Genomic DNA, 144,179 nt, shown 5'->3' on the forward strand with positions numbered 1-144,179 from the left:
GCTTAGTCTAGTCACATATAGACAATATATACTTTTAACAGTGTCCGCCCCCCCCCCCCCCCGTCCGGACATTTTAGTCCGCCTCTCCCCCCAAAAATTTCAAGTGCCCCCCCCCCCCTGAGAAATTAGTCTGGAAGAAAACACTACTCCCATCCCCACCCACCCTAGAGCGATGCCTAATAACATGTTTCATGTATGACAGTTTTGACTTTAGAAGACTGTTAGGTTAGGCTACAATTACCCGATGAGCCAGATTAAACTGACTGGAAATAATCCAATCGAAGTCGAATAGAATATTAATGTGCTTAATTGAACCAGCGTTTCTATTTGGTTAACGACGTCTCGTTTGTTTTTTTTTAAACTGCCCGTCATTAGAGTTTTCTTTCAGGAATCATCGCTCTCTCTCCCCCCCCCCCCCCTTCCCCCATGCATGTTTACCTCTCCTTCTTTCCCCACACTAATAATAAAAATTTAAAAAATTGAAGGCCAGTATAAATTATGTACAAAATTTATACTTTAACCACTATCCATCCAGACGGAAATTTAAGTGCACACCCGATGTGTGACTAGGAAGAGAGGGTTGGGGAAGTCGGGGATGGGTGGGGGGGGGGGGGAGGGGGAGAGTTTAAGAGATGGTCTACTATTTTGCATATTTTAAGAAAACATGTTGTGAAACCTGATATTAAACGTCAGAATTATGCTTATATAATGTGGTCATACTTGTGACCTCCTTTTTATGGGAGGAAGCAGGTGGGGGTGATATTTTATATAGGCTATACATATGTTTATGCATAAAACCATAGCACAAACTAATCCTTAACCTATCAGTATAACTTTTTTTTAAATGACTTGGGGAGGGGGGGGGGTAATGTCCTGCAGTAGGCTGTGGGGCAGTGGCGTAGCGAGGTCGGGTGTCACCCGGTGCGGTTAATGGTGTCATCCCCCAGAGGCGTAGTGACCCTTCCTGGGGACAAACTTTCAAATTTTCGATTTGCACCCTCCCCCCCCCCCCCCCAAGTTTTTCTCTATATATTTTGCCATTTTTTGCCTTGGTGTCACCCCCCCCCCCCCCCCTAAATGGTGTCACCCGCTGCGGTCCGCACCCCCCGCCCCCCCTTCCTCGCTACGCCTCTGCTATGGGGTAAATTATTTTGGAGCAATGACAGGAGGGGGTAGGAGATATTCTACTCCATTACAACAAATCTTTTCCCTAATAGCAACAATCAGGGGCGTAGCGAGGGGGGGGGGGCGGGGGGGGGGGCGGGGGGTGCGGAACGCACCGGGTGACACCATTTAGGGGGGTGACACCAAGGCAAAAAATAGCAAAATATATAGAGAAAAACTTGAGGGGGGGTGCAAATCGAAAGTTTGAGGGGGGGGGGGGTCAAATCGAAAGTTTGAGGCGGGGGGGGGGGGGGGGGGGAGGGCAAATCTAAAATTTGAAAGTTTGTCCCCGGGAAGGGTCGCTACGCCTCTTGGGGGGTGACACCATTAAGTGCCGCACTGAGTGACACCCGACCTCGCTACGCCACAGGCAACAATGATGCAAGTGAAACACTATTCCAAATTCTAGCAGGGATGACACCATATCTAATCATTTACTGAATTATTTAAATATGACATTTTAATTTTATCTTTAGAACTCGATAATTTCATGGTTATGTAAGTTAATAATTTAACAACAAATCAACAGGAAATAATTATAATTGCAACATGATCCTATTTAATATATTAAATGCTATTTCTTAGAACAATAATATATTAAGTATATGAATAAGCTTCTAATTAATTATTTATTACAAAACCAATTACACCTGAAGACAAGAGATTGACTGTGCGGTAACATATCAGGTACAACAGCAAGAGCACTTGGAATCAAAATAATGTTTTACAGTAAAAATGTGTTGTATGCAACCTCTATCACGGTAAATTTAAAAAAAAAAAATTGCTTAGAAACATTGGCAACATGTGTTGGTTCTTGCATTGGTTTTTAAAGTGAATAGAAAGTTGTTTATAAGAAAATAAATTTAATTTTTTTTTATTGTAAAACTAACATAATTACGGCAGACTTAGAGCATACATTGTCTGTCATCAACAATGGCTTTTTTGTTTCTTTAACCAAGAGTACTCTCCACAGGCAACCATATCTACAGTGGCCAACGCCCGTGCGTCTTCTACCCCAACCTCTTGCCTACCCCAGCCTCTTGCCTACCTTCACGGAATGCCCTCCCCCACCTCTTGCCTACCTTCATAGCATGCCTACCCCCACCTCTTGCCTACCTTCACGGAATGCCCTCCCCCACCTCTTGCCTACCTTCATAGCATGCCTACCCCCACCTCTTGCCTACCTTCACTGCATGCCCTCCCCCACCTCTTGCCTACCTTCACTGCATGCCCTCCCCCCACCTCTTGCCCTCCCCCACCTCTTGCCTACCTTCACTGCATGCCCTCCCCCACCTCTTGCCTACCTTCACTGCATGCCCTCCCTCACCTATTGCCTACCTTCACTGCATGCCCTCCCTCACCTATTGCCTACCTTCACTGCATTCCCTCCCCCACCACTTGCCTACCTTCACTGCATACCCCTCCCCCACCTGTTGCCTACCCCCCACCTCTTGCCTACCTTCATGGAATGCCCTCCCCCACCTCTTGCCTACCTTCACTGCATGCCCTCCCCCACCTGTTGCCTACCCCCACCTCTTGCCTACCTTCGCGGCCTACCTTCACGGAATGCCCTCCCCCACCTCTTGTCTACCTTCACTGCATGCCTTCCCCCACCTATTGCCTACCTCCCCCACTTGCCTATCTTCACTGAATGCCCACCCCCACCTCTTGCCTACCTTCACTGCATGCCCACCCCCAAATCGCTTGCCTTCAATAACAGCCATGTCTCATTTTGTTTTCAGCATATTACCTTTTATCACAGTATGCTTCGTTGGAATAATCAAAGTAAAATTATATTAAAAATCTTGTTATTGTTAAATAATACGTCAACAATTCGATTAGAAAATAAAAATGGTTTTAAGAAAATGTAATATAAAATATATCCCTGATTATCTATTTAAAGTAATAATTCATGAACATTTTTTTAAAATACAGAATTACATCAATTTATTTTATAATTTGAAAATATATTTTGACAATGACAATTTTTTTAAAATTGGAAGTTTTTCTTTGATTGCAAAGTTAAAGAATTTTGGTTTGGAAATTTATTTTGCTTGTAACATGAAAAAAATGTCTATATATAAAATATGCTACAACATCTACAATAAAGAATTCAACTGACATAAGTAATAAAAATAACTTAAAGCATTTATAAATAAAATCACTAAGCCCAGGGCAATGCCAGTGAAATAAAATAACAATAACATCACATTGCAGATTATGTTTTTAAAAAGGTCAAATTACGAAATTTAAACCTATATATTATAAGAAGTTTGATAAAAAGTTCAGTAAATAAATTACAGCAGGCTTTTTAAATTAGAATTTACTAACACCCCCCCCCCTTCCCGCCATTCCTTTTGATTAATGTCAAAGATTGTTACAAAATTACTGCCACCCCCCCCCTCCCCACACACACAAGTTTCCAATTATTTTTTAAAAATAATTACTATATCTAAATGAATAAATTAATTGAGCCTAACTTATTGATGACATTTTGTTACAATTTATGAAAAAGGGTGTTTAAAAATGAGAAATACTGCTAAAATTCTGTTTCACTTTTTTTAACCCTTTACAGCTTATCTTAAAAAATTGTATTTACCTAAACCACATTTAAGAGCATGCCATCATTTATGGAAAACCCCTAAAAAGTGAAGTGCTTTTAGCTTAGATGTTACATTCTTCTTTCTCCCTACTTTTCAAAATTATTATGACATCTAACATCTTAAACTATTTCTTATTTCATTATATAGGTTATTTTTTAGTCCAGTTTGTTGCCTAATTGTACTATGGATATTTTTAACATCTTATTTTTTACTTGTGCTTAATTTCTGTCAGTTTGTTGTTGAAAATCAAGTAACTAAGACTATAAACACTCAACTTTTAAGACTAGAATACATGATTTTTTAGGCAATTTCCATACTGGCAAAAATTGTTTTTACAAGTATCAACACATAATTGATAGCATTTTTAAGCCTATGCAACAAGATAATGTAAATGTTTTATTTATTTTTAAAATCATAAATCATTTGTCTATAAGATAAAAAAAACAACTAATTAACAGTTTAAAAATCTGCAGACGGAAATTCTTTAAATTTATTTTTACTATATGTAACCTTTTTCTGAATTCATTTACTTCTACAGCATCAAATTACTGTGGTTGCGTAATTTTAAAATTTTTATCTGCTGGAAGCAAAATACAATAAAATTTTAGCTTCTCTGACTTACTGTGTTGGGAGAAAAGGAATACGGAATGGTTTACAATCTCTGAAATAACCCTAACTGTTTTACTTGTGTAGACCTCGCGTGTCTAATGGTTGGAGGGAATATGGAATGGTAACAATCTTCCGAAATAACCCTAACCCTGGCTGTTTTATTTGTGTAGACATCGCGTGTCTAACGGTTGGAGGGAATACAGAATAGTAACAATCTTCCAAAATAACCCTAACCCTGGCTATTTTATTTGTGTCTAATCGTTGGACACTTTAGTTTATGAAGATGAATTTGATATATTTTATTTGGTTCAAAGGGAAGCAACTGTAGAATTATTGAAAGGTTTTATTTCCTCAATATATTAACTAATCAAAAGAAATGCTTTTCTTTTTTTTGCAAAAAAAAGATTTTTCAAAAGAAAAAATTACACTTACAATTTTATCTTAAAATAGTTTTAAATTGCTATAAGGTGCAAACAATAATATTCATGACCAAAAGAGTCATACTTTAATTAAGTATAAACTTTCAAAAAAAAATACCTGTAAATTAGTGTAAATAGTACTTAGAAGTCTAGTTCAAATTATTTCTCATTGTTTACTTAGAGCATTTTGTTTGAAAAATGGAAAGCAATGTTCAGTACAAATTTATGAATTTTAAAAAATTGAAACAGAAAAAATAATTTTTAGTAAGTCTAAAAACATTCTAGGTTGTTTTTTTTCTGAATGAGAACCAACTCAGAAGGGAGATGATAAAACAATTTTTATAAAAGAAAATTATTTGCAAATACCAAGTGATTTCCCTTTAAATGTAAATAACTCTTTGCTTACCTTTTTATGGAATGTTTCACCTTCTCATTGGTATATAACTTGTAAATAAAAGGTATATTACTTATAAATAATAATTATGAACAGTATAAAGCACTTGTAGACAGAAAATATTAATATTATTTTTGGCAATATGATTACCCAGCAAAACAATTAGACTCTATTTAACATTATTTTTAAAATGAAGTTAAAATGTGACTCAAGTACTTTTAGCACTTCAATTTAAGCGCAAAATTTCATTTTCAAAAACAACATTGGAGTCCAAAAACATGAACCTCAATTTAGTGAAAATATTTGATAATCTAACAAAATTATTTAATATTCTTTTTTAGATAGCTTATGTATCATTTATTCTTCAAATAAAGTGTTTCATTCTAATACTTAGTAAATAACATTCCAGAATTGCATGTTATAAATAAGGTGTTACTGACATTTTGTACATGTCATAATTTGCATAATACTTGACCGATGAAGATGACATTTGGTATACAATGTCAAGTCACCTACAACATCAGGACAAAAATCCTGAGGTCATGTCGGAAGGGGTTAAAGTCCACTTTAAGTTTGCTTTCGACACAAAAACAGTAAAAAAAATATTATGTATAAATACTAGGCTGGTAAACCTACATATTTATAGTGGCGGAAAATTAGTTCTCATGTAATAGTTCTTCTTCCAACTGTCGCATTAAATCCAGCTCAGACTCATCATATTTGGGAGGTTGTTTGTACCTAAAGGAAAATAATTTAAAACTAGTTAATTGAAAAAAAAAAACAATAACAATGAACAAGAGTGTTCATTCTAATCTAAAATTGTTGACCTGCAAACAAAGGTGATATTACTAGTATAATTGACAAGGTGGCACCACACACAAAAGAAAAAAGATGATAATAAACAGAAAACAAAGAAGAGAAGAAAAACAAACAAATTTTGCACTGCAAAATTAGTATTAAAGTCTATATAATAATAGTAATAATAAATATAAAATTATATTTAAAAAATTAATATAAAATAATATATATATAATAATAAGAAAACTTATGCTGAGGCAAAGAATTGTGACATGTAGTTAGTTTTTTTTTTCAATTAAAAATCTGAACAAACGAGGGTTAATATTGTACGAATTTAAAATAATTCAATAATAGTATTCATGTAATAGATATAATATCTTAGTAAATCAGCTTATTTAAATATACATCCAATGTAACCTTTTTGACCTGACAGTCCAATGGGTCAATCGTGGACAGTTACCTCATTCTGATAAAGAATTATGTAGTAACACTATGACCAAATGAGTTCTAATCTTTGTTCAAGTCAGTAGAATGTCCCTGAGTCCATCTAACTCTTGTTAGGGAAAGTAAAGGCGGCTGGGCATAGTGCTGACCACACTATCCATTCTTATGCTGAGGTCACAGAAACAGGTGAACTCAACTTTAATTTCCCCATGGACCGTCAGGTTCGAAAAGGGAAATTTACTTGCCCAAATATAAACCAAGTAAGATGCCCATTATATTGGGAGAATTCAGGAATGTCCATGGAACTATAAACATGAATAGGACTTGTTTGTGTGTTGAATGCTTTACCACTCAATATAAATATTTGTATTTTTTAAACAAGATTTTAAAAATAATGTTTATCAAATAACTGGCAGGTATAGATAAGATTGAACACACATACTCTTTTCCTTTACATCAAGTAACCTAAACTTACATTTTTCACAGACAACCATTTAAAAATATTTTGATGCATCTCTTCTAGGCTAAAATTAGCTCACTGAATTTTAAAGATTCAACTTTAAACTTACGAGGGAACACTTTCTGTTTGTGGCAAGTCAACATCATCTAAGGTTTGGCCTGATGACTGTAAATACCTCGGTGTCTTAAAATCTGGAGAAGATAATATGAAATCCATTTCATGGTTGAATAAAGTTCTAATAACCCACTTGTGGGCTAATTAACTACAAAAGTGCATATATTCATTCATTAAACATAAATCCTTGTAGTTATGGTAAAGGGTATTACACAAAAATCTGACTTCAAAAGGAGAAGTGCTAGAGTTTTTTAATGGCCTCAAAGAAGGTTGAGGCTAATACAAGCCTAACCATATTTGATCAAGAGTTTTTTTTATTTTTAGCCAATTTTTTTACCTCTCACCAGATCAATTGTCACAAAAAAAAGGCCAATCACCTTTAAATAACAACACTAAATTCTACCCAAAAAGAACACACATTATAATCAACCTGCTATTCATATTTTTCATCCTTAAGAGCTACAATTTATATGCTACTTCATGTATCTTGATCTTTTATTAGCACAGTGACATAAAATCTAAAACCTAACACACCCCTCCCCCATTTATGTACATCATTTACAAATGTCCCATTATGCTTTTAAAACTGTACGAACTGGTCTAATGGGTGCTCTTTCTATCTAACTAATGAGATAAACCAGTGAAAAAAACTTTTTTTACCATCTTGAACAGCAGCAGGAGCAAAAAACTCCCTTGTCGCATCCTGTTTATGAAATATTAGTACGGTAAATCAATTGTGAACAAATTTAAATGTCTATGTTGTATTTGTGGAATGATAATGCAATGACTATGAGCATGAGCAAAAAATGTATTTTATTGCAGGTGTACTATTTACTTCTAATGAGTCAACCTAATTTGCATACTGTCTCTTTTCCAACAGTAACACCCAATTTTTCTTTTATCATCTTATACTGTAATCTATTTAAATTTAATGCTTTACATTATGAAAATTTTTATTCTTTCTACCAGAAATGCTTAATTTAGAATGGAGTACATAAAATTTAATAAAATAAAAGTTTAGTATTTATTGGAGTTGGTTTATTTGCTGACAAACCTTAACATTTACTGTAATCCTGAACTTAACAGCAATACCAGCAGCAGAAAGTATATTTTTTTATATCAATATTTTAACCAACAATGGTTTATTTATTATGCAATATTCTAACCTTTTTGTTTACAGCTCGAAATTTTGATGCATCAAAACCTCTTGATGGAGATACCTGTAACACATTAAAACAGAACAAAAAAAAATGAAAAAAAACACATCACAAAATTATCATGTTAAAAATGTCTGATTAGCTTGGATGTAGAAAAAAAAAAGGATTTAAGTGTTAGTTATTTTAATCTATTACTGGCCAACGATCAGGTTTAAGTTTAAATCAATAATCTATTATAGGCCAACTATTAGGTTCAAACTTAAATCAATACTCTATTTAGGCCAACCATCAGGTTAAAGCTTAAATCAATAAATTGATGTAAAGTTTATTAACGGTTGTGCAAAATAAGTTTGTAATTAAAACAGATAACAGATTCTACGACAATTAAAAATTTATCGGACAAATAAACACTTGCTTCATAAGTGTGATAAATAAATGGTATCACATTTCTAGAGGGAGAGAGGGTTTAGACTATAGTGGTGATTTGTGACTAGGGAGAAATGTGACATCACACATCTGCATTTATAAAAATTATTTTAAAACTGAAATTGAGCTGTTGTTGTTTTTTAAAGATTATTTTGTAAATTGTATTTTAAAAAATCAATCATCTATGTTTGAATTACCCCTTTAATATTTTGGAAAGAAATTACTTTTTCAAAATCTAAAATTACAATTAGCAGGGATGGTAGGATGAAGTATGATATCATTTATTTTTGGGGAGGATGGTGTTCCTTCTTTTTGTGACAATGTGGAACAGTAGGGAGTTTGGAGACAAAAAGCATGCAAAAAAGTGGACATTTATGGATCAACCCTAATGTTGATAGGCTATGTTTGGTAAAAATTAAACATTAAACATATAGCCTAGATCTAGATATAAATTAAGTCTATGTTCTGTTTCTGACTGAACATGTAAGTACCTAAGATTTAAGTAAAATTATAATTAAATAAAATATTTGTTACGAGCCGACCCGCAGCGTATCATACGCCGCTATTTAGTTGTTTTATATTCTACTTCTCAGTAATTCATAATTTGTGAATTCGACAGTACCAATGCTGCCACTGAAAATATTTGCTTTAAAACACTAACCCCCCCTCCCTTTCCCCTAACCCCGACCCTTCCCCCCCCCCCCCCCCCCCCCCGTGAAAGCAGCCTCCTCTTAGTTATTTCTTAGTTACCTCCTGTAAGTTTAAAATCGAACTAAATTATCTGCCCCTAATAGAAACCCGGCTCTACGATTTGTAAACATTTAGCTTTGCAAACATTTAGCGTGACCACAGCTCACCAGACAATGTGGGGGGTGGGGTGGGGGTGATAGTGATAGAGAGAAAGAGAGGGGACTGCAAGGAGGCGCGTGCAGCTTGTTTTCTAGCGTCTCCCAGAAGAGAATTATATATATAGATTATTTAAGATATAAATTAAAATGTTAGTCTAGAAACGTTAACTATAATCACATTAATCAGCCTAAACAGTAAAATACATATTGATTTATTCTAAATCAAAGTTAATTATTGGAATTACATTTTCATTGTCATGGTAATCGTTGGATTCTTCATTATCACTATCTTCCCAATCTTTTGGATTTCTCACTATCGTTTTTTCCCGAATTAACAAATCTTGTTGCAGCTTATACTGCTTTCGCTGCAATCTTTGGGCATATGTTTCTGGTAGCTCCTGGGGTAAAGTTTGGGCACCATGATCATACTCGTTCTCTTTGTCCATTTGTTTTTTATGTTTTTTGTCTTTTTCTTTTTTCCTGTCCACCCGCAACAGGGATTTTTAAAACTTCATCCAGGTCAATATCTGCATCGGAGTCTTCTTCGAATTGAAGTTCATTTTTGTAATCAATTTTTGAGTCCTTTTCTTTTGTCCGTTTTTTAGTATCAGTTTCTTTAGAATCCTTATTTTTTAAATTATTTTTGGTCAACTTTCGTCGAGTTGGACACAGACAAAACTTTCCCTGATCCATTTTCGCTATCTGTTGCAGTAGATTTTCTGTTTTCACTTCTTTTATTTACATTAGCAACGGCTTGGTTTGATTTGCTAGATCCTGATCCCATCATATATTTAACACATCACAGAAACTTAGACTTCAGATGTCTAGTAATAAATCTATAATTATTAAAACAAAAATATATGTTTTAAAACGAAATATTTAATACAGCAGTGTTACTAGCGACACATTTTAACTAGAACTCTAGATATATTTGCCGAAGGAATGCACGTTTGCTTTTCACACACAGGAATGTTTATGACCTGGCCTGGAACTTAGATAGCTTATCTTAATATTCAAAGAAGGTAAGTTTCTTGTCAACTATTTACATAGAACAGTTTATTTATTTACAATCAGTCAATAAGTATACAAATTACATTAGGGTAATACAATAAAATGCGCTTATCATAAACTATTCAGAATAAACATTTTAAAATCGACCGATAAAGAAACAAGCTACAGCCTGGCACCCCTGCTCTTGCAACATTTAAAACGCAATGAGCCATTCTATGTGGGGGTAATCGAGAGTAATCATTTCCTGTAGGTCATTTGGTTATGGAACTTGTTTTTCTGTTATGTTCAAAACTGTAACTACTGAAGATAAACTTCACTAGAGTGGCCAAGATACTTGGAACGCATCCGTTGCAGTAGCGTCTAAAATTACAAAGGCATAGGCCTTTAAAATATTATTATTGAGATGATACTTTCCGTATTCGTAACTGCAGCAATAATCAAAGTACATTTAACACCTTGCATTTTCAAGCCGACTGTAAATTCAGTAAATAATTGTGTCTTGGAGTTAAAATTTGAACAGATTCACAGTGGCGGGTGAGTTACATTAATTTTTGCATTGAGTCTGAGGAGTGCCATTTAAATTTCTAGATCTCAGATCTAGATCTAGATTTACATTACTTCCCCACTTAATACATAATCTATTACTTATTAACTTACTAGAATCTAGGAATTCTATGTTTACTAGATTCTAATACTAATACTAATACTGTCAAACTAAATCTAGCAATCTAGATTTTTAATAAAAAATATATATTCATTATATTGGGTAGGCCCTATCCTATGAAACTATGAATCTAATCTAGATCATCTAGATCTAGATCTAGATCTAGAATCTAGATCTAGATTTTAAGATAAACAAAAAAAAAAATGATTGATTACCAATACAATAGCCTGTCAATAGCGTACTTATTTTTAATAAATTAATATTTATTATTTAGGCCTACCACTTATAAATGTTTTGTCAATCATATTAAAATATTAATTTTAACATTCAAAAATGAAATATTGATTGAAAAATCAAAAGGCCCCCATAACAATAGGCTTGATCTAGATCTATATCTAAATATTCATTGATATTTAATAGGCCTGTTTACATGTAATTGATAATCATAATATCGAGGCCCTAAACATCTAGGCCTAAAGATCTATCCAATCCAGTGTTTCTTCCAGACTTTTTTCTCCGGGGGGGGCACTTGAAATTGGTGGGGGGTGGTAGACTTTCTTCGGGGGGGGGGGGGGGGGGGCGGACACTGTTAAAAGTATATATTTTTCTATATAAATTTCGTTCGGGGGGGGGGGGGGGGGGTAAAAAAATTTCGGGGGGGGGGGGACGGGGGACGACGACACGGGACTAAGCCCCCCCCCCCCCCCCCCGAAGAGATGCCTGGAAGAAACTCTGGATCTATCACAGACATACATTATTTATATAGGCCTACATGATGAAATTATTTAGGGCCTATATTTCAAATATTTTTTTATCATCTTTTCCAAATCGTGTCCAAGATACATGAGGCAGATGAAGTAGAGTTCACCTGTTTCAATGACCCCCTCAGCATACAGGGGATAGTGTTGTTAGCTCTATGCCCAACTGCCTTAGTTTTTCATTAGTCAGGTAACCACAGAGCTGGATGGACTCTGGAACATCTTAGAGTCCGGGTTTCAACCTCTAAACTTTCAGGCTTGCAGTTGTAAGCTCTACCATCCAACCATGCTGTACCTATAGAGGCCTATGATTACGCCTAAAAAGTTTATAAATTAATAACAGCTTAGTAAAGAAAATAATTATTACAAAACCACAGGACAAATCGTTAAGTTTTTGATCTACTGGTAACACTGTTAGTGTTAAGTTTCAAGTGGCAAAATAGTTCAACACCCTCTCTCTACATTCTTACAGATAAAAAAAAAAACCCACCATAGAGTGATATAAAAAACAAATAAAATAATTAGAATAGCTTTGGAAAAATTCACAGTGTTCAATACTTATACTATACTTATACACATATATAGATGGCATCTTTTATAAGGCATCAATATCTCTGATACTCTATTTGCAATAATTTACATTATAACTTATCGTATTGATAGTTTACTATACTATTAACTATTAATATTAGATCTACTAATTATATTGACCTTTCTTTTTCTATGTTTACAAATAACTTAATTAAACTTTTATGAAGCTAAAATCTTTTAATACTTATCCTTTTAGCATTGTCTTATTTTATGTAAAATTGAAACATTTTCACATGTGTATTTTAAGATAAATAAGTCCTGAACATATTCTTTCTTGCCCCCTTTCCCCCCCCCCCCCCCCCCCCAAAAAAAAAATCATAAAAATAAAATTGATGACATTTGAAAAGAGGGCATAAAGCTTTAAATTAATCTCTCCTTTAATAAGTGCTGAAAGCTGTTCATTTTGGCAACTCTTTTAAGAGCCTAGGAAGTTCAGGGCAAAAAAAAACCTACACATTTTTACACATAATTTTTTTTTTCTCTCTTCATGTGGTTGACAAAACAATGTGTAAATAAATGGGAGGGGCATGGATAATGTCACACATCCAGGGTGTAGAGAATCTGATACATCAGGCACGTTGGGGGATGTCATGAATGAATAAGCAAAACCTGTGAATTTTCATTTGATTTGTATTTCTTAAGAATATCAGTGATGCAAATCGGTAATGGTTGTTTTTAGGAAGGAGGGGGGCTTTTTAAGAAGTTAGGGATGGGTAAAAAATCGTCTTATATAGCATGACGTCAGTTAAGACGTTCCAGGTATTTTTCACTAAAAATCAAGTTTACTGTTATTTAACTACGTTAACTGGCAATTTTAAGACCACTAAATTTAACCCCCCAAAAAAGGTGTAACCTAAATGTGTTCGTTTTTTTTTAAACTGTAAACCAGATGTGGGGAATGTGAGTTTTATATCGCACGTGTAAGGGTCACGGAGAGATATGTGTATTGTGGTGGCGCCGTGCTTATCAGAGCGTGAAGTGTTGTAAGGAATGAACCGAGACTAAGCTCCCTTTCTTTATCCTCTGCCGGTACGCAGGTCATGTACCGTTGAATGGCCGCACTGTACGTACATCTAGGGTTAAATATTTATTCACGCAAGTGATTTCATTGACTTTTTTTTTTAAGTTGGTATCTGTGCTCACCATAAAATATCTGCCGATGTTGTTATTGTTGTTTTTTTTTTCTTTTTACAATATAGCTAAGATTGAGATTAGGGCCAGGATAGATGTCGATCTTGTGTAGGGTTCGTATGTGGAGCCAAGACGCTATTTTGAATTACAGTAGCAATACCAGAATACTAGGGGGGGGGGGAATCGGTCTGTTTTTTTTTTCTTCTTTCCGGCAACGCCCACATGTCTCTACAGCCCCCTCCCCCCCCCCCCCCCCACCCCCGACAAAATAGAAAAAAAAATAATTTGAATATTAACTTTAATATTTGTATATCCCATTTTCAAATGACCCCCCCCCCCCCCCCCCTCACATACACGGAGCAAAATGGTTGAAAAAAAAACCCTGACTTCAATACATTTCTACCAGCGATCACACATCACATACTTTTTTAAACAAAAATAGAAAGTTGGTTGTGGCGCTCTACGGTTATTATTATATGGTGTCGGGGTGGAAGTGAGAAACCGGCGGGGGGGGGGGGGGGCGACGCCTAGCCACTTAGACATGCTGTTTCTTTTAAACGCATTCCACGGCCCCGGTAGTGACGCTCGGGTGAAATAATGTTGGTGGCGGGTCATTAGCGGCCCGCCTTCTGCTGCACGTCTGCTCAGGTGGAGGGTTCTCGGCTCACATGGGAAGATCTCAACGTTGGTTACAGGTCTGGTGCTCACCCGTACATACCACCCCCCCCCCCCGCCCATATACACGCAAGGTGTATTATCTATTAGGATTCTTTATTGTGGTTTTATGTTGGAATACCTGTAGTATCAGATTATGGAGGAAGGGAATAAATAAGACGAGTTAGGTTTATGGTTTATATTAAGGCTACAAAACCGTACCGCACCACATCCCTCCGTATACACATTGTTAACCTGAGTCATACCTCGTAAAAGAAAAAAAATAGATTTAAGGAGTGATATAGGACATATTTTGGGATATTTTTTTTTAAGAAAAAAAAACGACTTGGTATTTTTCTGTTAAGCGCATAAAGAAGCGACTCTGTATGGCGTGTGTATCTTTGCCGGCGATAATGATTTTACACTAAGTCATCGGATTGCGTTAGTCGTCTCTATTTTGGGTTTAACATACTTTAAAAAAAACTATTCACGTTTAACCTTTGTTGCCTTCAAATGCGATAGGGGTGATTAACTTTGGCTGGGCTGATGATGGGAAAAGTGCCGTGTGATTGAAGGCATTTAAAAACAAATCGGGGTTTAATTAGTGGGGGCACGTATAAACGCTGGAACGCAAGGTGAATGGCTTTGGTTCTTATCAGGCAGTGCTACTTATTAAAATTATTGCTGTTAAAATTATATATTCTATGTCTGATTAAGTAAAGACTCCATAGGCAGTGACCCAGAGCCTCATTCTATTTAAAGATCTCAAATTCTAAGCAAAATGAGGTAAAAGTTTGACGTATTTTATGCATTTTTTTTAAAAAACATTTTCTGAATATCAGTTGCTAAGTAACAGAAAACGGAAGAAAAAAAACGTCCCGGCAAACGAAACCCCAAAAAATAAAGGGCTCCCAGCATCCTGGTTTCCGACTATAATTAGCGATGCCTTATGTGGGTATGTCTGTACTATTTCATCACAACCGACCTGTTCGTCTCTTTAGAGGTCCGTTGAGCAATCTGTTTTATAATCTAACATCTCACTCCAGTGGCGTAGCCAGGATCGTCTCAAGGGGGGGGGGTCCAATTTTTACCCGGGGACAAACTTTCGATTTGCACTCCCCCCCCCCCCCCCAAACTTTCGATTTGCCCCCCCCCCTCAAACTTTCGATTTGCACCCCCCCTCATACTTTTTCTATATACCGAGGGGTCTATGGGGGGGTTATGACCCCCCCCTAACCCCCCCCCCCTGCCTACGCCACTGTCTCACTCAATGCACCTTATCCTACATTTTTACAAGATGTCTTAATATGTCATTTAAATAGCACAAACTAACCAATCCTCTGACGACTGTGGTGCAGTAATGAAGAAAGTTCTCTAATTTTAAAAGTACATCTACAAATGTTTATGATATATTTTGTTGACAACCAAGGGAACAGCTTTGAGTAAGACTGATCCTGATTTGTATATACAAGACGGAGACGACACGTTTTACTCGACTCGGCTTTATCGGCTCTCTGACAACTGTCTCTTTCTGGCAGAGTTTCTTTCAAGTCATTTTTCTCCCTTGGGTCGGTCTACCATTCTCCTCCTCACCGACAGGGTTTCTTTCAGACATTTTCCCCAATATCTTCTATATAAATTATATATTTTATCTATTTCTTCCGGTGGGAATAGACGGTGGAAGAAAATACGCAGCCCCCCCCCCCCCCGATAGATGCATGGAATAAATATTGCTCACCGATTTTCTCTTCCTCTTTGTAAGGAAACATCCCCACCCTTTATATACCCCCCGTCCAGATGTACGGTGAATACATTTACACGGCTTTTAACATCTATGTTAACATTTATTTGTGAAACCGCCGAACTCCTCACGGCTTAGATTAGCGTCTGGTAAATAAAAAAAAAGTTTGGAGGCACTTGTACAATCAAATAATGTCTGGTCTGTCTAGACACGGAGACCGGGGGCTCTCTCTCTACCCATGCTTCGTTACACCGCGGATAAGTTTGTACAGAAAACACGAGGTGGGCTTGCACTGATGGGCTGACCGCCTAGAAGTTCTTTCAGGATTCTGTGGGTTTTTTGTTTTTTTTTAAACAACTGGCGGATGGATCTGACTGCTCGAGGGAATTAGCTGAGTCAGCGTCCTCGAGCCAGCCTGATGCGACCGGGTTTTTTTTTTAAAATCTAGAATAGGGTTGCGTAAGTAAGGCGTCTTCTATAATTGACGTAACGATTTTTTTGGGGGACGGTTTTTACCACAGCACTTCCTTATAGTCACATGACACACACACACCAAAAAAAAAACCAGAACCTGTTACCCTATAATAGCATCTCATAGTTTCGATTACCACCCACCTCCCACTCCTACGATGAAAAAAATAAGCATTCTTCTTGCGTAAATTGACGAGGTTTTCCTTCCGCTTTGTTTTTGAATTTCAAGAAATTCTCGTTAAAAAATCCACCAACCTCACCCAATTGTCAGGGGGGGGGGGGGGGGGGGGGGGGTTGAGGTGGGAAGATGGAAGAGTTGACATAATTTATGAACGAAAGGCACCAAAGAAGAAGAGGAACAAAAAAATACGGAAATCATTTTAATTTTTATTTACAATTTTAAGACTGCATGCTGTTTAGACATCTAACTATTCTACACACACAAAAATAAATCGTGTAAATCACATATAACTAATGTTATTGCCATCTAGCCTTCGACAGCAGTTATGAAAAATAATGATTAATTCGTATTATTACGATTAAAGGCGGAAATGTGAATCGCCGCTTGTTTGGTTTATTTCTTGTTTGTTTGTTTTATTCCTTATACGTCTCTGTTTTTGTGGTATGATACGAACATGTATAGTTAAATGGGACAGTTGGGAGTCAGAAAACCGTAATTAGATCAGGACAAGCCCCCCCCCCCCCCCTAACCTCGAGAGTCTTCCTCATTCAAATTACTATAAATGTAAATTGCATTTTACTTTTAAAAATATAATAGGTTGGCGACTTCTGACTAGACGAGTCCACTGTGAATGGAAAGAAAGAAATTGCTGATTTTTTTTTTTTAAATAAAAATTAAGTGCGGTGTCAAATGGGGGAGGGGGTGGGGGTCTGATTCTTATATTGACGAAGTGGGGCTGTGAGTATTATATAGGCAAAAACGTGACGTAATTAATGGTCGACCCCCTAACATGTGCCAGTTCTTGCATCACGTGTGAGTAGTCTACTTGACACGGTAGGTCTATACAACAGGTTTCCGGAAATACTTGTTTTACCACGTGCTCTCTTTAGTAATTAAATGTAGTGATAACAATTAGATTGCCCGAATAACATTCTACTCAATAACCCCCACCTACTTAAAAAACACTTAACCATGTTAATAGAATGTGCATTTAGTTATATTAAAACTAGTTCCGAATATAGCTGTCAAGTAGGTACAAGCACAGCCCCTTCAGACTTGGCTGTCTACGGTCCATTCGAATGTATTATCGAGGGTACAGAGGACAAATGCAGTATGTCCAAAAATATAATCTCGAGAAAAATGAATTTATAAATCTCATTTCAATACTAAATTAGTGCAAAATATTGTTTAAACATTGATAAAATATTTACATTCTACTTTTCTGACATTGCACATGAGTGTTCTTTTAGCTTGTATTATTTACAATGTAAGTATAAACGAACATCGATTTCACACAAAAAGTGGGACATATTCCATTTGTCCACTATACCCTCGCAATGTGGTCAGTTCTATGTCAATGAGTCTTCAGTCAGCTACCTATCATAGCTTGGTGGATTAAAGGGGACCCTAGGGACTCGAACACCGTTAATACAGACACTTCCTGTTTAGCTCAACCCCTCTACCACGCCGTCCCATCCCCCCCAAAAAAAACTGCGCCAAATAAAATAATGGCGGAGATGCCAGAAAGGGAGCCTGTTAAGAAAGTAATTAATTTTCTAAGCACTAGCCACGTCCCGTAAACAATCTACCAGTTCTAACGTGTTTAAGCCACATGTACATTGTACAGATGGACTTTACAAAGTCTAATGCTGATTTCCTTATGAATCTAGAATAATGATGACAAAATTTTTAATGTATAAAAAGCTTTAAATAATAGACCTTATATAAACGCCGATAGATAGGCCTTGCCTTGAATATAAAACATAACGATACCTTTACCTGTACCCTACCTCAACTCTAATCCAAACTCTCTATAAACTCTCTTTACGTCTTAAAGATAGTGCTAATCAGTGGCGTTACTGGGGTGGGTGTCAGCCCGTGCGGTAACTAAGGGTATTATATCCCCCCCCCCCCCCACACACACACTCTTACAATAATTTAATATTTTCCTTTTAGCGTCAACCCCTCTCTACTTACTATTCTATTATTTTTTTTATTGGATTAAATATTGCTTTTAAAATAGGGATCTGATTTTTGTGAAGATGGGGGGGGGGGGGGGGGGGGGGGGGGGGGGGGGTGTTAGATTTAAAAAATCGTCAAACAAGCTTGACGTCATTTATGAATGACCCCTCCTAAACCCATAGTTATCCAAAGGATAATGGATGGTCTAGTATAAAGTTAAAATTTAATTTTTAACTGGATAAAATATTGTTTCGGCAGCAAATTTTACGTGGTTGTTTTTTTTTTCGAAATATGTGTCACCCCCTAAATAGTGCCACCCGATGCGGAACACCCCCCCCCCCCCCCCCCACACACACACCGACCCACAAACCTCGGCCGTGTGACGCTATTAATACTAGATCTAGTAATACTAATGGGGACGTGTGCGAAACTCTGCATCGTGTATACTGTAAAATAAAATAAAATAAAAAAGCTTTCTATACATGAAAAAATACGCCTGGGTGCATTCAACGACGTTAGTTATTGCCGACTAATCAGACGCTATGTATAGGGACAGCATGATAGAACGGAGCCTAACGAGCGTCTAGCCGTGCATTGGTTACTCCTAACATCAATTACAATAAAAGCATATAAGAGTAACTTCCCTTTACCTTGCAGCAGAGTATTGATTCCTATGTCGTTAATCTTGCCGTTTGTTTCCTCCCCTGGTGATTGGTTTAACCATCGCCTAAATAGAAAGAAAGAAGAAAGAATGACTGGTCTTTTTTTAAACTTAGTCTTGTTGTGATTTAGCCAGTGGCGTCACTAGGTGGGGTGACGACTTTGTGCCAGAGTTTCTTTCAGGCATCTATTCGGGGGAGGAGGGAGCAACGCTCCCCGAAGCACGTCTACCCCCCCCCCCCCCCCCAACAAAAAAAATTATATAGAAAATATATACTTTTACCAGTTTCCGCTCCTCCCCCAACCCCGAAAAAGTCTGAAAGAAACACTGCCTAGTGCTATGACCCAATGTGATACCCGCCCTGTTAACGATGTACCAAAACTTTAAACAGGTTAGTGTCGGTTCGTGCTTAATGATGGATATATCTTGTACAAGATATAAAAATAACAGGAAAAGGCAGGCTTTCTCATAAAATTTTTCGTTTTGGCGTTACCCCCCTTGAATGGTGTCCCTCGGAACGGCCCGACCCCCCCCCCCCCCACCTCGCCTTGTGGCCGCCCCTATGATTAGCTATTAAACCTCCACTCGTACATTTCACATTTTTTTTTGTTGGTAATTTCACGTGTGAAGTTTATTGCTTTTTCAAAGCTAATGAGATGGTGTAAATAAATGCTTTGAAGTTTGACCACAAGTTAAAAGAAAAAAAAAATTATCAGTTTAGAAATAAATTAAAAAATAACAGCTTCTCAAACTGGAAGTTGATATTTTTGTGTGTGTACACTGTTTACGGTTTACACGATGTGGAGTAGCCTAAGTGAAATTTATCGTGACGACCAGGATCTAAATAGCGGTGAGCACAATTATATTTTTTATGAATTACAACCTCACTTTTTTTTTAGATATTTTGTTTTGAAAATGGAAATCTTTTACCGCTGCTCTACAGGGGGTTGAGAGCGGCGTGGTTAACCGGTAGAGCGCATGATCATTAATCCGAAGGTCTTGAGTTTGGTTCACGGTCCCATTCTGTCTAGCCCGGACTGGTGGTGTCTGAATCTAGTCGGAGAAAGTAGAGGCGGCTGGGCATGGTGTCGACTATATATCCCTTCATTGGCTAAGGTCTTAGAGACAGTTCAACTTCACATCTTCCCCAAGGACCTTCTGATATGTACTTGTTCGGGATTTCCTCCAACACAATTCAGTGTATACTTATGCGATATATAGCCCGTTGGCGGTCCATGTTGCAAGTGAAGTAGAGTTCCCCTGTTTCTGTGACCTTGGCATACGCAGGTAAAGCGTAGTCGGCACTATATTCCCAGCCGCGTTTACTCTCCCTAACTTTAGTTAGGTAACCATGATAGATGGGTGGACTTAGGAACGCTCTATTGACTTGAACCCGGATTCGAACTCGAGACTTTCAGGTTAACATTCTAGCGCTTCTACATTTAGGGCACGCGAGTGGGAGAGAAAAGACGAAAAAACTTAAATGAACTTAGGGGTAACAAACCTACAAATGTCCTATTCTATCTTTAAAACTACAACACTGTAGTTTGATAACCTAAACATCAACATAAAATCTATTCTTTAAAATAAAACTTGGCTACACTGCACGATGTAATTAAAGAGTGTAATAGAGCGGATACAAGGCTTTTAGTGTTGATAAAAGTAAAGTTCCCTTTCAAACCTGACGGTCTATGGGGCAAGTGAAGTAGAGTTCACTTGTTTCTGTGACCTCGGCATATGAAGAGATAGTGTGGTCAGCACTATGCCCAGCCGCCTTTACTTTCCTTAACGTGAGGTAGGTACCCATCAGAGTTGGGTGGACTCAGGGACGGTCTACTGACTTGAACCCGGATTCGAACTCGAGACTTTCGGGTTAGCAATCCAGCTCTCTACCGCTAGACAACTCCGTCCCTTTTAGTCTTGATATCTAAATTAAATCCCCCCCCCCCCCCCACACACACACACTAAAGCACCACTCCAGGCCATATATTTTTCCTCAATACATTTTTAAAAGCAGGCGGAGTTTTTACCTCCAGTATTTCCTTGTAGATTTCCTCTCCATACCATATTTTTCTAAATACATTTTTAAATGCAGGCGGAGTTTTTAGCTCCAGTATTTCCTTGTAGATTTCCTTTCCAGACCATATTTTTCCCATTATCGAAGAGCTTTCCCTTGAACCCCTGGCATCTAATCTTGCGTCATGCGGCGACTCTAATACCTTTCCATTTCCTTTTTATGAATTCAATTAAAAGGAGAAGGGAAAAAAAGATAACCGTATATTTCTTGGTGAATTGTAATGGGAAATAAAATAGGTAGCAGTGATGTAGTTTTTTTTTCTCTTATTTAAAAAAAAAAGTGTTCATTTTTTTAACAGCTGGATCAATAGCGATTTTTTCGTTTAACATAACGGTGCTTTGTTGTAAGTTTTTGGACTGATTGTCGTTTGGTGATTTAGTTAACTGTTTCTAATCTAATACAAACTTATACTTGCATTAAAATGCGCTGGTGTATTATTTAACTGTTTCTAATCTAATACAAACTTATACTAGCGTATACAGACTCAAATATATATAATGTGACAAATGTGTTATGATCGGCATATTTAGCGTATTAATTACTGTTATAATAAACAGTCACCCCCATTGCGATGGTGGAAATAATTAAGAAGAGAAAGACAAACTTTGACCTCCAGTTAGCTCATTGATTATCAAATACAAGTTACGATACATGCAAATAAAGTTAAAAAAATCAATTGTAAGTACTTGTAACTTTAGTTTCGCTATGCCTAAGAATGTCTACACGACCGACGCGCTGAACTATTACTGAACTTAAACTTGCCCAGATGAAACACAAGAAATTATTGGCGCGTTCGCAAAGTTACCTGATGCCTTGCACTGTTGCAAGCAGGGGGGGGGGGGGGGGGGCTGCATTTAAGCACGCGACAACACAAAAAACACAATTCCCCCCCCCCCCCCTTTTTAGATGTGTTGATAACCTTTCATGTCACTTTGACATTCACGCTCGTGTCGAGGTTCAACCACCAATTTCCTGCGTCTAATACTCCACACAGTCCGCTGGGTCCGCGCTGTATTGTGTTCAAGTTCACTGTGTTAAATACTTTTGTGAGCCTAATTCCCTAAATACTTTTGTTAGCCCAATTCCCTAAATTCTTTTGTTAGCCTAATTCCCTAAATACTTTTGTTAGCCTAATTCCCTAAATACTTTTGTGAGCCTAATTCCCTAAACCCTTTTGTGAGCCTAATTCCCTAAATACTTTTGTGAGCCTAATTCCCTAAACACTTTTGTGAGCCTAATTCCCTAAATACTTTTGTTAGCCTAATTCCCTAAATACTTTTGTGAGCCTAATTCCCTAAACACTTTTGTTAGCCCAATTCCCTAAATACTTTTGTTAGCCTAATTCCCTAAATACTTTTGTTAGCCTAATTCCCTAAATACTTTTGTTAGCCTAATTCCCTAAATACTTTTGTGAGCCTAATTCCCTAAACACTTTTGTTAGCCCAATTCCCTAAATACTTTTGTTAGCCTAATTCCCTAAATACTTTTGTGAGCCTAATTCCCTAAATACTTTTGTTAGCCTAATTCCCTAAATACTTTTGTTAGCCTAATTCCCTAAATACTTTTGTGAGCCTAATTCCCTAAATACTTTTGTCAGCCTAATTCCCTAAATACTTTTGTCAGCCTAATTCCCTAAATACTTTTGTCAGCCTAATTCCCTAAACACTTTTGGTAGCCTAATTCCCCAGGCTCGCCATGGTGAAGTGCACGTGCATGTATTGTTTATTTAGCACAAAAAATAAGATGTTTATAGCACTTTTACGCGATACGTTACATAGCAATTTTTTTATTATCGCCTGCCCGCCCGTGTAATGTAACATTTCAACCCCTCCCCCCCTCTCTCTCTTTCTCTCTCTCTCGCTCTCTCTCTCTCTCTCTATCTCTCTCTCTCTCTCTCTCTCTTTCCCCCACCCCCATTGATAATTGATTGTCAGCATTTTATTGGAAACATGGTAATTCCATATTGTAAGCCAGTGGTTCTTAACCTTCTTGGAGTAAACGAACCCCACCAATGTCAAATGCGCGTTCACCGAACCCTTCTTAAATAGTTCTATAGTACGGACCGACAAAATCCGACCGTGAATCATATGAGTCGGGTCTGTGTCTTGACCTCCGCCGAACCCCTGAGATTGATTCACCGAACCACTGGGGTTCGATCGAACCCAGGTTAAGAATTACTGGTGTAGTCCTACTATGAAAAATGTTACGCCATATCTCGTCCTTAAAACATTAGAAAAAGCGTAATGTCCTATATTGTTTTAAATTTTGAAAACAAATACTAATGTCATATTATTGTGCTTAAGATTAGAAAATATGCAATGTCCTATTTTGTACTGAAAAAAATTAGTGCCCTATGCCTATGTTGTGTTTAAAATAAAAGATATAAGCTCTTTCTCTATCTGCGTATTGATCGAGCTTATAGAAGCAGTAACAGTCTAGCTAAAATAAGAATAAAGAAAATCAAGATATTGCTCTTTACTACCCCCTTTCCCAATGAAACAATCTAATGAAAAGATAAATCACTCCGCGCGATGTATAATTTTATAAGCACGGTCCGTATCGGTAGATAATATCGTAACAGTAGTACCGTAATGCCACTGTGCTAACAAGGTAATCCGATAAACCGGTGATTGCAACCCTTTGACATTACAACCTTCAACCTCCCTTCTGTTATAACCCCCCCCCCCCTCCATTCCCGCTCCTATTTCCTTTGGTCAGTCCACGATTCTTGTGTTAGACTGTGACCATCACTTATTCTCTATCCCACCTTTACCCCGGAGAACCTGATTACAATAGCAAAATGTTCACATCTCAGTATCTACTCATCTCAAGTGTTTGTTGTTGTTTGTTTTTTTTAAATAATTATCCTGCCCTGCATTTCCAATATATTAAAACAATTCCAATTATAGCTCAACTGTGGAGGTGGGGGGGGGGGGCGTGATCGTCCTAATTTCGTTTATTGCTGTGTTAATAAAATTCTTATTTAAAAAGCCTTATCTAGATGTAGCGTGCAATATTAAGATAATTTAACCCAAATGTCCGCAACACATTAATTAAAGGAAACTAATACAACCAAACCCATCTTTACAAACACCTATACACAAATACATACACACACATATACGTGCACCACCTGTCGCGGGCGGCTTATAGCGTGCTTTAACCTCATAATTCAAAATGGTAATTGTTTAGTCTATTACAGTGACATCCTGTTTAGATGATTGGTCTATCATTACAGTGACGTAATGCAAATTGTTTAGTCTGTGATTATGGTGACGTAATGCAAATTGTTTAGTCTGTGATTATGGTGACGTGATGTAAATTTGGTTTTTCTTTACAATGATGTAAAGCTTTATTGTTTAGTCTGTATATAATTACAATGACGTCAAGTGTATTGTTTAGTTTATCTTTGCAATGACGTCAGTGTATTGTTTATCATTACACTGATTCAGATGTAGTGTTTATCATTACAATTACGTCATATGTATTAAGTTTATCATTACAATGACGCCTATGTAATGTTTAGTTTAGCATTACAGTGACGTCGGTGTATTGTTTATTATTACACTGACGTCACATGTAATGTTTAGTTTATCATTACAATGACGTCAGCGTATTGTTTATAATTACACTGACGTCAGATGTAATCTTTAGTTTATCATCACAATAACGTCATATGAAATGTTTAGTTTATCATTACACTGACGTCAGTGTATTGTTTATCATTGCTTTTACGTCAGATTAATGTTTAGTTTATCGTTACAATGACGTCAGTGTAATGTTTATCATTACAGTGTCGTCAGATTAATGTTTAGTTTATCATTTCAATGACGTCATGTATTGTTTATCATTACACTGACGTCAGATGAAATGTCTAGTTTATCATTACGGTACGCGTCGCTCTCTGTCGGGGTAACCCGCCTCTGACAGGTAACACACACTGGTATTCGCCAGAGATCCCAGCGCTCCAGAGAATGCCCTGTTTCAGTTTAGTGTCACGTGATAACCTCTCCGGCCCGTGAGTTCAGGTGTACTCACTGCAGTCGCCCAGCTGGGAAGGGGGTGGGGTGGGAACGTGATAGGCGGAATACCAGCACCAACAAACCAACAACAAATAAAGTACCGTGTCGTCAGGTTTCTGGGTAACGGAGATTAAGCAGATCGGGTTAACAATTGGGGGGGGGGAGAGGAGGAGGGGGTAGGAACGTGATAGGTGAAGCACCAGCACCAACAACAAATAAAGTACCGTGTCGTCAGGTTTCTGGGTAACGGAGATTAAGCAGATCGGGTTAAAAATGGGGGGGGGGGGGAAGAGTAAAAGGGTGGGGGTGGGAATGTGATAGGTGAAATACCAGCACCAACAAACCAACAACAAATAAAGTACAGTGTCGTGAGGTATCTGGGTAACTTGAAGATCGGGTTACCATTTGGTGGAAGGGGATGGTAAGGCGTTAAAATTCCAGCTCTGGAACTTTTTTTTGCGGGTTCTGTTTTTACAGTAACAGATGCACTCAACTTGATCTGCTGGTTATAATGTTCGAGCTGCTTATGTTTACTGTAGAAGTATGGTCGGGTTTGGGGTTGATGTTTTATTTATAAGGCGCTGTCAATGTCTTGCTTCACCTTCCACATGACGTGAAAAGCGCATCTACAACAGTGGTTTTGAACTGAATGAAATCAAAACTTTTTTCCAGATTAGTATTTGAATACTAAGATGCAGAGAATGGGGGCAAAATATGCTTGCAGGTTGTTTTTTTTTTTTACATTACCGAGTCAAAGTTACCATATCGAATCGTCTAGTCTTCCCTACGTTATGTATCACGATTTGCGTTGTTCGTTTTGATGAATACCGCAGACATTTGTTATGGTTATTCACGATTTCTCTATACTGCTGGTTTAATAATAATTCTTTAAGTTTCAGATAATTAAAAACAACATAAAAAACATTTCTTAAAGTATGCACCAACCTGCATTTGAAACAATGTGTCGTCTTTTTATGTTCACTTGGAATTAAATTTGTCTGTAAAACAAATCTCCTTTACCGACGAACAAAACACTACGCTACATCTGTTTTGCTTGTTGATATTTTAGACTCTTAGCTTATCTTTGGATAGATCTTACTTTTTTATTGCGAAGATAAATCAATGTATTGACAGATTTTCGTAAAATAAAGATGGGCCATCGATTTTTTTAGCCACGAAGTGAACTCACAGCCCCCGGATAGGACTGTCAAGATACAAGTGTGATGTGCCCCCCCCCCTTTCCTTCACCCCCACCCCTCCTGCTCACAAAAACCTATTTTATTTACCCACATAACTACCACGTCGGGGTATTGGCAGGTGTGTTGCGCGTATGTGTATGTGTGCAGTGAATGGGGAGTGTTGACGAAATAATTTAGACCATCTTTTACGTTAATGTTGAGCATCGTGTCTTTGTGGCCGGGCGTCATTGAAAGCTCTGTTGTATGACAGCACAGTCCTGTTGAAGATAGCACAGTTTTGTTGAAGACAGTATAGCCTTGAAGACAGCACTGTCCTATTGAACAGTCCAATGAAAGACAGAACAGTCCTGTTGAAGACAGAACAGTCCAATGAAAGACAGAACAGTCCCGTTGAAGACAGAACAGTTCTGTTGAAGACAGAACAGTCCTGTTGAAGACAGAACAGTCCTGTTGAAGACAGAATAGTCCTGTTGAAGACAGAATAGTCCTGTTGAAGACAGAACACCTCTGTCGAAGACAGAACAGTCCAATGAAAGACAGAACAGTCCCGTTGAAGACAGAACAGTTCTGTTGAAGACAGAACAGTCCTGTTGAAGACAGAACAGTCCTGTTGAAGACAGAATAGTCCTGTTGAAGACAGAACAGTCCAATGAAAGACAGAACAGTCCTGTTGAAGACAGAACAGTCCAATGAAAGACAGAACAGTCCTGTTGAAGACAGAATAGTCCTGTTGAAGACAGAACAGTCCAATGAAAGACAGAATAGTCCAATGAAAGACAGAACAGTCCAATGAAAGACAGAACAGTCCTGTTGAAGACAGAATAGTCCTGTTGAAGACAGAATAGTCCTTTTGAAGACAGAACAGTCCACTGAAAGACAGAACAGTCCTAAGAAAGACAGTACAGTCCTAAGAAAGACAGTACAGTCCTAAGAAAGACAGAACAGTCATAAGAAAGACAGTACAGCCGTGTTAAAAAACAACGTCGCCTGTTGTTCTTACACTGAAGTGGGCATGACGCCCATTAGATGTCCGTTGATTATATCAGTAGTTTATCATTAGCTGTGTACGGCTGGTGAAAGGGGAAGGGGTAGAGATCGGCTTGGTCTAGTGGAGATGATAAACTAAAGCTTGGTCCACTCTTGGCGCACATGAGCCTACACAGCTCTAATGCGTACCTGAATCTCATTGGGGAAGTATAGTCGGCCTGGTATGGTGCCAGCCATGCTATACGTAGGTTCCAGAAACAGATTCTACAGACGGGACGTCTGGTTTGAAGTTGTACCTGAGTTATATAACCTGATCGGCAATAGAACAGATTGTAAAGGGGGGATTGTAGACACATTCCACCTGCGCCTTTGATAAATAAATACCTTTTAAAAAAAAAAACCGCCAGGGTAATTATCTTAGTTTAGCATCTCGGTGTCGCTGTTAGGTATATGGTTTTGTTTTGGGATAGTGTTTCTGTTAAAGCTATGGCTATGTGTGTGCTAGTAAAGAAATAAACTCGAATACATGATATCCCGATACTTTTTATTAACACCTCAATAAGAGTATTCAGCGTATTGTTATTGTTTTGTATCAGTTTCAATCAACGGCAACGCACTTGTACGTGAGTTAATAACATAGTGACACTATCCAAACTGTGCAGACTACATTATTGTGTTAGATACTGGAGCTAGGCGTACTCGTCTTGCCGGGGTTTTGGTGGAAGTTTAGATTTTTACCTGCGGGCTAAAGGTGTTTCGTCTCCCCGCTCACCTTTCATAACGTGTGCGTATCAGGCCGGCGCCAAAGTCAACTTCATGCTTTGTTTGCTTTAAGTAGAGCAGGTTAGAGGGCTGCGTTTCCGTTATAGGGTACCAGGCACACAGTGCTGGAATTCTGGCTGATCGGCGTGGTTGGGTCGGTATAGCTCATGGTTGCTGAACCGAAAAGTCCCGAGTTCGAATACCTTAGTATCCTACCTTAGAGAAGAAAAAATATCCGAAACTAAACAACTACTTCTTATAGTTAGTATACCCCCTCCCCCCGTGAAAGCAGCCTCCTCTTAGTTACCTCCTCTAAGTTTAAAATCGTTTCAAACTAAATTATCTGCCCCTAATAGCCGTCACTAAACCCGGCTCTATGATTGTAAATATTTAGCGTGAACCACGGCTCACCTGACCATGTGGGGGTGGGGGTGGTAGTGATAGAGAGGAAGAGAGGGGACTGCAAGGCGCGCTTGCAGCTTGTTTTCTAACAGAAGAGAATTATATATATATATAGATTGAGAACGAAGAAAAAGACAGTCTATTTAGTTTGAGTGAGAATCACCCAGATAGTGTTCTCCTTAACGGAAAGGTTGTAGAAACTACAATGGAAGATTTTTTAATTTTCTGCATGTTACTGAAATTTATTTTGTTTGACAATAGTCAACTATTTTTACCCAATGGTGATCAACTTTGGAGTCCACGATTGTCTGAGTCTGTGTCAATAAAGCAGAACTTGCTCAAACAGGCAAACTACAGCAACGTATGCTGGTATTTTAATATATCGATCTCACGTCAACGTCTTTCATACGGGCGTTGAGCGTTTAACTGGTTGAGTTTTGATGAAGTGACGCATTGGTTTTTTTTATACAGATGTTTGAGTTAACATCGTAGTTGACGACAGGATTTTGTTTTTAACGTTGCAGCTAAACTGCGACTTATTTTGATCTAACTACAATAAAGACTTTACTCAAATAAGCCGCTATATATGTTCAGTCCGTCATATTAGTAGTATATTAGGTCCCTTTTGGAGCGAAGGCGCAGGCGCTGGGTGAGCAGGAGCAGGAGGTGGAGCAGGAGCAGGAGCAAAGGATATATAGTAAAATACTCCCCCAGCCTGGGACAATGACATATAGTAAAATACTCCCACCACCAGGCGCAGCCTGCCGCAGCCTGGGACAATGAGATATAGTAAAATACTCCCTGGGGGAGGTGGAGGTACACCGACATATAGCAAAATACTCACCCATCTGGGTGAGGGTGGGTGAGCAGGTGGCGCAGCCTGGGACAACGAGATATAGGAAAATACTCACCCACCTGGGTGAAGGTGGGTGAGGGTGGGTGAGCAGCCTGGGACAATGAGATATAGTAAAATACTCACCCACCCTAGGGTGGGTGAGCAGGAGGGGGAGTAGGTCAGTAGGTCACCACCGGTGACCTTGTGACGTAATTAGTAACATTATGACGTAATCATTGACCTAGTTACGTAAATTTAATGCGTTTTTTAATTAGTTTTAATGAGTTTTTTAAATTTTAATTAATTTTTGACCTAGTTACGTAATTTTATTGTTTTAATTTGATTTTAATTACTTTGTTTGTGTTTTGTTTGTTTATTTTTAATAAGTTTAATTAATTCGATTTTTTATTTATTTTGTATTTGTTTGATTTTAACTTTTTAATTATTTTTATTTTGTATCTAGTTACGTAATTTTATTTTTAATAAGTTTAATTAATTTGATTTTTATTTATTTTGTATCTAGTTACGTAATTTTAATTTTATTTTATAATTAGTTTGAATTTTTATTGACTAGTTATGTAATTTAATTACTTTGATTGTTTAATTAGTTTGTTTACTTGTTGTTTAATTTAATTACTTTGTTTATAGTGTGTAATTTTTATTAACGAGTTACGTAATTTGCTTATTTGTTTGAAATTCATTTTAATTAATTTGATTTTAATTACTTTGTTTAATTTATTTATTTGATATATTTCTTTTCTTTGTTGTTTAATTTGTTGGTTTGTTTATTTGGTTGTATGTATGTTTTAAATTCTCCCCTACAACGACCGTGTACAAAAAACAGGTAAATTCTCCACCACAACGACCGTTACAAAAATAGAACATTCATTTAATCACATCTGTTACGTATCGATCTACTAGTGAGGTTTTCTCACCGCTGCCCGTTTTAATGGGAATGTATTGATCGCACCCACGGGACCATCGGGACAACGGGCGCGTTAATATTGATTCCACACACGGCCATCAAATGATGGTCCGCCTAATTAATTTGGTCATGCATCGTGGGTTTATGTCGACTACAAACATCCATTAGAGACACCTGTTACTCGCTAATGGTACCCGACACGTATCGATCCACATGCGATCCTTTGTTCTTGTCAACCACCGTACAAGGGCCAAGTTAATATTGATCGAACCCACTGACCATCAGTATGATGGTCCACCTATGTGTAATTTTTATTAACGAGTTACGTAATTTTAACGAATTTTTTAAAATTAGTTTTAATGAGTTTTTAAAATTATAATTAATTAATATTACGTAATTCGATTTTAATTTTTTAAATTTTTAAATTTTTTAAATTATTATTTTTAAATTTTATTTTTAATTGTTGTTTACTTGTTGTTTAATTTAATTACTTTGTATAATTTATTTGTTTGAAATCCATTTTAATTAGTTTGCTTTTAATTTCTTTGTTGTACGCCGTTTAAAATAAAAGACTAACACTAGCGTGTACTAGAAAGTGTCATTGTGTATAACATCCATTTAACCACAGCTGTTACTTATTAGTGACAGCTTGTACTTATCGATCCGCCCGTGATCCTCCCAGGCGCTCCCCGTGGTTGCTTAATAGCGGGCTCACTGAAGCGATCACAACAGGTAATTAATCGAAGACATTAAGTCCCTCTCCGCGTTAAGTGTGGCGACAGCTGGTGCTGTAATTAGTCACGGCTCTCGGCTTTTTTCATTAGACTACAGCTGTACATGAACTATGTTCACATATCGTACGCCCGGTCATTCTTTGATCAAATTAAAAAAAATTTGTTTCCACATGTCCTGCGAACCGTCCCTTGCTATGTATGAAAGATTAATGGCTGTAACTATTCGCTTATAGCGAGGGTCAGCGAAAACAAAAATATATTTAAGGGTCGGAATTTTCTTTCAACCACCGTTAAGTCAGGTTTTGAGACGAAACGAAGTCTCGGTAGGTTCGTGTTTTTTAATGGGCGACAGGGCGACTTGGTGCGTTGGTACGTAGGTATGCGTGGGTAGACATGTTTTTTACAAGTCTGGAAAAGTAATTAAGTTTTTTTATGACCGTTCCGATTTTCTTTTGATCTGACCACCATTTGACCACACTGAGCCAGATAAATTTAACAATTGTCGCAGCGGGGTTTAATTTAAGTGCACCCCGTGCACGCTTGTTTACATTTTAAAAGACGTGTCGCGTGTCTTCCCCTTACGACTTCCCTAATAGAGAAACGAGAGGAAAGACAACTGTTCTAAAATTAGAACAGCCTTGTCTACAGACACGAGTATCGTCCCTTGTGAAAAAATTCGCGTCAGAATCCTTAACTAAACAGTCAATTTCTTTAAAAAGTTAAAAAATAATTTAGGAAGACAAGGGTTAACAAAATATATATCTTAGTCTTGCAGCAGCTTACCTTCCCATGTTCACTTTAGTATTACAGTTTTCATCAAACTTCTTTTTGACTTGAACTTCGTTAATTTTTAAGAAAGTTTACTTATACATAATACATTACGTCTAAGGACAATTTTTTATTTTTACCACTCAATGTATTTTCTTTTTCTATATCTTACATTGTCATCTTAATTTTTTGATCACCTTAGGTGGTGGTAAGGTGGTAAGGTGGTGGTAAGGTGGTGGTAAGGTGGTGGTAAATTTGCTTAAGATTATAAACTTCAAGTTTTAAAAATCAACAACGTTATAGTACGTCGTCAAAAAAGACAATGAACCTAGAAGGAAGACGAATATATATCTTAGTCTTGCAGCAGCTTACCTTCCCATGTTCACTTTAGTATTACAGTTTTCATCAAACTTCTTTTTGACTTGAACTTCGTTAATTTTTAAGAAAGTTTACTTATACATAATACATTACGTCTAAGGACAATTTTTTATTTTTACCACTCAATGTATTTTCTTTTTCTATATCTTACATTGTCATCTTAATTTTTGATCACCTTAGTAAAAATTTGCTTAAGATTATAAACTTCAAGTTTTAAAAAACAACAACGTTATAGTACGTCGTGTCAAATGACACACCGTTTAAAATGTCTACATTTAAAGTTCACCAAAATAATGACGTAAAAACTAAATATGATATGACGTTAGCATACATATCATTCAATCTAATCACTCTAAAGTACAAATCAATAATTTTTATTGATTAAGGGGCTGGGTGAGTTATTTTTATTCGGTGCCCAGGGAAGGTTTGGAGTTGGTTGGGACAGATTTTATAGACGAGTCGGTGACGTTTTCACCGAGGCAGGGTTCGAATCTAGACCATGCATGTTTTGGAATTGTTAGGGAGAGTTAAACTAAGGTCGGTGAAGTTTTCACCGAGGTTGGTTTTGAACTCGGAACATGCATGTTTTGGAATCGGTAGGTGTAGAGTCCATACTAGGGTCGGGGAGTTTTGCTAACACTGAGCCAGGTTGCAAAGTTGGCACATGTATGTTTAGGAATTGATGGTAGCCGAGTTCATACTAGTGTCGGTGAAGGTTGGTTTTGATCTCGGAACATGTATGTTTTGAAATTGTTGGTAACCGAGTTCATACTAGGGTCAGGGGAGTTTTTGTTAACACCGAGGCAGGTTGCAAAGTTGGTACATGCATGTTTAGGAATTGTTGGTAGCCGAGTTCATACTAGTGTCGGTGAAGGTTGGTTTTGAACTCGGAGCATGCATGTTTTGAAATTGTTGGTAACCGAGTTCAGACTAGGGACGGGGGTGTTTTCACCGAGGCAGGTTACAAAGTTCGTATATGCATCATTGGAATTGTTAGGTAGAGTTAAACTAAGGTCGGTGAAGTTTTCACCGAGGTAGGTTACAAAGTTGGTACATGGATGTTTAGGAATTGAGGGCAGTCGAGTTCATACTAGGGTCGGGGAATTTTGTTAGCACTGAGGCAGGTTGGAAAGTTGTTACATGCATGTTTGGGAATTGTTGGTAGCCGAGTTCATACTAGTGTCGGTGAAGGTTGGTTTTGAACTCGGAACATGCGTGTTTTGGAATCGGTAGGTGTAGAGTCCATACTAAGGTCGGTGAAGTTTTCACCGATGGTGGTTTCAAAGTTAGTACAGGCATGTTTTGGAAGTGTTAGGGGCCGAGTTCATAGTAGTGTCGGTGAAGGTTGGTTTTGAACTCGGAACATGCATGTTTTGAAATTGTTGGTAACCGAGTTCATACTAGGGACGGGGGCGAGGGCGGCGGACAAAATTGTCGATGTAGGTAGGGTGCAAGAGATATTCAACGAGGAGTGGTGTCTACAAGTTATGTATCCCAGTCTGTTGGAGTGGTTTCTAGGGGGTTGTGATATTAGTTGAATAAATATTTGTCTGTAGGATTGTCATACAGCCTTTGTCTCTTAAATGGAATAGGTATAGTGCGGGTAGTAGTAGTAGTACGGTCTGTTTATCTAACGGTTGGTATTGAGGTTAGTGTGATGACGCAAGGTTGGATGGGAGAAGGGGAACGGGGTTGCGGACAAAGGGAAGGGGAAGGGCGAATAGTGATAAAAATAACTCACCCAGCCCCTTAATCAATAAAAATTATTGATTTGTACTTTAGAGTGATTAGATTGAATGATATGTATGCTAACGTCATATCATATTTAGTTTTTACGTCATTATTTTGGTGAACTTTAAATGTAGACATTTTAAACGGTGTGTCATTTGACACGACGTACTATAACGTTGTTGTTTTTTAAAACTTGAAGTTTATAATCTTAAGCAAATTTTTACTAAGGTGATCAAAAATTAAGATGACAATGTAAGATATAGAAAAAGAAAATACATTGAGTGGTAAAAATAAAAAATTGTCCTTAGACGTAATGTATTATGTATAAGTAAACTTTCTTAAAAATTAACGAAGTTCAAGTCAAAAAGAAGTTTGATGAAAACTGTAATACTAAAGTGAACATGGGAAGGTAAGCTGCTGCAAGACTAAGATATATATTCGTCTTCCTTCTAGGTTCATTGTCTTTTTTGACGACGTACTATAACGTTGTTGATTTTTAAAACTTGAAGTTTATAATCTTAAGCAAATTTACCACCACCTTACCACCACCTTACCACCACCTTACCACCTTACCACCACCTAAGGTGATCAAAAAATTAAGATGACAATGTAAGATATAGAAAAAGAAAATACATTGAGTGGTAAAAATAAAAAATTGTCCTTAGACGTAATGTATTATGTATAAGTAAACTTTCTTAAAAATTAACGAAGTTCAAGTCAAAAAGAAGTTTGATGAAAACTGTAATACTAAAGTGAACATGGGAAGGTAAGCTGCTGCAAGACTAAGATATATATTTTGTTAACCCTTGTCTTCCTAAATTATTTTTTAACTTTTTAAAGAAATTGACTGTTTAGTTAAGGATTCTGACGCGAATTTTTTCACAAGGGACGATACTCGTGTCTGTAGACAAGGCTGTTCTAATTTTAGAACAGTTGTCTTTCCTCTCGTTTCTCTATTAGGGAAGTCGTAAGGGGAAGACACGCGACACGTCTTTTAAAATGTAAACAAGCGTGCACGGGGTGCACTTAAATTAAACCCCGCTGCGACAATTGTTAAATTTATCTGGCTCAGTGTGGTCAAATGGTGGTCAGATCAAAAGAAAATCGGAACGGTCATAAAAAAACTTAATTACTTTTCCAGACTTGTAAAAAACATGTCTACCCACGCATACCTACGTACCAACGCACCAAGTCGCCCTGTCGCCCATTAAAAAACACGAACCTACCGAGACTTCGTTTCGTCTCAAAACCTGACTTAACGGTGGTTGAAAGAAAATTCCGACCCTTAAATATATTTTTGTTTTCGCTGACCCTCGCTATAAGCGAATAGTTACAGCCATTAATCTTTCATACATAGCAAGGGACGGTTCGCAGGACATGTGGAAACAAAATTTTTTAATTTGATCAAAGAATGACCGGGCGTACGATATGTGAACATAGTTCATGTACAGCTGTAGTCTAATGAAAAAAGCCGAGAGCCGTGACTAATTACAGCACCAGCTGTCGCCACACTTAACGCGGAGAGGGACTTAATGTCTTCGATTAATTACCTGTTGTGATCGCTTCAGTGAGCCCGCTATTAAGCAACCACGGGGAGCGCCTGGGAGGATCACGGGCGGATCGATAAGTACAAGCTGTCACTAATAAGTAACAGCTGTGGTTAAATGGATGTTATACACAATGACACTTTCTAGTACACGCTAGTGTTAGTCTTTTATTTTAAACGGCGTACAACAAAGAAATTAAAAGCAAACTAATTAAAATGGATTTCAAACAAATAAATTATACAAAGTAATTAAATTAAACAACAAGTAAACAACAATTAAAAATAAAATTTAAAAATAATAATTTAAAAAATTTAAAAATTTAAAAAATTAAAATCGAATTACGTAATATTAATTAATTATAATTTTAAAAACTCATTAAAACTAATTTTAAAAAATTCGTTAAAATTACGTAACTCGTTAATAAAAATTACACATAGGTGGACCATCATACTGATGGTCAGTGGGTTCGATCAATATTAACTTGGCCCTTGTACGGTGGTTGACAAGAACAAAGGATCGCATGTGGATCGATACGTGTCGGGTACCATTAGCGAGTAACAGGTGTCTCTAATGGATGTTTGTAGTCGACATAAACCCACGATGCATGACCAAATTAATTAGGCGGACCATCATTTGATGGCCGTGTGTGGAATCAATATTAACGCGCCCGTTGTCCCGATGGTCCCGTGGGTGCGATCAATACATTCCCATTAAAACGGGCAGCGGTGAGAAAACCTCACTAGTAGATCGATACGTAACAGATGTGATTAAATGAATGTTCTATTTTTGTAACGGTCGTTGTGGTGGAGAATTTACCTGTTTTTTGTACACGGTCGTTGTAGGGGAGAATTTAAAACATACATACAACCAAATAAACAAACCAACAAATTAAACAACAAAGAAAAGAAATATATCAAATAAATAAATTAAACAAAGTAATTAAAATCAAATTAATTAAAATGAATTTCAAACAAATAAGCAAATTACGTAACTCGTTAATAAAAATTACACACTATAAACAAAGTAATTAAATTAAACAACAAGTAAACAAACTAATTAAACAATCAAAGTAATTAAATTACATAACTAGTCAATAAAAATTCAAACTAATTATAAAATAAAATTAAAATTACGTAACTAGATACAAAATAAATAAAAATCAAATTAATTAAACTTATTAAAAATAAAATTACGTAACTAGATACAAAATAAAAATAATTAAAAAGTTAAAATCAAACAAATACAAAATAAATAAAAAATCGAATTAATTAAACTTATTAAAAATAAACAAACAAAACACAAACAAAGTAATTAAAATCAAATTAAAACAATAAAATTACGTAACTAGGTCAAAAATTAATTAAAATTTAAAAAACTCATTAAAACTAATTAAAAAACGCATTAAATTTACGTAACTAGGTCAATGATTACGTCATAATGTTACTAATTACGTCACAAGGTCACCGGTGGTGACCTACTGACCTACTCCCCCTCCTGCTCACCCACCCTAGGGTGGGTGAGTATTTTACTATATCTCATTGTCCCAGGCTGCTCACCCACCCTCACCCACCTTCACCCAGGTGGGTGAGTATTTTCCTATATCTCGTTGTCCCAGGCTGCGCCACCTGCTCACCCACCCTCACCCAGATGGGTGAGTATTTTGCTATATGTCGGTGTACCTCCACCTCCCCCAGGGAGTATTTTACTATATCTCATTGTCCCAGGCTGCGGCAGGCTGCGCCTGGTGGTGGGAGTATTTTACTATATGTCATTGTCCCAGGCTGGGGGAGTATTTTACTATATATCCTTTGCTCCTGCTCCTGCTCCACCTCCTGCTCCTGCTCACCCAGCGCCTGCGCCTTCGCTCCAAAAGGGACCTAATATACTACTCATATTACAACAAATCGCTTGGTCAACAACACATTATCGAAACAGCTAATTGAATTCAATATGACAACTTATTGAATTAGGCCCACCCAATCTTGTCAGAAACAACGCAATTACAATATTCATGTGAAGGCTGTTTTCACATCTTTTTTATGTTAATTCAATATTTCTTAATTAAGTAATTTGATTCTAGTAACTTCACTGTGCGATTTTCCATTTATGTGATGACGATGATACGAAATAACTATAGTTTATTATAAAGCCTTCAACTACACCATATCAGACTTGTTCAGCCAATATAACTACAGCCATAACGTCTGCAGCCAAAGTATCGTAAGCTTCAGCAGCCACAATATCGTAAGCTTCAACAGCCAAAATGCCTACAGCCAAAACATCGTAGCCTTCTAGAGACAAAATGCCTGCAGCCAAAATATCGTAGGCGTCAACAGCCAAAATGCATGTAGCCAATATACCGTAAACTTCCAACAGCCAAAAATGCCTACAGCCACAATATCGTACGCTTCAGCAGCCAAAATGCATGCAGCCAATATACCGTAAACTTCAACAGCCAAAAATGTCTACAGCCAAAATATCGTACGCTTCAGCAGCCACAATATCGTACGCTTCAGCAGCCACAATATCGTACGCTTCAGCAGCCAAAATGCATGCAGCCAATATACCGTAAGCTTCAACAACCAAAATGTCGTAAGCTTATATCGTAAGCTTCAACAGCCGAAATGTCTACATCCAAAACATCGTAACCTTCTAGAAACAAAATGCCTGCAGTCAAAATATCGTAGGCGTCGACAACCAACATGCATGCAGCCAATATATCATAGCCTTGAGCAGCCAATTTAAAGTTTGTTTGGTTGACTCAATCCGCAAGTCATTAGACAGCTGTTGTGTGTGTTGAAAGATGCTCATTAAAATTCGATCTGCGGTCACGACATTTAAAAACCCAAACCTCCCACCCCTCCGCGCATTAATTGATCTATGTGTGATCTGTGTTTTCCCCCATCTCCCTCACGCGGCATCCCATGATCCTCTGTAGTTACCCCCCCCCCCCCTGTCTGACGTGGTGGTTCGCTTGTTAACCCTTGGTTTGCCTGGACGTGGTGTATGCTTCATTACTTTGTTGTGTTTGTTCTTCCCCTTGTTGTTCCAAGTGATATTAACCCCCCAGTGGCTGGTGCCCCCCCCCCCCCCCCCAGCCGGTCCATCGCTGTACAACATCCCCAGGCGCGCTGTGTACGAGATGCGGACAATGGCTAGAGGTTGTGGCGATATGATTGTATGTATTGGATGGAGAGGGGGGAGGGGATAAACGCTATCAAATATTCACTATTAGTAATGGGTGCTGGGTTTGTCTTTGTTGACGGCGGAATCTAGTCGCGCTTGTTTGGCTGCACATTTGTGCCGATGATGTTACATTGGGCTTCACATTTGTGCCGATGATATTGAATGGGGCCGCACCTATGTATCGATGATGTTGAATGATGCTGCACATATGTACCGATGTTATATTGGGCTGCACATTTGTGCCGATGGTGTTATATTGAGCAGCACATATGTGCCGATGATAAGATAGTGGGCTGCACATTTGTGCCGACAATGTTGTATTGCTGTCCATTGTGTTCGAGGTCGTTTCACCATTTCTTTTTAATAATTACTTTTCCGTTACTGATTTTGTAATTACATCTACACGTGTCGAGCTCTATGGGAAATATTTCACATGAATATGTTTTATATTTGTTTGTACAGCATATTTCAAGTTGAAGATTTTGTTGCTGTTTTTTTTAAATAAGAAAATGACATACGTAACGATGCGGTACGCTAACTTAACAGTGCATATTAATGTCTGATTACCTGTTCATGTTATATTCTATTTCTTCTGGTACCCTGCTGACTGCAGCTTAGAAGATAGGGAAGGGATATAACTTTTGACGCTTTTAAAGTTTGGATCAGTTTTTATAAGGAAAGGCAATGCGTAATGATGTGGTACGGCTAACCCAACAGTGCATATTAATGTCTGAATACCTGTTCATGTTATATTCTATTTCTTCTGGTACCCTGCTGACTGCAGCTTAGAAGATAGGGAAGGGATATAACTTTTGACGCTTTTAAAGTTTGGATCAGTTTTTATAAGGAAAGGCAATGTGTAATGATGTGGTACGGCTAACCCAACAGTGCATATTAATGTCTGAATACCTGTTCATGTTATATTCTATTTCTTCTGGTACCCTGCTGACTGCAGCTTAGAAGATAGGGAAGGGATATAACTTTTGACGCTTTTAAAGTTTGGATCAGTTTTTATAAGGAAAGGCAATGTGTAATGATGTGGTACGTCTAACCCAAAAGTGCATGTTAATTTCTGATTACCTGTTCATGTTATATTCTATTTCTTATGGTACCCTGCTGCTTGCTGATAAGAAGGTAGGGAAGGGATATAACTTTTGACGCTTTTAAAGTTTGGATCAATTTTTATAAGGAAAGGCAATGTGTGATGATGTGGTACGGCTAACCCAACAGTGCATATTAATGTTTGATTACCTGTTCATGTTATATTCTATTTCTTCTGGTACCCTGCTGACTGCAGCTTAGAAGAAAGATAGAGACAGAGAGCGAGAGAGAGAGAGAGAGAATAACCTCCGAACCTGTCTGAGGCAATGTGATCATTATAGCCGCCCTTCAAAGATCCCGTAACCTTTAGTTTCCATTTGCACCTGACCCAACGATGAAGACAACGATCCCCGTGGGGTAATTACCACATCACCTGCTGTGATAAACGTCTGTATTAAAGCCCCTGAGACGTCGCTTATTGCTGTCTATGATTTGCCTATACGCTACCTTATTCACTTAATGATCAAACAAACAACTTCATCGTTTAGAGGTATCACAGCGCTAAAGATTTCTATCTATATCTTCTTATTCTTCTTCGTTCTTAATTTTTAGTGTTGGATGGGATCGAACTGTATCTGCCAGAGGGTTTGAACTCGAGACTTTTTCGAATTTAACAACCAAGAGCTTTTACCAACTCGACCACGCCTCCAACACAATTAAGTGTACGTGTCAACTGGTTATGCGCCATTGTGGCCATTGACTCCGATTTCAGCCTGCTTTTCTTTTTGGATTTGCTTCCATAGCCTTTGTCCAACCAAGAACAAACTACAAGGCAGCAGTTGTTTGATTTTGGAGTTGTCTCTCTTAAAGAGTGGCTGTCCCCAGCTAACGAGCCTCATCTGCCCGAGTTATTTATCAATATAGTTGAAAGCCTCCCTTCTTTATGTTTGTTGGTGGTGGTGCTTCTGTGGCCACGGAATATGAAGGGATAGTGTGGGCAGCACTATACACACCCGCCTTTACTTTAACTACCCGTGAGTCGGGTACCCACCACAGCTGGGTGGACACAGAGTTGTCCTAGGGACTAGGGCCCGGGATCTGAACTCGAGACTTAGCGCTGTACCATCCGCGCTGTACCATCCGACCACGTCATACCCGGTATGCACTTGCCCTTTTGAAAATTCCCTTAAACGTATGAACTCACAATTAAAATACTAGAACCGTCGATGCATTTAGAACTAGACCATAGCATTTACTGAAAATAGGCGATGAGCCTGTAGACACGTTAAGAAGTTGAAAAGCAGCAGTTTTGATCTTTAAGGTTAAACATTTATAGCTACGATTTACGCAGAATGAAAAAGCTGTTGGGGAAATTGCTTGAAAATTGGGTTTTTTTTAAAAGTTGTTCGCTCCTATTTTCTAACCAAGATTTCTCTCCCCTATTCTTCCCAAGATTTCTCTCCCCTATTCTTCCCAAGATTTCTCTCCCCTATTCTCTCCAAGATTTCTCTCCAATATTCTTAGTTCAGGCGAGGTTTAAATTTGAAGTCCTGTTAAATCTCACGTTTAAATCCAGAGACTTTGCTTCTTCAATGGTGGAAGTCAAAAAAATGTGTCACGGATCGAATTGGACCCGGCATTTTTTTTTAAATAATGTGAGGTAGTTAGATTTAATTTATTCTCAGCCGTGTGGGTATGAAATACACGGAAGTAGTCAGTGGCGTCGCTAGGTCGAGTGTCACCCGGTGCGGCACCTCATGGTGTCACATTATAGTTCCAGCTTTTTGTGTTGGCCCTGTTTAGCTTCCTTCATTGCATTGGCTTCCCCTAGTTTAGTTTCTCGGGCTCGGCTTAGCTTTATCGTCTATTTATTGTTTTTATTTATGCGTTTATTTATTTCCGTATTGATATATCTCTACGCCCTGGTGCAGAGGCGTAGCGAGGGGGGGGGGGGGGCCGGGGGGGACATGTGTCCTCGGGCGCCGACCTTAGGGAGGCGCCAAATTGAAAGTTCGAGGGGGGGGGGAGGTGCAAATGAAAAGTTCGAGGGGGGAGGTGCAAATGAAAAGTTCGATGGGGGGGGGTGTGCAAAGTTTGTCCCCGGGCGCCGGGAAGGGTCGCTACGCCTCTGCCCTGGTGTGGGTTTAAAGTTGAGAGTTCAATGTGCTACTCCGTCACAAATATACAGCAATACACAAACAGCACGTCGTCATGCTTTCATTGATTTACATCCAACCTCTACAGTTAAAAACATTTAACTTTTTAAACGACTGCTATTTATAAACACAGTTCACTCCGATATTTGTTTTTTAAATAACTTGACATTAATGTCTAAGGGGCAATTTTTTTCTCCTCAAAAAATCGAATCAATTGTTGCCTGTGTATCGACTCATGTACCGTAGTATAGTTAATCATATGATGTTCATATTGGTGTATATCGTTCTCTTTGTATACAATTGGAAGTTTGTTGTTTCGTGAAGTGGTGTAGAGTTATATATTTGTTTTCTTAGTCGAATTCAAGTTGAGGGAATCGACTTGTGTTTGAATTCGATGATGAATTAGTTTGTTTTTTCTTTCAATAAGATAGTGAAATAGGCTCCCCTCATCCAAGTATGGTATGATTAGTGCACCTAGCCGTAGGTTTATGGTTAGAGACTTTTTGTCGATTAGGTACCAAAACGCTTATGTTACTCTAGGGTTAGGATTAGTTAACTTAAACCGGTTCCATTTCAAGTGTATGGATGACAGAACACTTAAATTGCGTGTGGTAGGTAACCTTAAAATAAGCCGAGGGTTAGGTTAGGTTAACTTGAATAGCCTAATGATTCTCATTACTGATGTGTACCTTAACAGAGCCATTAATATCGTGGGTTACATCTTGTTGTCGAGTAACTTAAAGACGTGTCCCTTGTAAGGGTTACAGTTAGGGCTAGTAACTTAACAACCGTCCTTACTTGTGGCGATGTGTATGCTAACAGAACCGTTGATATTGAATACCGTGGTGTAGCGTAAAGATAATTACCTTCCGTTCCATCCACCCGGTGGCCCCTGTCTAGATAAGACTGCAGGGAGGGGGAGGTGTGAGGGAGATAATCGCCTCTAGGCTAATCCTATCTAATCTTTACGGCAACATTGTGATAACCTTTAGGATACTGAGCTCAACGCGGCTGCACACGGCCTTATCTGGTTGATGTAAACCAGCGGTCGGGTCTAAAGTTGTTGCGAGTTTTAAAAAAATTAGATTAGCAGCCTGCTCGCACAAGTTATCTAAATATAAAAATATTTGATGTCCCCCCATATAACACCTAGAATAAGGGTCGCGCCACCAGCACCTTGAATATGGATCGCACCCCCTACATCTAGAAAATGGGCAGCACCCCCCCCCCCCCCTTATAATACGGATAGCTACCCCAGCATATTGAATATGGGTCGCAAACCCAATACCTAGAATATGAGCCTCACACCTACACCAAGAATATGGGCCGCACTCCTAGTACCTAGAATTTGGGCCGCACACCCAACACATAGAATATCGGCCGAACACCCACACCCAGAATATGGGCCGCACACCCACACCCAGAATATGGGCCGCACTCCTAGTACCTAGAATTTGGGCCGCACACCCAACACATAGAATATCGGCCGCACACCCACACCCAGAATATGGGCCGCACACCCACACCCAGAATATGGGCCGCACACCCACACCCAGAATATGAGCCGCACCCCCCCCCCCCCCCTAACACTTAGAATGTGGACCTCCCTCTGTGAACACAAAGAATATGGACCCCCTCCCTTTCCAACATAAAGTATTTGCCCGCCCCTTCCCCCCCCCCCCCCATCACCAAGAGTATGGACCCCCCCCCCCCCCCCAATCCAAGAATATGGATTCCCCCTCCCTCTCCCAAATACGTTAATCATACAATGTTTGTTACGTTTGTTTCTTAACTTGATCAGCAAAATGTAATTAGCGTCATGCACCATTGTTTGTGTGATCTCATCTTGTTTTGTCTGCGAGGCCTAATTAACTAATTGGGATGCAAATAGATTTTAAAGCATGGAAAAAAAATTGGAACTTAAAATCAATACTCTTTGTTTTGTATGCATTGCATTTATCTCGCATAGATGGCCTGCAGGTTCTTTCACTTTTTACGGCGCGATCGAATTTCGTATTGGCTAACTATCCATAGATTTGACTTACTTGACTTAATCATTTTCACTCTTTGTTGAGCATAGGGCCTCACCTATAATCTTCCATTTTTTTCCCGGTCTCCGGTTTTTGATTTTGCAACCTCCTAAGTAAGACATCCCTACTGTCTTCAGTTCTTCAAGAAGACTAATAATGCCATTCTTTCTTCTTCTTCTTCTGTTTGATTGTAATGTTCGACAGGATTTTACTTCAACAGGTGTCAAATTGTTTAGCACCATAACGGTAGTTGACTCGATTTCAGCTTGTTTTTCTTTCTGGATTTGCTTCCATAGCCTTTGTTATTTAAAAACCCACTACAAAGCAACAGTTGTTTCATTTTGAAGTTTTGTTTCCCCAATTATCGAGCCTCGTCTGCCCGGGGGCTCGAACTCGGGACTTTTCGGTTTAGCAATTAAGAGCTTGACTCCAATGTCAGCTGTATAAGTTGACTCGTCACCTCAGTTTGATTTAATTTTTATTTTTTACTTTTGTTTACCTATTTAAACCTCACATAATTTAACTACTTTCACAGCTAAACATAATTTTAATATCTAAACTTTTTGAGCGAAATATTAATCCTATCAGGTTTGAGAGAAAATGTACCGCTAATCAAAAATTTAGGAATGACCATTTCTATGTGACTGCTCATTTTTCGGATGTTTACATTTGGATCAAAGTAAATTTAAAAAAAAATAAAACGTGGAAAATTATTATAGATTTTTTTCCGACATAATCTTTTTTTTTTCTTCATAAAAAACGGTTGTTTTCAAACCATAGCCAAACCTTAAATCTACTTATTTTATCAGAGAGAGATGGAACCACTGGTTGATTGTTAAAACAGTTTCCTATTCATCCAATTATGTCACTCGTTCGAGTTTTAAGCTGCACTGTTTGTCCACACGCCTAATTAAATTTTAAATTGGTTCTAAAACGTATCGTATGTGAAGAAAACTCCTATTGAATCTTACCGCTTTTAGTGGGCAATTAAATATTTGAACCGGAGGCTCACCTCAAATATGCTGACGTGGATGGCTCTTTTCATTAATTAAAAAAAATAACGTAGCATGTGATAAACATGTAACTGTAATTAGTTTTGTTAGATCTTTTGCCAGTTTTATTTTTGTTGTTGGAAATCCGCTTGTTGACGTCTTAGTCACGTGTTATGTAGTTTTTTCATTTTTCAAACAAACTAGACATGCCTGCTTGTTTTTTTTTATTTCTCGCATATCATACGCCGCTATTTAGTTGTTTTATTTTCTACTTTTCAGTAATTCGACAGTACCAATGCTGCCACTGAAAATATTTGCTTTAAAACACTATCAGTAGGTCGTTAAGGACGATACTACTCCCACCCTCCTTTCCCCCAACCCCTACCCTACACCCCCCCCCCCCCCCCGTGAAAGCAGTCTCCTTTTAGTTACCTCCACTAAGTTTAAAATCGATTCAAACTAAATTATCTGCCCCTAATAGCCGTCACTAAACCCGGCTCTACGATTGTAAACATTTAGCGTTAACCACAGCTCACCAGACCATGTAGGGGTGGGGTGGTAGGGAGCGCGCTTACAGTTTGTTTTCTAGCGTCTCCAAGAAGAGAATTATATATATATAGATAGATGTGCTGACTTTCTTCTGCCCCGGGCAGCATCCACTATCTGCCCTGGCATTCATTCTCTCTCTCTCTCTCTCTCTCTCTCTGCCATTAGTATTACCAATTTTCTCTGCCACAGGTACCAGTCAATTTCGTAGACTTGGATTTCATTCCATTTGCTACCTTTTGGGTAATTCCCATTGTCTGCTCTTTGTGTTATTCTCGTTTCATGCCATCCCCCTTATTTGTGGATGTTTTACTGTGTTTTTGGCCATTGTTCTATGTAAAGGATTTTCAAGTTTCTTTCGGGCTAGTCTAGAGTTTATCAAGGGGGGGGGGGGGGGGCGCATTGTCTGCTCTTCGTGTTATTCTCGTTTCATGCCATCCCCCTTATTTGTGGATGTTTTACTGTGTTTTTGGCCATTGTTCTATGTAAAGGATTTTCAAGTTTCTTTCGGGCTAGTTTAGAGTTTATCAAAGGGGGGGGGTGTCCTTCCTTTCAACATTACACCAGCCCCGCTGATACCAGCAACACGAAACACACATCGCTGCTACCCTCGGTGTAGTGGTTGACTAGGATAATTCAAAGCAGTGGTTCTGTGAATGTGGTGTAGTTGTTAGCTAGGATAATTCAAAGCAGCGGTTCTGTGAATGTGTAATAGGGCTTGTAAGTCTACGGTCTCGAAATCTACTAGCTGCATAGTACGAGAACGAGAAGTTGTTACCTACTTACAAGCCCTATTCAAAGCAGCGGTTCTGTGAATGTGGGTTACAACCCTCATGAAGGGTAGCTAATGCTTAAAATGGAGGGCGGGGGTTAGTTTGGGTCGCGGTCCATTTGGGTGTCAGCTAATGTTGAAATTAAGGGGATGAGGGGGTGCGAAAACATTTGGTTATGTTGCATAGTGTGTTGAGTCTGGGATAAACTAGGTACATGTAGACAGGAATTTTTGGGCGATAAAGAGATCTTCATTGTGCTATGAAGTGTTGTTGGCATCAAAGGATGTTAGTGGTACTAATGGATCTTGGCTATACTTTGTATATTAGTTGTACTAATGGATATTAGTGATATTAATGAATCTTGGTAGTCCCAACGGATCTTGGTGATACTATGGGGTCTTAGTGGTACTAAGGGTTCTTAATGGAACTAATTGATATACGTGGTATTAAGGGATTTTTGTGGTACTAATGTTTCACTAGAGGATTTAAGTGGCATTAAGGGATCCTAGTGCTGCCTAGCCACACATAACTAACCATGTGGTGTGCTAGGGCACATAGTACACGATACTAGAACAAATATACGGTACTCAGACACATGATGCTGTACTAAAGCACCACTATACGATACCAAGGCACACGATACAGTATCACTACGCTAGAACACATGCGGTACTAAAGAACATAAACGATACTTTGGGTCGTATATATGGTACGCAGGGCATTGTCTTAAGACAAATATAGTTCCATGTGTCCTGGACCGATACTGACCAACAGTACCAAGACAAATATAGGACCCTATGTCCTTGACCAATACTGACCAACATTACCAAGACACATATAGGACCCTATGTCCTTGACCAATACTGACCAACATTACCAAGACACATATAGGACCCTATGTCCTTGACCAATACTGACCAACATTACCAAGACAAATAGGGCCTATGGGACGGAAGTATAAAGACAAATTAAAGCACAAATTGACTTGAACAAGTGTCACAAAATTGTCGCGTGCCATTCCCACCAATAAAATTGATGACCCCAAACACCGATCGTTACAATTTTAACTTTACGTGAATATCAAATGGCGAGTTTTTCGATATTTTGGGGTGACTGTTTTAAAAGTTAAGCTGTTTTAGGTGTTAGCTGTAAAGTAGTTTGAAGGTAGGGATGGGATGCGAATGGTTGTAGTTCTGCTGTTATCTGTCAAAACATTAGCGATCCCGAACATATTTATATACATGATGTTCTGTTGCAAGCTGGTTTTATATATATATATATATATATATATATATATATATATATATATATATATATATATATATATATATATATATATATATATATATATATATATATATATATATATATATATATATATTAACAATCATTACAAAACCAGAAAACAAAAGATATTTTTTAGTTAGTGTGATCGATCAGATGTTGCTAAATTCACACGAAATCAGTCCAAGTCGATTTTACTACGCGATAATCAGTTTACCCACGGCTAGTGCTGGGAGCTTGAACTGAGTTGGCTAACACTGGGATTTTGAACAATAAGTTAAAAGATAGGTGAATCAGGTGGAAAGTTAGAACAAAGGTAATTTACGATGGATACTTATCCGGACATCACGGCACTGGATACAAATCCAGATAGCTCGGAACTGGATACAAATCCCGATAATACAACGCTGGAAACAACTTCGGACATAATGGCACTGGATACAAATACAAATCCGGACATAACGGCACTGGATACAAATCCGGAAAACTCGTCAGTTTATTTTGATATCCATCCTAACCACGACACGACCAAGTCGGGGAAAACTGACCTCGAATTGTGTGACGTCATCACGGCACTTGGGCAGCAGCTATTGTTTCACGTCTTGATTACAGCAACAGTCGCCGGCCTGCTGGCGTCTTGGCTGTACGAGAACACGGTCCAGCACGGCGCCTTGGTGCTCAGAAGTGCCATCATTAGCGCCGGGAACGTCGCTCGACTTTTGGGGCGGGGCGCGTACTCAAGGGCCTGTGGTGGGGATGTCTGTTTAAGAACGGTTCGGGCGGGGCAGCGTGTTGGCCGTGCGCTGGTCGTGTTGTGCGTGTGTGTTCTTTTTCCTAAGATTGTTGCGGTGGTGAGGAGGATTAACCAGGGATTTAGTGCCTGTGTTGTTTATTCGGCGAAGGCGGGGAAAATTTGGTATCAGAGATGTGTTCACGGATTACGGTGGATAAAAGCCCGTGCCGTTTTTTACGGGCCCAGGCTGCTAGTATTTAGCCCGCGACGCTGTGTGAGTTGTTTTGATTTGCAGGCGATACCTTTTCTGTCTGATATCTACTACCATATGTCACGTACGGCGAGGTGTATCTTGTACCCCGTAACCAAAGTGTACGTTGTCGTTCACCGGTTGTACAACTACGCTGTCGGGATTCTCCGATCCAGGTGTCCGGGCGGTTTTGTCGCCGCGGTCCGCGGGTCGCAGGCGGTCCAGTCCTGTCCTGGTCAGCTGCTGGCCGCGGTCGTCAACTGCCTCCGCCAGCGGGCCACGGTATGCAGACACATGCAGGCGATAACTTGGAAGGCTGTACCATTCTTCAGGGCGGTGGTGGACAAAAGCGGTCTCAGTGTTGTGTGTAGTTATTGTACGAACAGTTGGACAGCCATATTGGCGAACTCTGGTATGTATATCAGCTCTCTTCCAGGCCTTTTCAATAAAATTAAGATTTTTCTTCAATTATTTTTATTTATTACAACTTTGTAGTAATATATATATATATATATATATATATATATATATATATATATATATATATATATATATATATAATATGCGCCACTCTTCTTGTCAAACTCAATTGAATTGCTGATAAAGTATTTCTCGTGTCCATCACTGCGCATGGGCTGAAGTGTATTTTAAACCAGTCTAAGATAGGCGTTGATTGACTCGCTCACCGTTTGACTTGCATAGAACTTTCATCATTAGCCTCATTAATGACGCCGACGCTATCTCAATCATCAGACTCGTAATGACGCTTATCTCAAGCTCTAGACTCCCAATGACGCTTATCTCAATCACCCTACTCCTAATGACGCCGACGCTATCTCAATCACTAGACTCCTAATGACGCCGACCCAGTCACCAACGTATGGAAACCTTCCTGTAGTGCGTGTCAGCTTGACCTGGCTGTGTTTAGATCTCCTTGATTTTTTTTTTATGTTTACCTTTTGAAGCTTTTTCTTTAACCCCCCCCCCCCCCCCCCCCTTTCTCTCTCCACCACTAAATCAGACCGAAGCTTTGTAAATAATAGAACGGGGGTGTTTAGACTGTACAACATCATGTAGGTAGTTTTTATGTCGGTGGGGTTTTTTTTTTAATTAGACGACATAGAGATTGTGTTCCAAAGAAGTGTGTTGCCTTAGCGTGGTGCCACATTGTTTAGCACTGGTTGTGTGTACGGTGCGCACTGTCGGGTGAGATGTACTTTCTATAATTGAATTGTTCACAGCGCCGATAACATTACGATTAGTGTCAGTCGTGGTGTGATCCGACATTTGTTGTAGGATTGTACAAGGAAGCATAATAAATAAAAAGTAAAGTTCCCTTTTCAAACCTGACGGTCTATAGGGCAAGTGAAGTAGAGTTCACTTGTTTCTGTGACCTCGGCATATGAAGAGATAGTGTGGTGGACTCAGGGACGGTCTACTGACTTGAACTCGAGACTTACGGGTTAGCAGTCCAGCTCTCTTCCGCTAGACCACTCCGTCCCACAAAAGTAAACATCGCACCATGCAGTGCTTTTCAGTGCATCGCAGTGTCTTATTAAAATAAATAAATCACAGGCAAATTTGTGTCAAAAACTGGCTTGACGTTTTAAATTCTAGTATTGCTAGTAGCATGACACAAATACTGAACCTAACACAGCCTTATTGAAATAAATCAATTATACGATAATGTTAAGTTCCGCTTGAATTTCCTGAATAACCTTATTTTCGTTTATTAGATGATGTTATAATAATAATAATCTTAAACCACTTAACCCATATCCTAACATAACGACTGACCTTTAAATGCATAGACCACTTTTGTTGTTGTATATTCGCGTGAGTCATTCATACCCCTAATCTTGGGTGGGCATTTTGTGCAGGTCCATTAACGTGTCTGTTTCAATGTTTTCATGCTGGGTCTAATAAACAAACGCGCTGTGTTGGGGGTCCGCTTTCATCTTCAGTCCAAACAAGTTAGATAATCGGGCACGATAGAAATTGTCCTTGCGACGTGCATAGAGTAATTTAGGATCGGCGTTTGGGAAGACAATTTTACATTTCGATAATGGTTTTAGTTTTAAATCGAGGTTGGGGAGAGATGGATCGTTACCCCCCCCCCCCCTTAGATCATAAATGTATTGGGGAGGGGGGGGGGGTAAGCGCGTATATTTCCAGTGTTGGGTTGGGATGTTGACGGGGGGGGGGGCGTTGAGTGGATGAGCCTGTTGGTTGAAAGTGTGACGTCACACCTTTGCTTTATGTTTTTAAAGTTCATGTTAAGCTAAATTTTTAAAAAAATTAACGTATTTTGCTTTTTTAAGACTCTTGAAAGTTGTAATGAAATTTAAATTCGGGTGTGTGTGAACAAGATCACTATATTAAGATTACAAGACTCACTTGGTACAAGTTAATGCCCTTCGTCTTTGTATTTATCCCAGGTCCTGATTATTCTAATCAGCTTCTTGTACTTTTCTTGTGATAGAAATTTAGGTTTATATAACATTTTTTTTTTTCTTTTTTTTTTTCCTTTTTTTTATATATAACATTTCCCTCTAGTTTAAGGATAGGCACCACGGATAAAAAAATTTTTTTTATTTAACACATTTCTGGTTGTTTAATAAGTTTATATAATTATAGTTGTTAAACTATAGACAAAAATAATATATAGCCGTCAATAGCAGTACTGGTTGCCATGGAAACCGCGAAAAGGTGTGAAAACTAACACCTTTTCAAATCGCTAAGGCTTTGTTCCCATAAGAGATTTTAAAAAGCGGATGAAAGATTTAGATTTCTCAAACCAAACTATACATTTCTACGTTTACTCATTGCGATAGCTTGTACTCAATTTTTAATACAAATTTTTACGTAAATTTATGTACAAAAATTAGGGGGTGGTGTTACATAAATATCAATATTTCCTAAAGCATTGTAGTAAACTTAATGTACAAACGTAGTTTTGTAGATGGTATCATGCTGAATGCACGTGGAATGTTTTATTCTCGTATGACAAAGGGTTCCAAAGCCTTAGCGACTTGAATGTTGAATTTTGAGTAAAAATGCAAAGTTGAGAAAGCGGGAAAAGGCACGGTGCGTTTTCTCTTATAGAAAACAGAAAAAAACGTCTTGTTATATGTGGAAGAACCATTTGTCTAATAACATACGCTTTGATTTATGTTGTAAGTTTTAGACAGATTTTTTCTATGTAAGCAGAAAATATGTATACAACAGGTAATGAATGTATGACTATTAAGTATTACACATCCTATCAATCGAGCGGTATTCTCAGAACAGCTATCTTCAAACCAGATCAAGTTTTGTTTGTTAGCCGGTCTTCTCACTTCAAAATAATGTCTTTCTCTACTCAAATTGTAGCTTACACAAGTTTATTGCCTTATGAAAATAGCCTACAACACAACACTGGGTACAACGCTTGAGGCTCGACACGCCCCCTCCACCCCACCCCACCGCTGGATAGTGCGTGAAGAACCGATGAGCCATAGATTACCAATGTTCATTCAACCGTGAATAACACATCTGTGTAGATAGGGTCAAGTACAGGGCCTAAGTGAATGCTTCTCAGCTATCCTATCTAGTATTTACATTCGTTGCTACCACACCCTATACGGAGAGATGGGCATACACATTAACACATGTGTCGTATACAGTCCGGTGTAAAGCCTGATGAACGCGTTCAAGCCTATCACAGCATGCCGTAACTAGATTATAAACCGGCCGTTGGTTGAATGGCGAGAAGGGAATGAAGGGGGTAAAGGGGATGGACAGTACATTCTTCAAACTGATAGTCATGTCCATGACGCATTGTTTCAGCTTAGTATAAAGCGTACGAAACAGTGTTTAATATTGTTCCAGTGATAATCAACAGTGCATTTCTAGGCCACGTTTCAATTACTAAACTTAATGTTGTACTATAACTTTAAAACAACAAATAGAAGAGTATACGCAAATGAGGTAAACAAACGAGACAGGCGATTGTTTTGTTTATCTAGAAACAAGATGGCTGCCTAGCACGTGTGGTTAGTTGCAGCCTATCGTGAATTATTTTGATTTACCGTACTATAATATGATTGGTCAAGCGTATCAATGAATCTCTTCCCATTCATAATTTTTACGCGCATGCCCTTATATGGAGTTTGATATAAAATTTTACTTTGTAGAAAACAACTTCTATCTCACTTATTTTTAGAACAAAAGAAAAGGTCACTACACCAGCGGGTACACGAGTGCTTGGCCCTTAGATTGCTGTAAAGTTTATGGTGCCTCGCGGGCCTTAAATACATGTAATACCCGTTCGAAGATAGCCGCTGTCCGCGTAGTAGTGTGAAAACTTGCCGGGGGGGGGGGGGGGGGTATCTTGTTCCCTTAAGGGATCCAAACATTGGCAAAAAAACGTATGTTTCAATGTATTATAATATAAAATACTTAAAAAAAACTTTTTAAAAAACCACGTTTTTCTTGTGGACTAAAAAGTAGAAAATAACTATTTACATACATTTGATGACAAAAAACGTGGGTACGTTCACCATCACATTTCCCGACCCATCTGCCCGACCCACGTTTTTTGTCATCAAATGTATGTAAATAGTTATTTTCTACTTTTTAGTCCACAAGAAAAACGTGGTTTTTTAAAAAGTTTTTTTTAAGTATTTTATTTTCTCCTTTTTAGTCCGTTGCTACACATGAAACACGTGGTTTTTAAAAAAGTGTTTATAAATACACGGACTAAAAAAAAAACTTGAGCGACCAGGATTCGAACCTGGGTTGTCGCGGCCACAACGCGAAGTACTAACCACTATACGATCACGGCCAGCGCGCTCACATCGATTGGGGCCGAAGTAACTGTGTCAACAAGCCTCCAGTCTTGTCGGTATCTTTAGAAATCATGTCCTCAATTTTATGGTCCTTTGGGCGTAATTAAATTAAGCTAATTACGGTCTCTAATTGCTAGTTTTTATGATTGCATCTGAAATTGTTAGGCGAAAGTAACCTGCATGCCAAATTTCAGATCTATAGAGCAATCAGAAGTGGGCTAATTTTCGATGTCAATTTTAACAACAAACACATCCACGCGAAGCTGAGTTAATAAAAACGTGTTAAAAAGGAGATTATTGATGATTTTTATTGATGTATACTGTCTTGAAATAAAGCTAAGGTGTTAACTTTTTACAGTTGGGTTTGAAGCTCTGGTGCACTAAAACTACATATATTTGGGCACATGCCATATCAACTTCAATTTGTTTATCTATACTTAGAGCAATAAGAAATTCAATATTCTATTTGGCTTTTGCATTACTTGATTAGTTTTATTCACTTAAACAATAGTATATAAGTTGCCTCCCTTAGTTCAATAGTTCAATACTAAAGGGAAGTAATAAAACAATATGCTATGTCCTTGCTGCCATTAATCTCAGTGCATTCTATGGTTTGTGTTGAGTTTTGATATAGAGGTTTTCCATATGTTTCACACTACTGTAAGTTGTAATGCTACAAATAATATAGTTCTAATTTGACTGGAAATAGTACATAAACGCATGGGCAATATTTTGAGAGTGATTGTGAACTTTTCCTACCAAAACAAATTTACAAGAATAATATAATCAGTCATTAAATATTGTGCATGTCTGGGCTCATTTTTTTAATTAATTAGTTTAATTAGACTTATTTAAAAGTGCCATTGAACTTGTGTGGCTAGAGTATAAAATCAACAAGGATCTGAGCTATGAAAAGTGCTGAAAAGTGGAAAATTATTAAAATAAACTTTTCTAAATGTCACAATGAATACTTTACTAAAATAAACTTTTCTGTTTGTCACAATGAATACTTTCTAAAATAAACTTTTGTTTGTCACAATGAATACATTACTAAAATAAACTTCCCTGAATGTCACAATGAATATTTTACTAAAATAATCTTTTCTGTTTGCCACAATGAATACTTTACTAAAATAAACTTTTCTGAATGTCGCAATAAATACTTTACTAAAATAAACTTTCCTTAATGTCACCATAAATCCTTTACTTAAACCCTAAACACAACCCATTGTTCTCCCAGGCATTCGTGATCTCAAGGGTAAGTCTCGATGCCTGCTGGCAGTGCTGTGTTGTCGGATGATCCACCCCCGGTGCCACCTGAGAAACTGTCTGATCGTCATCCTCCTGTTTGTGTCCTTGACCCTTGTGTACTTCTCCTTCCATGGCCACCAGCTGAGCAAGGTGGACAGGGCCCCACCTGAAGCAGAGAGCCATCCCCTGGTCACTCCGCTTTTTGGAAATATTGAAAAGTAAGAATGTGTTTTTTTTTTGGCTGAGCTATTTCTCTGACTGTACTATGATAGGTATTTTGAAACAGTGTGACAGTATAACTTACATCTTCGTTGGAGATTTGCAAGCTGGTATAAAAAGTAAAGTTCCATTTTCAAACCTGATGCTCCATAGGCAAATGAAGTAGAGTTCACCAGTTTCTGAGACCTCGGCATATGAATACTTTACATATGAAGGGATTATATCATCAGCTCTAAGACCAGCGGCTTTTACTTTCCCTAATGTGAGTTAGGTACCCATCAGGGCTGGGTGAACTCAGGGACGTTCTACTGACTTGAACCCAGATTCGACCTCGAGACTCTCGGTTTAGCAGTCTAGCTCTATACCACTAGGTCATGCAATATCTTAATAATCATATATGCCTTTAGTATATCTGTTAATCTCTAAGCAGAATTATAATAAAAAAAAATTCTATAAAAAGGTGTAAATATTGTTATATTATTTAATCGTTTTTTTTTTTAAATGCTGTACATTACTCTGATAATAAATATAAAATTAAAAATTATAACCTTGCTGTGTTAAAAAATAATTGTTAATTTAGTCATGAAAATATGGCATGGTTGGATAATAGAGCATTCAACTGCTAACCAGAGGGTCTCAATTGCCTGAGTCCACCCATCCTTGATGGGTAACTGACTCACTTAGGGATAGTATAGGTGGTATAGTAATGACCACTATCCTTTCATGTATCAAGTTCACTGAGACAGGTGAACTCTGCTTCATCTTCCCTACGGACCACAAGGTTCAAAAGGGAAATTTTTTCTTTTACCCTATCAATTATCCTATCAAGGACCACTCATATCTCAAAACTTGACCGTAGCCTATATCTAAACATTTTTACTAACAGAAATAAAAAAAAATACTTGATGTTATATTAACTCCTGCCGATGTTCAAAGACGGTTTGATATTTTTTTTCCCTTTAGCCTAACATTTTTACCAACAGAAAACAAAAAAAAAACTTGATATACTATTAACTCCTGCCGATGTTCAAAGACGGTGTGATGTTTTTTTTCCCTTCAGTCTAACATTTTTACAAGCAGAAAACAAAAAAAACTTGATATACTATTTACTCCTGCCGATGTTCAAAGACATTGTGATTTTTTACCCTTCATTTTTACCTCAGCAGCTCGAAGCCGAAACAAGACACAAAAAGAAGAAATGTCTCAGAAACCCAAGGCAAGCACCCCAAGAAGTCTGGGTCACATAAGAAAGGCAAGCACGGGCTGGAGGCTGAGCTGGAGGGGGATAGCTGGGGGCAGGTCTCTGATGTCATCAGCCTCATGGCCAGGTTCAACAGTCAGAACCAAACTGTTGCGGCCTTTGTCAACAAAGATGTAAGTTTGGTTTTGTCCTTTAAAAATATTTTAATTGTTCCACCATCATAACGCATGTGGTCAGACATTTGTCAACAAAGATGTAAATTTGTTTTTATCAGTTAAAACTATTTAATTGTTTCACCATCATAACCCATGTGTTGCGGCCTTTGTCAACAAAGATGTGAGTTTGTTTTTATCAGTTAAAACTATTTAATTGTTTCACCATCATAACCCATGTGTTGAGACATTTGTCAACAAAGATGTAAGTTTGGTTTTATCAGTTAAAACTATTTAATTGTTTCACCATCATAACCCATGTGTTGAGACATTTGTCAACAAAGATGTAAGTTTGTTTTTATAATTTAAAAATTAGTCTAATTGTTCCATCATCACAAACTAAGTGTTGAGGAGTTCGTCAACACGGAAGTAAGATTCCTGTATCATTTTAAAAGTTTTTTAATTGTGCCACCATCAAAACCCAAGTGTTCCAGCATTTATCAAAATGGAGTTAGAAAAATTTTGCTCCGTCCTGTTAAAATAGATCTGATTGTTATGTACAATGAACTTCATCAAGTGAAAGTTTACACACTAGAATCATGTTATGTCAGTTATTTGCAGTCTGGTTTAATTATAATATATTTAATTATATGATTAAAAGCATAGATTTGTTTAAAATACAAAAGCAGGTGTCAGAGAGTGGGTAAGGGGGGGGGGGGGGGGGGTCATTTCATCATTTACTGTTAGCACACAAGGTTGTTAACTAAAGTTGTGTAATTAAAAAAAAACAACTAGATAAATTTGATAATCTAATTGCCTTTTTGTTTTTCAAGTAGTTATGATACAAAGTTCACTTATTTTTGTTTTGAAATTTGTTTTATATGCAAGTCAGCATTTTACTGAGTGGGTGAATGCACACATCAATCTACATAATACATGTACACATAGATCTAAGTAACTGTTCTCATAACTTCACCCACTTTAAGAGTTTTTATAATACTTTTGGTAGAACTAAAAGTAAATAACAAATTATACAAATAAACTTCTTATAAACTATTTTAGCACCCAAAAGTTGAACTATAACAAAAACAACAAAAGTTGTAACCATGTAACAATAGCTCCTATAGCTGACCTCACATAATCCTGCACTGGAATGTGACATGTGATATACCGTATGTTTTTGATCTGACATCTAATGCACTGTATTTTTTTTATCTGACATGTGATATACTGTAGACTATGTTTTTTATCTGACATCTGATACACTGTATGTTTTTTATCTGACATGTGATACACTGTTTTTTTATCCGAGATGTGATACACTGTATGTTTTTTATCTGACATGTGATAAACTATGCTTTATCTGACGTGTGATACACTGTTTTTTATCTGATATCTGATACACTGTATGTTTTTTTTTTAATCTGACATCTATTACATAGTATGTTTTTTTAATCTGACATGTGATACACTGTTTTTTTTTTTAATCTGACATCTGATACACTGTATGCTTGTATCCCCTGATGTGTCCATAAAATAATGTTTTTTTAAAATTCTGCTAAGGGAGTTAACGAAGGTAGTTAACTCCCTTAGTTAACTAAGCTCTGAAATACAAGCTTTTAATATCTCTTCCAACATGGGCATCTTTTATTTTGTGTGTAAATGGGGTAAGGGGTAATATTAAAAAATATATTTATATGATGTTGGTGTTAATGAGAGAGGTTGTGTTGGGTGGAGAAATTACAGGTGTGATACATGTGTGAAGGTTTGATCCAAATTGTGAGTGTTAATGTGTGAGTGAGATTAGCATAAAAACTATTTCTTTGATGTAGACCTATGTGTTGATGGAACAGATTCAAGTGTTGAGCATAAAATTATCTGTTTGATGTGTGGGGAAAAAAGTGTGGATTTGTAAAAATACTTGAGGCTATGCAAAGTGAAAAAATGTATATTGAAAATAAAGGGAAGCTAAGCTGACTAAAAAAGAGGATGGTTAATTAATTTAATAAAAGGAAGGTATGCTGAGTTTAAAAAAGTGGATGTTAAATTAATTTTATAAAGGGCAGCTATGCAGAGTGAAAAGAAACTCAAGCACTTTAAATATGACTGTATTTAAAATGTGATTGGTAGAAAAAGTGATTGGTAAATTAATTTTATACTGCAAAGCTATGCTGAGTGAAAAAAAGAGTTGGTAAATTAATTTTATACAGGAAAGCTATGCAGAGTGTAAAAAGTGGTTAGTAAATTAATTTTATTAAGGGAAGCAACACTGAGTGAAAAGAAACTCAAGCTCTTTAAATATGACTGTATTGAAAATGTGATGTGTGAAAAAAGTGTGGATTTGTAAAAAAAATTTGTGACTAGGCCTAATGAAAAAATGTATGTAACTGAAGCTCTGATTGCCATTGAAATTTTGTTTAATGTAGGTGTTGATGAAACAGATAGAAGTACTGCGTGAGGCTAGGTTGAATGAAAAAATGTATGTAACTGAAGCTCTGATTGCCATTGAAATTTTGTTTAATGTAGGTGTTGATGAAACAGATAGAAGTACTACATGAGGCTATGTTGAATGAAAAAATGTATGTAACTGAAGCTCCGATTGCCATTGAAATTTTGTTTAATGTAGGTGTTGATGAAACAGATAGAAGTACTACGTGAGGCTATGTTGAATGAAAAAATGTATGTAACTGAAGCTCTGATTGCCATTGAAATTTTGTTTAATGTAGGTGTTGATGAAACAGATAGAAGTACTGCGTGAGGCTATGTTGAGTGAAAAAAGTGTTCTTCCTACATTAGGAGGGCCCCCTGCTTGTATGAATGGCCTAAAGACTGGAGAAGTGGAAGATTTGCTCTGTATAGTAAGTAATGTTGTATTATTTCTCTTAGCTTATTTCATCTTTTTTTGCATGGTATTTGTTTAAAGTAGAATGTACAAGAAACATTTTTGCTAATATAAATAAAGTTGAACTAGATATTTGAGCAACATATAAGTTGCATCAATTCTCCAGCAAATGTCTAAAAATTTGACCCAAATACAAACTATTCTCTACCCAAACCACACAAAAACTGTATTCCTCAGCAAAAGCCCAAATGACTCCCAAAGCCCAAATACTTGACTCCCAAACTTTATTCCTCAAGCCAAAGCCCAAATACATGAGTCCCAAATTCTATTCCCCAGCCAAAGCCCAAATACTTGACTCCCAAACCTATTCCCCAGCAAAAGCCCAAATACTTGACTCCCAAACTCTATTCCCCAGCCAAAGCCCAAATACTTTACCCCAAAACTCTATTCCCCAGCCAAAGCCCAAATACTTGACTCCCAAACTCTATTCCCCAGCCAAAGCCCAAATACTTGACTCACAAACTCTATTCCCCAGCTAAAACCCAAATACTTGACTCACAAACCCTATTCCCCAGCAAAAGCCCAAATACTTGACTCCCAAACTCTATTCCCCAGCCAAAGCCCAAATACTTTACCCCAAAACTCTATTCCCCAGCCAAAGCCCAAATACTTGACTCCCAAACTCTATTCCCCAGCCAAAGCCCAAATACTTGACTCACAAACTCTATTCCCCAGCTAAAACCCAAATACTTGACTCACAAACTCTATTCCCCAGCCAAAGCCCAAATACTTGACTCCCAAACTCTATTCCCCAGCCAAAGCCCAAATACTTGATTCCCAAACTCTATTCCCCAGCCAAAGCCCAAATACTTGACTCACAAACTCTATTCCCCAGCCAAAGCCCAAATACTTGACTCCCAAACCCTATTCCCCAGCTAAAGCCCAAATACTTGACTCCCAAACTCTATTCCCCAGCCAAAGCCCAAATACTTGACTCCCAAACTCTATTCCCAAGCCCAAATACATGACTCCCAAATTCTATTCCCCACCCAAAGCCCAAATGACTCCCAAACTCTATTCCCCAGCCAAAGCCCAAATACATGACTCCCAAACCCTATTCCCAAGCCCAAATACATGACTCCCAAACTCTATTCCCAAGCCCAAATACATGACTCCCAAACTCTATTCCCAAGCCCAAATACATGACTCCCAAACTCTATTCCCAAGCCCAAATACTAGACTCCCAAACTCTATTCCCAAGCCCAAATACTTGACTCCCAAACTCTATTCCCAAGCCCAAATACATGACTCCCAAACTCTATTCCCCAGCCAAAGCCCAAGTATTTGACCCACATAAAGAACCCATGCTGGTATGAAGACGAGACAGTGGATGGTGTCGGGATCCCCAAACTCAGGTGTCTGCCTTACTTCCACATTCTTGGTTGTGCCAAATCTGGGACCACAGATCTCTGGGACCGGCTCATGTCACACCCCCACATCATTTCAAATGATGGCGTCTTGCAGAAGGAAGCTTTGTGGTGGTCTTGGCGAAGATATGGTTTGTTGTGTTTACACTTTAGTCAATATTTTTTGTATTTTACCAAAATAAATATTGCAATAGTTTTCTTCTTCATTCTAAATTGTAATGTTGGAAGGGATTTCCATCAAGACAGATACTACATGTCAACTTATTAACTTCAAGACAGCAGTTGTTTGATTTTGGAGTTTCCTCTCCTAGATTGGTTGCTGTCCCCAGGTATCGAGCCTTATGTGATTGGGGGGTCAGAACTTGAAACGTTTTGGTTGATCAACTATAACTTTTACCAACCCGACCATGCAGCCCCTAATTAAACTTTGAAATTTTTGCCTTTTATTTATAAACTTTTTTTAGAATATTTTTTTTTTTAAATTTGATGTAGCATTCTGTTTCTTGAATATTTCTAAAAAAATATATTCTCTTTTAATATATTCTCTTTATTTATAGTGACCTTTATTTTTCTGTTGACATTGGAGTGATGTCCCCTGTTTTGTCCTTGACAGGTTTTTCAGGCTACAAAAGAGTGCAACCCTCAAACTTCAGCCAGTACGTCAACCTGTTTGAGGACACCGCCAGACAGGTGCAGGCGTCCATAGACAAAGGCACCCTCTACCACCAGATCCTCATCACAGGTTAGTGGCTCTAGAATAGTCCTGTGTGGTCAGAAACCTGCGACTTTACAACCAGCAATAGCAATATAAACAGAAAGTGATATTTCAACGCCAAGGGTAAACAAAGGTACAAAAGTCCAAGTAAAAACAGAGCAGTCAGAAACCAACAGGATCTAAAACCTACCATTCCACGCTGCACCAAATCGCCTCGCCTTCCATGCATCAAGTCAGACATGTAACCACTTCTGCCAATCAGCCCTACAAAAATAGAGCTTTCATGACAGACCACTATCACAGCTTGTGCACGGAAGACGCAGGGTGGCTTGACCCTTGACCCCGAAGAGTCTAACCTGCTAGCCTCAAAGTTTCTGTACCTTTGTTTACCCTTGGCGTTAAAATATCACTTTCTGTTTATATTGCTATTACAACGCCTGCTTCCACCTCCTCTACACAACTTTACAACCACAGTTCAGTCTCTGATGTCTTTATTTTTTCATTAGGTTTCAACCCATACCACCCTGACACTTTTTATTTTTAGAATTTTCTTTCAACTGTGGATTTCATTTTTTTTTAATCAGTTACCTCAGTCCCAAAGATTATTTTGCCTTGTAGCTAATGCAATATGATTCCCAAAAATAATGTGTAAAATTTTTATTTGGAACAGTTGACAATAACATGTAGAGAAGCTTTTGAGCTGGAAAGACTAAAGATTGTGGTTAACATTAGTAAGATTTCAGTCTGACATAATACAACACTAGTTGTTTAACCTGTCTATCCAGTTCAGGTTTCATCTAGATTTAAAAGAGACCTGTTCAGTTTATGAATATCTAATTATCAGACTCATCTTACACTAATAAAACTTAGTATTTGTTAAAACTCCTGCTATTCATTTAACTGACTGCTAATAATGGGACTAGTCAGAGTCATGTTATCAACAAATTTTGGTTGCCAGGAAAAAAATCTCAGTTGTGATGATTTAAAAATTAAAACAAAGTTCAACTAGTAGGCTTACTTGATGAAAAGGCAAATGCTTTTTTATTTTTAAAATTAAGTACCCTTGTTCGATGAAGATTTATGCAACTGGGAGTGAAGAACAAATGGAAAAAGTTACTGGTGATTAAAGAGTTAAAACTCATTTAGAAAATGCCTGAAAATATTTGGTTTAATGAAGTTTCTACAGTTGAAAATATCTGATGTAAAAACAATATTCAAGTCCATCCCAAATAAGTTTTAAATTAAACTTCAAATAAGTTCAAATGTCTTTTTACTCAAAATAAATTGTTGACACCCACTTTAATTGCTCTTGCAAGTCTATTTACCTGTTCTGATTCTGTTCATATGAAATATTTTTGTAATATTGCACAGGTTTTCTAGATTTTAATATATAGAAACTGTAGTAGTCTATCAAAGGATTTTAAAAATCTTGTTCTACCATACCAGGAGATGCATCACCTTAAGGGATTTTAAAAATCTTGTTCTACCATACATTTTTAAAAAATCTTGTTCTACCATACATTTTTAAAAAATCTTGTTCTACCATACCAGGAGATGCATCACCTCCTGACTTCTGGGACTTTAGAGGGTGGACCAACATCAGCCAGAACCGTAACTACAATGTACCGCGTGTCGTCACACCTCACCTGATGAAACATTTTTATGAGAACCCAAAGTTCATTCTCATGTTCAGGGATCCTATAGAAAGGTTGGTGCCGTTGTCTATAATATTCTTTTGTTTGGCTGTCAAAAGCCTATGTTAACCTTTTACAGTCCTATTGTCCATGGTTACACTCTAATACAGTCCAATGTGCCTTCCATTGCCCAAACCATGTATAGGACGTTTATTTATGTGTAGTAACGGAAGTCTGATAGGTAATCATGAGTACTGAGATTGTGTAAATACCAGCGGAAGTGGGAAATAATAAAGTTAAATTTATTTTTTCCTAAATTACGGGATATATAGTTAGTGAAATTAAATCTAATTAAAATGCCTCTCCAATAAGTCAGGTTTTTTTTATAATTTAACTAATTCAGTGATATTGAACAAGAAAGTATCTCCAGTGACTAAGTTGAATTTTTTTTTAGCATTTAAAATAATTGTTTTATATAAATAATATTTGAAGTAGCATTTTGTTCACATTTTCTGGGATCAAGGTAACTTTTGTTTATCTTTAGCACAATATTATGCTACTTTACCTCATACATCTCAGATTTGTGTATAATGCTTTTTGTTTATAACATTTATATTTTTTAAAGTAGTGAGCTAAAAAAAATTGTCGTCTTTTCACCTGGCCATAGGGAAGTAAAATAGTTTTGATGTCCTGGATGGTAAAGGGTTAAATGACGATAAATAAAAGGATGTGAAAACAGGCCTTGTGGTAGAAAAGCATCATTGGCAATGGAACAAACTAAAAATAACTATCCAGACAGAACAACGTACCTAGACATAACCAGGGCCACACTTCAAGCAGGAGGTGTTTAGAAATCCCATGAATATGTCGGTGAAATAAGCAAAAGTTTATCCCACTGAAATGTTTTTTTTTCTTTTCTTACATCCATGCACAGATTGTATTCTGATTACTTTTTTGTGGGCGGCGGTCTGACTTCCTTAGATTTCCATAACGATGTGCTGGCCGCCATAGACATGGTCTACAACTGTGTCAAAAGGAATGGGATGGAGAGATGCTTTTATGATAGGGAGCTCTACAGTAATCTCCCTGTAAGTATCTGCTAGGCTTACTGGTATGGAAAACTTTCTTATCCAATGAGAGGTTTAAATTTTTTTTTTTCAAATTTTAAAAATATTTTAAAGCTTAAAAGAAGACATGAATAAAAGGCAAAAAAGAGTAGATTCATCTATTGTAGTATTAGTATTATGTTTCAATTTATGTGTATATGCATTAATATCACAGTTAATAGTGCTACAAGGTTGTTTTATAAAATTTTATATTATAAAAACTTGGAACCAAAGATTCGTAATCAAGAAATTTTTGTTCGAGTAAATTGTTTCTTTGTTTTTTGGATGGAGTGGTTGGGTGGTATAGTTTATGACAGCTACACCGAAAGCCTCGAGTTCGGATTCCAGGCTTTAATCTGTAGGATGCCCCTGAGCCTTACCATGCTTTGATGAGTGCCTGACTCACGTTAGGGAAACTAAGACGGATGGACATAGTACTGACCATATCATGGCTGAAACAGATGAACTCTACTTCATCTGGCCAATTTGTCTTGGGCACTAACTGGAAAATATAACAATGATGAAATTTCGTTTTTAATGCTCTACATAAAGGTCTATTCAATTATTTTTCCCTAATTGAATGTTAAATCTCAATGTTTCTCTAGGTGCGCCTTCCGTTTGCCTGTTACTCTGTGTTCATGAGAGAGTGGCTGAGGGTGTTTCCTTTGAAGAATTTTCTGCTTATCAAAACTGAAGAGTACCGTGATGATCCTGAGGAGACACTGAAGAGGGTCATGGAGTTTTTAGGTTTAGGTAATCAGCTGTTTTACATAGCCGCTGTTGTTATTTATAAATAAATCCTTGTGTGATTAGTATGTTTGACTCATACATTTAGCATATAAATTTTCTTTACATCAGTGTAGGGCTATAATAGAAATGTTTGTTTTAAACTAATTCTGATATATTTGGAAGTTTTTTGTACTATAGTAGTTGTGAAGTTAATTTATTTTGAAAGAAATAAACACCCCCCCCCCCCTCCCTTCACTTGTCAGCCTGTTAAGTGGTTATTGATTGGATAAAAATAGAATCATCTTATCTAAGCTAGATCTAGATTCTCTGCTCTTCCCACTTGAGACCTGACTTCCTGTTTAAAGATTTAAAAAAAGGGGAAGAAAAAAAAATCAGATCAAAAGGGAAGCAACTTTGATCTACATAGCACATAATTTTTTAAAACTATTTTTAATATCTGAATATTTATTAAACATATATTTTTAAATACCGCACTGGTCTCAGAAGTGGATTAGCCAACAGAAATAAAAAAAAAACATTACTGGCATAAGAAGAAGTAATCAGCATTAATATAAGACCTCCCTTCATCCGGTTTGTTTATTATAAATTGATAAATTACCTCAGACATGTCACAAATTTAACCCAAAAAAAAAATTTGTATTGCAACTGGGTAGGATATAATTATTAACATTAATAACACAAAAATTTGCATTTTTTTTGTGTGTTGAAATCTTTTAGATTCTTCAGCATGGTTATTGTTATAACTGTTGTCTACAATGGTCTCTACAATACCTTCACATGCCGAAACAAGCATACATGCACTACTTATCTGCAGTAAATGGGATGACTTGGTCGAATGGTAGAGTGTTTGCCTGTTGACCCAAAAGTCTTGAGTTCGGGTCCCTGTCTAGATTTGTAAATTGTCCCTGAATGCACCCAACTCTGATAAGTACCTGTCTTACATTAGGGACATATGGTGCTGGGCTTAGTGCTGACCACACTATCCCCCTGTATGTTGAGGTCACAGAAACAGGCAAACTCTACTTCACCTGCCCATGTGCCACCAGGTTCGAAAGGGAACTTTACTATGTACAGTATGAACTATCAGGTCTGAAAGGTTACTTTATTAACCCAAAGATGTAATGATACTTTACTAGCTCAAGATGAAGTTCATTTATTTGAATTTTTTTTTTTTAATCTTTCCATCAGGTCCACTGAAAGATGCAGTGCTGCAAGAGATAGCGGAGGAAGAGAGGTCTAGGGTGACACTGCAGAGAAAAATAGCAGGGGACATGAAGAACACTACCAGGGAAATCTTGCATCTCCTACTGGACCCCTGCAGCAAAGAACTCGCTCGGCTTGTACAGGACGATAAATTTAACTGGGTTTCTTGACAGGTGGTGTTGTTAACCACTGACATTCATCTCATCATCATTTGCCAACTTTAACAGTAGAAGAATCTATTGTTTCATCATTACTATGCTCATCGTTAAGCAACTTAATCAACAGAAAAACAACCTGTTTTTCCATCATTAGTGTTCATCGTTAGACAACTTATTCAGCAGAAATACCTGTTGATGATCATTATTCTGCTCATTGCTCATATGTAGCCATCTTAATCGATCAGGAAACAAAACAAGTTGTTTCAAAACAAGCATTTAATTTTTATGTTGGTTTTATTTTCCTGCTCTTTCAAAACTTTATTTTTGTTTTGCTCACACATGTGATCTCTAGTTTGTGCCAGATAAAAATTTCATATTCCATGTTTTACTTACTTCTAAATTATGTTTTACCACTTCTAAATGATATAACATGACTTTTTATATTATACACATTATTTGCGTAGAGTGAATGAGTTGTATTATTTATACACTTGATGTAGCCAAGGCACATTTTAATTTTGCACATGTGAAGAAAAGACATGCATTGTTACAGTCGCCAGAAAAATATATTTAACTAGTGGCCAGAAAAGCAAATTGTGGGTTGAATACTAGAAAACTGAATGATTGAATTAATACCATTTTTTATCACATTCCACATTGTGAATCAGCAACAACATAAAGTAAAGATTATATGATTAAATTAAAGGCTAAAAAGATAAGCAACAGGTTAATTTATTGTCACTAAAAAATTTTGTATTAAAATAATCCCTTACTATGTAAAAAGTTGTATTAGATGATTATTTAAAAAATAATCTTGTTTACATTTATCTGGGTATAATGACCTATGGTATTCTAATGACTTATGATATTTTATCAATTTGTGCAACTTTTCATTGCTAAAGTTTTTTCTATAAATACATTGGAGAGCTTGTTTTCTATCAGGTAAAAGTGGGCCTACAGTTTTTACATTATGATTACTTTTTTTTAATACTGTATAAATAACCCATTTACAAACACCAAATGATCAAATTGTGCAGACAAAAATTTGAAATATTTGAATTTTTGTAAAAGTTTTTTTTTCCTTTTGCTTAAAATTATAAGACTTTGACCCCTTTTTAAAAAAATTTGGTTCATTAAAATAAAAAAAATAAGACAATCTGGGGTGGAGATTCAGCAGCAATTGTTTAAATTAGATATCTTAAATTGGAAAATACTCAAAAGTACTCAAATACTCATCTGCTTTCAATGTAGTAGTTCTGGGTAACTGAAGTTGGTATTTCTGGAGTAGTTAATACCCTTCCATGTGAAGATACAGCCTGAACAGCTTTGTATGTATCTCACATTTAATACTTATTTATATTGTCTTGTGACCAATGAATTTGTTACTAAATAACAAGTAATGCTGATGCTTACAGAAGTATAAATGGCTAAAAATCAAAACTTTTTTCTGTCACAAGTGAATGAAACAAACATCTAGTCACCTGACTAAAAAGGTAGGCTTATATACTTAGTTGCATTTATAATATCCTTAATTTGGACTGGGTTTTTTTTAAATAATTATGTTTTTTTTTATTTATAAGGTAGGCAGAGTGGTATGACATTTTAAAAAACCACATTTCAGTAATTCTTTAAACTTTCTTTTTTTTTTTTTTGTAAAGCACAGAAACTGTAGGTTGTGAACTTAATTAACTATGTTGTTAAAAAGTACAAACTTTGTGACAAACAGCTTTTGATATATTGCTGAAGCAAATAGTTTTAAAAGATTAGCTTTGTATATCATTGTACATTGACATGTCACTGAATAGATATCACTCATATTGTACTTGACATGGTCCATATTTATTATATATTTTGTAGAAATATTTTTTTTTAAATTGCCAATATTATAAACCAATATTGTTTTGTGTGCTTGCCATATTTTTTTATTTTGCTAATGTGATAATCATTAGTTATAATATAACAATTGAGGATAGATATTAAACTATGGAAGGCTCATAACTCTGCAGACATTTGTATAAATATGGTAATTGAGTGGACTAGTTTTTAAAAATATATTTGTTGATATTACAGTCTACTTAAAAATTCCACTTATGATAGTGGTGATTAAGTGTATGTATATATCATAACTTTTATTTTACACAATATCATAATTGTAATTTTTATATGTGGGAGGTGAAGATTGTGTGTAATATTAAGGGTAATTAAATTACACAGTTGTACATGATTTAAAACAGGTTATCTTTTTGTTTACAATTTGAGGACATTCAAACTTAGTTTTTAATGCTTACATATCTTGGTAATGGGCTTAACTATTTAACTATTTAGTTTAACTATTTACAATTGTTTTGTGATTAAGTGGGTTTTATTTTTGTATGTTACAGCTGATACATTTTTAAGACAGCTATTGCCATGAACGTGCTTTTGAATATTTAATCAATGGAGCATACATTGATTGAGGCTGTAATGGGTGTATGAACCCTGCAGCTGATTTTGTAAATGTTTCATTTGGTTTTTAAGTTACTAGTTTTATACTTATGTATTGTTTTGAATGGTCAGATATCAATTTAAATGTAAGAAATGTTTCATTTAGTTTTTAAGTTTGTAGTTTTATACTTATGTATTGTTCTGAATGGTCAGATATCAATTTAAATGTAAGAAATGTTTCATTTAGTTTTTAAGTTTGTAGTTTTATACTTATGTATTGTTCTGAATGGTCAGATATCAACTTAAATGTAAGAAATGCATAATTAATTGGTAAATGAATTGTAATTGTACACTAAAAATAATATATATTATATTATTAGGCAAAGTAAAGGTACATCTTTGATAAACAGTATCCCTGCTTTTGTTATTTTTATGTTATAAGAATTGTTAAGACGTACTTTTTAAAAAAACTAAAAGATTGCAAATAATTTAATAACAAACAAGTGAGATTTATGAAATTGTTAATGTAACAATGTCATAACAATTTTAACCAACTTAGGGAATCTTTAACAATACAAAAGCATCAAATAATGCAGATTTTAAACCAAGGTATATAGTGATTGAAGGTACAACACTACATAGCTATTCACTTAAGTGTTCATTAAATTCTGTTCAAGATTTAGGCGGCTTTTCACTTCAGTCATCATCTTCCTGCTGTTTCATTAATTTTATATACTCTTTTGCTTTAATTTTTCTTGGAACAATATCTGAGGAACACAGACATAAGTTTAAGTTAAAATGGGGATTTAAGAATGTTCTAGATGCAATAAAAATAAATAATATATAAGGTACAGTAATTCTAAATTTGCTGAAGGCTGTTCAATTCTTTACATGAATAAATGGAAACGTATTGACAAGAAAGGCATGTTTTGTGCTATTTCCTTTTTTTTAAATTCAATTTAACACATACAATTTAAAACTAATAAACAGAACACAACTGCTGGTTCAGGTTTTAAAAAATCAATTTAAGACAAATTATTGTCTGCATCTCAAAACAGTAATTGCGGCCTAAAATCTTTTATCTATTAAAACAAATTATCACATGAAAACAATTTAGATTAGCCACCTTGACTTCACAGAAATAGGACTGGCTATAAACTTAAGAGGTCATATAAATGTAATGAAGTGGAAATGAAATAACACGTTACCATGTAAAAATTGTAATGTGTCCTCTGAATTGACAATTTCAGCCAAATCCTTGTACTGGAGAGATGTTTTGTTGCTGCTTTGTTGGTAAGAAAACTTGGCCAGGGCTTGAATAAACAGTTCCTGGATAACAGTAAATATTGGATCAGTGGACAACAATGAGAATAGTCTTGAATGATTCATTAAATAAGTTTAAAATTGTGTGCTGTTATTAAAATAAATGTGGTGATAAAAACTTAGTTGTGAGGTTTTTGTCTGACTTTACTAAAGATTAGATGTATCTGAAGTTTTTAAGTATTTTTGCTAAATTTTTAAAAAGCCAAAAATAATTAGATGTTTCTTTTTATATTTTAAAACTGAAAATGACAATACACATGACATAACTAAGTCAATTGGTTTTAATGTTTTTATTAGCAAATTTTTTAGTACAAAGTGGGGTTTAAAGAATATCAATGACAGTTTCTGTACAGCCAATCAATGCTTGTCTTTCGAAAGTGAAACTTCAGGTTGTAATTGAAACTTTATATAAATAAATAGAAATATAACCTTAAACACACAAATTTTTCAAGATCTCTGCATTTACACCTTTCACTTACACACAAAATGATAGGCCTAAATTAATTTTCAAACAATGAAATGAATAAAAGATGATAAAAAACCAAGTCAATAGTTGTCAGATTTTACTTCCCTTTGCTCTTTAACTTTAAGTCTAAAAAGCTATTTTAAAAAAAATTAATTCGACAACCGAATTTAAAATAATTAGTTCCACTGGGAATGGGACAGATATTTTAGTATATTTTAGTATTGCTCGCTAACCTAGAGGCATAGCTGGTTGCTAACAACAATATGGCGTCCACACCGGATGCATGACTTACGACGATTTTTTGTCTTAGTTCCAGTGACCTTCTTAGAATTATTGTTTAATATGTTTACCATGAGCAAAATGGTGGGATTTTCACATTATAAAAACAACCTATAAGTGGCAGGGCTAAATATGGAGGAAAAGCATTTTAAAATTTGGTTTGGAGAAATGAGGCTAAATTCAAAAGTTGGTTTCATTAAAATTAATAAAACTTATATAAAAATATCAACAATGTGGGTACAAAAGTGAGAGAGTAAGTAAAGCATTATTAGTTTTATCAGTTTATAAGATTGGTTCTCATAACACAACCAATTTATTTTTATTTTATTTTTAAAAACGTGACCCCTTTTTGGTTGATCACTAGTGAGAAACTCTGGTGCATAGCCGATTAAAAAATAGAACTGATTCATGGTCTGTCGTGGCCTCAAACGTAAGAGTGATATAACATGGATTGTAATGGAAAGGTGTGTCGTGCCATGGCAGTGAGTGACAATAAATTTATAATCAAGTAATTTAGTCTAAAAAAAAGGGCTAAAACCATCAAAATTAGTGCCTAATCGATTAAATATGAGGGGTCTGTGTGGTCATGTCAGTAAAGCTCATGGTTGCTAAACCAAAAAGTCTCAAGTTCGAACCCTTTGGTTGATGAGGCTCGTTAGTTGGGGACAGCCACTCTTCTTGGAGAGACAACTCCAAAATCAGACAATGACTTCATTGTAGTTTGATCTTGGTTGGACAAAGGCTATGGAACCAAATCCAAAAAGAAAAGCAGGCTGAAATCGGAGTCCATGGCCACAATGGCACATAACCAGTTGACATGTATACTTAACTGCGTTGGAGGGGATCCCTTCCAACACTAAAATTAAGAACAAAGAAGAAGAATATTAAATATGGATGTCTATTAATAGATCTAGGCCTATACATTATTCAGTAATATTCAGTGATCATGTTTAACTTGAAAATTGAGTAAATTTTAGGCAGCATTTGCACTGTTCGCTCCACGTTGCGCTAAAGGCCAACTTTGCGTGATTCGCTCCACATTACACTAAATCTTTAACCTAGGTGGAAAGCGATCTAAAAAAAAATAGATATCACGAATGCCCGATTTTTTTTCGTGTTAGCAATTTAGTGTTGATATAGATCTAGATCTAGTTTAAGTGTATTATTTCAACACCTAAGAATCTAGATGTAGTCTAGTACTTGTAAAAAAAAAACAGTAATTTGTCAGTAGTGGGTCATTTGATAGTCCTAGATTTAGCAGCAATCTTGCTAAATCAAACTGCCCTCAAGTAAATTGGTTTAACAGCTATCTAGCATGCGTGAAAGTAGATCTAGATCTAAGTCTATATTATTAATCCTATGTGAATTTTCAATTTGCTTGAGGGGGGGGAGGAAGAGAGAAGTCAAGACACAGACGATCTCGTGAACCAGAACTTGTGTTCATTTTATAACGTATGCTTAAGCCTGCTGAACTCACAGTGACCCCCGCCGATCATGGGCCGTGGTGGGATCTTTCACTCACGGGATAGATAAAAACAAATGGTAGCTGCGGTGAGGTTAATGCAATTAGTAATAAAACAGATAGTATTAGTTACCTCACAAGTTAAAGACAGTTACAAGTACTATGGACGTTTCGACCCAAGGTCTTCGTCAGCACACAACAGTGTGATTACAGATTAGACAAATAAAGACAAACAGTAACACATTTTTTGACTTAGCTCGACAGTGAAAACACGTCTTGTCTGCTAGCCACAATATCCAAAAGAAAAGACGCGTGAGAAGGACGCTTGGACACCGTATAGGGGTGGGGTTGGGGGCGTGGTGTATGCGGGAGGGGGGGGGGGGGTTGGTTAGGTGAAAGATATCTGTTCATTCAAGCCATCGGGTGCCCGTGTACCAAATTTAAGTATTAGTCGCGTTTCAGTGCTAAGGCGATTTTTGAAATTGTGGCAAAACCGAACGGCGGTTACACAAAAGTCCTTTTTTAAGTCATGCCCACTCTTGTTAAAGTGTTTGGCCACAGGAAGACCGTCTTCATTGTTGATTGATCGCAGGTGTTGGCTAACCCTGTCAGACAATCGTTTCCCCGTTTGTCCAATATAAAATATGTTGCATCGCCTGCACTGGATGACGTAAACTACGTTGCGGGACTCACAGTTGAAGTGATTTTTAATTTTGAGGGTTCCCTTCGGCAGCTGGAGTGATTCAACCTGAAGGGTGAAATGACAGGTATTGCATTTACGGGGACAAGGAGTGGTGCCAAATCTGGTGTTGGTAGTGGGTGGCAGGCGGCTGCGAACTAAAAGATCTCTAAGGTTGCGTTCCCTTCTATACACAACCAAAGGATTCTGTTGAAATAAATGGCCTAAATGGGGGTCTGACTTGAGGATAGAATAATTTTTTATAATATTTTTAGCCAAAACTGAATGAGGATGGTAGGGTAAGATGAGTTTAGTTCTATCTGACTTTTGTTTTGGAAATTGTTGAAGGGAGGCTTGGTGGTCAACAGTTGTTATGCGGTGTAGTGCTGACTGGAGTATATGCTCCGGGTATGACCGGAGTCGGAAGAACTGTAGTAGCTCATGGGCCTTGATCCAAAAGTCGTCATCATCTTGACAAATACGTCGCAGTCTTAATAATTGTGAGAATGGTATAGAATTTCTGCAGGCCGGGGGGTGTGACGAAGAGTAAAGTAGATATGAATGTGAGTCGGTTGGTTTGTAGAATACAGTCGTCCCAACGTTGGTTGTATTAAGCGATATTGTCATATCCAGGAAGTTAACAGAACTCTCTGAAATTTCAGAGGTAAATTTAATGTTTGGGTGGTAGTTGTTGCAGAATGATATGAAATCTTGCAGTTCTTCTTCTGCCATCTCTGTGATACCTAACCCATCATCAATGTACCGCCGATAAAAACATGGAATTCTGCCAGTGTATTTTTCCTGGATTTGACCCTCCAGGTAACCCATGAAGAGACACGCATAACTAGGACCCATTTTAGTTCCCATAGCTACCCCACTTATTTGGTCAAAGAACTGACCATCGAACTTGAACGAGTTGAGGTTGAGAACTAACTCGGTTAATCTAAGTATGGTATTACTGTCAATAGAGGGATGGGGGTTCACATTAAAGAAGTGTTTAATAGCTAGTAGACCGTCTTTGTGGGGTATCGAGGTGTATAACGACACCACGTCTAATAAGAAAATAAATCTCGGTTTTTTGCTAGTGAATTTTAAAGATTCTAAAGTTAAAATAGCATGGTTGGTATCTTTGAGGTACGATGGTAGTGCCTCAACTCTGGGTTTAAACACACTGTCCAGAAAGGATGATATAGTTTCAGTAGGACAGGCGCATGCTGATATAATGGGTCTACCTGGGCAACCAGATTTATGAATTTTGGGTAGTAAATAGAATGAAGGTCTTCCCAATCTACTGTCGAAAATACGTAGGCTAGATGCAATGCATATGAACGTAGGCTTTTTAACCAGTTAAATTCTAAATACTCGTTTCAACAAATGCGCTTAACCATCCAGCATTACAAACGTCTTAACTCAACATTAGATAGGAGGATAGCATCTTTGGAGCAACGTCTATACTCACACACAGCATGTAACCTACAACTCTACAACCTTATACGCTGCATTATTCACCAACTCAATCGAGATTTTTATTCCTACCTGGTGAAACATAAAAATAAGAAACTCAAAAACCTCTGCCCTACCCCTAAACCGACGGCGAACAGCCACGCCCCTTCCGATACAAAAGTGGTCTGCATACCTGACACCATCCCCCTCTCGAGTGATGAACGATCTGTCCTAAATAAAGGCTTGAAATTTATACCCCTGAGACCAACCACTGATAAATTTACTCTGCTTAGCAGCGCCCACGAGCTCTTCCGCAAACTTAAAATTAAAGCTTATTTCGACAACAATCCCTCAGGTTTTAACCAAGACAACATTGAAGATGACTTATTCTATAAACTCGCAAAAAGACAGTCGCACTGGACCCCAAATTTTTATTCCTCAAAAAACCTCAATCTGTTTATCCACCATACCGAGTACGAACTAAATAACTTCAAACCGGCCCCATTAAAACACTCCAACCTCACAGCCGGTGAATCGCGTGCGCTCGCATGTTTGAGGACCCGCACGGACATTGTAATTAAACCGGCTGACAAAGGCGGGGCTATCGTTGTATGGGATAAAGAACTGTACACAAAAGAGGCATATAAACAACTCTCTGACAGTACATTCTACTCACCGCGTCTTAAGGATGGGATCTTAACTAATAACACAGTTGTTACCAAAACTGTAAACACATTAATAGCATCTAAGAAACTCCCTAAAACAGCATCTAGCCTACGTATTTTCGACAGTAGATTGGGAAGACCTTCATTCTATTTACTACCCAAAATTCATAAATCTGGTTGCCCAGGTAGACCCATTATATCAGCATGCGCCTGTCCTACTGAAACTATATCATCCTTTCTGGACAGTGTGTTTAAACCCAGAGTTGAGGCACTACCATCGTACCTCAAAGATACCAACCATGCTATTTTAACTTTAGAATCTTTAAAATTCACTAGCAAAAAACCGAGATTTATTTTCTTATTAGACGTGGTGTCGTTATACACCTCGATACCCCACAAAGACGGTCTACTAGCTATTAAACACTTCTTTAATGTGAACCCCCATCCCTCTATTGACAGTAATACCATACTTAGATTAACCGAGTTAGTTCTCAACCTCAACTCGTTCAAGTTCGATGGTCAGTTCTTTGACCAAATAAGTGGGGTAGCTATGGGAACTAAAATGGGTCCTAGTTATGCGTGTCTCTTCATGGGTTACCTGGAGGGTCAAATCCAGGAAAAATACACTGGCAGAATTCCATGTTTTTATCGGCGGTACATTGATGATGGGTTAGGTATCACAGAGATGGCAGAAGAAGAACTGCAAGATTTCATATCATTCTGCAACAACTACCACCCAAACATTAAATTTACCTCTGAAATTTCAGAGAGTTCTGTAAACTTCCTGGATATGACAATATCGCTTAATACAACCAACGTTGGGACGACTGTATTCTACAAACCAACCGACTCACATTCATATCTACTTTACTCTTCGTCACACCCCCCGGCCTGCAAAAATTCTATACCATTCTCACAATTATTAAGACTGCGACGTATTTGTCAAGATGATGACGACTTTTGGATCAAGGCCCATGAGCTACTACAGTTCTTCCGACTCCGGTCATACCCGGAGCATATACTCCAGTCAGCACTACACCGCATAACAACTGTTGACCACCAAGCCTCCCTTCAACAATTTCCAAAACAAAAGTCAGATAGAACTAAACTCATCTTACCCTACCATCCTCATTCAGTTTTGGCTAAAAATATCATTATAAAAAATTATTCTATCCTCAAGTCAGACCGCCATTTAGGCCATTTATTTCAACAGAATCCTTTGGTTGTGTATAGAAGGGAACGCAACCTTAGAGATCTTTTAGTTCGCAGCCGCCTGCCACCCACTACCAACACCAGATTTGGCACCACTCCTTGTCCCCGTAAATGCAATACCTGTCATTTCACCCTTCAGGTTGAATCACTCCAGCTGCCGAAGGGAACCCTCAAAATTAAAAATCACTTCAACTGTGAGTCCCGCAACGTAGTTTACGTCATCCAGTGCAGGCGATGCAACATATTTTATATTGGACAAACGGGGAAACGATTGTCTGACAGGATTAGCCAACACCTGCGATCAATCAACAATGAAGACGGTCTTCCTGTGGCCAAACACTTTAACAAGAGTGGGCATGACTTAAAAAAGGACTTTTGTGTAACCGCCGTTCGGTTTTGCCACAATTTCAAAAATCGCCTTAGCACTGAAACGCGACTAATACTTAAATTTGGTACACGGGCACCCGATGGCTTGAATGAACAGATATCTTTCACCTAACCAACCCCCCCCCCTCCCGCATACACCACGCCCCCAACCCCACCCCTATACGGTGTCCAAGCATCCTTCTCACGCGTCTTTTCTTTTGGATATCGTGGCTAGCAGACAAGACGTGTTTTCACTGTCGAGCTAAGTCAAAAAATGTGTTACTGTTTGTCTTTATTTGTCTAATCTGTAATCACACTGTTGTGTGCTGACGAAGACCTTGGGTCGAAACGTCCATAGTACTTGTAACTGTCTTTAACTTGTGAGGTAACTAATACTATCTGTTTTATTACTAACTACTCACGGGATAGTAAACGTAAGCAAGCACATCATGTTTTCAATGTGAAAAAAATAAAAAAATTTAAAAGTCACTGGTACTTGTCATTCTAACCCTGGGTTCGAACTCAGAGCTCCGGGTCTATGAACTACAGTCTACAGCTGGCACACTGTTGACTCTACCACACCGGATATGTTGGAAAAGGAAAAACTAAGCATTTTCAATTACAAGTAACAAGATGGCAAATCCAACCTGCGATACGCATAGTCACTTCATTACGTAGCTAGTCTCATAACGCGAGTTGAATTACCTCCCCTGACCCGCTTTTTTATGGCCACTTTCTAGTTCGTTTTTTTCGATCACGTCTCGGCACTGTTGCTAAAAATAGCATTCGCGCAATACCATACGGGTAAATCTGTTTGGCGTCTGCTACACGTGATAGATCGTTGAATGGCCGACAAGCTGATATAAAAATTATTGCGACCGGATGCGATTTTCGTGGAAATTGAGCTAGATTTAGCAAAAGACAGCTATATTTGTGTAAAATATTATTATTTATACTTCTACTTACACAGATATTTTGATAACTGCAGTTCAGCCGTCCATTTTTCTTTTAAAATGTATCTTTAGAATTTCTGTACCTTTTGGCAATCGGTCAGGAGCATTTGCGCACTAAACCCACCCCCCTACGGCAGTTCCGATTTTTTTCCCAGTGAACTCGTACTGACCTCCCACATAGCTAAGATAGTACATTGATACTGATGGGAAAGCCTCTAAATCTGTATTCCTACTAGATCTAGATCTAGAGATCTAGAAATAAATCTAGATCGTGGAGTTTTTATAATGACTTTTAAATTGAATGTCTCCAGTTTAAGATATTTTTGTTTCAAAACATAGCTACTTTTAGTACTATATTTAAGTATTTCAAACCCTTTTGGTAGTTTTTTCTTAAACTTAGACCTAGATCTAGTGATTAGATATCTATATTTTGTACTTATAACTTGCATGCCTATTAAAATAATAATAAAACAGTTTGCTTGATAACTTCATTAGGTCATTTCATAAACACAAATGTTATAAACATATAAAAAATCACAAAACCATAGGTAATATCTGAATTCTGTAGCCTACCTTACATAGGCTAATACTGAATTAAAAAGAAATTACATTAAGGTTTGAAATTAATACAACTTGTAATTAAGAAAGAAAGCTTCAATTCCAAATACTACAAGATATAATAACAAACAATGAAACAAATTCAAAGCTTTTTTCAACCCATTTAGTCGAAAAGATTTTTATTTTTTCCCGATATTGACCAAAATAAGTTTTTAAAGCTTAGGCCTAATGTTTTTACAAACATAACTAAATTTTATTAGGCCCCTGTAAACATTAATTAAGATTCCTCTGTAGACAAAGCAATCTATTTGGCAGATGAAGTAGAGTTCATGTTTCTTGACCTCGGCATATGAAGTGATTGTCCGTGTGGTCAGCGATATTCACAGCCGCCTTTACTTTTTACCTTTAATTTCCCCAATGTATATCAGGTACCCATCAGAAATGGGTGGACTCTAATTGAATTTTATTAAACAAACATTTTGATATAGGCCTAGATCTATAATCTATAACATTCCAAACATCTGTTCTGTAGAATTTACCTTTCTGCTTCCAAATGCGGTATTTTCCAATTGAAAATTCATCACAAAACATACAATAAATTATATAAATGGCATTTTATAAATTTATATAAACTATTTACTTTCACCTTGGTGTAAAAAAATGTAGGTATAAGCAAACTGATTTCAATAGTAAGTAAGAATCATGTCTTTTCTTGCTTACTAGCTTTAAAACAAGTGAATTTGACTTTTTACCTGCGTTTTTGGTCGCGTTTCTATATATTTTATTTGCGACACTAAAAAAATTATATTTAATCAACCGATTAGGGCCTATGGGCCTATGCTAAATTAATAAAATTGGTACTGTTGGATTGCATTTTTAAAGCTCTACATTTATATGCTATTCTTTTTATAATTTGAAGAAAATTGAATTTTTATGAGACTAACTACATTACGGGTTACGGGCCACGCTCTGCGATACAAGTAGCCACTTCGTAAATTTTAATAATAGATTTTGTAGCGAGAAAATCTAAGATATTTGCCTGGATCGTTTTAGGACCAGATATAAATCTAATGCCGGCAATAATTAATTTTCCTACCGTTGCTCTTCCAGTTAAGTGTAATGCTTCCTGACTGATGCTCGAAACTTCTGGAGAACTTTTCATAATTGTTTTAACTCTTGAAAGCGGTAAAGTGTTTGGAGCTCTGTCCGCCATGTTGTTTCCTGTATAAACAACCGGTCCCACTAAATACTGGAAATATCAATTATCATATATTTTTAAAATATGGATCATGCACTAAATATAGTGATCTACATCATATAGTTAACCCACCACCCTACCCTTTATATTCTTAATTATACGTTATATAATTTAAGATGTCATATATTAAATAGGCCTACTATATGTAAAAATATTAAGTGCCTATAATAAATCTAGAAAGCACCAGCTCCACATCTCCTTCCTACAGAACATACAGCTACATTTTGTTTGGAACACCGAGCACGTAAAATGATTACTAATAGTAAAATAGTAGTCGACAGCTGATAGGAGTGGGGCGGGAGCAGTGTTTCTTCCAGACTTTTTTCTCCCGGGGGGGGGGGGGCACTTCAAATTTTCGAGGGGGCGGACTAAAATTTCCGGGAGGGGGGAGGTGGACACTGTCAAAAGTATATATTTTCTATATAAATTCTCTGGGCGGGAGTTGGGTGCATGTTTAACGGCTAGTTTTTATTAAAAATACTTTATATTACCAAAAACAAACTACCCGAAGACAATATATATTTAATTTGTAATGCTCCTGTTTTGTTATTTGCTCTTTTAAATTTAGATTGCCATAAAATTTATGGCACATAAAGATGATCTTTTATAATACTGCGTATTACTATTAGCCCACAATTGGAAAAAAATATCTTTAAAACTTTTCTTTCAGTACAATAGAAATGTTTAATACGCTAGTGGATGAGAAAGAAAATTTTAAAATAAATTAAGTGGGTGTTCGTCCAAAGCGGACACGTTTGAATATAAGGTAAAGTAGTCATCTAAATCAGAGTTTCTTCCTGGCATCCATTCGAACGAAATGAAATGTATATAATTTATATAGAAAATATATACTTTTAACAGTGTCCGCCCCCGCCCCCCGAAGAAAGTTTGGAAGAAACACTAATCTAAGTTTGTGGGTATGTCATAACTGGGGCGGGACTATTCAACTACTTACACGTTTTTAAAATAAGTATAGGCCAATTAGAGCCGTTGAAATTAGGCCTATTCGGTAAATAAAGTATTTTAACTTGCCGACAGATTTATAGATGTAGTATGTGGTCTCCTTTTCTGTGTAGGGCCTACATGACGTTAACCTCTTTGTCTATCAAATTTCTTACATTTTCGTATTTGTGTAGATATATTTTTCTAGAAATATTTTATTTGCTACGCAACAGCAGGGGTACATATGTCCCCGGGCGCCGACATTAGGGGGTGCCAAAATGGGTTGGAAAAACAAATTAAAATCTCATTTTAGGTGCAGCTTTGCATTATAAATATAAAAAATATATGGGGGGTGCAAATGGAAAGTTTGAGGGGGGGGGGGGGGTGCAGATTGAAAATTGAAGGTTTGTCTCCGAGGGGGCGCCAAATTAAAAGTTTGTCCCCGGGCGCCGGGAAGGGTCGCTACGCCACTGTATCTTATAATTAGTATCTTTAATTTTCTTTCAGTGACCTTGAAACACTTAGGACAAAATAGTTTACAATCTTTTGGAAAAAAATTTTTTTAGATTTAGCTTGACCGCAAAAATTATTTTTGTATTTTCCGATCACAGAAGATCTGAAAATAAACTTACTTTGTGTAGGTATTGAATAGTATTGACTATTGACTTTTTAAATTCAGTTCAGCCGAATCTTTATTACTTTATAATTTATAATTTTACCACTCTGTTTCCCAAACGCAAAAGTTTAATAATCAGTCTTCACTATTATATCTACTTTAGACTTTAACAAATAAATTTTATTGGATTGGTGTTGTAACTGTTACTGTTGTTTGTTGAGTGAGGACCGAGGAGTGTCTCACTGCCAAACATTTCTGAGTACTCAAACACTGCAAACAGTTACACACTACACATATCAGGACTGCCCGATTTTGTTTCATCTTAACAATTCAACGTTTACATAGTTTTAAATTAAGTGTTTTAGTTCAAATATGAGGGGTCGAGTCGGTAAAGCTCAAGGTTGCTAAACCTGCGAAAAGTCTCGAGTTCGAACCCTCGGGCAGATGAGGCTCGTTAGCTGGGGACAGCCACTCTTCTAGGAGAGACAACTCCAAAATCAAACAACTGCTGCCTTGTAGTTTGTTCTTGGTTGGACAAAGGCTATGGAAACAAATCCAAAAAGAAAAGCAGGCTGAAATCGGAGTCAATGACGCATAACCAGTTGACACGTAGCCTAATTGTGCTGGAAGGGGGATCCCTTCCAACACTAAAATTAAGAGCGAAGAAGAAGAAGAAGTTCAACACTAGGCTTAGGTAGGTAAGGCACAGGTTAAAAAAAAAGAATAGAATAGAATCTAGGGTAATCTATCGTTTTAGGTACGTAAAATCGCCCGCGACTAGTAATGTGAAAAACAGGTGACTTCTTACATTTTAATAATTATTTCACATTTTGAGGAGGATTTATGTTTTGAAAAATACAAAAATGGTTCCTTGTTTCATTTATGTACCTGTATTTAAACAATTGAATTACAACTTTTGAATAATAAATAAATGAAGACTAGCGATGTTTCCAACAGATGCAACCATGCTCATTTACTATAGCAGCCATCTTGTTTAAGTTTGTTTTTATGTAAACTTATAGCGCAAGATTCAGGGGAAGCCACTCTGTTACAAATGGCTGTTGTTTATATAGCAAATCTTGCTCGCAAACACTGCTGTTAATTTCTTGCCTATATTGATATATTTAGCTATTGATTTAGGTTTATTATTCATTTATCTATAGTATTTGACACAAGTATATCACAATATACTTCTATTAAAGCCTTAACAATGAGGTAACTTTTTCGTACATTACTAGCCGCTGGCGATTTTACGTACCTAAAGCGATAGATTACCAAATATAGGTATACTAGGTCAGACAATAGTCCTAGATCTAGCTAGATCAAACTGTTCTTAAGTAAATGATTTTAACAGATGTCGAGTAAGCATTTTCAATCAGAAGATGGCATATTTCAAAGGAAATAAATTTCTGTTTCGTTTTGTTACAGCAGGTCAAATATATTGTAATTTCAAACATAATATAGCATATTAACTTATAAGAAGTAGATTATCTATTACTCATACTGGACCTGAATTTGTATATTAGAGTTTATTAATCATATTTGTATAGGGTATTGAAAATTTTTCCTTATTTTTTAGAATGCGTCCTACAGAATTAAAAAAATATTCGTTACCCTCGGTGATCCGCATAGTCACTTTGAAATATAGGCCTAGTGTATTGAGTATTCTGTATGTTTTAGATAGAATATCGACCCAAGTTTATTTTAAAATTTAATTAATCTATTCTTTTTTAATTCATTAATTTTTATAGAATTTATTCAATTGTTTTTTTGTATAGGCCTATTCTCCACAACACTTATGGGACAGCATGCCAGAAAGATAGAGCATTCGGTCGCTAGCCAGATGGCTCAAGTTTGGATCTCAGTTCGGCTTTGTGACCATAGGACATCTCTGAGTCCACCCAGCTCTGATGGGTATCTGACTTACATTGGGGAAGGAAAGGAGGCTGGGCATAGTGCTGACCACACCATCCCTACTCATACTAAGGTCAAGAAACATGTGAACTCTACTTCATCTGCCCAATGGATCGCTAGGTCTAAAGAGGAACTTTACTTACTTTACTTAAAACTAACCTTATATTTTTTTTTACTAGCAGGTGCTACTTTTTTCTTTTCAAGGAGGCGATATTGGATAAAGTTGATAGATAGTAACAATAGCAGCGGGATGTTATTCATTTAAATGGAAAATATGTTATTTAGCCGAACTACATTTTTAGAAATATTGAAGACTAGCACTACTAAAATAAGACAAGAGCATTAAATGTTTAATTGAATTGAGAAACCACAGCCATGCAAAGTTCTCAACTAGTGATTGACAATAACAAAGAGTTCTATAAATCAAAAGACATGTCCAAAAAGTGTGAAATCTGCAACAAGGTGTTTGCACGTACTGCCAATGTTGCACTACACATGAGGCTTCATAGAGGAGAAAAACCATTCAGCTGTTCAGTATGTACAAAGACCTTCAGGCGTTCTGATCATTTAAAGAACCATGAACTAATACACACTAAGTTGAAATCTCACAAGTGTGATCAGTGTAGTGAAACATTCAAGCGTAAGGATCATTTAAAATATCACCAAATTAACTTTCATGGAGCAAAGATATATTTACATGAACTTCGAAGTTATGCAAGGGGTAAAGGTAACGATGCGGAGAAAAAACAGATATTGTGCGATGTATGTGGTGTTTCGTTTGGGAATGAGAGGAACTTGAAAAATCATCTGAGAATTCACGCAAACCAAGGGAAGTACTCTTGTCAGTTTTGTGCCAGGTCTTTTAACCAAAGCTCAAATTTAAACATACACCTGAGGAAACATACAGGGGAGACACCGTACAAATGTGGTACATGTGATGAGTCCTTCACTACCTCAGCAAAGTTGAAAACTCATGTCAGAAAGCACACTGGGGACCTGCCCTTCTCGTGTGATGTTTGTGGCCGGCTATTCGGTGAAGGACACCTGCTTAAAATGCATATGATGATTCACAGCTCTGACAAGACATACAAATGCAACCACTGCGATAAAACATTCACGCATAGTAGTACGTTACGTGCACACATACGAACACACACTGGAGTGAAGCCATACAAATGTGACATCTGCGACGACTCTTTCGCTCAACTTTCAAGTCTCACCTACCATAAAAGAACACATAGCGGTGAGAAGCCGTATTCTTGTCACGTATGTGGAAATACATACACTAGAATGGCTACCTTAACGATCCATCTCACAAGACACAGTGGTCAGAAGCGAATATCTTGTCCACAGTGTGAATTCAAATGCGACACCTCCAAAAGTCTTAAGAAGCATGTTGTCAAATGTCACAAAGAGTTGAAAGATGTTGACTTGCTTACACAACACTCCCCAGTTCGAGCATCTGGTGCTTTGTACTCACATTCCATAGTCACTGATGTAACCCAGCGTCTTCAAAAAGTTAATGAGCCGCTTCGGAAAATTGAATCATTTTTGAGCCCACCTGATCAGCCACAACCTTGTAATCCACAAGGAAATGTAACTCAAAATGATGACCTTTTCGTTGTAGAGAAACCACAATGTGGTTTTGAAGTACTTTCTGACAGTGTGTTACATTCTGGTACAGTTTCGAATGACACAAACGTCACAGAAACAAGTTCAGAAACTGTGGTGGCACAGATGTGTAGTTTGGAGTGTTTGACAACAACTTGTGATCAAGTTCATTCCAGTCCAGTGCTAGTCCAAGAATTTAATGGCAATACTTATGTTCAAAAGTCTAACCTAGAGCTGCATAATTTTAAATCAAATAGTTTAACTCAGACTGAATTAAGTCAAACTGAATTACCTGTAACTTGCATAACGCCTTCTTCTTTCACTCAGACTTCACCCTATGTTATGATGAGCCACACCCCACACATTATTTTACCAGCACAGACTCAAAATATTTCAGGGCAGTGTAGTGAGATCACGCACAACACAGAAATGACAGAATCTAGCTGCCTTCTTTCATACAGGGCCCAAACTTCACCTATAACTCAATCTGGATATAATCAAAATACACTCATCACTCATTCTGAATTTGACCAGAATACGTTCATCACTCAGTCTGGATATAACCAAAATACACCCATCAATCAATCTGAATTTGACCAGAATTCACCAATCACTCAGTCTGGATATAACCAAAGTAAACCCATCAATCAATCTGAATCTGACCAGATTCCACTCATCCCTCAGACCCACACTATGAGCACTGCATCCTCTGAAGACAACCTAATTATCTGCCCTGAATCTACTTATCAGCACTCCCCAAATGTTGAGAGTAGCTTCCTTGATCCCCCATCAACACAAGTCTCAGTTGAAATTCAGGCGACACAAAAACTAACCCACAAAGCTCAGCAGCACAAAAAGCGTCATAACAAAGTCGAGAAAAATTTTGATGTGAATGTGAAGAAAGAAAATAAAAAATCTATTGGTAAATCAGACGCTTTAAGAAAAAGAAAGAAACAACAATGTTTAGGAAAAACTTCAAGAAATCTTCAGACTAAAACTGGGAATTCCAAAAATTCAAAAAATCAGAAAAGAAAAGTTTTAAGTGGTACAAAGAAATCTAAACGTCAGAATAAAGAGAAATTGGATCCTGCCTTTTCTCAGTTAAATCATTGTGAAAATAGTCGCAACAAGCCAGTTGAATGCAAAGTCTGTGGACAGAAGTTCTCACGGAGAGGTAACCTCACCACCCACATGAGGCTGCACAGTGGGGAACGCCCGTACTCTTGCAAGTTTTGTGAGAAAAGGTTCTCGCGGTCCGACCATCTTAAAAGTCATATGCTGCTTCATGGGGGAGATAACTCCTTCTTGTGTAATCACTGTGGTGAAAACTTATCCACCCTTGGCGAGCTATCTAGTCATATACAGGACAAACACGGGGGAAGAAACCCATTTGCTTGTGGTATGTGTTCGTTTTCTTGTCTACACATCGGGGAGATAAAAGATCATATAAAAAACCACCTCGGGAAAGAAACTTTCACTTGCAGTATTTGTAAAATGGATTTTTTTAAAGCTAAAGATATGAAAAAACATATGCTTTCTCATGAAGGACAGAGTCCGTTTACGTGTTACGTGTGTCAGAAAACATTCCGGGAAAGCTCTTGCCTGAAGCTGCATATCAGGACCAAGCATACGGGGGAGAAATATTTTAAATGTGGCGTGTGCGAGAAGACGCTGGTGACTGCTGCTAAGCTGCAGAGGCATATACGCAACCACAGCGGTGTACGTCCATACACGTGCGAGTTCTGTGGTAAAATGTTTATAGATATCTGCTTGTTGAAGATGCACGTGAGAATACACACCAATGAGAAACCTTTCCAGTGTAAGCACTGTGACAAAAGTTTCACCCATCGCAGCACCCTGCGCGCTCATATCCGCACTCACACGGGCAACAAGCCGTACACGTGTGAGATTTGTGGAGCCTCGTTTTCTCAGGTGTCAAGTCTGAGTTATCACAAGCGAAGGCATGACGGTCTTAAGCCTTACTCCTGTAAGATTTGTGGAAACTCGTACACACGTTCAACGACGTTAAGCATACACCTGACCCACCACACTGGAATAAAACGGGTGTCATGCCCAGAGTGTAATTTTAAGTGCGACACACCCAAACACCTAAGAAAACATCTAGCCGAGGTACACATTGAAACAGATGTACCAGTTCCTGAACATGCATTCGTCCAACCCCAGTTTGAAGAAAACATGCAGTCTATAACCATTGATCAAAACTGTCTTGATCACACTTTTCAAGATCTGCAGCAGCAACAAATTGTATTCCTGCCTCAGTTAAATCAAGTCGGTCAAACATTTACTCTGAACGACCCAAATTTCCCAGAACCTTCCGCATATGAACAATACCAACACTTTGAGCATAGAAATTTTGTACTGCAGGACTACCAACAGCCACACTTGTATGAAATGTCGTCAGTTCCCAACAGGTTTTTTACCCCCAGAGAACAAACGAACTAAAACAAGGTCAGCTTAACTTTACACATTTTTTTACAAGCTTTAAACTCAATCTTGCACTATACAAGTAAATTGTGATTCATTTCTGTTAAATGACTGTATTTACAAATATATTTTTTAAATGTGACGTTGGTATATCAAGAAATGCTACATTTAATCATGCTTTAAATATTGTGTTAAAACTATATGGTTTTTTTTTATTTACATTTTTAAGATTCATTCCAGCACTTATTTGTATCAGTTTTTTATTTGATATTATTTGAGAAGATTAATTGTATTAATAGAAGACATATTTATATACAAAAATTTTATGTGAATGTGATATCTATTTGATTTAAAAAATATTAAGTAATTACACGTAATTTTTAAGGGATGTGTGGTGCTCAACACTTTTTCAAACGTATTTTAATTATTAAAGAGATGCTAAGTCATACAAGGAGTTTTTTGTTCAACTCACTATCAAATAAAATTATTTTTAACCTTGTTATATATAAGTTTTTAATTGGGCTTGACGTGATAAAGATATTTTAGTTTGCCTACAATTTTATAGGCTAAAATGTGCCATATAATTACTACAATGTTTATTTTTTACTTTTTTGTTGTTTGCAACCTTTAAATGTTAATTTTATTTAGATGTAAAATACAGTTTTCATGTTTATAATTGGTTGTTGTTTTTTGGTTGTGAATAAAATAATTTATGTCAATATTTTTATAAAGCCGGGCAGGATCACCACTTTTGTGGAAGGGGGTCACACTATTAATCTACTTACATGTGTACCAGTAGTGGTTGGTTAAACCATTGACAACAAATATGTTCATCAAGCTTTAATCTATCTTCTCTTATATTTTCTTTTATTACATTTAAACAGTTATAGTCAAAAATTGCTATGTGAATTGATTGAAGTTGATATCGGAACAATGTCATTAGCTAAATCAATACAAAAAAGTAAATGTATTTATTTAAATTTATTATTATTGCTGTAATCAATAATAAGCACAATAAATATTATTTGTATTTGCTACATATTTTGCTAACTATCATTTATGATTATTTTTTCTATTATGTTGTTTGTATACCTACATTCGGAGAACAAAATCTCTTGTATCAAAACAGATATACTGTTCGTTTTGTTGTTTCCTCACTGCCCGCTTTTGACCTAAGAAATCGTGTTTGTAACCATTCCATTTGCAATACTTCGTTTTGTCCACTTCCTGTTTTTTTCAATACTTTATTATTAATCATAATTGTTATAATGTCAAGCACTACAATAAATATTTGTATACAAAAATTCAAAATTTTCTTTTTTTAACTGGTTGGGGAATTCTATGTAGACATTTTCTTTTAATTTACTTCCATTATGTTTATTGTGGTTTATTAAAGTGATGTTGTTTAATGTTTTAATGAAACAATGCTTAAATAATATGATTTTAAGTTATATTAAAAGCCATATTGGGTATCCTAAGTAAATTACTTTAAAGTTGTAATTTACAAATACTATAAAGAAATTTAAATTACATCTTAATAACAAATGCTGTGTTGAAAAAGTTTTATTTTCAAACAGTTATGATCCTGTGTTAGTACAATATATAGTTTTATAAAACTTCCAAGTTAACAAAACAAACATGTAAATTAAAAAAAAATGTTTAATCAAACCAGCCCTATGTAAACATTCAGCTAAATTTATTCCAAAAAATAAACCTTTGTAATTTCTTATATTATTGTCAACAATGCAAGTGAGACAAGGACATTATTTTTACAACAGTAATATAATGTCAAATATTGCTCAGATTTTCAGTATTAATATAAAAAAAAAATTACTAGTTAAAAACGTCATGACATGAAATATACAAAAATGGTATTTCTCAGTTGTACAACAAATACAACATTAAATTTGTAATTTTGTGACATGTAATATAAAAACAGAAGTATAGTATTAAAAAAAAAACTCCAGAAATTAATAAACCTTATAATCGATGTTAATCACCGGTCTATAGTGCATAGCTGGTTACTGGATTTGTAAAACAAACTGGCCGTAAATGTTTTTACTGACTGATCAACAGCTTGGGATAAGCAATGCAGTGCTTCATCACCTTTATTGCCACTCTTTCTAAAGTTGTAAAAATTGATTGAGTGTGTGTATGATTCATATGACAGGGCACATACAGTTTACCTGTGTCTATACCCACAGTATTTTTAAGAGATTGTGATAGATACCACAGTACACTACAAATCTTGACTTCCCCAAAAGAGAGTGTCGTATGTCTGACATGGATTGACTGTCATTGCTAGACTGCATGACATGTCTGACATGTACCTGGTCAATATTTCACTAACATTTATCATTTGCATGGAAAAAGAAAAAAGTCACATTACTAGAAGAAACAGGTAGTATGTATTGAGCATTCTTATCATCAAAACAAATCATGCACATCTACAAGAAAACAACAGTGAGGAGATCAAGTTCTTAGGGGGAAAAAATATAAATTTTTAAAATGAATTATTGTTTTTAAGTCATGGGATACAAAATACTTTGTTTTAATAAATGTTTTCCCTTGTGGAAACCAAATAGTGGTTATGCCAATAGATGTCTTAAAAACATGTATATCAACATTGTAGGAATATAAAACTTGAAATACAATTTGCTTTGCAAGAATAAATTTAAGTGGAATTTTGTATTTTTTAAATAAAATGAATTGTGAAAAGTTCTTTCTTAGTAATACATGCTGAAAGTAATAGGTAAAATTATTAGCCTCAAAATTTTTATGAAAAATACTTTTCTTTAAAATAAATTAGTGATAGCTAAAATTATTTTACTCTCTAATAAAAAAAAAAATTAAACAATAAATATTTGTTAAAATATTTTAAACTAATGTAATAAAAGATTAAGCAGTACATAACCATTTAAAAAATTTAAAACAATTTTATTTGAGTTTTGTTTTTGTTTATCTTTTTTATTCCCCCATAATAAAAAAGTGAAGAAATCTGTTTAGCAAAATCGCCAGCATCTCTACCGATACAAATCATTCCGTTATTCACAGAATGGGGAATCGCCGCTTATAAACCTCCTATAACTAAAACTAACAATGTAGGTCAATAACATTGCATTATAAAAAAAATTCCATCCCCAAAGGTTTGTTTTTCACTGGAGGTACTTTGTCAGTAAAAAAAAAACTAGTAATCTCCATCGTGAAAAAAAACATTTTAAAAATATAAGAATTTATGTCTACATCACCTGGTATGGTAATATGGAATGAACAGGTATAAGTATAAACAACATATTTAATTGTCTAAAACTCACTTATAATATACAGGAGACAAACCAAAACTTAATTACACATAAAGTGAAAGTAAAATAAGTGTTAAAGTATTAATAAAAAATACTGGCTAGTTATAGTATATTTGTAATTTTAAAAAGATACTGTCTCAAAATGAAAAATTTTTAAAAGTGACTTCTTAAAATAAATAATTGAATGCGTAAGAAATTGTTTGAAGGTAAACTTGCACATAGCATAAGTTACAAAATTCTTACACCAAGGATTTAGGCCAAAGAAATTTTTTTTTTAATTTAACTCATTCCAAGAATAATAAACAAGATTTAAAATTCTAAGGAAAAACATTTTAAATTTATATGAAACCTCAGTAAACTACATTCTAAAATAGAAAGCGGTGCATTTTTTTACAACAATTACCTCACCCAAGCAGCTTAAAGAATAAAATGTAGAGTACAACCAGAAAGATAGTAATCAAAATATCAGACACTACATAGTAAAAACCCCAATTCATTAAAAATGATCTTAACTATAATTACCTTAATTATAGATTATAGCCACCATCACAAAATATAAATAAGGATACAAAAACACATCAATCATTTTCTTCACAAAAACTGATACATTTTAAAAGCTGCATATAAAATAACAACACTCAATTATATGTGGGTGTCAATATGACACTACATCATGTGAATATTTACATTATTAGGCCCATAGCATACAGTGCTAAAAGTTAATGGTTTATTTTCACACTGTTGATGAAAGACAATAATTGCAATCTAATTATTAAAATAATTTCTTTAAAAAAAAATTAAAGTTTCATTTTTACACTCAAATAACTATGCAAAATATATTTCGCAGATATAAGTCATTCACCTGCACAAAAATTAACATAACAAAGGTTAATCTATGCAGATTGTTTGACAACAATCATGTTTCCATTTGAGAGAGTTCCACCAAGGGAAAGAAGTATTAAGTGGTGAGCTAGTTGATATTCAGGATTAAGTAGTTTATTTATTTTATCATAACAGGAAACATACAATGTACTAGAAACATTATTCATGCTATTGTAATACAGAATATGAAGACAAGAATTTTCAACTGGTCACATTATGTTTTTAAAAATACATAGGGCTAACATAACAGGTTTTAAAGGGTAATTAATGGGGTCACCATAACCTTTACAGGCAAAACTTGTTACAAGGGGGAAATTAGCTTCTTTTCCATTTTAAAAAGTAATTTCTTAAGCAGAATTTTACATTATTTTGAATTTTTTTAAAGACTTTTTTGTAAATTGTAGCAAAATGAAATTTGCCTAGTGTAGACCAACCTTGAATACTTTACAAAAATTTCCTGTTTCAGAAAATAAAATGTGGCTTTTTTCAGGAGGAGGGGACAGCAGAGGCGTAGCAATGGGGGAGTAGGGGGGGACATATGTCCCCGGGCGCCAACCTTAGGGGGCGCCAAAATGGGTTGTAAAAACAAATTAAAATTTCATTTTAGTTTAGTGTATTTTTGCAGTTTGGGGGGGGGGGGGGTGCAAATTGAACATTTGCTCCCGAGGGGGGCGCCAAATTGACAGTTTCTCCCCGGGCGCCGGGATGGGTCGCTACGCCTCTGGGGGACAGCAACATTGGGGGTGGGGGGGGAGGAGGTTCAAATGGTTTTAAATTTTAAAAGTTTAACGTCAGTTAAGGCGACCCCAAAAAAAAACCTAATACATTTGGTCCACAGTACAAATTGAATGTAAGAATCAACACAATGATTGCTCAACACTGGGCTGTGCTTATCACATATAAATTCAACTATAAATTTACATAATCACAATTAATGGGCTATGAAAACCTATTTTACTATGCAAATAGATGAGATTAATGTAGAGTTTAGCTGCTATAATTAAATACAACTTTAAAAAATTCATTAATGCAGCATTAATGTTTATAAAAAAAAAACTTTTTTTTAATCTAAACAAAATGAATAAATATAATTTTTCCAAACATGACCAAAATAATTTATTGCATATTGTCTAGATAAAATATAGAGATTTCAACCAACAAAAATGAAGTGTTACTGTTAATTAAGTTGGTTTATAGGTGAAACAGGAATGCGTGGCGCAAATGTAGGCGCTGTGTAGATCTTAGACTGGAAAACTTGAGTTCTGATTGGACGAGAGGGCAGACTGGGTCGCAAAAACCTGAGGGGGGTGTGGATTGGTGGTGGGGGGTGAGAAAAATCTGGAAGGACAGGTGGGTACTGGCCTTGAAAGCGCGGGGTGTATGGTGCCCGTGGCTGGTTTACAGGCTGCTGTGGATATCTAGGGTTGAATGGTCCGCTCATTCGTGGGTTTGTTAGGGGAATGTGGGGGTTAAATTGGTTTCTTAAGTGGTTTGAAGGAAATTCACTCCCTTGAAATTGATTTCTAGGATGGTTTGAAGGAAATTCATTCCCTTGAAAGGGATTTCTAGGATGGTTTGAAGGAAATTCATTCCCTTGAAATTGATTTTTAGGTTGGTTTGAAAGAAATTCACTCCGTTGAAACTGATTTTTAGTGTGGTTCAGATTAGCTTGATTTCTGGAGTTAATGATTTCAAAAAACGTGAGATAAACATATTTTAAAATATTCTACTGAAGTTTTAAAAGCTTTAATATTGCTTTATAGATGGTTAATTCTATATACAAACTCCTACAAAATTAAGCTCTATTTATAAGATAGAGAGAGAAGTTTATATAAAAAGTTTGCAATGGAATGGGATAGTATAATATCAGCAGATAAATAAACAATGACTTACTGTGTTTGTTTTTCCTGGGGTATTATGGGTTTATAAGCATTCTCTTTTAAATTATCTTTCTGAAGTTTAATCAAATCTGTTAAATATTTAAAAAAAAGAAACAAATTTAGTTTTTTTATAACAACAGGTGAAAGTTTTATAAGCTCTAAACTAAACAAAAAAGCAAGGGGCAGGGTGGCCTAGCAGTAGAGAACTTGACTGCAAACACAAAAGTCTCAAGTACGAATCCTGGTTCAAATCAGTAGAATGTCACTGAGTCCACCTGATGGGTACTTAACTCACGTTAGGGAAACAAAGGCTGCTGGGCATAGTGCTGACCACATAATCCCATTGTATGCCGAGGTCATTTAAACAGATGAACTCTACTTCATCTGCCTGAAGTGTCTTGGGCACAAACGGGATAAAGATGATGGAAAAAAAACATGTGACAGTTCTGAAAAATTTACATAAAACATCTTCTATCACATGCATGTAGCGCACTAGCTTTAACATAGTTTCAAGACAAATTTTTAAGGACAGGAAATGTATTCTTACTGTATCAGACATGATTAGAATTTTATTTGTTAGATAGTCAAAGAGACATTTTGTAAACGAGATTAACAGCTGAGCATTTATCCCTCTAATATTCTATGTGTATAGAGGATGGTATCAAACATAGACTAAATTTTATGTAGTATTAAACTATAATGTTAGCACCTGAAGTGTGATTACTTATGTCATACAGTGTTAGTATATATCAAGGCATTAATTTTTTCATACAGTTACGGCAAACTTACTCTATGCAATTGTGTACCGTTTTCAACAAACCAATGTAATTAATTAAGATTTTACTTTGAAATATCTTAAGTATCCTAATTCTAATTAATTAGAAACTCGGAGCAAGTTTACAAATATAAATCATAAAAACTATAAAAAGAATAAATTGTTTTTTTTAACATCAAGAACTAGTTTGATTACCTTCAGCTTTTATTCCATTGATTTCATTCAATTTTTCAACTGGCTTTTCTTTATTTGCCTTCAATGCAAAAAAATAAGAAAAAACCTCTTAAATATATTTGAGCATAATTATTCTGTTCTACTGTAAGAATTTGGAAACTATTTTATTAAATATATGATGATGTTTTAAATTTCAATAAATATATTTTTAAACAAAGTTATTTTCCCTACTTTTGAATTGTGTTCTTTTGGCTTTATTTAGATATTTTTAACACTGCAGTTTTTAACATCTAATTTTGTAGGGTGATTTGATTTTCTGATGACAAATTGCTTTAAAAAGTGTAGCATTAAATACTTTTGCACATTCAGTAAGCGCTGTATCTTAGATCCACATTCCTAAAGTTAGATCCATATGACTTACATCTCCGAGTGGATTTTTATCCTTCCTCTTAATGATGTTGGTCAGATCAGGGTCAGTGTACTTGAAGTCACCAGATTCATCAAGAAAAGTATTTTTGTCAAACTCCGCCATTAAGGCTTTCATTCTTTCTTCCTCCTTTCTTTTTCTTGCTGCTTCCTCTTGTTGAAGTCTCCGGCGCTTTTCCTCAATTTCACGCAGTTTCCTAAGATTTTTTTAAAACAAGAAAACAAAACCATTATATAATAAAAAAGCATTATTTTTTTTAAAACTAAAGAAATTAAATAATTTATTGAGCTTGGGTTATCATCAGAAAAATAAGACGTAATTTGCTCTGAAGAAACTGCAATTTGTTGATTAAGAGAAAATCTACAACTAAGAAAATTAGCAGAATCATTAATAAATAACAAATAATTAACTAAAAATAGTGCAAGCAATTACTTAGCAAAATGCCAGTTTATTAAAGCTGTTCTTATTTGCTAGTATAGCTACCCCTATCTAAGTCCCTTAATCAAATCCTAACCCTAAACCTACAAGTAAAAACAAAAGTAGAAAAAAGTGTATTCGGACTGCCTTTTCATAGAAACGGTAATTTAAATGACTGACTTAGTATATTAAATTTTAGCAATACGATACTTTAGAAAAATATAATTTACAATATTGCATTGTTTGTGCTATTAGTTTGAGTAGTTTTAGAATAAGGTAAGTTCAATGTTCACTAGGATAATTAAAAGTAAAATATTCAAAATTAAAATGAGTTTAGTTAGCATTGAACCCAGACATCTTATTCACTTAAAATTAATATCTCAACTTTAATAACAAATTAGAAAGTTGAATGAAATAAAACACTAAGACTTGCCTTTTTTCTGCTTCTTTCTTCTCTTCAATCTCTTGTCTTTTTCTCTCTTCCTCTTCTCTTGCCTCTCTCTCTTTTCTCTCCTTCTCTTCCTGCGCAGCTCTCTTTTTTTCCATCTTTTCTTTCCTTACCCTCTCTTGTTCTTCTAACAACTCACGGATTTCGTTCAGTTCCTAATAAAATATTTGAATTTTTGCGTTGGTTGATTGAAAAAAGAGAATAATTTACTTCCAAATTATTTCACATAAAAGATTAACAATGAAAGAATCAAAGAGTTTAAAGTGAAAATAAAATCTAACCAGGATTTTTGTTCCTATCTTATGTTTTACATATCTAGATTCTATATTTAAATCTATGTATTCATTTGGTTCCTAATAAGGTATTTGAAATTTTTTTTTCCGTTGGTTGATTGAAAAAGACAATTAATTTATTTCAAAATTATTTAATATAAATTGTTAAAACAATGAAGGATTCAAAGTGTGGAAAGTGAAAATAAAATATAGCCAGGATTTTTGTTCTTCTCTTATGTTTTACATATCTAGATTCTATATTCAAATCTATGTATTCACATTTAGTTCCAAATAAAATATTTCGTTGGGTTGTTTGATAAAGAAAGTAAATTATTTAATGTATAAAAAGTTCAATCAATGAAGGATTCAAATTATAGCCAGGATTTGTATTCCTATCCATGTTTTTTATATCTATATATTAAATCTTAATCCATCCAAAAACATACTTTTTCTCTTTGCTTCTGCTCCAATTGTATTTGTTTCTTAGATTTTTTTGGTGTTTGTTCTTCAACTTTAATGTTCTGAAAACAAAATATTGTTTTATATAAGAATATTCAAGAAAACAAAATATTAAAAATTGTAGTTTTTGGTGTTTGTTCTTTAACTTTAATGTTCTGAAAACAATATATTATTTTATATAAGAATATTCGAGAAAAAAAAATATTAAAAATTGTATATTACAAATTAAATTTGCTACGTACTGGTTTGTAAATGAGAAAATGACAACTAAAAGTATAACTTACATTGCTACTTTCACTTTCTTTTGTTTGAGCTGGAGATTGGTTGTTTGCTGACTCTGGTCTGAAAATGGTTTAAAATAAAAAGATACAGACCAGTAAATTGTTAAATCTTCATTTAGAACCTGACACCATACAAGATAATTCAAACAGAGGGTTATTTGGAAATTAGGCTAAAAATAGAGATAAGAAAGCTCCTCATCTGGAGTAAGAATTAGGTTTGGAGTTAGGTTTAGTGAAAGGTTAACAGATAGGTTAACCTTTATATGAGCAATCAAGATTTAAGTATACAATTGCGTTAAAAAGCTGTTCTGTTCATGGATTGGCTGGAAGAGTACCAATCTAAAATCTCATATCAACAGTTTTAAATTATGGCAATATTTTCCAAATAAACATTTTCATTTTTAAAATTTATTTTATTATTAAAACAATGAATGGTAAGTACTGACGTTGTAGGCTTGGCTGCTGGTGTTTTATCAGCTTGTTTAAAATCATTGGTAAACTTTTCTTCTGAATTTCTTGATTTCGGTCTCTCTAGGAAGAACCAGGAAAAATTCAATCATAACAAGGAAAACATAGTTTCAGATAAAAATATATACAGGACGATATTCATTCTTAAACTTATTTGTCATAATCCAAACCTTGCAGCAGTTACAGGATTCACAAAACATGAAAAAATGTAAAAAGTATAAACCAATGATAAGATATAGCTTCAGCTCATTCTGAATTTGTAAAAATTCAGCTAAAAAAAATGGCTAATCTCTATGATTTTATATCACAACCCTGAAATTTTTAGGAAAAAGTACAAGTTCTTGCAGTCATACTATGAACATTGACACTAAACCTGTATAGGGATGTGACTGTCTCTACACCGTTCACTATTTCATGATTTGGAAATAATGCAGTATTAGCAATTTAACCATCATTTTCAATGATGAATGATTACAAAAAATTATTGAAATTTGCCTTCAAAATTCAACTACCATACTTTTACACAAGAATAATTTTTTAAAGTAAATTTGTTTAGCACATATAATCATATTAGTACGAGCTGACCCACAGCGTAGCATACGCCGCTATCTAGTTGTTTTATTTTCTACTTATCAACAATTCATAATTTGTGGATTGGACACTACCCCACCCCCTGCCTCCCCACCCCCCCACCCCGTGTTTACAGACGACAATGAAAATTTCAAGCAGAACTTTATTCAGGGTGAACCACAGCTCACCTGACAGGTGGGGATGAGGGTGGTGGCTAAGCTGCGTGGGCTCTTCTATGGTCCCCATGAAGAGAATTATATATATAGATACATTGTCCCGTTTTGCTCAGTTTCTTAAGTTTTATACCTGAATCTCTAGCAATCTTTTCAGCTCGCTTTGCTCCCCTATTTTGCTTCTTGGCTGACTTCTTGTTGCCCCTGAAATACTCTCCATGCTCTTGGTTGGCCGTGGTAAAATTTGCATGTTGTCGATAGTGTTGGCTCACACCAGACTCATTTCTTGGTGGATAAAACTGCTGGCTCCAGGCCGACTCATTTTTCGGTTGGGGGTTCTTTGAAGTAAATACTTTCTCCTCATAGTATTCTTCTTCTGAACTCTCATCGTAATCAAAATAAGTTTGCTGACGGAAATCTTTTAAAAAGCAAAAAAGAAAAAAAAGATATTTATCTACGACATTTGTTAATTGAAAATTATAAATCTTTAAAAAATTATTACAAACAATACTTATTTAGAATATCTGTTGATTTAAAAATGCAAGTGCGTCCTTAAAAAAAAAATTGTGGCTACAGTGAGGCCAAAATTAAAATTAAAAAGAAAAAATGTAATGACAATTACAAGAACAAGTAAATTTAAGAGCCAACATCTTCTACAGCACACTATGCCTTTATAAATTAAATACAAGTATTTTTTATTTATCGGCCTCTAGAGATGAAATCTAATGTAAGTAGACAATTGTTAACCATTGCTACTCAAGGTCATAACATTGCAACTCAGAATGGTAAGGGTGAAAGTATGGTCAAAAATAAAAATTGTTAATTTTCTTGATGTGAAAAGTTAATTTTTTTTTATAAAATAAAGGATTAAAAATACTTTTGAGGTTTTAAGTTATGTATATTAATTAATGCATAAAATTAAAGACGAAAGTAAATTCAAACAAAATGTAATCCAGAAATAACTGTAGACGAATAAAACTTAACTTACTGGGATAATAATGCTGCGTGGGCGTGGGTGTAAAAAGCCAGGGAAACATGTACCTAAATGCCCAAAACTAGAAGATATAAAAATATATGTAAGTACGTAAAACAAACACTCAGTGAATGAAATAATATTCAACGGTATAACTGTGATTTACATCCATCTATGTACAAAGATTTACATAAGTACCAAATAAATATTAATGACTAGACACAGTAGCATTGGGTGGAATTTAAAAAAGGAACATATATAAATAATTAACTAATTAATATATGTGTATGTATATATATATATATATATATATATATATATATATATATATATATATATATATATATATATATATATATATATATATATATATATATATATATATATAAGTATTTATTTACATTGAAACCAGAATGATTATAAGAGTGTAATGTAAGATTGTTTCATGACAATCAAAATTTTGAAATTGTCAACATGAAGTGTCAATAGCTGTAACTTAATTTGAGAGATAACTTGCCCTTCCCCCCTCCCCCCACAAACCCTCCTCAACTGCCCTGCTTGTGCCACTGGCTGGACCTGCTTTACACTTACTAGATCATCCTCATCTGTCTGCATATGGTCATCCATCATATGATGTACAAACTGATCACCTAAGATATCAATGGGGAAAAGTTACACTCTTCATAATCTAAAATATCTACTGCTAACCTGGGGTAACTCATATCTGAAATATATGAATTAGTTATGTAGAATTTGTTTTAAAAACTTTCAATTTAAAAAAATCAATTTGTGAATAGACAATATTTTCAGTTAGCTAACTTTGGCTATATTCAGAGTTTGAAAATTTCACTATTCTATAATAACTTTTATAACAGGTAGACCTTGAGATGTGATCTGAAATAAGACATTAAGAAGATTGGATACACCTGGGGACAGTTAGAGAGACTAGCCCAGGATCCAAGTTGCCTGGAAAGCAGCATATGCCACAGGAGAGCGAAAGGCTAACCTAAACCCTTTTAGAACTCAGTTTGTCAGACCTTAGCTTATGAAGAAATTGTGAGGACAGTACCATGCCCAATCACTATTTCTTTCCCCAACTACCCGTCAGAGCTGAGCCATATGGTCTTCAGCATGAGAGTTGAGCTTAAAATGTCTGGGTTAGAAATTACGTGCTCAACCGTTAAAAATTAAAAAGTTGCTATAGTAATGTAATTATTATTACCATTCACATAAAATAGATTTTTTTTTACCTTCTGATACAATTAATATTATACACGAACAAACTAAATAAAAATTATCACTCTCTAAAATCAGTAAATTAATTAAATTTATCCGTTTGAACCTAGTCATTATAGGGTGATGAAATGTTGCGAGATACAGTAATCTAGCAGCAAGTCGGTAAACCAGGTTAATAAATGGGTTGGGGCCTAATTTATAACAGATGCATGGACTAATAATATTGACTTGTATTTACAAGGTGGACGTGAAATAAAAACGTGTGAAGAAATAAACCCATAAGAGCTGAAATCTCAATCCTTTTTTTTGTGTTAACAAATTGACAATTTTGAGTATTTTTTGTTGAATTTGGAAAAAAATAAGCACGTCTTTCAACACTGGATTTTTACTAATAAAACAATTCAAAAGCTTTACCACATTCGCATGAAAAACAATCCTAATAAAAGTTTAGAAATACACACCTTCTGTTAAAAAGCGATATGCTGCATTTATTTTTTGGAATCTGTCAGTAGCATCAGAGTCTTGATTCTGTTTTCAATAATTATTTTATTTACAACAAGTAATTTTAAAAACACAACAATCATAAGCAGTAAAACTTACAAATTTTACTGCTTCTATACCTTTATCATTTATAAAATATTCTAAAAAAAAAAAACAACAATAAAAACAAAAATAAATAAACAGCTTAAAACAACTTAAATAAGTTGAGTATTAACTATCAAAATTAGTATGTGTACCTTGTCTGGATGATACTTGCGAGCCTCTTGTAGGTATGCTTTACGTATATCATCTGGAAAAATTACAAGAAAAATATTTACCTGATTCTATCATCAATATAATTGTTAAGCTCTGTGAGAGGTTTCAGCTGTCAGATTCAATACCATATTCAAATTCCACTACCATATGAAGAGATTGTAACCAAGGTCAAGCATTATATAATTATCCATCCAGACAACACAGGTTTCCTCTTCTTATATTTATTCTGGTACTGGACTCATGTGTACCCTTTCATCAAGACTAAGAAAATCAGACTAACTCACACACAATACCCAGCAACCAGTCTCTACACCAAAATGTCACTGTCACACTGTCATTCCACATACCTTTCACACCAACACTCACTCGCGACAATCTATACTTGAAACGTGCATCATAACAATAATGTTGCGAAACTAAGTTCCCACGCCAATCTATACTTGGAACATGCATCATAACAATAATGTTGCGAAACTAATTCCCTCACACCAATCTATACTTGAAACGTGCATCATAACAATAATGTTGTGAAACTAAGTTCCCTCGCGCCAATCTATACTTGAAACGTGCATCATAACAATAATGTTGTGAAACTAAGTTCCCTCGCGCCAATCTATACTTGGAACATGCATCATAACAATAATGTTGCGAAACTAATTTAGCTCTGCTACCAAAGGGTAAAATGCTTTATATGGAATCAATTAAAGCTATTTGCCTTTTATGAATTAAGAAAAACCTTTTGAAATCTTTTGATTAGTGGAAACTCTCTACAGTCAATGTACTGTTTAAATTATTTGAACTACATTGACCACTTCCCCAAAAGTATTTTAAAAAAAGACATTTGAAACAAAAAACATTTTACAGGCTTCAATACACACAACCGAAAAATACATTTTGGAAAAAATCTTAGAGAATAAACATTGAGATACACAACAGTAGCTTATTTTTTATGTTGAGGTATTAAAATCTGTTCCACTGTTAGAGCTACTTAATATATTTTTGGGCTTCACAAAAAAAATCAATTTGTCATTCTCAAGTCCTGCACTAATAATAAACAATATTTTCAGCTTGCTAACTATGGCTCTATGCAGAGTTTGAATATTTCACTATTGTCTAATAACAATTTAAAATATATGTATAAATATGTAAGTCCAATAGCTATAATACTATAATGATTTGAAGTTACATTTTTTTAGTCCTGTAAGTTTCGACAACTTATTTTATAAGAAAAATGAAATGTACAACAAGAGCAAGATCATTGATGAACAACTCAAAAATATCCATCTACATGGCATTTCCATTTTTAAAACAACCAAGTTTATTTTATGTATTGTTATTAGAAACATACCATCAGATGCATGTGGTGGAAGATTTAACTCAACCAAACAGCGCTGCCTTTCTCTTGAGTAATTCATTGTCAGTCCGACTTATGGTTAAACAATCCTAAACATGCAAAATAAAAAACTATCATTAGTCTTAAAACAATGTTTTGTGGAAGGTTAAATAACAGGAAATTTTATTTATGTTAGACAATAAACATGTTAGTGTATCTTTAAGGTTTAAAATATTTCAAAAATTATGGTCAGTTGTGGATGTAAAAGATTAGTTAGCCAATGTTAGTGTGAGTTTAAAGGCAGAAAGGAGAACAAGAAAAAAAAACCACAGGGTGTTGCATAAGGAATAGTCTTGATGTGAGAATAAAGTTTTGGGGGAAAAAGATCAAGAGTTATATGAATGTTTTATTTTATATTTTATAATAAAAATTACCAATGGATGTAGGCCTATGATGTAAGCCTTTTAAAGTTGACCAGAAGTGAGGTCTAAAAAAAGATATAATCAAGTGATTAGAAAAGATTATAATGATAGACCCTATCAACTATTAACATTTGTCATAAATAAATGAATTCTTCTTCTGCTTTCTTAATTTTAGAGTTGGATGAGATTCCCTCCAAACACAATTAAGTATATGTGTCAACTTGCTATGCGCCATTGAGGCCATAGACTCAGGTTTCAGTCTGCTTTTCTTTTTGGATTTGCTTCCATAGCCTTTGTCCAACCAAGAACAAACTACAAGGCAGCAGTTGTTTCTTCTTCTTCGTTCTTAATTTTTAGTGTTGGAAGGGATCGAGCCTTATCTGCCAGAGAGTTTGAATTCGAGACTTTTTCGTATTTAACAACCATGAGCTTTTACCAACTCGACCACGCCTCCAACACAATTAAGTGTACGTGTCAACTGGTTATGCGCCATTGTGGTCATTGACTCCAATTTCAGCCTGCTTTTGTCCAACCAAGAACAAACTACAAGGCAGCAGTTGTTTGATTTTGGAGTTGTTTTTCCTAGAAGAATTGCTGTCCCCAGTTGTCGAGCCTCACCTGCCCGAGGATTCGAACTCAAGACTTTTTGGTTAAACAACCATAAGCTTTACCGACCAGGCCGACACTGAATTATTCAAAATCTAAGATTAAAAATACAGATTAGGCCTAGATCTAGATCTAGTTCTAGTAAGGCAGTAGGCATTTGATTGCTAGATCTAGGACTATAACTAGTATCGATCTAGATGATATTATTTATTATTTCGCCTGATATGGCTGGTAATCAATGATTAGGTTAGGTTAGGTTTGCCTATCGTCCCTACTGGGACATAGGCAGCTGACAAGAGCTTTCCAGGCGCCTCTGTCCTGGGCTAGTCTCTCCAACTGTCCCCAGGTGTATCCAATCTGCTTGGTGTCTTCTTTCAGGTCACGTCTCCAGGTCTTTCTTGGTCTGCCTCTCCTCCTCCTGCCTTGTGGATTCCAGGTGAGCACTTGTCTTGTTATGCTGGATACAGGCTTCCTGAGTGTGTGGCCAATCCATTTCCATTTTCTCTGGAGGATCTCTACTTCAGCTGGCAGTTGATTTGTCAGTTGCCATAGAACATCATTTCTGATGGTTTTAGGCCAGCAAATTCGCAGGATGTTTCTGAGGCATGCGTTTATAAATGATTGTATTTTCTTCTTATTTATAGCAGTTATTCTCCATGTCTCAGCTCCATAGAGTAAAACAGATTTAACTAATGTGTTGAAGATCCGGATTTTTATTGCAAGGGTTAATTCTCCAGAATCCCAAACATTTTTTAGTTGCATGAAGACTGCTCTTGCCTACCCTGTCCTTATTTTTATGTCTGCTTCTGTCCCACCCTGCGTATCAACAATACTTCCAAGGTAGGTGAATCTATCCACTTCTTCTAGGGCTTCTTCTCCAATGTTATAGGGGTACTGTTTGATGCATTGACTTTGAGAACTTTAATTTTCCCTCTGTGGACATTCAGGCCCAGGCATGTAGAAAAATTAGCAACACTGTTGGTTTTAACTTGCATTTGCTGTTGTGTGTGAGAAAGAAGGGCCAGGTCGTCAGCAAAGTCCAGGTCATCCAGCTGGCTCCACAGTGTCCACTGTATACCGTTTTGCATTTTCTCTGTTGACATCTTCATAACCCAGTCTATGGCCAGCAGGAAAAGGAATGGTGAAAGTAGGCAACCCTGCCTTACTCCGGTCCGTACTGGAAAGGCCTCTGTAGTGTGTTGGCCATGCACTACTCTACATTTGAGACCTTCATAAGAAGACAAAATAATGTTGACTATTTTCTGTGGCACCTCGTAGTGTCTCAACAATTTTCACATTGACTGTCTATCCAGGATATCAAAAGCCTTCTCGTAATCTATTAAATTAATATAGAGAGATGAGTTCCACTCTTGGGTCTGTTCAATGATGATGCGCACGGGTAGCAATTTGGTCTACGCATGACCTTTCCTTCCTAAAGCCTGCCTGTTGATCTCGAAGCTGGGGTCTATCGCTTCCTTCATTCTGTTTAAAAATATTCTGTTGAAGACTTTGCCTGGGATGGACAAAAGTGTTATCCCTCTATAGTTAGAGCATGAACTAAGATCCCTTTTTTTTGGAAGTTTTATGAGTAGTCCCTCCTTCCACTCCTCTGGTATTTCCCAGATTTTCTTGAAGAGTGTGTGTAGTAGTGTGGTGCTAGTTTCTATATCTGCTGTCAGTGCTCCTGCCGGTATACCATCTATTCCTGGAGCCTTCCAATTTTCAGCTGCTTTAAACTTTTGAGCTTTATGATGTATCTCTTCTTTTGAAGGTGGGTTACAGTCTGTATAGGGAGATCACTTTCAGCTGATGGGACGGAGTGGTCTAGTGGTAGAGAGCTGGTCTGGTAACCTGTAAGTCTCGAGTTCGAATCCAGGTTTAAGTCAGTAGACCGTCCCTGAGTCCACCCAACCCTTATGGGTACCTAACTCACGTTAGGGAAAGTAAAGGTGGCTGGGCATAGTGCTGACCACACTATCTCTTCATATGCTGAGGTCACAGAAACCAGTGAATTCTACTTCACTTCCGGACTATAGAGCATCAGGTTTGAAAGGGAGCTTTACTTTTTTTTTTTACTTTCAGCTGGTGGTAGACTATATCTTGTGTGCACTCTGATGTTGGTCTTCAGTAGTTAATCAATGATTAAGGGGGCCTAATATTTGGCTAATAAATTACTAATAAAGTATATCTAGGCAGTATCAGTATATAGTATATAGGGTAAAGGAGGGCGTTAAGAGCCACACTTTTTAGCATCTGTACATTTTTTAAGATTTCTATTAATCTAAGAATTTTTTAGTATTGAAAATATAGCAAAATTATTCTAACATATCTTACACAATATAAAAATAAAAACAAAGTGTATTAAATATACTTTAAATGGGTTTAATTGAACATTTATTGTCATACCCCCAAAATCAGCATTTGGGGTGAAAGGAGCCGGGCAATGGGGCAATAAGTATTATCTCCTAGTTTAGACTAACTCCGCATTAAAAATAATTAATTTCTAACCCCAAAATAGTTAATGCTGTGTACACACACTTTAACTGATACTAGCTATCACTAGGCCCCAATGGGCCCAGTCTACAAATGATACAATTGCAGGTGTACATAGAGCCTAAGCCCTAAAGTCTAGTAGTTTACAGTAGGCACATTAGTATGCCTAGTGTGTAGCTAGTATACTAGTGTGTAGCTGTCCAGAGTTAACATTCTTGTATGTAAAAAGGGGTGGTACTAACTATACTAACTAATCTGCCTTAATACTTTCCCCTGATAAGCCATGTGTGCTATACATTACATGACATGGAGGTGAGAAATTGTGAGGGGAGAGCAGTGGTACTGGTTTCCCATTTTTTCTCCTTGCTGGACCCTGAGGGCCATAAATTACATAAGGAGATGCTATCTCTGGTTGGCTGAGATCTAAGAACTTAGTCCATGTTACCTACAAAGAGATTAAGTTTTATGGTGGGTTAGATACAGGTGGGGTCTGGCTATCATGGGGGTGAGAAATTGTGAGGGGAGAGCAGTGGTACCGATTCCTCTTTGGTCTCCACCCTGCTAGACCATGAAGGTCTTATATTACATAACATGCCACCCCAGATTGTTTGAGATCTGTAACTGTAATCCATGTTACCTACAAAGAGATGAAGTTTTATGGTGGGCCAGAAACTGGTGGGGGCTGGGTATCATGTGGGTAAGAAATTGTAAGGGGGGGAGCAGTGGTATTAATGTGTCTGTTTACTTCCTTGCTGGACCATGAGGGTCATAAATTACATAACATACCACCCCAGATTGGCTGAGACCTAAGAGCATTTATTCCTGTTACCTACAAAGAGATTAGAAGTTTTATGGTTGGTTAGTAACAGGTGGGGGCTGAGTCGGCTGTATTGCCCCTTAGGGGTAATAAGTACGTTTACCATTTTAAAAATTACCTTGCTAACATCAGATGGCTGAATTTTTACTTTTTAGCAGGTTAGAATTGTATTTCTATCATTTAGACACAAGTCTGTTTAACAATTAATACATTTTGTGTTAACTATTCCTATACCAGTGTCATATTCAGTGGTCTAATAAATGAGAAACTTGCACTTAGGGTTTCAAGAGCCACATAACAGTATCTGTTTTAACTTTTCTAAACAGGCAAGCTAGTGGACAAAATTAATGCATTCATGTAGATTTAGTTATTATCTAACAAATAAAACCATTATGGCAATGATCAGTCAAGTTTTACTCTGATAATGATAAAAACTTTATAGCATGGTAAAATGGGACTAATGTCGGCCATTTTGTTTCAGCACCAATAATCACTGTGCAAAAAAAATTCACCAAAATAAAACTATTCTAGCCATAGCTATAAAAATAGTGTTAAAATGTACAACAACCAATGCTCTAATACAGGAACAAAGAATGGGCTTGAAAAACTCATTTGGTTTATTACAAAGTGAAGTTTCCCAAGTTATGTCTATTTGGAAAAAAAGTTCACAAAATGGTTTTATGGAGATGAGAAATTTTAGGGAAAGAGCAGTGGGATTAAATCCTGTCTCATCCTCTCCCTATTGGACCAAGTGGGTTATAAATTACATAAAATGAATCCTCTGCTTCTCTGTTATCAAAGAACAGCAGTGGTTGTTACCTCAGAAGTAGATTAACAGTGTTATTGGGGGTTTTGTGGGGGTGGGGTGTTGATTGGGGCTTAATACCACACGGCTCTTAACGCCCTCCTTTACCCTACTATACTTAGTAACTATACTATTTTATACTAGTAGATCTAGTCTACATCTAGATATTTAGAATCTAGTCATAGACTATAGAAAATCTAGACTCTACTCTATGACTATGTATAACTATAATTAAACTATAATTAAATTATAATGATAATCTAGAATCTATATCTAATTCTGATCGTTTTACCTTTATTCCTTTAACTCTTTAAGTAAGTTCTAAGTACTTTTTTTTATCACCTATCTATAAGTCTAGATCTAGAGTCTAGCTATATTCTAGATTGACTAGAGTCTAGAGTCACTAGAACCTAGAAATTCTAGGCTAGAATCTTAATTTTATTAAATTAAGATCAAGAAATAAAAGGTCTAGTGAAGTCTAGTGACTAGTGACTAGTCTGTCTAGTCTACTCTAAAGTCTAGATCTAGATCTAGATTAGATTTCGCTAGACTATCTCAAGAATAAAAAAAAATTGCTGAAATAGTGAAAAAAAAACTGACTAAAAACTAGACTACTCAAAGTCATAGACTCCAAGGCTTGACAAAAGGGGAAATTTCTTAGAAAACAAATCATACAAATCAAATCTAGATCTAACTATTAACTTAATTAACTAAACTTATTCTATCTAACTAAACATAAAGTCAAAAACAACTCAACAATGTATAGAACGAGTAGGGGGGGGGATAGTTCTAGATCTAGATCTAAATTCTACTTACTTTTCAAAACAGTTGTTTGCAACTCAAATCTAGATCTATGTTGTGATTGTTTAATATTTATTTACAATTACACTTTACATTTCACTATAGAGTCTAGATCTATATTTAGTCTAGTGTTCTGAAAGAGGTAAATTAAAAATGCATACTGGAGATTTCTTAGAAAACCAATGACGTTTTTATGTCCTAAAAATAGATATGATTAGACCTAGTTTAGGCCTAGATCTATATCGGATTATCTATAGATCTAATAAGTCTAATAGTCTAACAAATTAGAAATGAATTAGTTTGTATACCAAGAATACGCATTCTATTTTTTACCATAAAATAGTCTGGTGTTTTTAAAAAATAAGGAATATATATATTTTTTTTAATCACACAGTCGCAGTCATATAAAAATCAGCTTATATTTTATAATAATTATTTTAAAATATGCCCCTATGCCCTATAAAGGGTCATCCAAAAATGACGTCACGCTTTTTTGGACGATTTTACCTCCCCCCTCCCCTCCATCACACATCGTCACAAAAAGCCAGACCCCCCCCCCTAAAATGACGTCACACCTCGACAGCCTACAACCCCCCCCCCCTCAAAATTACAGTTGAATATTTTTTTTAAACATCGATATTTTTCCAAAATCTTTTGAACTCTGTATTTCAATTAATTCCTATTACAATTTATTAAAACAGTTTTCTAAAACGCGAAATAACGTCTTAAATTCGTTTTCTAACATTGCTTTTTATAATGCAGAAGTGTGACGTCGCACCATCTGAACCTCCCCCCCCCCCCCTTCCCCTCATCACATACCGTCACAAAATTACCGACCCCCTCCCTCCTACGAGTGTGACGTCATTTATGGACGACCCCTAAGTTAACTAGAATATAAATATATTGCCCTATAATATAGTCTATGTGAATAGCAAGAGTATGTCAATATTCTGAATTAATCTGTAGATAAGCCATAAGCAACACGTTTTTTTTATAGTTTTTTTTTTAAAAGAAAAAAACAGCTTGTGGGAAAATTTATACTTAACATCATTATACTTTAATCCAATCATAAAATATAACGTCTATCAGTCTATCATGATCGCAACGATCCCAAAATAACTACGGTCTCGCCTTAGTGACGTCAACAAAGCTGTGCGTCGCTTTCAGTTTCGAAATTGTGAATGTCAAAATGCAATTTGATTACTTTTTGCCCTAATGCCGTTTGCCGGGAGACTGTTTCCTCGAATGGACATATTTCCGGATTACCCTCTAAAGCAGGGGTCTCCAAACTTTTCAGTCCGAGGGCCGCATTACCCATCAAATTTCAGTTCGGGGGCCAGTTTCTTCCAGGCATGTCTTTGATTTTTCTGGGCAAAGTTCCTCAGCCATCACCAACAGACGATGTTTCCTTGGACAATTGGTCTCCGCGGGCCGGATGGGAGGACTTCGCGGGCCGCATCCGGCCCGCGGGCCGTAGTTTGGAGACCCCTGCTCTAAAGCAGAGGTCTCCAAACTTTTCAGTCCGAGGGCCGCATTAACTATCAAATTTCAGTTCGGGGGCCAGTTTCTTCCAGGCATGTCTTTGATTTTTCTGGGCAAAGTTCCTCAGTCATCACCAACAAACGATTTTTCCTTGGACAAAAAGATCTCAGCGGGCCAGATGAGAGGACTTCGCGGGCCGCATCCGGCCCGCGGGCCGTAGTTTGGAGACCCCTGCTCTAAAGCCACACGCCTGAGTGCCGTTCAGAGGCGTAGCAGCGACCCTTCCCGGCGCCCGGGGACAAACTTTTAATTCGGCATCATACCCCCCCCCTCGATATTTTATATAGTTATAATGCAAAACTGCAGCTAAAATGAGCTTTTAATTTTTTTTCAACCATTTTGGCGCCCATAGGGTCGGCGCCCGGGGACATATGTAACCCCCCCCCCCCTCGTTATGCCTTTGGTGCCTTTTGCTCGAACTGACAATGCTCAAAAATATTTTGAGAATAAAAAAACTTGCGTGCAATTTTTTTTTTTAAATTTTACCTTTTTTTTTTTACACCGCGTAATAAATGTGGCTTAATACCACCCCAACACGTCGTCTAAACAAAATGCCCAAACAATGTATCCATGTTTTTAAATCTAAAATTACAACAATATTTACAGCACTTTGTCAACGATTTTTTTAACGTTAAAAAATTAAATCTTACGAATCTTTATATATTTTAAAATCTCTGTTTTAGAGTATGCGTCGACTTATGGCGTTTTAAAGAAGTGAGACGACGACACGTTTAAATAAATTTATAGGCCTTATTACATATACGGGGTGGGGCGGTGGCATAGCTAGGGGGTAGGGCGGCTGCCCAGGGTGCCGACACTTAGGGGAAGTCAACATTGTTTTAGAATTAAGCTTAAAGCATTTAATATTACATTATTGCTGATTCATATCCGAACGTTTAGGTCGGTTATCGGTACTACTATCAAAATATTATTTGCATGTTTTAGTGCCTCTTCAACCCGAACAATTTGTTCTGCATTTATTGTTGACAATATGCAAGAAGGCAATCCAAGTCTTCATGTTGTTGTGGATTCCACTTCATTTATTTCCTGTAGTTCTTTTTATTGCCTAAAATCTTACGCCAATATGTATCTTAACTGTTTCTCATTAATTGCTGTTGTAAATCACTTGGCTTTTTAAGTTGTGATATAGTTATGGATAAGTGGAATAAATTGATCGGAAACTCTATACTTCATAGTGCTTCCATAGCCATTCTACTGGTCTGTCTACACTATCAATTTTTTTTTTACGAACTTATTCAAAATCTATGAAAATCATTTAGTGTTGCAATATGATATGCGCCGGACAGACAGTACAGTACCCGCATTTCGAACCTGATAATCCATGGCGTAGGTGAAGTAGAGTTCACATTTTTCCTTGACCTGGGCATATGAAGGGATTGTGCGGTCAGCATTATGTCCAGCCTTTACTTTCCATACCGTGAGTGAAACGTGAAACTTCGGAATGGGGAATGGGTTACTAAGCCTCGATGGGGGGGGGGGGGGGGGGGGGTGGGGGGTGGGGTTAGTTGCTGAAAAAATGGCTAAAAGAAAATCTGATTTTTATATATTGTTTTGCATGATGGTTTCGAACTATGCTATAATCCTAAAATATACAATGCTGACCTTAGTTTTCTTCATTCGTCCCCCTTTTTTTTTTTTTCAAAATTTTGACATGTTTGAATGGTTACTTGAATAGGTTGACACTACCAGATAACGCAATTTTAATAAAAAAATATAACTGTAACGCTTTGTGGCTATTTTATATGAAGATTTACCAAGCTTTTATCACACACAAATGGCTTTGCTGGAGGGTAGGATTAGGTTAGGTTAGCCTGTCGCCCCTCCTGGGACATAGGCCGCTAACAAGAGCTTTCTCTGTCCTGGGCAAGTCTCTCCAACTGTCCCCAGGTATATCCAATCTTCTTGGTGTCTTCTTTCAAATCACGTCTCCAGGTCTTTCTTGGTCTGCACCTCCTCCTCTTGCCCTGTGGTTTCCAGGTGAGGGCTTGTCTTGTTATGCTGGATACAGGCTTCCCCGAGTGTGTGGCCAATTCTACTTCAGCTGGCAGTGTAGGATTATAAAGGTGTTATATGGTAGGTCTATGGTTTTATGAGAAGAAAGGGGTTGAAATAAGATCATGTTTTAGGTCAATACCACCATAGACGTTATATCGGATAAAACGCCACATGTTTGTGTTACGTTATATATGCGCATGCAGTAACCTGGAATTTATTGAGGAGGGGAGGGGGGGAGGGTTCAAAAATACAAAGAGGCCTATATAGACAGAAGCTGGTTTGTGTGCTGTTTTATGATAGTTTATTCAAAATTTTGACATTTGTAGCGACACAAGCTATTTTCTTGAGATAACTTTCACTTGGGGGGGGGGGGGGGGGGGGCAGTGCAACCATTCCTTCTGCCTGCCACTATGTGGCATTGTCCCAATAAACTCAATAGTCTAAACTCTAAGTGGCCCACTAGTCTAACAGATTAGCACGCCATTTAAAAAAAATTCGACTTTATCAGAAGGACTGTATAAGCCTAATTACTAATACCGCGTTTACACTTGCGACATGTATACTATAGATTTCTAGGAAAAGAAACTTCGCTATAGGGCCTAAGATAATAGGGGAGCCTACTCACTTATTGCGAATTTTTTTTTCTAGACGTGTATAGTATACATGTCGCAAGTGTAAACGCGGTATTACGTTTGTCTCACACATGAGATACATTACCACATGCCTGCAAGCGACCTAGATATAGATCTAACTTGATTCAAATATTATGCTCGTAAAACATCGTTAAGGTCCCAGTTTATATCAATTATATGGGTATTATGCAGTGTTTCTTCCAGACTTTTTTCTCTGGGGTGGGGGAGGGGGGGACACACTGATAAAAGTATAAGTTTTCTATATAAATTCAATTTCGTTCTAGGGGAGGGGGAATATTAGACTTTCTTCGCCCCCCCCCCCTCCCCCACCGAAGAGATGCCTGGATGAAACTGTGGTATCATGTTCAAAACCCCAGACCATACTCCACCCACCACGAAATAAGATAATTATTTTATTTTTATAAGCTTTTATTTAAATTGCTTTCTATATAGTGCTTAATGCTTAGTCATGGTTAGAAACGGGAGAGCGAAGTTTCGGCTACTGCTAATGGACCATTCTTTTAAACATGTATCAACATGTACGCTTAACAACTCATTTTAAAGAATATTGAAACTTTTCTATTTAAGTACTATTTTCTGTGCTAATGTACGCACATTGTTTGTGTTCATTTCGTGTACGCTTCGTGCATTGTGTATATCTTCTTCTTCTTCGTTCTTTAACGTAATGTTGGACTGTATTTCCCTTAATAAAGAATACTTTTACAAAAATTTAAGAAGCGACCTACTTCTAGATCTGTTTTTAGTGCATGCTTATAAAAAAGATTGTTATTAAAACGTATTTTACTAAATTTTTTTTTAAATCACTGATTATGCCTAGACCTAGGCTAGGGCCTATGGACTAATTTTTAAATAACCACGTGACTTTACTGCGTTTTTCGTTTTAACATCCGCGCAATAATTTATTTGAATTATACAATGCAGTACTTTAAATTACTTTAGGTATTCAGTTAATTAGCAACAATTTTGAAAAGAAATAACTATTTCAAAATTTAAAAAATTACTAAATATTTTCTTTGTATTGAACACCCTGGTTCATTAGATATTAATTTACGAACTATTTCTGGTGGGGAAATATTTTTCAACAGGTGATTATCACGGTTTTTCATACACCAAACGTCACTTCCTTTTCTCGTCCAACTTGGAACGGATTGACAGCAAGGAAGATTTTCCAATCAAGACTTTTACGCTTTAACGTGTTTCTAAGCACACTGCGACATGTTTTGATCCGTCTAAAAACTTTAATTAAACTTAAAAAAATATAAAAAAACCAAAAAAATTAGTAAAATTTTATAAAAAACTAAAAAAGTCAATTGAAACGTGGTCGACATTGAACAAGCTGTTCTGGTAACCGCCATTTTTACAAGCACGAGATCGTCACCTTTCCTGTTAACTTCGCCGTAAACTACAAAAATGAATCCAGCAACTAACTACCCAATGGCATCACTTTACGTCGGTGATCTTCATCCCGATGTCACAGAAGCTATGTTGTTTGAAAAGTTTTCTACATGTGGTCCGGTGCTGTCCATTAGAGTTTGCCGCGACATGATCACCCGCAGGTCTCTTGGCTATGCATATGTGAATTTTCAACAGCCACATGATGGTAAGTATTTTAAATCAGTTTTCCAAGTGTATTGCCTGCCTTAGTAGTAAAACCTTATTCCAAACTAGTGGGCGGGGTCGTTGCTAACAGTGAGTATGGCTAGAAGACCGTGGCATACAATTGGCAATTGCCTCCAACAATAGCGGTTTTAAGCCCATTAGATATTTTATCGGTCTAATTAATTTTATCAGTCTATGAAAAAAAATCAAATATTGTAGTTTTACTCACTAAATCTAAAATTTAGGGTAAAGCAGGACACTCAGAGCGGTGGGGGATCAGTACCGACCCCCACAAAAACCCCAATAAAACTACTAATCTACTTCTGAGGTAGATCTAGATCTAACTACCACTGCTGTTCTTTGATAACCGAGGCAGAGGATTAATTTTAGGACGATGCTAGCTTGAAGAAGATACGCATGCGCAGTGGAGAGAAACTACAACTTGCCTTCACAGCTATGTTTTTGATGGTACTGCGTTCACAACCACAGAACCCTAACCCTAGGCCAACTATTAGGTCACTGCGCATGCGCAGAACACTAAGTGGAGATGGGGGGCGAAAAATCTTTTTCTGGGTAGTCATTCAATTTTATGTAATTTATGACTCACTAGGCCCAGCAGGAAATAGATACAGGATTTAATCCCACTTCTCTTTCCCTAAAATTTCTCATCTCCATATCACCATTGTGTGAACTCTTTTTTCCAAGTAGACAACTTCGGAAACATCACTTTGTGATAAACCAAGATAATTCTTTGTTCCTGTATCAAAGCATTGGCTGCTAAACACCATTTTTATAACTTGGCTAGAATAGTTATATTTTGGTGAATTTTTTCCTCAGTGATTGTTGATGCCAAAACTAAATGTTTGCTATTTTCCGGTTTTACCGTGCTATAGTTTGTCATTATCAGCGCAAAACCTTACAGATCAATATCATGGTTTTATTTGTTAGATAACTAAATCTACATGAGTACATTTTGTCCAATAGCTTGCCCTTGGCACAAGTTTCTCATTTATTAGACTACTGAATATGACATTGGTATAGGAATAGTTAAAACAAAATGTATTGTTTAACAGACTTGTGTTTAACTGATAGAAATAGGGCCTACAATTCTAACCTTCTTAAAAGCAAAAATTCAGAATCTGATGTTAGCCAGGTAATTTTTAACATTGTATACAAATTACCCCTAAAAGGCAATACAACACTCTGCTACCCACCTGTTTCTAGCCCTCCATAAAACTTAATCTCTTTGTAGGTAACATGGATTACAGTTCTTAGATCTCAGCCAACCAGAGATTGCATATCTTATGTAATGTATGGCCCTCAGGGTCCATCAAGAACAAAAGGAAAATCAGTATCGCTGCTCTCCCCTCACTTCTCACCTCCATATTATGTAATGTATAGCACACATGGCTTATCATGGGAAAGCACCAAGGCAGATTAGCTAATACCACCTCTTTTTACACCCAAAAATCTTAACTATAGACAGTCCCACACTAGGTATACTAATGTGCCTAATGCATGTAAACTATTATACTGTATGCCCTATGTAGACCTGCAATAGCATCAATTTTGGGCTGGGTCCAATGGGGCTGCTAGTGATATTGTGGGTACACAGCATTAATGATTTTGGGGTTAGAAATTAATGATTTTTATTGTGATAAAACATGTGTAAAATGTGTTTTGCATTAATTTCAATATTAGAAAATACTTGGATTAGTAACAATCTTAAAAATTGTACAGGTGCTAAAAAGTATGGCTCTTAGTGCCCTTCTTTACCCTACTCAAAATTTTCATTTTAAACATGATCACTGAATAATAGACATCCATATTTAATCAATTTCGGCACTAATTTTTTAGTTTGTTTTAAACTAAATTACTTAATCTATAATACATTTCCTTAACAACACGTTTAATCACTATGAATCGGTTCGACTTTTTAATTGACTTGATGAAAAATACTTAGATTGTATTTGTTGTGGACCTCAGCAGTTGTTAAAGAGCAATAAGTTAGTAAAAACACTCAAGAAACTTGTGCAGGGAGTTGTGGAAATTTTAGTGCTAGTGTGAAGGATTGGGTTAGCATTGACAACCTACAATAGCCCTATAAAGATTCCATTGTTACATTATAAAACTGGGTCTCAAATGTACATCCACACAGTTAGTCCTTACAAATGTATGCATTTTAATTGTGGACAACTTGTATTAAAATTGTTTCAATCCAACCTTGTCTATCATGCATTTTAAATAGCTTATCCTTTTTTTAAAGCTGAAAGAGCGATGGACACTATGAATTTTGACACCATCAAGGGACGTCCCATCAGAATTATGTGGTCTCAGCGTGATCCTTCACTTCGTAAATCAGGAGTTGGCAATGTCTTCATTAAGAACTTGGACAAAAGCATTGACAATAAAGCATTGTATGACACTTTTTCAGCATTTGGAAATATTTTGTCTTGTAAGGTAAGATACTTAACATCTCACTTGACTATAGCTGGAAGGCTATCTAGTTTAAACAAAAGTTCACTTTAAATCATCATACTTCAATTTGACAAAATGTTTGACAATAAACTCCATGACTATATCATTTATATACATTTTTAAAACTGTTTAAATGCCATAGCACATTAGCCAATAAATTACAAAGATTTTTTTAAAGACAATTACTGGATTGTGTTTTTTAAGCTGTCCATTACATTACGTTATACCTATGATTATTTTAACAAATAAGCTCACATGCAGTGGTTTGATCTTCAAAGTTTGTCTTTTTTGTTTAGATTGCATGTGATGAACATGGCTCAAAGGGATATGGCTTTGTCCATTTTGAGACTGAAGAAGCTGCAAGACAGTCCATTGAGAAAGTAAATGGAATGTTGCTGAACGGGAAAAAAGTGTAAGTACTAATGCATCTTACTAACATTGCTATTTCTTGACTTAACAGGCTGTTTTTGAGATTGAATGCGCACATTCCAGCTTTGTCAAAATTCCTTTTTATAACTTAATTTTTCTTTGTTCTTCATTACATCAGGTATGTAGGTAGATTCATTCCCCGCAAGGAGCGTATCATGTTGATGGGAGATAAACACCGTAAATATAACAATGTTTACATTAAAAACTTTGGTGAGGAACTAGATGATGAAAAGCTCAGAGAAATGTTTGAGCTGTATGGAAAAATTATCAGTGCCAAAGTAAGTTATCCTTGCAGCAGTATCAGTTTGTCAATGTAAATTGATATTGGGAACTAAAACTTAATTTAACAATTATTTTATCTAGGTGATGTATGATGGCTCTGGTAAATCTCGTGGTTTTGGATTTGTTAGTTTTGAGGAGCCAGATGCAGCAGAAAAGGTAAACCATAGTTATAATCTCCAATATTGTTATATTGTAACTCGGACACTGTTGGTTGTGCAATATAATGTGAAAATAACTTGTTGCAGGCAGTGACAGCTCTGAATGGAAATGAAATGGGAGGGAAGCCATTATATTGTGGACGTGCTCAGAAAAAGGCTGAACGTCAAGCTGAGTTGAAAGAAAAATTTGAAAAAATTAAGCTTGAGCGTATTAACCGTTACCAGGGTGTTAACTTGTACGTAAAAAATCTTGATGATGGAGTTGATGACGATCGTCTACGCAAAGAGTTCTCTCAGTTTGGAACAATCACTAGCGCAAAGGTATGTTAATAAATTAAATTTTATTTTTGATAGCCTATAACCCTGGAGTGCAAGCATATTGTTGTCACTCTTTCCTTTATTAGGCTAAAGTAACAAGTGCTGCTAATTTAGTTTACAGCCTAGTTAAGTTCATCTAGGTTTGATTAAGTAGCAGTTTTAACATAATTTTATTAATTTTAGTATATAGTAGGTAATTAGGTTTTTTAAGAAGTAAATTGATTCTGATTAATCTTATAGGTGATGGGAGAAGGTGGAAGGTCCAGAGGTTTTGGATTTGTGTGCTTTAGCTCACCAGAAGAAGCTACTAAAGCAGTTACTGAAATGAATGGCCGCATTATTGTAGCCAAGCCTCTGTACGTTGCACTCGCTCAACGCAAGGAGGACCGGCGAGCACATCTGGCAAGCCAGCATATTCAAAGAATTGCATCAATGCGTCAGCAGGTAAAATAAAAAAATTTATAGCTTCGTTTTTCTGTATCTAGGTTAAAATTAATCTGTTTTGATTTCCAGATGTCAACCTTTTCTAAAAATTAATAGTCTTCCATACTTAATCCTGTTGCCCTGCCAGAGCTTTTCATGTTACTGTAATATTAAATGATACTTTGCAGAATGTCCAGTACAATCCAATCTTCAATGCTGGTGGTGCAGGTTACTTTGTCCCCACCATGCCACAAGCACAAAGAGGCTTTTTCACTCCAGCAAATGTCTCCTCCATCAGACCAACACGTGCACCATGGACTTCAGGAGTTAGGCCAAACCAGGCAGCAGGTGCTTAACTCATTTTCTTGATTTCTGTCTTCATCAGTATCACTTGATCTGTGTTGAAATACGAATATGTTCTACTACTTCTTTTTTGGTTAACAGGATTCCAAGCCATGTCTAACCAGATTAGGGCAAGGCCCCCAGCTGCTCAAACACAGATGCGCCCAACAACTGTCAATTCAAGACCTATTACAGGACAGTCAGTTGCAGCAGCTGCACCACGTGGAGTACCTATGGCAGGGTTAACCCGCCCTCAAGGACCTGGTCCTATTCCACAGCAGGGTCGCCCAGCAGCCTATCCTGCTGGAGCCAGACCTCCAATGACAGGACAGCCTGGCCGCCCTATGCCCCAGGTAATTTTTTTGTTGTCGTGGATTTTTACTAAGATTATTTACTTTAACAAATATATTTTTGTATTGAATTTGTATGCCAATTTTTTCTTAGTGCTTATAAGTGCCCAACTCCCCAAATAGGAACTCTTCTTTCAGAGCCAACAATCGGTGGTTATCCCTGGTCAAGACCCATTGACAGCCAGTATGTTAGCAGCAGCCCCACCACAAGAGCAGAAACAGATGTTAGGAGAAAGATTGTTTCCCCTTATCCAGCGCATGTATCCAGAGCTGGCAGGCAAAATCACTGGAATGTTGCTCGAGATAGATAACTCTGAGCTTCTCCACATGTTGGAGTCTCAGGAATCTCTTAAACTGAAGGTATACTAGATGTTTTAACACTAAACCAGTGTAGTTTAGTTTTTGTAACTGTTAAATATCTGATTTGTTTTTACTCATGTATTATTTTCAAGCTTTTTTTTTTTTTTAAAAATCTATTGTACTGATGATTATTAAATTGTTTTAGGTGGAAGAGGCTGTAGCTGTACTTCAAGCTCATCAAGCCAAGGAAAATGCTGCAGCTAAAAAGGACTAAATTGCGGTAGAGGATTCGGTTTGCCTAGAAATATGACGGTTCCTTTCTGGCATCTCTTGATGCTGTGACTTTTTTCCCTCATTTTTGACTGGGTTTTAATTTTACTTTCTTTAACAGTTCTAATTAGATGTTTGAGGTTGTGAGTTTTCTGGTTTGTCAGCATTGTAAAATAAGGTAGGGAATACAAACTGTATTTGTTCAACCTTTTAAAGCATAATCTTGTAGTAGAGTTGCTGGTGTTTTTGCATATTTCTTTTAGTTTACTGTTATTTTCAGTAGCCAGCAAGTTAAAGGTAGTCATGTGATTAGTTTCATTATCATTGTAAAAATGATTTTGCCATCATTTACAGTAGCATTGTATCCAGGCACATTTCTTGTATCTTATGTTATCAGACTAGTGATTTATCTCTTTTTAGTCTAATGAGGGAAATAGATACAATAGCAAAGGTAATTGTAATGTTAAATGGCCCTTCATTGACTATGGAAGTCTCACAAATTTTTTTTTTGTTCATGAGCCACGGTTTCATAACTCATGTTATTATTGTTTGTATGGTTAATTATTTTTCCTCCTGAAAGAATTGCCAAATAGCTTATGTATTGTTTTTGTGCTAATTGCTGCTCAACTTATGGTTTATCAGAATAGTTGGTTCCTACATTACTGGTAATACTTGTCAGAATGGCCATTTGGCTGATACATCAGTTAACATTGAACAGCATATAGTATTATAACAATGTTTTTGGCTGTAAGTCTAGTCGTACTTACAAGAGCTAGACACCAATATTTGAGCAAATATTTCTTCCTTCCGACCGAGTTAGGACAAACATTGCTGTTGCTGTGGTGCGCCCACATATACATACTCTACCTGGAGTATGATTGTTCATACAGCTCTTAGTCCACTGAGACCAAGATAAAACATCAAGCTGTCATTATGACAATACCTGCTTGAAAATTTGTTTTGCTGGACTAAGCAGCGGATTTTGTTATTCACAGGAGAATAACAATGCTCTCTTTGAATAATAAAACAATTGTTTTTGGAGTTGTGCAGTTAAAAAAAATAAAAAAAATATACAATAGATTTGCGCAACTGCATTTTTTATATGTACACTGTATACATTAACTAAAGTATAAAAAATAGTAAAATAATAAAAATGTAACCTAAAAAAATATCATTGGTATGCTCATTGTCTTCTTTCTGGTACGGCTGGTCTTACCATTTTGGTTTATTGGAGTGATTAAAAACTTTATTTAATAAAATTTCAGTTTTCATTGATCTGACTTGTGTTATTTAATATTTGTATCTATTTTATACCAGATCATGTTAGTTCTCATCCTTTTGTTGTCAATGTTAATTTAATTGCCTTCACCTGTGCTGTGCACGGAGAAATTGATTGGAAACTAGTAATTACCTGTGGAAACAAGTTTTCTCATACATTCTAATGTCAAAAAATTGATAAAAATACATGGCAAGTTGTTTCAAATTCTCTAGGCTTCGCTTCAAGATTTAAAATAACAGTACCAAAAATGAAATGCATGCTTATTATATTAAATAAAGGTAGGCCTAGACAAAAATATAACTGTCAATTATAGTGATTTCTAGCATTCAATTGTTTAGTAGATATACGATTGAGTAGTATTTTGAACTGCGAATGTTAAGGCCGAGTGTGGACTAATGGTGTGATTGTTTCGAGGGTCAGGTGTATCAGTTATGCAGGAAAACAAAATGGTATTATTTATAAATAATTGTAGATTATTTATAACATTTATATTTATTTAAACTTAAACAGCCCCTCATAAATGTTTCCTACTTTAAAAATGCTAATGAGGTTAATTCGATTAGTAATAAAACTTACATCACAAGTTAAAGACAGTTACAAATACTATGGACGTTTCGACCCAAGGTCTGTGTCAGCACACAACAGTGTGGTTACAGATTAGACAAATAAAGACAAACAGTAACACTATTTTGGATTTTGCTCGACGTTGAAAACACGTCTTGTCTACATGCCACGATATCCAAAAGAAAAGACGCGTGAAAAGGACACTTGGACACCGTATAGGGATGGAGTTGGGAGCGTGGGGGAGGGGGTTTGTTTGGTCAAAGATGCCTGTTCGTTCAAGCCATCGGGTGCCCGTGTGCCAGGTCGCGTTTCAGTGTTTATGCGGTTTAGTTATGGCAAAACCGGTTACACAAAAGTCACTTTTTATGTCGTGTATAGGCCCTACTCCCGTTAAAGAGCTTGACCACAGGAAGACCCTTCATTGTTTATTAATAAGCGCAAGTGTTGGCCAACCCTGCCAGACAATCGTTTCCCCGTTCATCCAATATAAAAGTAGTTGTATCGCCTACACTGGATGACATAAACTACGTTACGGGACTCAAGTTAAATTGATTTTTTATTCTGAGGGTTCCCCTAGGCAGCTGGAGTGATTCTACCTGAAGGGTGAAATGACAGGTACTGCATGTGCTGACGAAGACCTTGGGTCGAAACGTCCATAGTATTTGTAATAGTCTTTAACTTGTTAGGTACAGGTTAAATCCGATTACCATGAAACACTGAGTTGGAGAGAATGCGTCTGAGCAGAGGCGTAGCGACCCTTCCCGGCGCCCGGGGACATACTTTCAATTTGGCGCCCCCCTCGGGAGCAAATTTTCGATTTGCACCCCCCCTCGAGATTTTGATTTGCACCCCCCCTCAAACTTTCAATTTGCACCCCCCTCAACCTTTCAATCTATTTTTCCAACCCATTTTGGCGCCCCCTCAGCTCGGCGCCCGGGGACATATGTCCCCCCCCCTCGCTACGCTACTGCGTCTGAGCTAGACTCTACGAACAAAAAAATTCGGCTACATAATTTTTTTAAAGGAAAATTAAGCCTAGATCTAGATTATTTTACAAAAAAAAATATTAATTTGGTTGTTTCCCTTTGTTCATATTTTTTTTTGTTTTGTATAACAAAAGCAAAATGTGAAGGGGGGGGGGGGGGGGTGTGTCATCCATAAATGACGTTTCCCTTTTTGGACGCTTTTTTACCCCCCCCCCCCCTTCCCTCCGTCACACATCGTCAGAAAAAGCCAGACCCCCATCCACTAAAATGACGTCACACCTCAGCCTACAACCCTTCTCCAATTAGCAGTTGAATTTTTCTTAAAACATCGATATTTTTCCAAAATCTTGTCTGAACTCTATCAACATAGAGTATTTTAATCAATTCTTATTGCAATTTGTTAAAACCGTTTTCTAAAACTCGAAATAGCTGCTAAAGCAGCTAATATTGCTTTTTTAATAATATAAAAGTTTGAGGTCACACCATCTGAACCCCCCCCCCCCCCATCACACATCGTCACAAAATTACGGACCCCCCTATGAGTGTGACGTCATTTATGGACGACCCCCTAGGCTAGAAAACACGCCTTCACATCCAAAAATGAAGATCAGTGATACATCAAGAAATCCTTTTATTGAGTATCGTTAGAAAAGTAACTCTTCAAAAAATACCGATTGGTAACACGTTACTACACTTAGCACTGCGATCCGTTGATTGGGCGTTCTGCACAGGGGGTCAGGGATACTACCAGTCGCATCCGCCGGCGCCATGGGGGGGGGGGGGGCGGTGACCAGAAGCACCCTGGGTTGCACGTCAGCAATATGGAGCCTACATTAAATTTAAAGAGTGCCATACAAGAGGGACGCGGTGTGCAACATTAATCGTTGACTAAATCGAATCAGAAGCGGCCGAGTGACCCTGGCTCCACCGTGAACACTGTGGCGCCTACGTTCATTTTAAAGAGAGCCCTACAATACGGACACTGTAGCACAGGACATTCAGTGACTAAACACAACCGATGACTAAACTGTAACCATGTGGTTTTGTAACTCGTGGCTTCAAAGAGCGCCTCACGACGCCCCTGACACATAGGCGGTCGCCTAGTTGAGTACTACCTCACTATTAGGGGAGGCGATTAACGCACATTGATGCTTTCATACAGCACGCTCTATGAGGTCAGGGCGGTAATGTGGACAAACCCGCGCCAATAACAAAAATGATCCAGTATATAATACAAGCAAACCACAAAAAACAAACTACATTGGTTATAATTTTATTTGAAGTAGGATATTGACAATGCCGTATAACTGCCCAAAATATAATATCATGCAATATATAACACTGGGTGTACGATGGTTCACATCAGACATCACGTGATATATTAAATACACACTCTACTATAAATAACACGTGTATTATTCTGTTATATCAAATATGCCTGCTTGAGATTCTTAGAATAAAAGCAAAAGGAAAATAAATACCACAAATATAGTCGTTTTAAAATAAAAAAAAAATGGAGTTAACACGAGCAGGCTATAATGTGAAGAAGGATTGTCAAGCTTAACACTTTAAGATCATCCGAATTTTTACAAATTTCAACATCTATCAAGCAATTTAGGCATACTTAAGTTAAAATGCGAATAATAAACTGTACATTGTGTAAAACATAACAAGTCATGAGTATCTAACATAACAGTATTTTTAAAAAGCGTTATTGAAAAATATATTACATTCAGTGTTTTTTCCAGACTCCCCCCCCCCCCCCCCCCCGAAGAGATGCCTGGAAGAAACGCTGATTACATTAACCTGATTAATAATCCTTTTGCTGGTGATCGGATACACATTCTACAATATGATCAACGTAAGTCATATGACTACATCCATTATCAGCAGTTATAAATACGAAATTTTAGTCCAGCCCCCGAAAATTTTAAGTGCCTCCCCATGTAGAAAAAAGTCTGGAAAAAACACTGTTTACAAGCGAGAAGGTAAGACGGTAACACCACGATTGTTCAACGGCTTTCTCCCAAACCCTTTCAGATGAGGTCTCCGCCATCTCGGCCTGGTGATGTGTTTCGTCTGGGCCATGACCGTTTTCGTGATAAACTCAAGTTTCGAGTGCAAGGACGCCATGTTGGCCATAATGACTTCCGGCAACATGGCCGAATCCACCGGATGTTGATTATCGTTCCTGGGCTGGCGCCCGAACCCTTTAGACTGGGATTTTCTACAACGCGGCAGGGTGCTTGAGTTGCTGACGCTGCTGTTGTTGTCAGTGGAGGATGATGTGACCATTCTTCGAGCCATCGCAGAGCGGGACAAGCTATGTACGCGTCTGTTCATCGTCGTGCTGTTAGTGGCGAGACGCTCCGCCCACTCACCTTCGTCAGAAGCGTTGTCGTATTCCTCCCATTTCACAACGGCGCTGTAGAAATCATCAACCCTTGTGTTAGACGAGGCACCATCTTTTCGACTGTAGACCCTTCTAAGTCTCGTATCGGCCAAACACAGCTCTCGCATCGGTTTTTCATACTCATCGCCAGATAATTCCGTCAGGGGGCGCTGGTTGAGTTGGGTTCTTACCCTCGGGGTTGGCATAACTAGGGTTCCTTGCTGTATTGCTATCTTCAGAGCCTCGATTTGATTCTTCAGATCCATGATCGCTATGGAGTTGCAAGAATCTATCGATTCTCCGGAGCTCCCCGAGTTTCCGGAACTCGCCGACGTCCCTGAGCTCGTCGATGTTCCGGAGCTCGCCGATGTTCCGGAACTTGCCGAAGTGGCTGAATTCCCCGAAGCGCCGGAACTTCCGGAACTTGCCGAAGTCAACGAGACATCGGTGTAGATGGAGTCTAAAGCTGACTCGGCTTCCGAAGTTGGCATGTTATGGATCTGGTGAGCAACCGTCACAAACCTTGTTTTTGGATAGTCCTTGACCTTCTTAAAGCGAAAATTAACTTCAGTGGGGCGTCTGTCCAGGCAAAGATAGTCTGAGAGAAATACATATGTTAAAATGTTATTTCGGACAGATTATGGCTTAGGGGGGGGGGGGGGGGGGGGAGGGGGGGTGTTAGGGGGGAGTTACACCCCCCATGGACCCCTCTGTAAAAAAAAAATTACTGTCATAATACCAATAATATCACTGTTACTTATTTAAATCTATTTCGGAATCAGTATAAACGTATAATCATATATGTATGTTTAGAACAGTCATCTAAAAACTGATGCTATTAACTCTGAGTATAATATTCTTTCTAGGGACCATTATGTCAAATTGTTTTTTTACAAGGATTACAAAACAGATTATGTTGCGTTTAATGTTTTTGGTTGTATTGTGTGTATAATTAGGTTGTTGTTTTGTTTAGAGTGATACATTTTTTTTGTTTTGTCAGCCAACATTGTGTTTTTTTCTTATTTCTTCAGTGTACAACTTTCAATTTATTTTACATTATAGCGAAGCAATGACATACAGCTAGTATATATATATATATATATATATATATATATATATATATATATATATATATATATATATATATATATATATATATATATATATATATATATATATATATATATATATATATATATATATATATATATATATATATATATATATATATATATACCAAGACCACACAACTGACTTTCCTGAAAATTATAGTATGAGTTGGATTAGGGATGGGTTTAGCGTTGATAGTAGCAAGTTATGTTAGTATTTACTGTACTACCAGCACCCACCTCTTTTTTGTTTTTAATTAAAGAAGATTCCACTATTGTATCCTTATCGGGCACTAGTACCCAGTAAAATTAGAGACAGAGGATAGCAACCTATTCCAGGCGCCCTCCCTATTATTTAAAGGTTTAAAGGTAGGTGTGTGTGTGTGTATGTATAAGGGGGTGGGGTGTGGTAGCACATTTTTAGCACTCTATGCTATTGTTGTCTTGTTAAGTTATCAAATAATAGAAAATATAATTTGCCTCAGCTGAATCTGGAGCGGAGATTTCCAGACATTTTTGTCTGCTCCTCCCCCCCCCCCTTTAAAAACGCATGATACACAACAAGTCTGATATTGATACTATATTTTCCTACTTATTATAATTAAACTTATCGTTACAAATATTGTTTGTATATAATTGTTGAAACACTACGCGTCCACGGTATTAGCCGCAAATAGATTACACACCAATAACTTAATTTGATTAAGTTGAACCACATTAAAAACACATTGCAGTTTGTAGAAAGTATTTTTGTTTAAAAATTTTATCCGTTCGAATTGTTTGTGATTTATCTGGATTCTGACACTCAGAAATAATATTATAATACACATCAGTAAACTCTAACAAAAATTGAGTACAGTGAATAAAGTAGTTAAAATTTACAAGTAAACAACTCCACACTTACCTGTATCACAGAGCAGCAGCAAAAAAAAAAAAAAATCAACCGACATGAAATTAAAATTTTACACCAAAGTTTAGTAACTCAAAAAAATCTTTTGGACCCACCCAATCAATAGATTTGTCACGTATGCTAACAATGCTAGGTACAGCGCATGCTCACGACGTGTTCACCATTGTTTACCACAGTACAGTGGGGCGGGGCTTAAGTCAAGACAGACAACTCTGATGGAAAGATCACAAAAGGGCGAGAACTGCTAAAATAGATTTCACACCTCAGTAGGGGTTCTTTGAAAAAAGATAATAAAACAATACCACATATTTTCATTGTCAAAACTTAATTTTTGTTGAAAATTTTTTCGTTTCTAAATGACCGGTGTTTTAATTAGTCAGCAGCAAGTTTTTTATTAGCCTCACGCACTGAAATTAAATACGTTTTTCTTATTAAATAACTAAAAGAAGAGAGGAGAGGGGTTAACCAACCAAGAATATTTTGACTGATGAATAGTGAAGACCCTTAACGTTTGCACAATATTTCGTAAATCTTACTAAGTTATTGAATTTATTTCTAGAGCAACTCGCCCGTCTCCGCGCAATTCGTGTTTCTTCCAGACTTTATTCTCCGAGGAGGGGGGGTGGTGGTGGTTACTGGTTAGGTCAGTGTTTTTTCCAGACTTTTTTTTCCGGAGGGCGGGGGGGGGGGGGGGGTGGCGTACACTGTGAAAAAGTATATATTTTCTATATAAATTCCATTTCGATCGGGAGGGGGGGGGGGTAGACTCTTCTGTGGGGAGCCCCCCCCCTTCCCCCCGAAGAGATGGCTGGAAGAAAACACTGGTGGGGGGGGGGGGGGGCACTTGATATTTCCGGGGGTGGAGGGGGGGTGCTGACTAAATTTTCCGAGGGTGGGGTAGACACTTGTAAAAGTAAATATTTTCTGTATGACTTTCTATTTCGTTCGGAGGGGGAAAAATATATTAGGAGGGCTTCATCAATCCTATATTCTTAGACGTGGGACCTTGTTTTCTAAAACGGTGATTTAACCGTAAACAATGCCTGCGCTTGGATCATATTTTCGGGACACGGGTTTACCTACACCCAGTGGCGTAGCGAGGTCGGGTGTCACCCGGTGCGGCACTTAATGGTGTCACCCCCCCCAGAGGCATAGAGAACCTTCCCAAACTTTCAAATTTTCGATTTGCACCCCCCCCCTCAAACTTTCGATTTGCACCCCCCTCCCCTCAAGTTTTCCATTTGCACCCCCTCCCCCCCTCAAACTTTCGATTTGCACCCCCCTCAAGTTTTTCTCTATATATTTTGCTATTTTTTTGCCTTGGTGTCACCCCCCTAAATGGTGTCACCCGGCGCGGTCCGCACCCCCCCGCCCCCCCCCCCACCCCCCCCTCGCTACGCCCCCTGCCTACACCATAAAAAAGCGTCGCGTAATTTAAGGATGACGCTTAAAGCGACATGGACTTTAAAAAGTTAAAGGAAAAGTGAAATAAAACGTATTATTTAATGTAATTCATTTCAATGTTATAAGCTATGTATATCAGCTTATTACTAATTTCATAATTAAGCATCATTTTGAAAAATAACTATCCAAATTTTCGAAAATCGCTCTTATATTGCGTGCTCTAACTTCTACCGTGGTAAAATCGACTCATCGTTTTTATTGCTGGTATCGATACCTTAACCCTAAACCTGGTTGTTTACGAACTTAAACCTAGCTCTACCTCTAACATAACCGAGGTTCTAAAAACACCCCGAGATGATACTTTGTAAACACTGCAGCATAACACTATCATAGAGCTGTATCAAATTTTGGTTTCGTATTTAAGGCTTGACGTTAACTAGTTTCGAATGTTGACTACTCGAGCTGGAAAGCTTGTCACTGATAACAGTGAAGGGTGACGTCTTATATCTGCCTTTGATAAAATCAAGCAGCGATTAAATCTAATTGTGAATTTTTTTTTACACCAATGCCAGATTTAAATTAATCTGCTCTGGCGTCGTGTCAGGATAGTTAACAGTTTGTTTTGGAATTATTTTTACAGGTGTGTAGACAGTTTAGGTTAAATAGAACTTATTCCGTCGATTTTCGAGCAACAATTTGTGGAGAACTATTAATTACCTTTTATTTATTATCATGATTTGTCTACCATTTTACTACAATGAGGTTTAAATACATATTTACTTTGTCGTTAATCGTTTATTACTATCGCTGTGAGATTTTTTAAAAGCTTGAAATTGGGTTAAGATAAGGTTTAATATCAGAAATAGCTCCAGTATTAGAGTTAGGATTAAAGAAGCAGCGTCTTTAAACATTCGGTAGGAATAAATAATGACTATGTTTTGTTTTAAATAAAGTTCCCGATGTTCATTTAGACCACACACGATTTTGGATGATGGGAAAAATATTTCACCTGACTGGATTTAAAACAATCCTGGGTGTCATTGTACTGACACTGACAGTCTTCACGCTGTCCATAGCCAGGTACCCCGGGTAAGTTAAACAGTTTTAATGTTTACCTTCGTCTTTCTCTCTCTCTCTCTACTATATATGGGCGTGGTTGTATGGCCTTGTGCTAATGAGTTCCAGATCTGACGCACTTCAGTAAAATTAGCGGTAGCTGGGCATAGTGTTAAACAAATTACCCCTTTATGTAGAGCGGTCAGATGGAATGCCAAGTTTGAAAGATTTTTTACTTCCTCTCTCAATATATATATGTATATATATATGTATATATATATATATATATATATATATATATATATATAATATACATATATATATATATATATATATATATATATATATATATATAATATACATATATATATATATATATATATATATATATATATATATATAATATACATATATATATATATATATATATATATATATATATATATATATATATATATATATATATATATATATATATATATATATATATATATATATATATATATATATATATATATATATATATATATATATATATATACATGCATACATACATACATACATAAATATACATATATACATATACATATACATATATACATGTACATATATAGGCCCTATATAAAAATATATATCTTATATATATATATATATATATATATATATATATATATATATATATATATATATATATATATATATATATATAGGCTATATATTTACATATATGTATGTATATATTGGCTATATATTTATAGCGTTACTCTATATGTATAGCGGCTATATATATATATATATATATATATATATATATATATATATATATATATATATATGCCTATACATGTAGATGAAATATGTCCACATATATTGAGCTAAAATTAACTTATATAACTGAAATCCTTAGGCTGTATGGTACACTGAGCACTCACTTAAGCACGTTTCTCCAGAACTCGACACCCCCTCAACAGGACGCCAAGCCAGATGCGGACTGGCCGGATTTATCCCAATCCAACTTTGCCCACGGTACCCAAGACATCCACTACTCCCAGGCCACCAGCCCCGACTTCTGGGACCCCCGGCCGTTAACGGTGTACCAGGCATTCGCCCAGCACCACCCCCGGGCTGTGGAGACGTGTAACAACACGTGCGACCAACGTGAGCCGTATTGTAATGTTACGAACTTCTACGTTTGGCAAGAGATAAACAGAAGGGGATACTTGCCGTACAAACCATTCCTCGCCAGGGGACAGTATGTGTTTCAGTGGGAGAAAAACTACTTGAGTTACCCCCCTCTTGTCGATACAAAAACACTACCAGATTTAAATTTATCTACCGTGACGCTTGAAGGATCTCACAATGGGGTAGTGAAGTGTGAAGTTTTTGACGTTTTGAAAGGTCGCGTTGACCTCGTGGATAGAAACGGCAGACGACGAGGGAGAGGGGACGATGAGGTGCGGGTGTGGATCGTGAGCAGAAGTCAACCTTTGTTGTCTGCTGTTGGTGAGGTCAAGGACTTAAAAAATGGCAGCTATACGTTTGAGATACGATGTCTTTGGCCTGGATATATAAGTGTAGGTTGTTTTATATTTCAGTTGTCTATTACTTATTTAGTGCTAAATTTGGGCTTGGTGGGGGTTTATAGAGCGATCAATTGCTATCCTTCTTCTTCTTCGTTCTTAAAGGGCTGGTAAGTAGGTCACCAATCATACAGGTTTTATTGAGCCGTAGAACTGGTTGGTGACCTACTTACCAGCCCTATTATTAGTGTCGGAAAGGATCGAGCCTTATCTGCCAGAGGGTTCGAATTTTAGCAACCATGAGCTTTGCCGACTCGACCACGCCTCTAACACAATTAAGTATACGTATCAATTGGTTATGCGCCATTGAGGCCATTGACTCTGATTTCAGCCTGCTTTTATTTTTGGATTTGCTTCCGTAGCCTTTGTCCAACCAAGAACAGAATTGCTATCCTGACAGTCTTGAGTTCAGTTCCAGCTGTCGAGAATATATTAGCGCATGTTATTGTTTATTTCTATCGGTTCAAGTTAACTTTCTAAAGCTTAGGACAGGTTAAGTCTTGGTTTGGATCTAGAGCAGTCGGTCTTAACCTTTTTGGGATACCGAACCTCATCTACTTCAAATGCGCATTCACCGAACCCTTCTTAATAGCTCTATCGTCCATACTGACAAAATCCAATCACATATCAGATGTCGGGTATGTGTCTTAACCGAAAATCAGCTGAACCCTACTGACTGACTTACCGAGCCCCTGGGGTTGGATCGAACCCATGTTAAGAACGACTAATCTAGAGTGAAGTTGATTCTCAAGAGTTGATATAGTTCGTGTCGTTTAAGTTAATGATTTGTTATTGTAATTGCCCCAATGTACAAAAGTATTGTGCTGTAATATGTACCGCTCCATCGGAGAAACTCTCCTAGCTCCAACCTTAATATCTTATAGGTCTATTTACTTAAGTTCAAATGTAAAAGATAAAGACTTAGCTTTTTTTCAATTCGACAGTTTTTATTTAAAAATAACCCCACATCCTATTACAACAAGATAACAGGATGACACGAACCACAAATAACTTTATATCACACACATCTTGCGTTTGGTTGTGACTTTGTAGGCGCTTATCTTCATTTTGTTCCGCCTTAGGTATGGGTCTACGGTAATGTTTGCAGTGGCGTAGCAAGGTCGGGTGTCACCCGGTGCGGCACTTAATGGTGTTACCCCCTCAGAGGCGTAGCGACTCTTCCCGGGGACAAACTTTCAATTTTCGATTTGCACCCCCCCTCAAACTTTCGATTTGCACCCCCCCCCCCTTCGAACTTCCGATTTGCACCCCCCCCTCAAACTTTTGATTTGCACCCCCCGCTCAAATTATTCTCTATATATTTTACTATTTTTTTGCCTTGGTGTCACCACCCTAAATGGTGTCACCCGGTGCGATCCGCACCCCCCCCCTTCCCTCACTACGCCTCTGAATGTTTGTACAAGCCCCGTGGTTAAATTCCTGACTGGCGTTATTAATATTAGCTGAACCTTCGGTTCAACTTAAGCACATATTTGACTATGACGGGCCGAGGTGATTTCTGTGTTTTTAATCCTGATATAGCAATGGCAAACACGTTTTATAAACGGCCTAGTAGGATAGTTGTAGCACGGACGTGACAGTATAGTGTCTCGGTACAATATCACGTGATCGTCCCTGAAACAACTCCGACTCGCTTGTGAATTCGTTTAAACGTTCTAGATACGTTTGTCTCCGACGACAATGCAAGAATGTCTCATTTAAAATAATTTGATTATAAATTAAATTAGGCATCAAAATTTAACTAAAACATTACTACTCTCATGATAAAAGGGGAGATAACAAGACTATATACTTGAGATTACTGTAACAGCTATCCAAAGACGGTGAAATGTTTTTTTTTTAACACGTTTTTATTAACTCAGCTTCGCGTTTGTGTGTTTGTTGTTAAAATTGACATCGAAAATTAGCCCACTTCTGATTGCTCTATAGATCTGAAATTTGGCATGCAGGTTACTTTCGCCTAACAATTTCAGATGCAATCATAAAAACTAGCAATTAGAGACCGTAATTAGCTTAATTTAATTACGCCCCAAGGACCATAAAATTGAGGACATGATTTCTAAAGATACCGACAAGACTGGAGGCTTATTGACACAGTTACTTCGGCCTCAATCGATGTGAGCGCGCTGGCCATGATCGTATAGTGGTTAGTACTTCGCGTTGTGGCCGCGACAACCCAGGTTCGAATCCTGGTCGCTCAAGATTTTTTTAGTCCGTGTATTTATAAACACTTAGTCAAGTCATACTTAATCAAGTCATTAGATAAAGTAGAAAATAAACTACATAAAAAAACTTTTTTAAAAACCACGTTTTTCATGTGGACTAAAAAGTAGAAAATAACTATTTACATACATTTGATGACAAAAAACGTGGGTACGTTCACCATCAAATTTCCCGACCCATCTGCCCGACCCACGTTTTTTGTCATCAAATGTATGTAAATAGTTATTTTCTACTTTTTAGTCCACAAGAAAAACGTGGTTTTTTAAAAAAAGTTTTTTTTAAGTATTTTATTTTTTTCACGGCTGATTGGTCTTTTGACTGAGCGTCGACAGATACTTGTCTTTTAGAGAGATGGCAAGCTACGGATTGGGCCTTAAATGAAATATTTTTAGTTGTATGTGTTGTTTCATTTGTAATTTATAATAAATTACTAAAAGTGGTAAATAAAACAAGTATTAAAACAAAAGTTTTTAAATGCTTTGAAAATGATTTGCTTTTCTTTAATAAAAGCATGTGCAATTTTTAAAATTTCCTACTAATTTTGGCGACCCATGCTTCTAACAGAAAGAAAATTCGATTTATTTTCTTATTTTCATTGCATTTAAAAGCTTGTTATTATAACGGTTTTTATAAGCTTTTATTTAGTACACACTGTTTGTTGGTTTGATGTTTTGTTTGTTTGTGGGATGTGGTGAAGTTGAAATTTAATTTAGACCCATTTTTTATACCGCGATTTCGTTCAAACTTTCTAGATACATTCATCGCCGATGACAATGCAAGAATATTTAATTATAACTTCAGTTACTCATTGTCAGGTTCTTCAATATCTAAAGGACAATACATTTAATACAAGCCAATACTGATACGTACAACACAATACAACCCCTATCTTTACCTGCTATTCTCCCCTATTGTAAATAAAGAAACAATGATTTCTGTATGGGTGTACCCCACAGCTAAAGGTTGCTGTCGCCTACCCCCGAGAGTTTTTGAGAACCGTCCTGCATCAAAGCCACGTCGGAGTGTCGCGGTACACGGTAATGACGTTCTCAAAAGGGGACATCAAAGAGGTAAATTACTATCGGGGTAAATACAATGTAGTTACTTCCCTTAGTGTTTGCGGATGTGTCTTTGATTGCTGCGCTAAGATAGACTGAATGAATATACTCTTGTTTGAATAAAAGTATACCTTTATTTTTTTAAGCATCCATGATGGCAATGAGGCAAGATATGTGAAAGTATCTATACCCCCCCCCCACATATGCCATTTTATATATACGAGCCGACCCGCTGCGTATCATACGCCGCTATTTAGTTTTTTTTTTTTCGACTTTTCAGTAATTTATAATTTGTGAATTCGACAGTACCAATCAGAGGCGTAGCGAGGGGGGGGGGGGCGGGGACATATGTCCCCCGGGCGCCGACCTTAGGGGGGGCGCCAAATTGAAAGTTTGAGGGGGGGGGTGCAAATGAAAAGTTCGAGGGGGGGGGGGTGCAAATCGAAAGTTTGAGGGGGGGGGGGTGCAAATGAAAAGTTCAAGGGGGGGTGCAAATCGAAAATTTGCTCCCGAGGGGGGCGCCAAATTGAAAGTATGTCCCCGGGCGCCGGGAAGGGTCGCTACGCCTCTGGTACCAATGCTGCCATTGAAAATATTTGCTTAAAAACACTAACCCCGCCCCCCCCCCCCCACGTGAAAGCAGCCTCTTCTTAGTTACCTCCTCTAAGTTTAAAATCGTTTCAAACTAAATTATCTGCCCCTAATAGCCGTCACCAAACCCGTCTCTGTGATTGTAAAATGTAAACAGAGTGAACACCGCTCACCAGATCATGTGGGGGTGGGGTGGGGGTGGTAGTGATAGTGATAGAGAGGAAGAGAGGGGACTGCAAAGGCGCGCTTGCAGCTTGTTTTCTAACTGATCCCAGAAGAGAATTATATATATACGAGCCGACCCGCGGCGTATCATACGCCGCCATTTAGTTGTTTTTTCTACTTTTCAGTAATTCATAATTTGTGAATTCGACAGTACCAAAGCTGCCACTGAAAATATTTGCTTTAAAACACTAAACCCCCATCCCCCCCCCCCCCGTGAAAGCAGCCTCCTCTTAGTTACCTCCTCTAAGTTTAAAATAGTTTCAAACTGAATTATCTGCCCCTAATAGCCGTCACCAAACCCTGCTCTACGATTGTTTTGTAAACATTTAATTTTAGCGTGAACTACAGCTCACCTGACAATGTCACTTTCACTCCCTCCTCCACATTTTTTCTAGTAGATGAAGTAGAAATCATGTGATGAAATCGTTACGTCCGGTGTTAAAAGGGTTAATAAGAAAACTTCCGCGGTGAATTTGCTTTTCTTAAAGTGCCATTACCTGTCTTACCCAGGTGACAGTCTGTTTAGGCACACCCAACATCCCAGGCCGGGCCTGTGTCTGCAATTTTACCTGCAACCACCAGGAAACGTTCTACTGCGGCCGTCCCTTGGATCCAAGGTGAAGGCCATTTTCAATTTCACTTATAGCTTAATCAACATTGTATCTTTATTTTTTTATTTTTTTGTTATTGAGGTCCTGATAATAATTTTTTTTACTCATTAATACACTGACATTGAAAAAAAAGGGGGGGGGGGGGTTCGTTTATGTATGATTTCCACAATTATCTGTGAAAGGGGGTTTTACAGAAGTCAATCTTGTGGTCTCATGTTGATTACCTAATACCTATTAAGAAGGAGCGGAGAGGAAGGAGGTGTTGAAGTGGTGTCGGTTACACGCCAGAGTTTCTTCCAGTCATCTCTTCAAGGGGGGGGGGGGGGGGGCTAAAGAAAGTCTACCGCCCCCCCCCCCGAAGGAAATGGAATTTATATAGAAAGCATATTCTTTTATCAATGTCCGGACCCGCCCCCCCCCCCCCCCGGAAATTGTTGTCTGCCCCCCCCCCCACCCAAAAATATCAAGCCCCCCCCCTCCGGAGAAAAAAAGTCTGGAAGAAACACTGCAAAACGCGGACGTCCACACATACAATTTAACAACAGGTAAAAAAAAATTAGCGTAAGTGTCAAGGTTAGGTTTAGAACTGAAAATACACCCAGTTAAAGTAGTTCCATGTCCAAGCAGTCAGTTTGTAATATAATTTTAACTGGTCGTGCTATTTTTGTGTGTGCCTTCCCTACACCGGGTAGAACTGTATTGTATGGAAGTGCTGATTGTTAAAATTTTGGGATTTAGAGTTTGAATAAAATGCATAAGTGTCAAGGTTTAGGCTAGAGTTGGGTATACATCTATGGATAGGGTTATTGGCAGTGGTTGCTTTCAGATATTCTTCTCGAGGTGGAGAAGGGGGGAGCACTTGAAATTTCCATGGGTGGATACTGGTTAAAGTGTTTATTTTCTATATAAATTATAGTTTCTCTTTTTTGGTGAGGGTGGTAGGGACAAAGAGATTCTTCAAAGAAACTCTGGTTAGTGATATGTGTGTGTGTCTAGATTTAGAGCCTAAGACCTAGGCTGGTGGAGACATTCCAACAAAGGTAACTTTAATGGGCTTTGTTTTCAACTGCTACAGACTGTCCTGCGATGATTGGGTAAAAACGCTGGCCTTGGGTATGGCGCCGCCCCATGACGTCACAGCAGCCGAAGCCATCCTGATCAACGCTAGCACGGGGTATGGTGTGTCGTGTGTGCCGTGTGATGTGTAGGGTTTCTTTCAGGCATTTTCCTCCTGGATAGATGGGGGGAGGGGACACACTTGAAAAAAAATTCCGAAGGGGGAGGAGCATTTGTTAAAGCATACATTTTCGACATAAATTATATATGTGTGTGTTTTCCACGGATGTGAAAGGGGGGGGGGGGGCGGGCGCATTGATGTGCTCCAGGGGAGGGTAACCCCTTTTTTTTCTTGAAGAAATGTCTTGAAGATACTCTTGTAGTGTGGTATGTGTTCAGAGCTTGAGCCTGTGTTAACACACTTAGTATTTGTGATAAGGAGTTGTGGCGGCATCTGAAAATGTTATACATTTCGATAAAGCTAGAATGTGTTTGTGCGTTTGTGAGATTGAAAGAGGTAAACGAATATGCGTAAGAATTTGAAAACTCATCAGAGTGTGTGTATAGAAATATATATATATATATATATATATATATATATATATATATATATATATATATATATATATATATATATATATATATATATGTGTGTGTGTGTGTATGTATATCTGTGTTTGTGTGTATGAATGTGTATGTGGGATTGTACAAGTGTATTACTGTGCGTATGTGAGTATATATCAGTAGCGTACGCAGGGGGGGAGCAGGGGGAGCGGCCGCTCCCCCTCTGGCCATTTTCAGCAAAGTGGCGCCTTTTTGGAAACTTTTTAAACTCTAAGTTTTAAACAATGATATTTTAAAAACAAATATTTTTGGTCGACACATCTATGTAAATCACAAGATTTCTTTTCATGCAGCAATTAAACATTATTGTACTAGTCTAGTAGTGTCTACGTTTACAACACGTATTAACAGCTGTATCAGTTTGCCATTCTAAAAATAACCATTACGATGCATTGCAATGTTTAAAAAACCTGTACGGTAGTACCACTTGGCAAGAGGGGTGTTAAGTTTAAGGCAAACTGTATAATGTATTTGCTTACGAATAATTGAATTAGAAGATGTTATACATAAAACTTCACACATAATTACTTTATATATACAGTTTGAATCGTGTGATTAATTTTTTTTTAATTACAATACAGAAACAAATACAACTGATGTGGCACCTCTATTTAAATTTACTTATGAGCAAACTGCGCAGTGGTGGGGAAATTTTGACAAGTTCAACAACGTCATCACGATGAAGTAGTAGTATTCTTACAGTTTGCACGATAGTGATTACGATTACAAATTATATGAAACAGTTACAATTTCCCCCCCCCCCCCCCCCCCATGGACCCCTCTGTAAAAAATATTGTCATAATACCACTGCAACTTATTTAAATCTATTTCTGTAATATATATTTGTGTAATATATATTTGTGTAATATATATGTATGTTTAGAACAGTCATCTAAAAACTGACGCTATGTTCACTCTGAGTTGGTTATCTCCCCTCCCCCACACACCTCTTCCCCCCCCCCCCCCCCCTCAAACTATTTATAATGCAAAAACGCAGCTAAAATGACATTTTAATTTGTTTTTAAAACCCATTTTGGCGCCCCCTAAGGTCGGCGCCCGGGGACATATGTCCCCCCCCCCCCTCCCCCATCGCTACGCTTCTGATGTACCAAAGTACCATGGCGCCAGAACATTAGCTTGTTAAACGTAAAACTCTGTGAATATTGTTTTTGCAATTACCAGTAAAAAGGTGTGTGTGATCAATACAGTGATCTAACCCACGCCTATCACTATGTTAAAAAATGATCTTTAAAGAACACAAAGAAGCAGTAGTTAATTAAAATATATGATCTGAACTAAAGACCGATGTTTAGTTAATTGTAGGCTGTTATTCCGAATGTTTTTCTATTATTTCGAAAAGCGTGGTTTTATACCAACTCTGATTTTTAAAAACTTTCATTATGCTGTAATACTTTGGCATTTATGATGACGATTTATTAAATTCTGATTATAGACAAAAACATTTTGTAAACACGAATAGTGTTAAACAATTTAATTATATTATTGAGTAATTATTCATTTGTTTTGACATTTATAATTAAATGTGTAGATATATTCATATTTATATTAAGAGAGTGATTATTTCCCTTATTTCACTTGTCTTAAATAATTTTCAAGGAATTATTATTTTTTTTACAAGAATTACAAAACAGATTGTGTTACGTTCATTGTTTTTGGTTGTAGTATATATATATATATATATATATATATATATATATATATATATATATATATATATATATATATATATATATATATATATATATATATATATATATAATACACGTATATAGAACGTGTTAAAAATTCGGCGCCTGTTTTTGCTCTTTTCGCTCCCCCTACAACGAAAACCTAGATACGCCTCTGGTATATATATGTGTTTGTGGGCGCGTGTTGTGTTGTGTGTGTGTGTATGTGTTTGTGTGCAACCTGTAGAGATGTGTGTATGCTGTAAAAAGATGTGTTTGTATAATATGAGTGTTACTGAATGCTGGAATATTACCCGGTTATTGAAAAAGGTATTTCATCGGCCTTTTATACAAAAATCACTGTGTGTTGACAGTAAAGTTATTGTTGTATTTTTGTTATAAACATTTTTTTCCACAACAGCTTCACACCACTAACAACTTTACAATAAACCTCCAACAATACAACATTACAGATACGCCAACGCCACGTTAGTGAAACACCGGATAGAAATACTGGTAGAGAATACAGGTATTCATTATCAATTGTTCTAACTTAATTAATTAAAATATGTCAAGATTAATAACTTAGATAATGATTATTTATTTGCAATAAAAAAAATACAATTTTATTTCGTTAGATGTGTTCACTTCTGGAATGAATTTTAAAAATACTCATTAATGGCTTTGTGAAAATGAAGTGTTATGCTAAAATGCTATAAGAAACGAATCAAACCAGAATATGGTTAAATTTAAACACAACAAAAATTAGACTAGAAAGGGGGGGGGGGCTGCTAGGGTCAAAGAGAGTCTTTCACAAATTAATAAAAAGAAAATACAAAGTAGTGTTAAATAAGTCTATCAACTTCACCTTAGGTTAATTAAGTCAATGATAAATTGGCTTTTGTAGTTGTATCAAGGAACTTAAGGATCTATATTTCAACTTGACAAACTGAATCATGTGGTCACTAATCAGAGGCGTAGCGATGGGGGAGGGGGGGGGCGCAGGAGGGGGACATATGTTCCCGGGCGCCGACCTTAGGGGGCGCCAAAATGGGTTGGAAAAAGTAATCAAAAGTTTGAGTGGGGGGGGGGGGTGCAAATCAAAAGTTTGAGGGGGGTACAATCGAAAGTTTGTCCACGGGCGCAGGGAAAGGTCGATACGCCTCTATCACTAATTAATGATAATTCACATTATAATCAGGTCCCTTTATCTACATCTCTTTCTTAGTATTTATTTTAATAAACAACCACAGTATTTTTATATACTTGCAACTACCCAATTTTCCCCAGGAAAACTACCTGAGCTACAACCATGTTATGAGGTGACTCCCAACGGCACATGGAGACCGGAGCTCCTCAAAGGATACTGGTCCTACGGCTTCGAGTGGATCTCTCTGGTGTGTCGTGTCCCTACCCGAACGACGAAGACGTGGGCCCAGACCTGTCTGAGGAACTCCACCGTCTTCGTTTTCGGGGACTCCAACAGTGATATCATGTACGACGTGTTTTTATCCCTCACAGAATGTACCAACATCATCGGGCGATGGCCACGAAACTCTTCCGTCTGCGTTCGCCCAGAGTTGGGACTCACGCTGAGATTTATCTCCCATGAAAGCCCAAGATTCGTGTCACTCAGCCGAGAAGATTATTCCGGAAGCGTCGCCTGGCAGTTAGATCGTATGCCCAGCACCGGTCGATACATTGTGATTGTGCACTACTACTTACATTACGTCACATCACATCTGAGTGTTTTGTATCTACGTATGAAAACTATCAGAGAAGCAAGTGAGAGATTGGTTAAACGCAACCCTCAAGCTTTGATTGGTATAAGAGGTCCTCATATTGTTACTAAAGACTGGGATATTAACCACTCATATGGGGGAGACTCCTTGGGCCCGAAGTACCTTGGAATTATATTAGAGGCTTTCAAAGGGTTGGAGAACAAGGTTGTGTTCCTTGATGGTTGGGGTATGACCATCCCTATTGAGAACCCTCATCTTCATCCTCCACATTTTGTGAGTCGTGGGATGATCAAACTTTTACTTTCTTTTCAATGTCGAGAGAACGGAACAGTAGTGGTCTAACGCATGATTACAGTACAGAACATTGTGGTAAATATTGAGAGAACAGAATATGGTGGTAAATATTGAGAGAACAGAATATGGTGGTAAATATTGAGAGAACGGAACAGTAGTGGTCTAACGCATGATTATAGTACAGAACATGGTGGTAAATACTAAGATAACAGAAATTGGTGGTAAACATTGGGAGAACATGGTGGTAAATATAGAGAGAACAGAATGGTAAATATGGAGAGAACAGATATTGGTGGTAAATTTGGAGAGTACAGAAATTGGTGGTAAATATGGAGAGTACAGAAATCGGTGGTAAATATGGAGAGTATAGAAATTGGTGGTAAACATTAAGAGTACATACATTTGTGGTAAATATTGAAAAAAAAACCCACATGGTGGTAAATATTGAGAGAGTAGTTCATGTGGTCAATATTTAGAGAACAAAAACATGGTAGTTAATATTGAGAGAATGGAACATATAAAGGGATTGTGTGGTCAGCATTATGCACAGTCGCCTATACGCCTCCAAGTTCCGAACTCTAACTTTCGGGTTAACAGTTAATGACCCTATCACACGGCCATGCTGTCACTTTCTTTTCTTATGTGCTCGTAATTAATAAACTATTTATCTTTTAGATCTAATAAAATGCTATAATTATAGTGAAACGTCTTTCGTTGAGCAGACTTACAACATGAACAAATAATACAAACTTCAACAGAAAAAAACAAGTCAATTGAAAGTCAAATAGTCACATTTTATTAAACAAAATAGAAGAAATCAAAATAAATTTCAGCGCAGTCACTTAGCTACACAAAAGTGGCATGACAAGTATTCACGAACCCCCACCACCCCCCCACCACCTTTGGTGTTCAAAGTAAATCAACAATGGCTTCTCTACCTTCTCCATTATCTAGCTACGATACTGGGTGTGGGGAAGAAATGTTTAAACTAAAGCAATGAGAACATGGAGATTAAGATGAGAAAAAATAATCGTATTTGATGACAGATGGTTAGCAACAACACACATGAATGCTAGTTCTTTGGTATCTCAAATAAACACCACACATACATGCTAATTCATTAATATGCCATATCAACAGCTCACATGTATGCTGGTCCTTAAGCAAATTAAATAAAAAAACACACTTGATATAAAGACAAAGACACTAACAACTTGATCTAAAAGATCGATCACATTTTGTCATTTATAAAAAAAACACATAAACTCTAACACAGAAATAAAAGCAAAAATTTAACACCTCAGCGTAGTGAAATATACGAAAGTCTCTCGTACTTTTCCAATTGAAATCTCGAAGTCTAAAACACGACCGGCTCGACATCTGAATCTTTACTGAAGAACATCCAAGAAATACCACCATCCTATTGCATGATTCTCATAAGTATCGTATGTAATAATACGAGTTCCGGGCTCTACCGAAAAATTCGGGTTGGTCTTCAATATTTCCTTCACGGCGGTTCTCAAAGCTTTTAGCGGGAACAACTGCACAGCGAGGTTGTCGTTGTGATGAGGGTAGTAGTGAATGAGATGTTGCATGTTGTCTGGTGAAGTTAGAATGACCAGGAACCGAGAGACCATCACTCTACTGAGCATGCTTGTACATTTGGCCCTCGATAGAATGAACAAGAACCGAGGTACCATCACACTACTGAACATGCTTGTACATCTGGCCATCGTTAAAAGAACAAGACCCAAGGTACAATCACTCTACTAAGAATGTTTGTACTTTTGGCCTTCGTGGAGTTTCATATTCACATTTCGATGGAATTTAGGCAACCTAAAAGTTTGCCAGAAACATTGGCAAGCCCCTGGTAAGGTACAGAAGACAAGTAGTGTTGACGGTAGAGTCGCCGAATATGCAGAGGGCAGTGTCTCTCCGACAGTTCAAAGTCCAATGTCTAGTAGGCATTGATGACCCGTAGGTCTTTACAGACAAGGGGTGTTTAGACTTTATCCGGGGACCAGAAACTTTCTGGAATTGTTTTTAGTCCATGGGAATATTTGACTGGAGTTTAGTGATGAAGGAAGGTCCGAGATTCACTGTAAAAAGAAACCCCGAAAAGGTCAGGTATATGACTGGATAGGTCATATTTAACACTATATAATAATCATTTCCAGTTCAAGCCCAAGTCACATGGGGCAGATGGAGTAGATTTCATCTGTTTCAGATGACCTCAATATATGAAGGGATAGTGTGGTCAGCACTATACCAAGCCGCCTTTGTTTCCCTTAGGGACGTTCCACGGATTAGAACCCGAATTCAAACTCGAGATTCTCGGGTTAGCAGTCTAGCTCTCTACCGCTAGGCCACGCCGTCCCATAAACACTATATTATTATATTCACTCCTTAAATCGTGTATGAGATTTGGAACAGTTCCAACATATAAAACAATTTGAGTACAAAATATTTTAACACCACATCTCAGCTGGAGTGACGTTAAATGCTAATGACCTCACCACATCAACTCAGCTTCTTTAGTCATCACTAGGCAATCTAATACAATCAATAGCTATATACTAATTTGTATTGAACATTGGTGTCATGCCAGCATATTGAAAGAGTGTATGTGTTTGAGGGGGGGGTGTGTGAGGGCTTAAACTGGCAATAAGTAATCTAGGAAACGGGATTTAAATTGTCTGGTGGTGGTGGAGAAGAGGGGGGGGGGGGGCAAGGGTGTAAATTACAGGTAGTGTTTCTTTCAGACGCGTTTTTTTCATGGAGGTAATACAATTTAAACTATCTGGGGTGGGGGGGGGGGGATGAGGACTTAAATTCCTATGCGTGGAGGGTGGGTGGAGGGTTCATGTATATGAGTTGTTAGATACAGCTAAACCTCCAGGGAACATCGTCTGAGGAACAGCGTCTGGGGAACTGCGTCTGGGGAAAATCATCTGCACATTTTAATTGCAACACAAACAAACTAATATTTAAACAGCACAAGCAATACACTAGTGCTTATTTTCAGCTTTCAAATCACAGACATTCAATTAGTAAATTTGTCTCACTGGGTCTAACTGCGGCTAACAGTAGTAACAGATGGAGTCCTACTGATTGTGTCCTACAGATTGGGTCCTACTAATTGGGTCCAACTAATTGGGTCCTACTGACTGGGTCCAACTGATTGGGTCAAACTGATTGGGTCTAACTGATTGGGTCTAACTGATTGGGTCCAACTGATTGGGTCCAACTGATTGGGATGTGGCGGCCATTCTATCAGAACTGTGGAAGACGATAATTAGCAAAAAACAGAACAGTGAAAGTCAAAACGTACCCGGCACCATTTCCACAGAAGACCGCACCAAATCGGAACAAGTCCTCTAAACATGACGCCATTTCCGAGTGCTGTAACGTCATATTCCCAATAACGTGTATATTCCTCTTCATGCCACATGGTTTTCCACACTTCCACAACATTGATCAGTTAGTAATTAATTAGAGCCTGCGGTAATTAGGATTTGAGCTCCTTAGAATAACTCCAGTAGCACAATCCAGATTGGTGTTGAGACTTACTTGCGGGTGCATAATTTAGGTTTTGTTTCGGATTTAGATCAATAAAAGAGACAGGGACATGGTCATGATTAAGGTGAGGATCAGGGCAAGGGTCAGTGATAGGGATAGGGTTAGGGCTAGGGTAGCAATGGTAGAGAAAACAGCACCGATACGACCAGCCGGCATGTTTGCGTCTTCAAATTTTGGATGATCGAGATGTTAGCAGGAATGTCTAAGAAACTTATAAGTTTTTTTTGTTCAAATTGCCACGAGTGATTGTAATGACTATTGACCAAAAATATGCAGGGGATTAACAAAAACACTGTTTTAATGACAAACTGTCATTCCTTTTTAGAAACTAACAACTTCAAGAATCCAAACACGTCAACAAAAGGCAGCATATAGACCTAGAGCTAGATCTTTCTATAGAATCTATCTAGATTATTCTAGATTCTATATCTAGAGAATAAGAGATCTAAACCAAAATAGTGGATATAAAATCTTCAAGCGAAACTACACCTTATAAAATGTTCTAAATAAACGTTAATAGTTAATACATTATAAC

The 144,179-nt window shown here is 36.8% G+C and overlaps 5 protein-coding genes and 1 pseudogene across 9 annotated transcripts; 3 read left to right on the forward strand and 3 right to left on the reverse strand.

Annotated features, from left to right (window-relative positions):
- Positions 1-4,437: 4,437 nt before the first annotated feature.
- Positions 4,438-10,636, reverse strand: LOC131943239 (uncharacterized; annotated as a pseudogene).
- A 59-nt stretch (positions 10,637-10,695) lies between these two features.
- LOC131943238 (carbohydrate sulfotransferase 15) lies at positions 10,696-67,066 on the forward strand. 3 transcript variants are annotated; one of them, XM_059303257.1, is made up of 10 exons: positions 10,696-10,981; positions 54,689-54,917; positions 56,085-56,292; positions 58,998-59,129; positions 60,443-60,671; positions 61,154-61,282; positions 62,807-62,963; positions 63,824-63,977; positions 64,601-64,748; positions 65,934-67,066. In XM_059303257.1, exons 2-10 carry the CDS (start codon positions 54,745-54,747, stop codon positions 66,116-66,118), a joined length of 1,515 nt encoding a protein of 504 aa, XP_059159240.1. In that variant the 5' UTR covers positions 10,696-10,981; positions 54,689-54,744; the 3' UTR covers positions 66,119-67,066. The 3 variants fall into 3 exon arrangements, with proteins under 3 accessions (XP_059159240.1, XP_059159239.1, XP_059159238.1); XM_059303256.1 differs by lacking the exon at positions 10,696-10,981 and adding an exon at positions 19,981-20,111; XM_059303255.1 differs by lacking the exon at positions 10,696-10,981 and adding an exon at positions 48,160-49,031.
- A 1,951-nt stretch (positions 67,067-69,017) lies between these two features.
- On the reverse strand, positions 69,018-79,164 carry LOC131943240 (chromatin accessibility complex protein 1). Its single transcript, XM_059303259.1, has 3 exons — positions 79,033-79,164; positions 69,739-69,859; positions 69,018-69,297 (listed from the first exon to the last, which is right to left on the reverse strand). The coding sequence occupies exons 1-3, from the start codon at positions 79,147-79,149 to the stop codon at positions 69,227-69,229; spliced, it is 309 nt and encodes a 102-aa protein (XP_059159242.1). The 5' UTR covers positions 79,150-79,164; the 3' UTR covers positions 69,018-69,226.
- A 3,380-nt stretch (positions 79,165-82,544) lies between these two features.
- Positions 82,545-87,993, forward strand: LOC131943230 (zinc finger protein 761-like). The gene has a single exon (XM_059303246.1). It carries the CDS (start codon positions 83,042-83,044, stop codon positions 86,738-86,740), a length of 3,699 nt encoding a protein of 1,232 aa, XP_059159229.1. The 5' UTR covers positions 82,545-83,041; the 3' UTR covers positions 86,741-87,993.
- Positions 87,994-91,634: 3,641 nt separating this feature from the next.
- On the reverse strand, positions 91,635-107,598 carry LOC131943235 (uncharacterized). Of its 2 annotated transcripts, XM_059303250.1 has the most exons (16): positions 107,508-107,598; positions 101,983-102,035; positions 101,564-101,658; positions 100,197-100,249; positions 99,921-99,987; positions 98,815-98,873; positions 98,239-98,305; positions 97,384-97,668; positions 96,486-96,570; positions 96,043-96,100; positions 95,746-95,820; positions 95,013-95,182; positions 94,157-94,358; positions 93,757-93,814; positions 92,800-92,875; positions 91,635-92,582 (listed from the first exon to the last, which is right to left on the reverse strand). In XM_059303250.1, the coding sequence occupies exons 3-16, from the start codon at positions 101,628-101,630 to the stop codon at positions 92,084-92,086; spliced, it is 1,821 nt and encodes a 606-aa protein (XP_059159233.1). In that variant the 5' UTR covers positions 101,631-101,658; positions 101,983-102,035; positions 107,508-107,598; the 3' UTR covers positions 91,635-92,083. The 2 variants fall into 2 exon arrangements, with proteins under 2 accessions (XP_059159233.1, XP_059159235.1); XM_059303252.1 differs by lacking the exon at positions 101,983-102,035.
- A 5,208-nt stretch (positions 107,599-112,806) lies between these two features.
- Positions 112,807-119,927, forward strand: LOC131943233 (polyadenylate-binding protein 4-like). 2 transcript variants are annotated; one of them, XM_059303248.1, is made up of 11 exons: positions 112,807-113,303; positions 115,569-115,762; positions 116,077-116,192; positions 116,328-116,487; positions 116,573-116,647; positions 116,737-116,970; positions 117,208-117,411; positions 117,579-117,738; positions 117,835-118,085; positions 118,206-118,442; positions 118,588-119,927. In XM_059303248.1, the coding sequence occupies exons 1-11, from the start codon at positions 113,114-113,116 to the stop codon at positions 118,654-118,656; spliced, it is 1,890 nt and encodes a 629-aa protein (XP_059159231.1). In that variant the 5' UTR covers positions 112,807-113,113; the 3' UTR covers positions 118,657-119,927. The 2 variants fall into 2 exon arrangements, with proteins under 2 accessions (XP_059159231.1, XP_059159232.1); XM_059303249.1 differs by having other exon boundaries at positions 118,221-118,442.
- The last annotated feature ends 24,252 nt before the right edge of the window (positions 119,928-144,179 follow it).

This window comes from Physella acuta, unplaced genomic scaffold, assembly GCF_028476545.2.
Source record: "Physella acuta isolate Inbredline_101_S28 unplaced genomic scaffold, ASM2847654v3 ptg000449l, whole genome shotgun sequence".
Taxonomy (NCBI): Eukaryota; Metazoa; Mollusca; class Gastropoda; family Physidae; genus Physella; species Physella acuta.

What these genes read in the sequence shown, in the direction of transcription:
- LOC131943235 (XM_059303252.1), bottom strand. Translation starts at nt 101,630, where the DNA reads ATGAATTACTCAAGAGAAAGGCAGCGCTGTTTGGTTGAGTTAAATCTT. An exon ending in ATAAAAATCCACTCGGAGAT is followed by an intron (nt 93,815 to 94,156) that starts GTAAGTCATATG and finishes TTTGCATTGAAG; the next exon opens with GCAAATAAAGAAAAGCCAGT. An exon ending in CCCCAGGAAAAACAAACACA is followed by an intron (nt 92,583 to 92,799) that starts GTAAGTCATTGT and finishes CATTAACTCCAG; the next exon opens with AAATCAAGCTAATCTGAACC.
- LOC131943233 (XM_059303248.1), top strand. Translation starts at nt 113,114, where the DNA reads ATGAATCCAGCAACTAACTACCCAATGGCATCACTTTACGTCGGTGAT. An exon ending in GAAAAATTATCAGTGCCAAA is followed by an intron (nt 116,488 to 116,572) that starts GTAAGTTATCCT and finishes TATTTTATCTAG; the next exon opens with GTGATGTATGATGGCTCTGG. An exon ending in TAGGCCAAACCAGGCAGCAG is followed by an intron (nt 117,739 to 117,834) that starts GTGCTTAACTCA and finishes TTTGGTTAACAG; the next exon opens with GATTCCAAGCCATGTCTAAC.
- LOC131943238 (XM_059303255.1), top strand. Translation starts at nt 48,698, where the DNA reads ATGTCACGTACGGCGAGGTGTATCTTGTACCCCGTAACCAAAGTGTAC. An exon ending in AGCCATATTGGCGAACTCTG is followed by an intron (nt 49,032 to 54,688) that starts GTATGTATATCA and finishes TTGTTCTCCCAG; the next exon opens with GCATTCGTGATCTCAAGGGT. An exon ending in TGGAAGATTTGCTCTGTATA is followed by an intron (nt 59,130 to 60,442) that starts GTAAGTAATGTT and finishes TCTATTCCCCAG; the next exon opens with CCAAAGCCCAAGTATTTGAC.
- LOC131943240 (XM_059303259.1), bottom strand. Translation starts at nt 79,149, where the DNA reads ATGGCGGACAGAGCTCCAAACACTTTACCGCTTTCAAGAGTTAAAACA. An exon ending in ACTTAACTGGAAGAGCAACG is followed by an intron (nt 69,860 to 79,032) that starts GTAGGAAAATTA and finishes ACTGTTATCCAG; the next exon opens with GAACTGTTTATTCAAGCCCT. An exon ending in CACATTACAATTTTTACATG is followed by an intron (nt 69,298 to 69,738) that starts GTAACGTGTTAT and finishes TGTGTTCCTCAG; the next exon opens with ATATTGTTCCAAGAAAAATT.
- LOC131943230 (XM_059303246.1), top strand. Translation starts at nt 83,042, where the DNA reads ATGCAAAGTTCTCAACTAGTGATTGACAATAACAAAGAGTTCTATAAA.